Source organism: Odocoileus virginianus, chromosome 12, assembly GCF_023699985.2.
Source record: "Odocoileus virginianus isolate 20LAN1187 ecotype Illinois chromosome 12, Ovbor_1.2, whole genome shotgun sequence".
Classification (NCBI taxonomy): domain Eukaryota; kingdom Metazoa; phylum Chordata; class Mammalia; order Artiodactyla; family Cervidae; genus Odocoileus; species Odocoileus virginianus.
Window position 1 is genome coordinate 55,664,149 of NC_069685.1, and position 144,179 is coordinate 55,808,327.

General features: G+C 44.0%; 1 long non-coding RNA gene across 2 annotated transcripts; it reads left to right on the forward strand.

The window, feature by feature from the left end:
- The first annotated feature begins 34,334 nt into the window (after positions 1-34,334).
- Positions 34,335-94,668, forward strand: LOC110137868 (uncharacterized). 2 transcript variants are annotated; one of them, XR_011490698.1, is made up of 4 exons: positions 34,335-34,460; positions 34,911-35,074; positions 62,168-62,234; positions 84,677-94,668. It is a non-coding gene; the product is annotated as an uncharacterized lncRNA (long non-coding RNA). The 2 variants fall into 2 exon arrangements; XR_011490699.1 differs by lacking the exons at positions 34,335-34,460; positions 34,911-35,074 and adding exons at positions 57,944-58,009; positions 59,427-59,604.
- Positions 94,669-144,179: the final 49,511 nt, after the last annotated feature.

Here is a 144,179-nt window from a genome sequence, read left to right on the forward strand (position 1 = left end):
GGAATTTATTTTCCTTCTCAATGTGCACTGGTCTTCTCTTTTCAGATACTACTCATGTTTATCAATATTATTATTGATAGTAGCAAATATTTATAAAGTGCTTACCACATGCTGGGCACCATGCCAGAAGTCTACATATTTTATCTCATGTAATCCTTTCAGCAAAGTGGCAAAGCAAGTTCTTTTGATCTTCATATTATGCCTGCAGCTCCAAGAGGTCATGTGACTTGATCATGTGACTTGAACAGACAGTAGGAAAGCTGAGGAGCAAACCCACCTCTGACTCTAGAACCCTAGGTTGGCTGTGGAATGGCACTTACGGAATCATGATTGGTGTCTGGAATCAGAAAAGACTGACTTACAGCCATGATTCCACCATTAGCTTGCTGTGTAACCTTGAGCAAATTACTTGAATTCTCTGGGCCTCCGCTTTCTCTATCAAAGGAGGAACTAAGCAAGATAAATCTGATGCTCTTGAATTGCATCATAAGAGGTACAAGGGACTAGAAAAAGGGACATACGTTCATTATTCATCTACTCACGACTTATCTATCCATGAGTAACCACCCCTTGTGTATACATGCATGCGTGCTCAGTCGTGTCCGACTCTTCATGACCCCATGGACTGCAGCCTGCCAGGCTCCTCTGTCCGTGGGATTTCCCAGGTAAGAATACTGGAGTGGGTTAAAAATTCCTTCTCCAGGGGATCTTCCTGACCCTGGGATTGAACCTGTGTCTCTTATGTCTTCTGCACTGGCAGGCGAATTCTTTTTACTATTGTTATTATTTATAGAAATCTTTGATGCATATGAAGCACTGCAAGTCTCATTAGGTGATGGGGATTTTTTTTTTCCTCAGTTGGAAGTTCAGGCCAATCACTGATATGACACCAAAGTCACCATGTGACAAATCTCTTCTCAGAGCTTCAGTTTCCCCATCCATGGCATAAGGGGTTAAACTTACATGCTTTCCAACTCTGACCGTCTCTAAAGCTGTATTTCCCAGAGTGGGTGCCATGGATCATCCACATCAGACTCATCTGAGATATTACATAACTATTTCACCCAAGACATCTGGAGTGGGAATTTGCATTTTTAGCAAGCTCTCTGCTTAATTCCTGCATGCATACTATGACAGAATTGGTCTAAATTGGCAATTCAAGGAAAACCTTACTTCCAAGCCATTTTTCTAAAAACAATTCCTTTGTTTTACCAAAGCGAGTCAGTCCCATGGCCAAAATGAATTGAGGAAGGTCAATAATCAAAATTCTTGTTGGAGATTTGCAGTGTGCGTTGGTATACTAAAGGCCCTAAATGCACTATAGTAGAAGGAAAAAGTAACTGAGTCTTTCCCCAGCATCTCTTGTATCTTGCCAATGGAAAATCTGCAAAGAAATCTCCACCCTCATCTGCCTACGAAGCTTGCTTGAAAATTAGTGTTCTGCAGAGCACTTTTTGAGAAAAATAAATAAATCTAGGTGACTGATATAAAACGCGCCAGAGTCAGAGCTCAGTACACAGTCACTGGTTGGTTGCCCAATAATGGAAATGAAACATAAATGGATTGTAGTTGGAGAGGTGTGTTAGGGAGTTAATGGGAACCCACACACCTCTGCTGGAAGCTCTCCGAGGGAGCACTTAGGAACTCCCCAAAATAGAACACTTAATCCTTTACGCCTGACTCAGGCCGGAGGAAGGCAGTGGTCTGGGTGACTCAGCCCTGTGCTCCCTTTTGCTCCTAATTGAAATTGTTGACTTTGCCATCTAACCTCTTTGATGGTGCTGAAGTCAGGACTTTGCTCATCTCCGAGGTACCCAGGTTGCAGGAGCTCAGATTAGCTCCATGACTCAGGGGTTTACCCGGCCGCTTAGGCGTGCAGAACAGAACCCGGGTTGGCTCTACTACGTGTGAAATTCCTCCGTGCCTACCCAGTCCAAGCCCTCAGGGCCAGTTCTTCTCATACCCCCTCCGGAGCTTGCAGCTCAGTTCCAATGTGGACACTGGCTGATCTGAGTCACCGTGATGCAACCCCAGCTTCCTTGTTCTCCCTGAGGCTCCCCTTCTTTGTCCCACTGATCAAGTTCCTGGACTCAGAGTTGATGAGGGGCCTGAGTCAACCGTGTCAGTGCCAGGCAACATCTAAGTTCTTAAACCCTACAGTGTTCTCAGCATCTCATGGCAAGTCGGAGACACAAAAGCTGCCTCTTGCAATTTCTTTGTTAATTCCTGCAGAATTCATTGAATGTTGCCTTGAGGATGAAAGCAGATGATGAGTGACTTGGGAACTGACTTAGAAAGGATGACTCCAGCCTTTTGTCACAGCGAGATTATTTTAGGAGAGGATGCAGGCATCAGGTTGGAAGTTAGTTAGAAACTTGCCTTTCTCAATTTTCCTTTCCAGATCATCAACCCATATCTTCAAGCTAGAATGCAAAGTCTCACTGGCTTGTGGGTCCCATGGAAGCCGAAAGCTCTTCTGTTTGGTCAAACACTTTATTCTCAGTGCCCAGATTAGAGGCTTAGGTATGAGCCTTACCTTCATGGCATTTCTAACTGGGGAGGGTGGGCAAAGCCACACAGAGAGATGGACAGCATAATGTGGCAAGCAGATCTCATGAGCTGAACCATCATCCCACATATCCTGTGATGACATGTGCCAGTTCAGGGCTGAATGCTTCATCCTCACCACAACACTGCAGGGGGAGATACCATGCTTATCCTCATGGTCCAGATGGGGAAACTGTGGCTTTCAGTAGTGAAGCTGGTATTTTTCCGTCTTGAAGGATATCTTTTAAGAGAGATTTCGGTACGTAAATAATTGTTGTAGACTCGTCTTTTGAGAGGAGAACAGAGTTTTTTGAATGGGAGGCTCTACTCTTGTTGTTAGAACTGTGGGCCGGCTCAAGGGAGAGCCGACACATTTCGTGGGCTAGTAGCCAATTATTACAGCCTCAAGTCAGAGAAAATTCCTGTTGGAAGGTTGGCATTAGGTGATTGGTTAAGATGCTGTAGGGTGAGTAAAAGAGTGGGTATTTTTTACCTAATATGGGGTCAGGGAGCTGGCCGGTTTAAATCCGATGGAAGGTGGCTCATGGCAATGGTTGCTATGGGGATCAGTCAGGTCCAGAGATGACCTTGGTACAGGGCTCCACATCTGTGGCTTCAGTGCAAGGCTTTACACCTGTGAGCTTGGTGTAGGGCTCCACATCCCCTCTCTTTTTATTAATGGGCCAAATCCTTGGCCCCTTAACACCCTGCTCTTGACTAGAGATCCACCTGTGTCTTGGGCCATGAAGACCCAAGCCATTGGGGAAAGGATTGTAGACCATTCTTAGCTTCTTCTTGCTAGACAAAGGCAATTGCAGACTATTTTTGAAAGTATTATTTCCTATTTTAATTTTTTTATTGAATTATAACTGCTTTACAATGTTGTGTTGGCTTCTGCTGTATAGTGAAGGTTCCTTAAGAAAACTAAAAACAGAATTACCATGTGACCCAGAAATCCCACTCCTAGGCATGTACCCTGAGCAAACCATAACTCAAAAGGACACATGTACCTCAGCATTCACTGCCATCCTCTATGCAATAGCCAGAACATGGGAACAACCTAAGTGTCCAAAGACAGAAGAATGGATAAAGAAGACCTGGTACATATATACAGTGGAATAGTATTCAGCCATGAAACAGAATGAAACTGGTTCATTTGTATTGATGTGGAAGGACCTAGAGTCTGTCACATAGAGTAAAGTAAGTGATGTCACTGCTTTTTATTATGCTGTCTAGGTTTGTCTTCCAAGGAGAAAATGTCTTTTAATTTCAAAGGCCTGGAGACTTGAAATATCTAGATCCATCTGCGGGTGTAACAAGAGTTCAATGCGGCTGGAATGGAAGATGTTTGAGGGATGTTTGGGGGGCAGAGGGACAGAGAAGGAAATGAGGCTTGAAATGAAAGTCAGGGTCACCCTGTGGAGATGCTCTGAATCATGTTAAGGAGTTTGGACTTTATCCCGAAAGTGAAGGGAGGTGTGACAGATGCTTGTCACACCCTAGCCCACATCCCAGGAGTCTCACGTCAGCACCCCATGTCTACCATGCATCGCCTCGTCTCTGCCTCGCATTTTCCAAAGCTGTTAAAGGCTTGCCCAGCCATGCATAGGCACAGCCCAGGACAGCAGAGAAGGCGACTTGGAGGCGACTCTAAACAAATAGAGGATGGGATAAATATGTATGTGTGTGAGTCACTCGGTCGTGTCCAACTCTTTTGTAAACCTGTGGACTATATAGCTCACCAGGCTCCTCTATCCATGGGATTCTCCAGGCAGGAAAACTGGAGTGGGTTTTCATGCCCTTCTCCAGAGGATCTTACTGGTAGATAAATGCTCCAGTCTTTGTCTCCTCCAGTGGGAAACTTCTACAGCATGAGGCTTATTCTATGTAAATTTCCTAAGCACCCTAGCAGACTGAGCCCCAGGTACCCTCAGGAGGAACTAGTTTTACAAAAAATTTTGATTGGAGTGTAGTTGCTTTTTTTTTTTTTTTAATGGACTTCCCAGGTGGCCCAGTGGTAAAGAATCCGCCCGCCAGTGCTGGAGATGCAGGTTCGATACCTGGGTCAGGAAGATCCCCTGGAAAAGAAAAATGGCAACCCATGCCAGCATTCTTGCCTGAAATAATATCATGGACAGAGGAGCCTGGTGGGTTGCAGTTCATGGGTCGCAAAGAATCAGATACAATTGAGCGACTAAACAACAGCAGCAATGTCTTTGCTTTACAGTGTTCCGTTATTTCTAGCTTTTAAGCACTCTTTATGACCTCTCCTACCTCCTCCAGCCTGACATGACTGAAGAGACGCATGCACACCCTTCTCTGGCCCACTATTCTAACTCCTTCACTTCATTTCCCTGCTAGCATCTCTCAAATAAACTACCTGTATCTAAATCCCTCTCTCTGGCTTAGAGGGGGAAACCAAAGACAAGATGATGCTGACATGTTCCAAGGCAGGAACCGGAAATAATGATGAGTATTTGATGATGATCAGATCAGAGGCCCAGAAAGCTCATTCCAGGGGTGGCTGGCATGGAAGATGGATTAGAGGGAGGAGGGACGTGAAGCAAGAGGAAGGGAAGCAGCCACGAGGCTAGTAGGAGCATCCTGAGGAAGAATAACCTGGGCCAGACCCAGGGGAGTGGTGATGGGTGGAACAAAGACTATCCAGGGTGTCAAAATTTCTGTCCCCAAAACAAAGCAATGGAAGAATATTCCTTCAGTCCTGAACTGAGATGGGTGTCTCTCAGCACCCTGGAGCCACGGTAAATCTCAGATCTACAGTGAGTGCCTTTCTGAGCCCCTGACTCCAGGGGCAGAGAGCGATAATCCCTTTCAAAAAGTGTTTCGAAGTAGAGGGTGGAGCAAAAGGTGTTTTTACAAGGCTCCAACCAAAATGGAATGAAACACACACATGCACACACATACACCCTCAGCTCTGCCCATGGGGGAGAACAGAGCAATTACTATTTACTCCAAAAATCTGGAGTGATTTGTGGAAGGGGAGGGGGGTGGTTATTTATGATGTGCAGGGGGAGGAACTTTTGGCTTCTGACACTCTCCAGTAAGTGACAACCAGCCTGAGGGGAGTTTTATCTCCTGGTGATGAACTTGTTTTCACCAAACAGGTATTTGAAGAAAGCAAACCTCATGGATGCAAAAGAAAAGGAGATGATAGATAGATGGACAAAAAGAAGGGTGAAGGAAAGCAGTCATTGCTGGTTTTGTGCTGTACTTTGAAGTCTTAGAACTGGAAACAGTCATAAATTTACTGGTGTGAGAGATAGATAATAAATACCTCTCTTAGTGTAGGGTGTTTCAGCTCATGTAGACTCCAGTAGCACCCAGAAAGCTCCCTCCTGCCCCCACCTGTCTTCTCCAGGATGCCCCCTATTTCCAGAGCCACACAGTCATTCCATACTTGACCAGTTGCCCAGAAATATTTTTTTCTCCATCATGTTCTTCTAGCCTCTCTGGCCACACCCACCTGTTGGGTGTGCTGGGCGAGATGAGTCTCTGCTATGTGACTTGAAACTGTAACAACTCAACCTCTGTGAGTCTCAATGGCCTCATTTAGGCAATAAGAATGAATATGGATGCTCAGATGTCAAGATTAAGTGAACTAGCTGGCAGGTTGAAAAGAGGCTGGTATGCACTATGCCTAATATATGCTATTAACCTTCCTATCCGAAGAAAATTCAGGGCAACCTGGCCTTTCCCCTACTTACTTGTCTAAACATTGCACCTGCCTCTTAAAGCAGTGGTTCCAAACCTTCTCCTTGAATTAGAATCAACTAGGGAACCTTTAATAATGCTAGTGCCCAGGCCCCTCCTGCCACTGATTCTGGTTCACTTGATCTGGAGAAGGGCCCAGCCTTTAGAATTTCCTCAAAGCTTTAGTGGTTCTAACATGCAACCATGGTTGAGAAAGACTCTGTTAAGATGTCATCTAGCCTACGGACATTCCTGGTGTTCCAGTGGTTAAGACTTTGCCTGCTGATGCTAGTTCAATCCCTGGTCAGGGAACTAAGATCTCACATGCCTCATGGCCAAAACATAAAACAGAAGCAATACTGTAACAAATGCAATAAAAACTTTAAAACCCGTCCACATCCCCGAAACAATCTAAAAAAAGAAACAAATAAAACACACACAAAAACAAAAACAAAACCTCATCTAGCCTAGAGACTGCCGAACCTGGCTCTCTGTGTCTGGGGACAGAGTAGTCATTCACCCCACACTTATGTACTGAAATAGAATCTTTAGAAGTGCCTGAGAGTCTGCATTTTAAGATATTCTTTGATTCATTCTAGTTCAGAGGAGACATTCTTTGTTCTGGGAAGGCTTCCATGGAACCCCAGGTCCAGGTTGGGAAGCCCTCTCCTATGTGTCCATATTCCTTCCCTCTGCATGGTCATCAGTCAGAGTTTGTTATTGACTCTGGGTCATGACCAAATGCTTGTATCTCTCTTCATATCAGCAATGTTCAATCTGATTTCCTTGGCCCCTAGCCCAGTGGTTGACACATGGTAGGACCCCAGTAAGTACTTCTTTTTTGGCCACGGCTTGCAGGATCTTACAGTTCCCCAACCAAGGGTTAAACTCAGGGCCATGGTAGTGAAAGCACTGAGTCCTAGACACTGAACTGCCGGGAAATTCTCCAATAAGTACTGGGAACAAATCGGTGGACAGGACCCCTTCATCTCTCCACGCCTCCTTTCCACACGGCAGGCTAGCAATGCCCAGTTACTCTGAATCTACTTCCAAGGGTTTGCAAATGCCGCATTCTGTATCTGAGCCCCCATGGAGGAGATGCTCCCAGGGTTATCTAACTACCAGCATCCCAGGGTGACAGAATGCAAGAAGGAGGGTAATGATGGCAGAGGAGACCTCACATCACCCACAGCATGCCAAGAGAGCTACCGTGTGCTTGATGGGCAAGCTGTCTCATTCCCACCCCATCCCCTAGATTAATAATTACACAGTGTACTCTCAGGAAAAGAGCATAGACTTGGGAGTCAGAGAGCCCCAAGTTCAAATCCTGTCAGTTACTAGCTGTGTGACCTTGGGAGAATCACTTAACCTCTCTGAGCTTCAGTGTCTACTTCTTCAACATGGGGTGGTGGAAATGTTAGTTGTGTCCGACTCTTTGCGAACCTATGGATTGCAGCCCTCCAGGCTCCCTGTGTCCATGGGATTCTCTAGGCAAGAATGATGGAGTGGGTTGGCATGCCCTTCTCTGGGGGATCTTCCCAACCCAGGGGTCGAACCTGGGTCTCCCGCTTTGCAGGCAGACTGAGCCACAGGGAAGCCACCAACACAGGGATGATGCTGTTCAAATGGCGGGGTTGCTGTTAGGACTGATGGAGGTGGTAGGGAACATTTCACACCAGGTTCATACTCTGCTTTAGCCACCAGGCTTGAAAGCAGAAGATCGTCTTCTAAGGCAGGTGCTACGATGCCCTTCATTTTATAGGAGGAAATGGAAGTTCAGGAACGTTGAGTCACTTGCCTGTCATCAGCCACTCGGAAGTGGAATCAACCCAACACTGCCTTCCAAGTGTTTGCAAAGGATCCACCAGACTCAGGGCATCATAAATTACTGTTCACCCCGCTCCTTCTACTCCAAGGCTTCTCCACGCATCACTAACATCCCGAGGGAAAAGAGACTTCTAAAGAAAAATCAGATTTCTCAGGTGCTGATAACTAAGTGTGTAGGAATCCCCCATTCCAGGACAAAGAGTTCTCCTCTATCTCAGCACTTATCCCAAATACCAATGCATCTGCCTTTGAGTCCCTAAGCGCAGGCCAAGAATGACCCAGAAGAGTTTTGCTGGTCAAACGGGGACCAGCTAATGGAGAAGGGGCCGTTTCTTCCCCTCGCTCATTGCCCTGGTCGATGGGCATTGATCCCCGTTCAGCTGAGTGAGAGCCGTCTTTCAAAGTTTATTCTGGTGTCAATTTTTATAGTTCCCCCACAGATCAATAGCATGCAAAAACATTAAGGCAAACTTTGTGAAAGCTGATCGTTCAATATGAGTTTTATGAATGGCTCCCGGACCCGGCTCTGAGCGTTTGGAAGTAAGTGGTACCTTTAATCAGATGAGTGATAGGAGCCAGTCAATAAGGGCTGCTTTCTCAGCCCTTGGAGTAAGAAAGGCAATGCCTCTGGCTCCCTTTATCAAGTGCATTTCTTTTTCTCGGTTGGAGAAGCTGCTTGGGTGTCGCAATGAGGAACTCAGACCTAACAATAAATAAACTGATTTTTAAATATGGAACGAGGAGAGGAACAGGCATTTCACAGCAAAAGGAAATCCAGATAGCCAATAAGTAGAAGCAACCATGTCCATCCTAATAATCAAGGTAGTGTCAGTTACAACCAGGAGGAGAGATTTTTTTTCCTATATTCATCTGCTTGGCAGGGGTTGAAAACAAATGTGGTTGTGTAATAGTCTCCGTCTCTGCTACTGGGAGAGTAACCTGGTTTCAACTCAGTTTGGAATTATCACACAAAGCTCAAGTAGAATATTGTACTGAATCGGCCAAGACATTCATCTGGGTTTTTCATGTTACAAAGAAACCTGAATGAATGTTTTGGCCAACCCAATATGACTTACCCCTCATACCCCTAAGTACATACACATAAGACTCCCATGAACTTGCACTGGTAGACACAGACAAAGATGTCCTTTGCAGTGTTGTCTGTATCAGGGAAAATGTATAGATAACTTGGGTATCTGTCATGAAGGGAATGATTAAATTCACTACCATGGCATCGTATGATTGAATATCATGCAACAGTGAAACAAGGGTATGTGCATCAAATGGACAGGTCGAAGATAAAATAGTTTAAACAGCTGTTGTTGAAGGATTCTATCTGCCTCTGTATATATCTACCTTCTGTATTTATCTACCTACCGTCTATATTGTCTATATATATATATAATGACACTGTATGTATTTATGAAAAGTTCCAAAATGTACAAAGCAATGCTGTACAATGTTGATGAATAAAGGAAGAAAAACATGTGAATCAGTTCAGTTCAGTTCAGTTCAGTCACTCAGTTGTGTCCGACTCTCTGCGACCCTGTGAACTGCAGCACTCCAGGCCTCCCTGTCCATCACCAACTCTCGGAATCCACCCAAACCCATGTCCATCGAGTCGGTGATGCCATCCAACCATCTCATCCTCTGTTGTCCCCTTCTCCTCCTGCCCTCAATCTTTCCCAGCATCAGGGTCTTTCCAAATGAGTCAGATCTTTGCATCAGGTGGCCAAAGTATTGGAGTTTCAGCTTCAACATCAGTCCTTCCAATGAACACTCAGGACTGATCTCCTATAGGATGGACTGGTTGGATCTCCTTGCAGTCCAAGGGACTCTCAAGAGTCTTCTCCAACACCACAGTTCAAAAGCATCAATTCTTAGGTGCTCAGCTTTCTTTATAATCCAACTCTCACATCCATACATGACCACTGGAAAAACCATAGCCTTGACCAGGTGGACCTTTGTTGGCAAAGTAATGTCTCTGCTTTTTAATATGCTGTCTAGGTTGGTCATGACTTTCCTTCCAAGGAGTAAGTGTCTTTTAATTTTATGGCTCCAATCACCATCTGCAGTGATTTTGGAGCCCAGAAAAATAAAGTCAGCCACTGTTTCTACTGTTTCCCATCTATTTCCCAAGAAGTGATGGGACCGGATACCATGATCTTAGTTTTCTGAAAGTTGAGCTTTAGGCCAACTTTTTCACTCTCCTCTTTCACTTTCATCAAGAGGCTCTTCATTTCCTCTTAGATTTCTACCATAAGGGTGGTGTGATCGGCATATCTGAGGTTATTGATATTTCTCCCGGCAATCTTGATTCCAGTTTGTGCTTCTTCCAGCCCAGCATTTCTCATGATGTACTCTGCATATAAGCTAAATAAGCAGGGTGACAATATACAGCCTTGACATACACCTTTTCCTATTTGGAACCAGTCTGTTGTTCCATGTCCAGTTCTAACTGTTGCTTCCTGACCTGCATACAGGTTTCTCAAGAGGCAGGTCAGGTGGTCTGGTATGCCCATCTGTCTCAGAATTTTCCACCGTTTATTGTGATCCACACAAAGGCTTTGGCATAGTCAATAAAGCAGAAATATATGTTTTTCTGGAACTCTCTTGCTTTTTGGATGATCCAGTGGATGTTGGCAATTTGATCTCTGGTTCCTCTGCTTTTTGTAAAACCAGCTTGAACATCTGGGAGTTCATGGTTCATGTATTGCTGAAGCCTGGCTTGGAGAATTTTAAGCATTACTTTACTAGCATGTGAGATGAGTGCAATTGTGCGGTAGTTTCAGCATTCTTTAGCATTGCCTTTCTTTGGGATTGAAATGAAAACTGACCTTTTCCAGTCCTATGGCCACTGCTGAGTTTTCCAAATTTGCTGGCAAATTGAATGTAGCACTTTCACAGCATCATCTTTCAGGATTTGAAATAGCTCAACTGGAATTCCTTCACCTCCACTAGCTTTGTTATAGTGATGCTTCCTAAGGCCCACTTGACTTCACATTCCAGGATGTCTGGCTCTAGGTGAGTGATCACACCATCGTGATTATCTGGGTCATGAAGATCCTTTTTGTACAGTTCTTCTGTGTATTCTTGCCACCTCTTCTTAATATCTTCTGCTTCTGTTAGGTCCCTACCACTTCTGTCCTTTATTGAGCCCATCTTTGCATGAAATGTTCCCTTGGAATCTCTAATTTTCTTGAAAAGATCTCAAGTCTTTCCCATTCTATTGTTTTCCTCTATTTCTTTGCATTGATCTCTGAGGAAGGCTTTCTTATCTCTGCTTGCTATTCTTTGCAACTGCATTCAAATGGGCATATCTTTCCAAACATGTGAATACATAATGGCAAAAATCAGGGCAGTGTTCATGTCCTGACTGGGAGGGAGAGACATGAGAAAAGTAAGAGCTACATGGGAAACTGTATATTTTGTGAGTAATGATGTCATTCTTAGGGGGGAAATTGTAAAGCAAATATGGCAAAAATGGAAGTTCCATGAAACCAGCACTATCTGGTCCACTTGTATTCAGTAGCTCAGTTGTATCCGACCCCATGTGCTGCAGCACACCAGGCTTCCCTGTCCTTCACCATCTCCCAGAGCTTGCTCAAACTCATGTCCATTGAATCAATAATGCCCTGCAACCATCTCATCCTCTGTCGTCCCCTTCTCCTCCTGCTCTCAATCTTTCCCAGCATCTGGGTCTTTTCCAATGAGTCAGCTTTTCACATCAGGTGGACAAAGTATTGGAGCTTTGGCTTCAGCATCAGTCCTTCCAGTGAATATTCAAGGTTGATTTCCTTTAGGCTTGACTGGTTTGATCTCCTTGCTGTCCAAGGGACTCTCAAGAGTCTTCTCCAGCACCACAGTTTGAAAGCATCAGTTCTTTGGCACTCAGCCTTCTTTATGGTCCAGCTCTCCGGTCCATGACTCTATTCTCAATGTGTACATAGAAGGTGCCTAATAAATCTTTGTTGACTGAATGAATGGTGAACTTTAAAAGTCTGGGTATTGGATCCATGGTGCTCTTCTGTTTTTCTGCATCATTTCATTTGCTTGCAATATTTCACTGGAGAAGTGGGGAAGGGAAAGCAAAGAGATGAGAGAGCCAGACAGGTCTGCTTTCAAATCTCAGCTCTTCTAATTAACATGATCTTGTGCTAAATCTGTTTTTCACTAACTTATTATGGGTGCAGGAATTTGGTGGGGGTTGGGGGGTGCTGGGGAATATAAGGGGTGGATATTGGTGAAGCAAAAGGTAAGAATGACACTGTTTTTTTTTTAAAGCATTTGTATGCACTAGCTACTCATCATGATCCTAAACCCTGATGCAGTGCAGGATCACCTGAACCTTTAAAAAAAAAGTCCCTGCCAATTACTGAAGGCTGGGGGTCGTCCCAGAACCAGCATTTTGCCTAATCTCCCCAGGAGATTCTGTTACCCACCAAGGTTGGGACCTTGCCCTTGTTGCTATCCTATGTTGGGACACACTCCATCTTTCTGTTCATCCCTGTATCTCTTGTCCCTGGCTTAAAGTAGGTGATAAGGAAATAAAAGCAAAGCTGACCACACTGACCCTCATGGCAAGCCTGTGAAGTGAACATGAGTACATTCCTCCAACAGACAAAGAAACTGAGATGCAGTAACCTGTCCCCAAGCAGACAGGTGTTGGAAAACGAGAGGAGCATTTGAAGCTAAGCAGAATCTGGGTTGTTGTTGGTCAGTTGATAAGTCACATCCTACTTTGTGACTGCATGGACTACAGAACACCAGGTTCCTCTGTCTTCCACTATCTCCCAGAGTTTGCTCAAATTTACATCCATGAGTCAATGATGCTCTCTAACCACCTCATTCTCTGTCACCCACTTCTCCTTTTGTCTTCAATCTCTGACCACTATTCAAGGATACCTTTGTTTTCCTCTCCATCTGCTTTTTTGAGCCAAGCACTGGCCCAGAAGAGTCTGAAATGATGCCAGCTTCATTCTTGTAGCCTTTACAATCTTGTGGGTAAGAGAAAGTGCCCAGCAGTCCAGGGAACCCCTCAGAATATCTGAGAGAGATCAAAAACATTCCACCTCATCCTTTACTTTGTCCTTGGCATGCTTTCTGGTTTGAGTAGCTATGATGTGCCAAAGACAGCAGGTAAGAAAGTCCCCATCCTGTCTATAGAGGTAGATCTGCAGGAAAATAGGCAATTCAAACCCATTGTGTGCCCTGGTTGTGGCCTGAGACTTTTCCTTTGGCTCATTCTGGTAAGATTAAGAAAGTACTAGCATCTAAACTTGCAGAATGGGTGTCAGAATCTTGGAAGAAAATACTAGAAATAATGGACAAGCACATCTTAAGATATGCTGCAACCTCCATGCCCTGAATGTGCCCATCAAGGATAGAATCCTATGAAAAATCAGGACGTCAACAACTCTGCTTTTTAATTATTGAATTGTACACTTAATTTTTTTTTTAATTTTTTGGCCATGCTCTGTGGCATGTGGGCTCTTAGTTCCTCAACCAGGGATCTAATTCTGCTCCCTACGTTGGAAGCATGGAGTCTTAACCTCTGACTGCCATGGAAGTGCCAACAACTCTGTTTTGAAGAGTGATCTGAAAGACTCAGAACTGGAGAAGTTTTAGGAAATCCTTAACCAATTTGTTTTGCTTAGTTTCCCTTTTTTCAGGTTGCACGAGAGTGATATGTGATGAAAATACATGTCAAAGAAAGTGCTAAGGGGCTCTTTCAACGAGTATAAAATAAGGATGCTAAGCAACTATGGATGCATGTGTCAAAGTTGAATGACAGCATTGTTTCTCTTTCCTTAGCGGAAGATGAAACAATGGCACCTCTATGGTCAAGGGTATGTCTTAGAGTCCATGAAATACGTAGCTTGCAGTCTCCTGGAAGATGCTGATCAGCTTGCTTGATTACAGATTGATTGATATGTTGTCACCCACCTGGGCTCATTCGTCGCAGCGTCAAAAGAATGGTTCTGTCCATTTACTTTTATTGAAAACCTACAGGTAACCTAGCCATGGGGAAAACAGAGCAATTTAGACATTTTTTCCTGCTCTCTGGGAGCTTGAAGTCTCCAGAAGACTCTGAAACAGGGCAAAGGAGCTGGGCTTTAAAGTAGTTATGAATAATGTGCAGTGTAAGGGCAGAGAGGGAGAGAGAATTTCCGACTCAGGGACAAATAGTCCTGAAGGGAGGTGTGATTTTGCTTGCAAATAAATTAACATTTATCTCTCTCTTGGAGGCTGCTGAATGAAATCTCCAGATTCCACCTGGTTTGGGCCCCTTAGGATCACTAGCAGATATAACTGGGCCCTCCGTGTGTCTCCAAAGATGAACAAATGTCTTCAAAAAATGAAGTGTCATGAGGGGACATTTTGCTACATTTTCTAAGTAGGAAATAAGTGTTTAACAAGGACAGTGTGTCAGGAGAAAATTAGGTCCAGAAAGATGCTGGGTAGGGCAAACCAAACTGAAGAATTCCAGAATTCAAGGTCATATAGTAGAAAGGGACACACATAACTTCTGTTTGGATGTTTGGATCAAATATGTGCACATTTCATATGAGTATATACATGTAACATGTTTCTCACATGCCTGGATATGCCTGGTGATACACATATGTAAGGCATGTTTAGATATGTAAGTACATATGCCATGGGGTGCATACATGTGTGTGAGTTTCTGTGTATCAGGGTCCAAGTTGGCAGAAACATGTGTTTCCTATACTTGACTCTGTACACAGAGCCTATATCTGCATGTACATTTTCCTGCATATGACATATATGCAGGCCTGCATGGGACCTGCATGCATGTGTGTCTGAGTGTAGTTGCGTGTGAAGTGCATGGTGTGGATACATATGTGTATGTCTGCATGTCTAACTGGGGCATGTGAATGTTTACATATAAATATTGTACAAGAGAGAACATGTAAGAATATTTTATATATGAGGACACATGAACATATATGTATAAATGGAAAATATTGTGTGTATGCGTGCATGTTCAGTTGCTCAGTCTTGTCAGACTCTTTGTGACCCCATGAACTGTCGCCTGCCAGGCTTCTCTGTCCATGAAATTTTCTGTGGACAGGAATACTGGAGTGGGTTGCCATTTCCTCCTCCAGGGGATCTTCCCGATCCAGGGATCAAATCTGCGCATCCTGCAGCTCCTTTGTTGGCTGGCGAATTCTTTACCACTGAGCCACATGGGAAGCCTGGAAAAATATTGTGTTGGCCAAAAACTTTGTTCAGCTTTTTCCATACGATATAATGGAAAAAGCTAACCAAAGTTTTTGGTCAATCCAAAATGTGTATAAATGTATGTCATGAAAATGTGGACGATTGCACAAACATGTGGGAATGTGTGTTTGGATAAATATCCAGGTAGATGAGCTCTGTTTTCCTGCCATGCTCCATGACCTGTGGAGGTGGGTTTCTACATTACTGTGTGCTCAGTAGGTGATGTGTCTGCTATGGAGGTGTGTTTGGGCACCCAAAGCTGAGTTGTGTGGAAATGTGGACTTAAGTGCCAGTGCACATAGAGGTATATCATGTGGGGTGTGTGAGGAGTCAACTCACATCTCAGTGCACTTAAAATTGGATGGTGGATTGTATTGTCTTATCAGTCAAAACTCAATAAACCAAAAGGAGGGAGCCAGTTGTGTGATACGACACAGAGATTGGGGCTGTTTTAGATGGGATGGTCCATGAAAGCATCTCCGAGTAGGTGCCATTTGGTGCCAGCTCCAAGAACTGGGGACTCAGAGCTCAGATTGGCCCCTTCCTCTGGCCTGGGGCGCAGTGTGGCTTCTGGGCTCTAGGAGGTCCCTGTTTGTTGTTGTTTAGCTGCAAAGTTGTGTCTGACTCTTTTGTAACTCCATAGACTATAGCCCACCAGGCTTCTCTGTCCATGGGATTTCCCAGGCAAGAATACTGGAGTGGGTAGCCATTTCCTTCTCCAGGGGATCTTCCCAACTCAGGGATCAAACCTATGTCTCCTGCATCGGCAGGTGGATTCTTTACCCCTGAGCCACCAGGGAAGCATATAGCTAGACGGTCCCTGGGCGCCACCCCCCAACCATCTTCTTCTTGGGATTTTCCCCTGCGCTTCCTGAATCTCTCACCCATGGGTCACTTGTTCTGTTCCTCCAGCCAGGACCCTTCCAGGCTTGCCCTTCCTAATAAATATTCTCTGATAAATATTTTAGTGCCCATGGAGATCAATGGTGCATCAACGATGGGAAGCTGGATGTAAATCATCTCGGCTTTGGCGTCACCCCAGAAATCAATGTTCACACATGAGGGCTATTAGTTCATTAGGAAACCTTTGATGGATAGCAGTAAGGTCCGGGATGTCACACCTGGAGTCCCCCTCCCTCTTCTTCCTGCGCTGATACAGCCACTATGGGGCGGGTGCCTGCGGGGGAACTCACCCTCAGAGACTAACCCTCTCCTCCACATCAGCAGAAAGTGGTCCTCAGTGGGGTATTCCATTCTCTGCCTCCTTGCCTAAGCCTTACAACTACATATGAGATTTAAAAAATTTTTTTATTTGAAGTATAGTTGACTTTCAATATTTTATCTATTTATTTATTTCTTTTGGCCACACCCTGCGGCATGTGGGATCTTAGTTCCCTGACCAGGGATTGAACCCACACCCCCTGCATTGGAAGGTGAAGTCTTAACCACTGGACTGCCAGAAAAATCCCCTCCATTTGAGATTTCAACAGCTAGAAGGAGGTGGTAGATTCTGAGTGTGAGGATGTCCATTGTTTTAGAGCTGGACTGATGCTCAATTACCAGTTCGTTCATTCATCAATCATTTATTGAGCACCTACTGTGTGCAAACAAAAAATGGCAGGTGAAAGTCAACAAAATGTGAATACCTTTTGAGCTCTTTACTCCTTCTCTTCTTTTACACAAAGAAATGTGCATATGACTTTGATGAAAAGAATGCATATTACAGTTTTGTCTGCAATGAACCATAAAGATCTAAACATTTGCCAGCGGGTGATGGGTTAAATGATCCTTGATTTGTCCATACAGTGAAATATTACTCATGCAAACCCAGTGGATTAAATGTTTAAAGATAGTTAATATGGTGAAAACAAATATGTAAATACACAAATCAGTAGATTCACACCCATTTCGGTGAAAACTCAAATCCACACATTTACAGCACACCCCTGTGAACACCCAACCATGCACCACTGCATATACAAATCTTCAAATATTCACGTGGACCCACAGACCCACAAACCCACATGCCCACCTACTTGTGGACAGACAGCCACGCGACCCTAAGGCCGTTGGCCCCCGTGCTCCTCTGAGCGTCTGAGCTGAGCTCCCTTCAGCTGCCACCTGCTAGTTCTCTCCAAGCGCAAAGGGACCAAGGATGCGACGGGAATTTGGTGTCAGTTTTCACAGAAGCCCGGGTCAGTCTCTGCAGGGTTGCGGGGGATGCGGCCCCAGCAGACAAAGGCCTCACCTTGGCCCTCAGGGCAGCCAGCCAGGAAACAAGCTGATTTCAGCGATGATGCGGGTTGCCCCCCGAGTTTGCTGGAAGAGGGCATCCTGTTCTCCTGTCTGCACATGTCTGGGACACTGGAGCCTGAGACAGCTTCTTTGCCTCTCTCTCCTGCCCTCGGAGCAGGCTGGGAGGCCCAAGGGAACGAGCTTGCTGAGATTTCTAAAGCTTCCTATTTGCCGAAACCAGCCTGTTCCCACAAATCCCAAAATAGAGTCCCTGGCAGAGCTGTGAACTCTGAAATGCAGAGACAGCTGCAAAGAAAAATAGTGGAAAGGAACAGGCAGGAGAGCTGTCTGCCTTCGCCTCCAGTCTCAGAAGGATCCTGGAGTGGACAAGGGCATCGGGGGGTCACTGTTCTCTGTACCATCCACCCCCTGGTCTCCAAATAGACTTCAAATCATGCCTATTGAGAATGTATAAAACTGCTCAGAGAGCTCTGGGGAAATGCAAGACATTTCCTTCGGCAAAAAAAAAAAAAAAAAAAAAAAAAAATACTCTTCCTTTGCCTGCTCTGAAAGTTCTTTTCTGAGTCTAACCTAAAGCCTTCAAGCCTTCAAACTACCGATATATCTCATCCCCCTCCTCCATGTCCTCTGGGCCTCCTCTTCTCTGAGAACACCAAGTTCATTTTCCTTCTCCAGTGAAATGAGTGACTCATTTCCCTGGGCACTCATTATGCTGTAAACACATGCCACTGTTCTTCCTAGGGGGGTGGCCATTGCCGTGATTATTACCAATAGGTGTTCAGAAATGCCACAGAACCACAGAGGGGACAGAAACAAAGGAAATTTCTTGAAAGAAAAATCATTTCACCAGGGCCTTGAAGGCCAAAAAAGATTTTGAATTCAGGAGGGCAGCAATTAGAAACGGGCAGCATTTAGGGTGGAAAGAACAACTTTGGCTCAGATAAGAAGATGGGGTGAGGTGGTGGGGTGGGGGGTGGTGCTATATTGATGGCAGTGGGAAGGAGGAAAACACGAAGCAGAGCAGCTCAAAAACCGGAGCACAAGCACCAAAAGATAGCTCACAGGTTGTCATGAGAGAAGGAAATGATTTTTAAAAGGAATGAGAAAGAGATGTATTAAGACCTGAAAAATGTCAGCATATGTGAGGATGAGGTGGTGTGGGGAAACCAGATTCAAGAAAGATAAGGATTGAGAGTAGCCTGGAGAGGCCAAAAAATGGAGCAAAGACACTTAGTAGTGAATGGAAAGCGGTCAGCACACCCATTTTACAGATGCAAAAACTGAGGCTCAGAGGAATGAAACAAGCCCAAAGTCTCCCAACTGAGTTAAGTAGCTGAGCTGCATGCAGTTCAATCAGCACACTGTCCAAATGGCCCTCAAGTTCACTGATTGTTTTTCTCTTTAAAAGAAGGGCCTGGAAGCACAAAGTCATAGTCTCAGATGGGAAAGAGCAGAGCAAGGCTCACGTGGGAGGGGGAGGGGATGGAGGACCGGGAGACGGGGGTGGAGGGGGGGGATGGCAAGGGTGACATCACCACTGTGTCCTGAGGACCCTGATCCGTCTACAGACCATCCTGCGTTTATAGCCACTGCCCTCCGTTGGCAGCCCCAAATGCTCTTCTCCCTCTCAGAGGTTTATTGGCGAAATCTGCCCTGAAAATAGTTCTACCACCCCCAACCCCGCACCCCCTGGCTGGGGCTCAGTCACCCTCCTCCTGCAGCCTCCTCCTTGTCTCCACGTCTATTCGATTTCTTCGAAGACAGCATGTAAGCCCAGGAGCCTTGCCTGGGTGGGGTCGGCCCTTGGAGCCAAGACCCCAGAAGTCTGGCGACGGGCCGGGAAGAGCGTGGCTCTGAGCACAGTCTCTGTTGAGCAGCGGCTTTTTCTGTCCCTAATTAGGCTGAGGACCCTGCTCTCAGCAGGGCCATGGCTTGCTGACAGGGTCACCAATGACGGATGGAACTCTGCCAGCACTTGCTTCAGCTTGGAGTTTTGGTGTAGGAAGCGCTTGGCCTGCTAATCACAGGGGTAGGGGCGAGGGGGTAACTGGCAGCATGTCAATGACCTGCGCGTGGGACAGGGAGAGAAGGAAACAGTAGGAACATAACATTAACGTAGGCACAGTCTCTGGTATGCAGCAGGCAGCAAATAAGTGTGTGCTGCTTGCATGAGCAGAGGAGGAGAGGGGAAAGGGGGAGAAGAAAGGAAGGAAAAAATGAGGGAAGGAGGGAGGGAGATAGAAGAGCCCTCTGTGAAGACAGGACTAGCGAGTCCTGCCCCACAGTAAGCACATCTGTGTGAGCTCAGAGTCCATTGACTGTATTTGGAATCTGAAAATCAGGTTCGGAAAGCACATGTGTCTACTGTGCGCAGTCGTGTCCGACTCTTCTCAACCCCATGGACCGTGGCCCGCCAGGCTCCTCTGTCCATGGGGACTCTCCAGACAAGAATACTGGAGGGGGTTGCCATGCCGTCCTCCAAGGAACCTTCCCAACCCAGGAATCGAACCCAGGTCTCCCGCATTACAGGAGGATTCTTTACCCTCTGAGCCACAAGGGAAGCCTAACCTTTAAATATTTAAGTAGGCTATCAGACACATGAGATTCTTGAAAATAGTAAAATTGCCAAGACTAGCGAAGTATAGACTCTGGATCCAAACTATTTTGGATTGAATCCTGGCTCTGCCATGTGTAAACTGTGTGAGTTTGGTCCGATTACAGAACCTCTCTGTGCCTTTTTATACCTGGAAAATGGAGATAATCATACCTGCCTGGCTTCTTGTGAAGGTTAAATTATTCAACATTTGTGAAGCAGTTAGAATAGAGCCTGCCACAAAGTCAGGGTTTAATCAACATTTGCTGTAGTTGTGAAAGTCACTTATCCAAAGCCACACAGCTAGCAGAAGCAGTATTCCAAACCAAGCTTCTTTGATCCCCAAAGCCACACTTTTTTAGTAGAGTAGAAATGGAAAGAGATCTTTTATTTCTGTTCCCTCTTCTCCCCAACCCCCTGCCCCACCAGTCACTCCCAGGCAAAATTACTCTTCTATGCCATCTCCCTGGTCAGGGCTGAGAAACCTCGCATCGCCCTGTTCCCAGACAGAGCATGTTCTCTCTTCAACTTTTGTCCTTGAAAAGGGCCAGAGCTTCTGTGTGAAGGGGAAAGAGAGTCTGCAGGCAGCCTTGGCCACCCAGCCTCATGGGGCCCGGCAAGATTGCTTCCTTCTGCTTTTCTCTGCATGTCAGGGTGACAGAGACCAGCCCAAGCCTGGCGTGCCTGGAGACTGTCTGCCCAGCCTTGCCCAGAACACCCCTCAGGGAAGCCAGAGGCCGGGATCGCAAGCAATGAGCGAAGGGGCTGGCCACTGGCAGGGCAGCTAAGAATAATAATAACAACGGATGATATTGCTTACTATACATTATGACCTGGGCTCCTTAAAAATAGTACCATCTTAAATCCTTACTTCATCTCTTGAGAGCTTTCTCACTGGTTCTTTCTTATAGATAGGGAGATTAAGCTCAGAGGTCAAGTATTTGGCCCAAGTCATACAATGTTAAGGGGCAGAGCCAAGGTTCAAAGCCAGTGCTGATTGGTCCCAAAGTCAGGTTGTTAACCCATGCTACAAAGCCTTACCTGGTTGGCTGCTCGGGACACTTTATTCCTTCTGGTCCCAGTACCAAGGGCCAGCTGAGAGATAAGTGATCACTGAGCATAGTCTCTGAAAGAACACGGAGGACGTCTTGCCCTGCCTCTCACTGGCCCTTGTGTGGGTCAATATAATGATGCAAATATATGCAAATCACATGCAGAATTACCTGTCAGTTTTCTGAACTCCCAAGGGGTTCTTCAGAAAATTCTGAACTGGTATTTCCCAATTTTCAGATATTTAAATACCACTAGTCAATTCATGGAGACTCATTGGTAAAGAATCTGCCTGTGAGTGCAGGAGACAGAAGAGATATGGGTTCGATCTTTGGATCAGGAAGATCCCCTTGAGAAGGAAATGGGAACCCATTTCAGTACTCTTGCCTGGTAAGTCACATGGACAGAGGAGCCTGGTGGGCTACAATCCATAGGGTCACAAAAGAGTCGGGCATGGCTGAGCGACTAAACAATCAGTTCATAAAATCTGCATTGTTACTTACTAATATTTTTTAAAGGTGATTTATTTTTCTTAACTTAAACAAATTTACCCCAGAACAAGAAAATTGAAATCAGTACCATAAATATAAAACCATTACCACGAACCAAAATGAAGTCTAGGAACAAAAACAATGAACTCCTTACGATGGTACAAAATCCTCGCTGGGGGTACTTCCCTGGCAGTCCAGTGGTTAAGACTCTGGGCTTGCTACAGGAGGTACAGGTTCAGTCTCTGGTTAGGGAACTAAGATCCCGTAAGCCATGCGGCTCTGTTAAAAAAAAATAAAATCCTAGCTGGGAATTACAATTTAAAGGTTCCTGGAGCTTTGAGTGGGAGGAACTTTCTCACTCATACTGGCTCTCACTCTCTCTTTCATTTGGGAAAAATGGGTGCATGTTCATTAAAACAATGTTTATATTACAGATCTGCTGGTCACAAGTCTTGGGTGGGGCCGGACTCTGTTCTTTCCTGGAGTCTCTGGGGAGAATCACTTCCTTGCCCCTTCAGTTCCACCTGGCCATAGGACTGAGATCTACATCTGTTTGCTGGTTGTCAGCTGGGGACCACTGTTACCTGCAGGAAGCCTGTTTGGTTCCCACACATGTCCTCCTAATTTTCATGACCCCTGGATCCTTATCATGCTACCGTCTTTCTGGTTCTCAACAGCCAAGGCAAGTTCTTGGATTGTAACGACTCATGGAATTAGACTGGTCCACCTGGAAAATCTAGAACAATCTCCCCATTGCAAAGGACTTAACCTTTATCATACCTGCAAAGTCCCTTTTACCAGGAAAAGTAACATATTCACAGGCGTGAAATCTTTGTTGTTTGTTCAGTCACTCATTCGTGTCCCACTCTTTGTGACCCCATGGACTGCAGCACTCCAGGCTCCCCTGTCCTCCACTGTCTCCCAGAGTTTACTCAAATTCATGTCCCTTGAGTCAGTGATGCTCCCTAATCATCTCATTCTCTGCCACCATGGATGTCTTTGGGGGGTCATTACTTTGCTTACCCCTGAATACTAGCACCAAACAGAGACTTTCTTCTTGGTAGAATCAGAGAGGGAGGAAGGGAAGGAAGAAGGAGCAGAGGGAGGCAGGGAGGGAGGGAAGGAGGGAGCTGTCTGCTGAGTCTATATAATTTATAATCCTGTCTATGGGCCACTTAAAATAATTCTGTGAATGAAGCCTTGCTCGATAAGTCTTGCCCTGCCATGATCACAGCTGATAAGCTTTGGAAGTGCTCACATAGCCAGTCTCGCCCTGGCCACGTGAGTTTCCATCTGAAACAGGAAAGAAGCAATGGAATGTCTCAGAGAGAATCCTCAAGAACTTTTCACTCAAGGCTCACATCTTCCTTTCAGACTACCTGGAGATATCCACCGACCCCCACAACGTTCTCCTGGCTCAGAGTTGGATCCTTCTGGGTTCAATTTCTATTTGGTTCCAAAGGAGTCCCTTCCAGCACCCAGAGCGTCTGCAATGTGTCATTCCCCTGTGCCACATGGAGGCTTTAACGGCAGCCCTGGGAAAGGCTGAGCCATGCTGCTGGGAGGCGCTGGGTGGCTGGCTTCTTTCTCTAACAGGCCTGGTCTCTCGCCCTTTGCTAATTACTTTGATCCTTTGCACTTTGTAAAAAAAGCCCCACAACACCAATTGGTCCCCTCTGGCTTTAACCTTGCAACCCAGTTGGCCCTTGTAAAAGTGGGGGGTGCCGGCTGGAGGGAGGCCAGGCAGGGGCAGGCACAGGCTCCCCAGATCTACGCAGACTGCCTTGGGTCTGTTCCTTTAATGATCACTTCCCAGGGCTCTCACAAAAAAAAGGACAAATAAAAGGCTTTTTACAAGATGGCAGGGCTGCGTGTGAGATTGACTCCATCAACCACCAGTTCATTCGGGAGTTTCTTTGCCTGTTCACATAACTTTCCTTCCAGATCTCTCAGCAACTGGCTGCCTCTGTCTTATTCACTCCAGCTTCCCACAGCTCTGGACAGCCTCCTTTCCCACCCCTGGCTCCAGCCTCAGGCCCTGCCCTTGGCAAATCCTCAGTTTTATGCTCTTCTGCTCCTTTCCCCATTCTACGAAGCTACCCTGGTGAAGCAGTGTGAATTTGCCATCTGGGAAGACAGGGAATTGACTTGCAGGAACTCATGAAGCTGAATGTAAAAAAGAAGACTATTGATTGAAATGAGGATTAGGAAGGGAGCCCTGTGGGCAGGCATACATAGGAAACAGGGTTTTTTTTTTCTCCTAGAAAAAGCATGAATGTGGCCCACCCCACCTATGTGTCCTTAAGAGTAGACTCTATTACAGACTGGTTGACACACACATGTGTAACAGAATTAGGTTCTGTTATAACAAAGTCCTAAAAGTTGCATATTATTTACTTTCAGAAAAATCTACCTTCCTTAATCCAAGGTGATCCCCATTATAGAATATGTATAGGTCAGCTTTTGCTGCATGACAAACTACTCCCAGGCTCAGTGACCACCGAAACCAGTGTTTACTTAGTCTATGATTCTTCTGGTCAGTTTTTCTTTTTATTAAAAAAAAATTATTTTTAATTGGAGGATAATTGCTTTACAATGTGGTGTTGGTTTCTGCCATACAACAAGGTGAACAGCCATAGGTATACATATATCCCCTGCCTCTTGAACCTCTTTCCCATGCCTCCCCACCCCATCTACCCCTCTAGGTTGTCACAGAGCACCCGGTTGGGTTCGCTGTTTAATACAGCAACTTCCCATTAGCTATCTGTTTTACATATCGTAATGTATATGTTTCAGTGCTGCTCTCAATTCTTCTCACCCTCAACTTTTGAGCTGAGTTCAGCTGGGTAGTTCTTCCAGCCTCTGTCTGTGTGTGTATGTGTGTGTGTGTACATGCACTCAGTCGTGTCTGACTCTGGACTGTAGCCCCCGGCTCCTCTGTCCAGGAAATTTTCCAGGTAATAATATCAGAGTGGGTAGCAACTTCCTTATTTCCGACCCATGGATCGAACCTGCGTCTCTTGTGTCTCCAGCATTGGCAGGCAGATTCTTTACCACTGTGCCACCTCCGTCTGGTCTGTGGGGGACTCACAAATGTGTGAGTCAGCTTCTGGGTTGGTGGGATGGTGGCTGGCCCAGGGGACTTTGCTGGGACTTCCTTGCCAGTCCTGCATGTGGTCCTTTACCCTCCTCAGGCTCACTCTCGTGACGGTGGTGGCTTTCCAAGGGAAATGAAGGCATGCAAGGCCTCCTGAAGCTTTGGTCAAGAATTGCCACCTTGTCAGCTTCTGTTATACTTTACTGTTCAAAGCAAATCACCAGGCCGGCCTAGATTCAAAGATGGGGAAATACTCTCCAGTGCTTGCTGGGAAATGCTACAGTCACACTACAAAGAGCATGGATACTGGGAAAAGAGAAAGACTGTGATCGCTTTTGCAGTCTAACACAGTTTATTTCCCATTGTCATTCACTGGAACTCTAGTCCCAGGAAAGGATCAATAGGGATGATAGGGTATGAAAGAATGTGTGATCAAAGAATTTGTGAAAATTTGGTCTCAGCAAAGTAAATAAGGGACTTCCCTGCTGATCCAGTGGCTAAGACTCCAAGTTCCCAATACAGGGAACCCGAGGTTCCATCCCTGGGTAGGGAACTAGATCCCACATGCCATAACTCAGAGTTTGAATGCTGCAACTAAAGATCCCTCAGTCTGCAGCTAAGATCGAAGATCCAGTGTGCTGCAACTAAGACTGGATGCAGCCACATAAATAAATAAATAAATATTAAAAACAAAACAAAACAACCAAAACCAAAGTAAATAAGCTTTAATGCAGGACTTCTCAGAGCCTTAATCACCACAGTGCCTGATGAGTGAGCCTTCAAGACTGGAAAACAGTAGGCAGTCCAGTGATTGACAGATTCCCAATTGGATTGTTCTTTTGGAGGGAACATCCCCCAGAATTCATAGCTGTAAATTGTACTTTGGGAAATACAATTACGATAACATAACTCACGCGAATTTGCGTCAGATATGTTGTTCCGGGTAAAGATAAAGGGGGAGCATTCACAGGAACTTCTTACCTGGACCACTCCCAGAGGTCAGCTATCATTACTGAGATGCTGTTAAGAATTGGAATGATTCTATGATTGTAAGGATTTACTCCCAGCATATTTTTGCTGGGAGAAGAGCCGGGCAGTGAAGTTCATCAAATTGGTGATAAATAATGCCATCACCAAGACTCATCCCACCCAAAGACAAATGTTCTGGAGGGATGATTCAGAATAATTCCTCTGGTCGCTTTTCCCCATCTGTATTTATTTTCTTTATGTGGTTGACCTCACCCAAGTTTCTGCCAATTTTTTATTTACAACTTCACATTACACCAGAAGCATTTTTTAAAGATCAGTTCAGGAGGAGCTCAATATTCTACCATATGGATGTAATATTTTGCCTAATAACAGCCCCTCTCCTAAGCTGGGTATTTATTCTTGCCCCTTCTATTTCATTATTTGGAATCAGAGCTTCTGTAAGAGAGTTGAGTTTGTTGGGTTTCGTTATTTTGTTCGGTTGGAGAGCTGAAGGGGTCATCGGGGAACTGAAGGCACCGGACTTTTTATTTTCCTGTTTGTTTGCTTTTCGTGGCAAGGTGAGCATGATTGGAAGTGCAGTTAAGATCAGGTCAGTGCTCAACATTTCCATTGCTGGGGTCCCAGTTGGCAGGAGGAAGAGGAGGATTCTTGCTGTGTTTTCAGATAAATTGCACTTGCGGTCTCGCCAAACTGCAAGCAGGATTCAGGTTTGGCTGGAGTCTGCGGTCTCTCTCACAGCTGTTAAATCCTCTGCAGACCACAGGCCAAAAATGACTGTGTTCAGGGACTCTGAATCACTTATTTCTCTCCTATTTCCTACCTACCTTCTATCCAGAAATCATAGAAGCAAATCTATTCTTAGTAAATGGGTTTTCTGGTTTTTCAAAGTTAAGAGAGCTCAGGAGAAGGAGGGGAGAAGAAAAAGAAAACCTAAGTGGTGTTGAAATTAGCTTGTGTTTAGTTACTTTTTCCCCCTTGGACTAGATTTGACTTTTTCCACAGTCCCTGAAGCGTGAGTTCTGTAGTAGTTTTCCACAAGTCTGATCTGAGGAAATTAGATCTTGGGACACAAATTGTGAGCCCAGAGAATCCCCTCAGGCTTATATCATGTAAAGGTGGGTCATGGAAATCTCCCAGATTGCTCCTGTATTCTCAGATGCCCTCGAACTCAAGGCTAGCAGTTTAAGTGCTCTGAGCCTCAGTTTCTGCATCTGTCAAATGGGACTGTGTGTCAATAAATTAGGTGAGCCAGCTGCACTAATGTGCCAGGCTCTATTCTAAGCGCTTTACAGTGAAAACTCTTTCATTTCTGGGAACAACTTTATGACATAAGCCCCATGGGGACCCTCAGTTAACAAATGAGAAAACTTAAGTCAGAGAAACTGTAAAGCATACTGTTCATTATAAATCAACTACATACATACAGACAGACATACACAAAGTACTGAATACAATTCCTGGTGCCCAGTGGGCACTCAGTATATTAGGAGATCTCTAAGATCCTGAGCCAGCCCATTCATCATGATATATTACCATACCTTCTTTCTTTTTTTCCCCAAATTTAGTTATTTGGCTGTGCCAGGTCTTAGCTGCAGCATGTGGAATCTAGTTCCCTGACCAGGGATCGAACCCAGGTCCCCTGCATTGGGAGCACAAAATCTTAGCCACTGGACCACCTGGGAAGCCCGTCTCATTGCTTGTTTAACTCTCTGGCTTCTCCCATAGACAGTAAGCTCTTGGAGGGCAGGGATTGTAACCAGTTCCCTCATACATTGTCCCCAGAATGCAATCCAGGTCCTGGCCGGCAGTGGATGTTCCATAAATGTTCACTGAATAAACAAATTCTAAAGTAGTAGCAGCTTGGTTCCCCACTCACAGCCTGGCCAAAATTCCACCTCATCCTGCCAGATCCTTACCTGGTCAGGTGTTCAGAGCTTTGCTGGAAAAGAACTCAGCCAAAGTACCAAAAAAGGAAAAAAGGTAGTGGGTTGATGAGCGGGAACGTGGATCCTACTGAGATCTGGGCAACAGGAGAAAAAAAAAACTGTTTAAACAGGGCCTTCCATTACTCTCTCTATTCTTGTTCCTGAGAGGAGAAAAATGAGATGTAAAGCCCCCATCAACTATAAACTCATGGAACAAGTCAGATCAAATGTCAAATAATAAAGGAGCCCCGACTTATGAAATTCTTTGTAGAACCAGAAAGATAGTTGTAAGAACAAGCAGAAGTTTTTGAAGACATGGCAGAAAACATATGCTGAGAAGCATCATTCACTTTCAAGCCAGCAGATGCTAGACTTGAGATGCAATAGGTAAGGTGAGCTGATTTGGAAGAGCTGGTACAAAGGTTGCATACAGGAGAAGACCTGAATTTTAAAGTGGAGATCTCCAACATACGTTCGTGGCATAATGAGTTGAATTCAGCAAATATTGAGTTGAATTATATACATGACAGTCACTGTGTGACAGGCTGAGTTCATGACAGTGAACAGGACATACATTCTCCCTTGCTCTCAGGGGCTTATATCAGATGGGGAAATTTAAATGGAATTAAGACAAACTTTACAGTAAACCTAGGAGCACAGGTTGACATAATCACAGGAAAAAAAAAAGTCTAACCACCAGGTTGGAAGCTGATCTGAAAGTACAGACATAAGTTTGAAAGCAATCAGTTATTCATTCAACAAACACATGAGTTAAATTTTCGCCATATTATGAAATGGGAAAATTTGTTCTTAAGACTTTCCTACCTCATGTTTCAGCACATTTTTATAGCCTCCTGATTTCTCTCCCTCTCACCTCACCAACTTCCCAGTTCTCTATTGCCCTACCTCCCCCTTCCCCACATTCCACAGTTTAAAAGTTGAACCTCAGCTCCTTCTAAGGAGAAATGGAGAAACTAACGAGGGTGCAAATGACAAAAGACAGCTTGACATACTTTGCAACTTTAGGAATTGAGCATAAACCAGCATTTGTGTTTAATCCTGTATTTGCTCCTCCCAAAGAAACAAATCTTTAACTGCAGAATTTCCAAAATCGAGGTTTATGCTGTGGGAAGACACAGGAAATACAACCTTTTATAGCTACAGATTTCTCTTAAGGCATTTAATTCAGAGGCAGCAGTTTCAGCAAAACATTTATTAAGCTCCTAATACACGCCAGGTGCTTGAACAAGTGCCATGTTGCTTATTCCTCACTGCAGTCTCAGACCTGGGTTTTGAGACGTCAGGAAGGGTTTACAGAATAAGGAGATGCACTCTGGGGGGAGGTTTCGGCTCTTGGGTAGGAATGGAGTCATCGGGGATATAGGCATATGGGATGGGCGTGGGGGTCTCAGGAAGGAAAGGAAGAAAATAGTAGCAGAGCATGAAAATAAGAAACAGACAGTGGAAAATAGCAATTATAAGGGCTGATGTGTGTTAATCAGGGGCCAGGTCCCAACACCCAGCAACTGCCCTAACTCTCACAGCAGACGTTGGGATGCAGGTGCAGTTGTCATCATCATGCTTGCCAGGTAGCTGAAGAAACAGACTCTGAGACATAAGGAACCAGTTGTGGATCAATAAGCAGCACAACCAGAATTCAACCCAAGGCTGCCTACTTTCACCCACTTGTGAGTCACAGGACCCTAGCATGAAAGCCATGTTGGCCGTCTTCTGTAGAGGAGGCAATGGGGAACTCCCAAGTGGTATTTAAAAGGTATCCTCACTCTGTGATGACCTGGAAGGGTGGGCAGGGAGAGTAGAAGGGAGGTTCAAGAGAAAGAGTATATATGTATACATCCAGCTGATTCACAATCCTGTTCAGCAGAAACTAACACAACATTGTAAAGCAATGATACTCCAATTAAAAAGTAAATTAAAACAAGAGATATCCCCAGGTCTGTATTCTGGCATAAGAACAAGTCTTGGCGTCTGATTAGAATGATACCTCAGCTCTAAAGGTAAAATAAGAATTAGCATCTTGGTTAAGCTTACAGAGAAATACTATAGAATTTCTTCCATAGACCTCCCAAAGTGAAAGTCACTCAGTCGTGTCCAAGTCTTTGCAACCCCATGGACTATATACTCCATGGATTCTCCAGGCCAGAATACTGGAATGGGTAGTCTTTCCCTTCTCCAGGGGATCTTCCCAACCCAGGGATCAAACCCAAGTCTCCCGCATTACAGGTGGATTCTTTACCAGCTGAGCCACAAGGGAAGCCCAAGAATACTGGAGTGGGTAGCCTATGCCTTTTCCAGGGGGATCTTCCTGACCCAGGAATCGAACTGGGGTCTCCTGCACTGCAGGTGGATTCTTTACCAACTGAGCTATCAGGGAAGCCCATAGACCTTCCAAAGCACTTCACAAATGGTGCCAGGTGGGAGGTCAGGAGAAGGTAAAAAAGTCCTAACCAAAGTCTTTAAGAAGGCCTGAGTGAGACTTGGGTCCCCAGTAGCCATTTGCCTCCTTACACACTAAACCAGAGTGTTTGGGGGTGTATGTTTGTTTTTCAATATTTAATTATTTATTTGGTTGCATTGGGCCTTAGTTGCAGCAGGTGAGATCTAGTTCCCTGACCAGGGATTGAACCTGGGCCCCCTGCATCGGGAGCTCAGAGTCTTTAGCCACTGGACCACCACGGAAGTCCCTGTATGTTTGTTCTTTCCCACTGAAATACAGACAGGGCAGGAAGAGAGTCTTGGGGGACCCAGGCCCAACATCAAAGCCTTTCACCCAGTGTTGCCAGAGTCCTGTGTTCTGCCCCTCACAAACTAGCTTTGCTCATAAGTGTTTGTGAGCCTTCAGCCTACCAGTCTAGGTGACTCCATATTGAAATATTGTTAAACATGAACAGAGTTAATTTCCAGCCATTCATGTATGTCAGTGCTTATCATTCGATGCCTTTAATTCCTAGTAATAATATCATCCTCTTTCCCAAAGCAGGATGAAGCTCTGAGTTGGAAAGTGACTCCCAGGGAAGCCTCTATGGATTTGGATAATATTCAAGCTGTTTTCTTGGCCCCCAGGTCTGAGGCAGACTAATCAGGGAGGGTGGATAATCTCTGGTATTGTTGGAGATTCCAATCTCTTAACTGAGATGAAAAGACCAGACCGGTCTCCATTTCCCTGGCTCAGTGGTCAGTAAGAATGCATCTCATCTCACACGAACCATGGGAGCCCCAGGCCTTGGACAGACTCCAGTGTACTGTGTCCTCCCTAACTAGGTCCCTGATGGTATCACAGACTTGCAGTTGAATGTTAGAGACCCTTTGAAATCAAATGACACTCATTCTATATGTGGGATCCTATAGCTCAGGGAGGTTAAGAGCACTATCACAGGCCATAGAGTCACTTGTTCAGTTAACATGTGTTTATTGAGTTCCAGCTGGGCTCCAGGTCGTTGATGGGCAGTGGCGAGGAGGTGATAAACAAATCTGACCCTGGAGCTGCCCCCTTGGAGCTTACTGGCCAGTAGGAAATGCAGAGATTAGATCAACCATAATAAAGAATGAAGTAAATTTGTATCAGGATGCTCAGGGCAGCAAAGAAGAAGTTGAAGGGGCCAGGGGGACTCTGTGTGGGGTACAGTGGGGAGCCTTTCAGAAAGGCCTTTCTGAGGGGGAGATGCATGAACAGAAGTGTGCAAGGGAGGGAGCCAGGTGATGGAGTGGAGGCATTCAAGGTCAAGGGAATGGTCTATGTAAAGATTGAAGGGCAGGAAGGGGCACAATGTATGAGGGCCCAGAACAGGACCAGCATGGGCTGGACAAGGGAAGCTGACAGATGAGGCCAGGAGAAATCAACAGCCACTCTAGAACTGAAATCCAGGGCTCCTGGCTCCTATGTGGAATATAATAAATGACAGAAGGGAAAAATGCAAACATATCTAAAATATGGACCCTGCCAGTATAAGAGATGGGAAAGTTTATTTTGAAGGTCTTTTCACCTCCCCCTTCAGGATTGAAGGTATTGATGAGTACACAGAGTTACAAGGGAAAATTAGGGCAGTTGACATTGAAGGTCTCTGGGTATTCCCGAGGCAGTTTGATTCTGGAGACTGGCCCTCTCTGGCCTGAGCAGGTGAAGTCTACAGGGAACACTTGCTCCAACTTAGTGCCACTGCTCAAAGCAGCCGTGACTACACTAGAGAGAAGCTGTGACATCCTGGCCACAACACCTAATAACCTTGAAAGTTACCTGGATGAACAGACTGCCACGCTGGGATCAGTGCTTCTCACTGTGTAACAGAGCTGGGACTAGAGTAAGGCAAGCAAGGCACTCACCCTGGGTGTGAAATTTAAGGTAATGTCAAAAAAAAAAAAGCCATCATGGAGATAAATAATATTTTAATGCAGTATTTCAAAAATCAAAATGAATACCAAGGACCCACAGTGAAAAAATTTCAAAAGTTTAAGTAAAGACCAGATCCAACCCTACTCATGTACAACTCAGCCTCATTTGACTCACCATAATCCTGGCCCTGGTTCAATAAAACTTTATTTACAAAATCTGGCGGGCAGTCTACAGGACATAGTTTGTCAGTTTCATTTTGTTAAAATATCACATTAAACTATTATTTGCTTATCAGGTTTTTGGTGTCCCTTAAATTTTGTGTTTAAGATCAGTGCCTCCCTCTTCGATGGACGTGAAATTGAGCGAACTCCAGGAGATAGTGGAAGACAGAGGAACCTGGTGTGCTATAGTCCATGGGGACACAAAGAGTCAGACGTGACTTAGAGACTGTACAGGAATGGCAGTTTCTCATTGCCTGTGGTGTGAGCTCAGGCAAATGACTTCCAGCTCTGATCCTAGATGTCTTCTTATGTAACTCATGCAGTAATGCTGGTCCCCACCTCCAGAGCTGTAGTAAGGGTTACCCTCATAAAAGACATTTGCGCACTTACTAGCACTCGATTAATAGTGATTGCTTGTGTGGCTATAGTAAATATTCTGTTTATTGATGTTGCTTTTATAAGAGTTCTCTCCAACGAGAACCAATTCTGGGCCCTCAGGGGACTTCAGAGGACCTGGCATTCTCTATGGAGGGGGCAACTTTCTCACTTAAGAACAAGCCTCCTTTGGGTAACGGGGGCAACTTGGAGCTGCCTGCAAAGAAACTGTTCAGCCAAGACCAGAACCAGGTGCCTCGTGGGCTCCCAGAGTTCAAAACCCCATCATGGGGTGGCCCAGACTCTTGCTATGAATTTGAACTTGCCTTGCAAAACTGAAGTGTTTCAGGACCCAGGCACACAGTGTTGTAAAAAGGGGCAATTAAACCTATAAAACCAAGGTTTACAGGGGAATTTATAGTGTCGGAGGCTTTTTATAGCTTTTTAGATTAGTTTAAATAGAGGAAAAACGAACAGAGGAAAGAAAAAGAGAGGACTTGAAATTTGAGGAGACTTAAAAGTTCAGAAAGAAGCTTTTAGGAAGCACAGAGGGGTCATAATCAGAGGCACATTTTTCCATCTTGCTGTCTCTTGAAAATTGGAGCAAAAAAAAAAAAAATCAAGAATAGCTATCTCCTATCCCTCCTTTTTTGCCTTGCCTTGTCTGTTCGAGAAGACCTGCAGGAGCTGGGGAAAGTCCTGAAGAGGGACTGGGGAATGAATGTAGGATTTTGAGAACATCAGTAGGTCCCATGGTGACTTCTCTAGACCCTGGGAGGAAACTAGCTTCACTCCATCAGGCAGGTCTATGCAGTAAGGAGTCGATGTGCAGCCATGGGAGTTTGTCACAGGAGATGAGAAACATCCTCATGAGCCATAAGGTGACACTGGTCCTCAACCAAGATATTACACAAAATAAGCATGGTGCACAAATATAGATATAGTATGCTGTACAATGGAAAAATACACACACAGGCAAGATTATAATGTTTTCAAATTTATCAAATTTTTAGAAAGGACATGCAAGCTGCTGTAACAATATATGACTCCAGAAAGAAATGTGTGTGTGAAGACACAGAGGAAAGAAGACTCACTTTCCCCCCGTTTTCTAAACTCTAACTTCCATTCTGTGATCATGCGGAACTTACTCAAAACTCGGGTTAATATTTTCAAAAATATTTAAGCTCCCTGGTGGTGATCTGTACTGTAGTTTTGAAAGATGTCACCATTGAGGAAAACCAGGTGACGTGTACACAGGCTTTTTCTGTCTTATTTCTCCCAACCATATGTGACTCCACAATTACATCAAAATAAAAGGCTTCCCTGGTGCCTCAGAGGTAAAGAATCCACCTGCAATGCAGGAATCACCGGCAAGAGACACAGGTTCGATCCCTGGGTTGGGAAGATACCCTGGAGAAGGGAATGGCACCCCACTCCAGTATTCTTGCCTGGCAAATCCCATGGACAGACGAACCTGGTAGGCTGTAGTCTGTGGGGTTACAAAGAGTCAGACACAACTTTGGGACTAAACAAACAAACAAAAATTAAACTCACTTTCTCAAGAGACTTCCCTGCTTCCTCTGCTGCCCAGCTTAGTCCTACCCGAAAGGGACCTCCTCTGACCCGGCATATGAGTTATTTACGCCCTGTACCAGTCATAACCGTTGGTAGGCAATGTTGTTGTTGTTTAGTTGCTAAGTTGTGTGCTAAGTGGTGTCTGACTCCCCGCACACGAACTGTAGCCCTCCAGACTCCTCTGTTAAGTCCATAGGATTTCCCAGGTAAGAACACTGAAATGGGTTATTTCCTTCTCCAGGGGATCGTCCTGACCCAGGGATCTGAAACCACTTCTCCTGCATTAGCAGGCAGATTCTTTACCACTCAGCCACCAGGGAAGCTGTTGGTAGCCTATACTGGTTGTTAAATATTTTGAATATCACATCCAGATATTTACACTCTTATGGTAACCTAGACTTCTCTTTCAAAAGCACTTGTCAAAATTCAATTACATAGTTGAAAAAGTTTTCAAATTACAAACTCCAGGAGCGTTTCCCAGGAAAGAATATTGGAACAGGTTGCCATTTGCTTTCCGAAGAGATCTTCCCCACCCAAGAATTGAAACACCCCCCCAAGCCCCACCCACACTGCAGGCAGATTCTTTACCACTGAGCCAGGGAGGCCATTTTAACAACAGATATTTGAGCTCATTCAATTGGTTTGATTTGACCTAGGTAGTATGCAGCACTCCTATTGGACGTTTTTAGATTACCATTCAGTATGGAGCATTCCTATTGGACCCTTCTGATCACAATTCAGTATGCAGCATTCCTGTTGGCCACTCTGACAGATGCTTACGCCGGTGCTTCCAACCAGCGTTTCCACAATGGCTTCCCAGGTAAGTTCTCATTTCTTTTTCTTTCTTTCCGTTACTTAGAATGCCGATTTACCATATTTGCGTCTTTTATCTTTAGATAGAGGGCTTTCTTTGGCTGGAATCTGTCATAGAGAAGATATGTGAGAGGAAGTAAAGGTCATGTTTAAACTCAGGTTCCTGGGCCCGTTCTAGCACTCTTGCTAAGTGTGGTCTCAGAAAAGTAACTGACCTTTTTTGTGTTTTCTGGCGTTCTCACCAGTAAAATTGGCTAATAACAGTACCTGCGTCATAGGGCTTTTGTGAGCGTTAACCGAGTTAATACACATCAAGAGCTTGGAACCACAGCCAGATATACGTTAAGCATTTAACAAATGTTAGCTAAAAGCGTTTGGAGAGTCTTTATGAGATGGTATCTGGTTGATTTTCTTCCCAAAGCTGATTTAACTCAGTTTGAATTTTTGGTTCTGCCACAAAAGTCAAATTCAGTTCTCTTGGTGAGAAGCTTAAAGACTGCTATTTCCTGTCCTAATTATAGGCTTCTGCTGATGTCACCCTTGTTTTCCATTAAACATACTCAAGAATGTCTGGGTTGATTATTTCTTTGGCCAGGTCCTTAAAAATTATTGAATATTTGTTGAGTTCCAGGAATTCTACTAAATGCTTAAATACGTTATTTTATTTCATAATGTTTAATCATAATTCTGATTCTGAAATAATCATTTTTTAAAATGTATCAAGCAGCAGTTATTGTGGTAAGTATCTTAGCTCATTTCACCCTTGGAAAGGCCCATAAAGTAGATGTTATTATCTGTATGAGATTGATTAACTTTTTCTAGATTATAGAGGTAGTCACTGATACAACAGTGATTTGAACACAGATTTGGCTGAGGCCAGAACTTGTAGTGTATTTCCAGACTTCCCCCCTTTGCTGTGCTTACACAGTCTTAATTTTTAAAAAAGTAAATAATTATCGTGTGCTACAGTAATACATAAATATCATACTTAAAAGTTATCTATGATTTTTTGGGTCGTGGGAAGTTTGACAAGCACAGTTTTGGCAGATTATACCTAGAATGTGTATGTGTGCCTTTGTGTGTGTCTTTGTGTGTCTGTGTGTCTGTCTTTTTCTCACATGTATGATATTTCTGTGTGTGTGTGTTTTTTTTAATTGAAAGTTAGTTGCTGAGAGTTACAGGTACATGTCCACTTTAGGCGAATTTCTTTAAAAACTATCCATATTTTTGGAAAATTAAAATTTTAAGTAAGGGCTTTGTGAAAGTTGCTCAGTCCTGTCTTGACTCTTTGGGACCCTGTGGACTATAGAGTCCATGAAATTCTTCAGGCCAGAATACTGGAGCTGGTAGCTATTCCCTTCTCAAGGAGATCTTCCCATCCCAGAGATTGAACCCAGGTCTCCTGCATTGCAGGCAGATTCTTTACCAGCTGAACCACTACATTAAAAGAACATGTGTCACTCTTTTTTTGGAAAAATTTTTTTTTAATTCCTTTATTTGGGGGCTGTGCTAGGTCTTATTGCAGCTCAGGCTTTTCTCTAGTTGTGGCAAGCAGCAGTTGCTGTCTCGTTGCGATGTGCAGGCCTCTCATTGCTGTGGCTTGCTTTGTTGCACAGCACGGTCTGTCGGGCACAAGCTTAATAGTTGTGGCACACAGGCTTAGTTGCTCCCTGGCATGTGGGATATTCTCAACCCAGGGATAGAACCCATGTTTCCTGCATTGGCAGGCAGGTTCTTTACCACTGAGATACCTGGGAAGCCCCATTTCTTTGGAAATTTAAATGAAAATTTAAGTAGAGGATGTAGACATTAGAAACTATAGTGAAAAAATACATAGCACTCATTCTTTGTAAATTAGATAAAAATTTAAGTAGAGGGTTTAGCTAACTTTTTAAATTACAGTTATTCTCGTGGGGGAAAATGATTTTGTTTTTATGTTAAATCATCATCATGTCATTTCACATCCCCCACATGCGTTTGATTTTCACACTTGGATTCTCTCATATTGGGTGCATCATCTATACATCTTAGTAAAGAGATGCATTAGGGGGTGGGGCTCATTGCATGTTTTTGATATCCAGATATCCTCCAGGGCTCTTCAGTTGCTATGGAATAAAGTTCGGAATATATACCCTGGTAATTCAGGCTAGCCAATACACAAGATGATTTTTCTTCTTTGTGGTTTCTAATAGCCTTCCCTTCATCCTGCACCACTTTTTTCTGGGCAGGAAACCCAAAGGGACAGCAATCAGGAAGAGGATTCCATCCTTGCCTTCTCCCTTTCAATGGAAGTGGATAATTCAATCAGTCCACAGACGTAAGGCCTCAGAGGCCAGCAAGGAAAGGCAGTCCTTAAGCCAAGTCGATTCAGTGTTCATTGCTCTCTCTCTCTCTTCTTCTCTTCTTTCTTTCCTTCTAAGCTAAATCTAAAGGAAGACAAATCAATCCACACTGAAAGGGAAAAAAAAAATCAGGCTTATTTTCACCAAAAGAAAATTTTGTTTTGTTTTTTTGGATCAGAAACACAGGACTTCCCAAATCAAGTTAAGTGAGTCCCAGATGTGGACTCATTTCAAATGAAAAACACACCCCCATCCTCTCAGGCAGAACTCTGCTTGAGGAAACTGGTGATTGCAATGCCTGACACAAGAGAATTTCTCCAGAGAGTTTGTCCCAGCCTGTGGAGAGGAAGAGGAATGGGGAAGATGAAGGGCTGGCGTGCTTCTCCTCCCCTTGGGGAGAAGAGAGACGGGATTCAGGTTAATGAGGTTGGAGGGTCGATGTGAACCAATCAGAGGAGTGGAAAGCATCTTTGAATAGTGCCGAGGATGGCGAGAAAGGAAGCGGCCACATGCTGAAGGCTGGCTTTATTAATGAGAAGGCACTGAATCCATATCACACAGCCTGGACATGTACTGCCCGAAACAAACAAAACCCAATGAGAAATGACAGTGATGCTCACACTTGTGGGCATTCTGGAGAATTCTTTTTCCACGGGAGATGGTAGATGGCAGCTGGAATGCCAGGGAATGACGTGATGTGCAAATTAATATATCTCTTTTAAAGGCCAAGAGGAGAAGAGGGCCTTCTGACAGCCTTTGATTCGACCATTAATTTTCAAAGACTGATCGAGACACTGACATGTCACATGGACCTGCTTCTAGTGTTAGACCAAAAGAAGAATGTTGAACCGTGTAACCGAAGACATCTCTTGGTGAAAGATTCTCCTTTTAACAACTGTAATTCGCATTTTCATCAATGTCATGCTGTGCATAGATGAAAACAGTCATTTAAATGTGTTTCTTCTGTCTTCTCCTAATAAGCTTGATTTTACATTTCTTGCCATCTGGTTTGTTGAACAGAAATATGGAAGTACTTTTACTCTCTATATGCTTCTTACGGGGTTTAATCTAAGATGTGGCCTTTTCCTTTTTACTGAACTGGACTCTAACCCAGATTTTTCCCCCTAGACAGTCTCTTTGGCCATTTTGGCAGGGCTCTTGCCCTTCCTTAAGCCAAACCATTTAACCCAGTGTAATTACTTTATGATGAGCATCTCAGTCATTTCTTCCAGAGCACATGCAGCATCCTACCTCGCCATGCATCCCCACAGCATCTCAGCAGAGTTTATTAAACTCACTTGAGCCGGATGAGTTCACATAGCTCTCCAATAATTATATTTCTCAAATTGGTCCCATAATAGCAATAATTGCAAGCATGCATTGTATGCCAGTACTCTGCTTAGAGCTTTAAATACACTTGCCCACTGAAGCCTAATCGCAACTCCATGAAGTTAAGATTGAGTTCATTTTACAGAAAAGGAAACCAAGACTCCGTGAACAGAAGAGCTGGGATTCAAACTGTGGGTCTAGTGCTAGACTCCAACAGAACACAGATACCTGGGAGGGAGTATGTGTGAACTGCAGGGAAGGTTACAAAGGGCTTTGTCATAGTCAGTACCAGGTCTGTTATGAAGTTGCCTGACCATGGTCTTGGATGGAGGCACAGGACAACAAAACATGAGTGAGCATGGGGCAAGGGGCACCTGAGGACATGGGCAAAGGACTGGAGCTCTGATATTTCTAATGAATACAATCCAGTGTCCAAATTATACAGCTTTATCGTGTCTGAGATATGAACCTGTATTAATTTCCTGTGACTGCTGTAACAAATAACCACAAATTTGGTGGCTTTAATTTAAACTAACAGAAATTTATTCTCTCTTAGTTTGGAGGCCAGAAGTCCAAAATCACGGTGTCAGCAGGGCTGGATTCCCTCCAAAGGCTCTAGAGGAGAAGGCTTGCTGGCCTCCTCCAGCTCCTGGTGGCTGCTGGCTTCCTTGGCTCATGGCTATGTAACCCTAACCTCTGCCTCCATCTTCCTCTGTGTCTGTGTCTTCATCTTCTTCTCATCCTTCTCTTCTAAGGACACTTGTCCTTGAGGTTAGGGTCCACCTGGGTAATCCAGGATGAATCCACCTTGAGATATTTTTTTAAATTTTCTTTTCTTTAAAAACATTTATTATTTTATATTTTATTTTTTGGCCATGCCGCATGGCATGCAGGACCTTAGTTGCCTAACCAGGGACTGAACCCACTCCCTTGCAGTGGAAGTGTAGGATCTTAACCACTGCACCACCAGCAAAGTCCACACCTTAAGATCTTGAACCTACTTACATTGGTGGTGGTGGTGGTTTAGTCGTTAAGTTGTGTCCAACTCTTAACGACCCCATGGACTGTAGCCTGCCAGACTCTTCCATCCATGGGATTCTCCAGACAGGAATATTGGAGTGGGTTGCCTTTTCCTTCTCTGGGGGATCTTCCCGACCCAGGAATTGAACCCTGATTTCCTGCACTGCAGGCAGATTCTTTACCAACTGAGCTACACGGAAGCCCTACTTACATTGGTAAAGACCCTTTCCCCCCTCTACCAACATCCACATCCTATCAGATCTGTCGTCAGTTCTCATTGCCTCATCTTAATCAAACCTCTCAGCATTTGTTCCAGTTGATCACTTTTTCCTTTCTTCATTTAGTTTCTGAATGTTTGCCCTTTCCTAGTTTTCTCTTTCTCTACCAGAAAAAGAGAAAAGACCCTTTTTTCTAAATAAAGCCACACTCACGGGTTGTGAGAGGGTTAGGATGTGGATGTATCTTTCTAGAGGTCCACCTTTCAACCTTCTAGTATCCATATAGCAAATACTAAAAAAATGGAATCGCTGAAACCTTAGGCAAGTAAAGAGGAATTCTGTTGAAAAGAAGGCAAAGACCATGGGTTAGAATTTATCCCCTCACCTTGGCAGTTGACCCCAGGCCTAAAACCCTGGGGGCTTCATAAATAGCTGCCTTTTGAGGGCCAGGGCAGCCCAACAGAAATGGCAGAAGCTTCAGCAAGCCCTGGTTTAAATACAGACTTTGCCATTTTCTAGTTCAGGTTTCATGTAAACCATTTTGCTTCTTTGAGTTTCAGTGCTCTGCAGAATGGGACTGATCCTAATGCTTGCCTGGCGAGGTGAATGAGGGGAGTAGAAAAGTGTGAGTTCTGTTAGTCACAGTCGTTCCTACATTCATTCATGTGTATTTAGGGGGCAGGTATTTTTTTCTAATTTATTCCACAGGGCTTTTTTGAGCACCTGCCATGTTCTAGCCATTACCCAAGATGATGGGAATATAGCCATGAAGACCACCCATTTCTGCCTTGATGGTGTTTGCATTCTCGTGAGATAGAATGAACAAAGACTATATATATATATATATATATATAAAAACACATGAATTTTTTGAAAGATAGACCAGAGAGTGATGAGGATTAGAAAGAAAAATTTTCAAATGTGATGCATGGGATGGGGATGGGGTGGGAGGTGGTTGCAAAGAGAAATCAGTTGAGACAGAGTGATCAGGAAGGCCTTCTACAAGGTGATGGCAGTTAGCCTGCATGATGAGAAGAAGCATATCAAAGAGGAGAGGAAATGGTGTTCTTCACAGTTGGACCCCCCAAGTACAGAGGCCTGGTGGCCTTGATGATGGATGCATTGAATTAAGACCTTGTCTAATACTGTCTTTTTAGTAGTAGTGATTATTAAAGCAATAGCCTCTCCTCCCAATGTGGTGGTCATTCACAAATTTGTTCACCAAATATATCTGAATCTCTGCATTTCCTGGCCCCCCAGTATCTGAGTGGGGCATAAGAAGGGGAGAAGAGATGTGTCACTTCTGGACAGGAGATTTGATTAACTGTTTGGCACCCTCCAGAGCTCTCTGACTTTAGGAGGGAGATTGACAATTTTGAAGATGATGGGTAATTCATTATCCTACCATAAGTGGCTACAATAAGTGGAGCCAAGGTGGCTTGGGTCCTGCTGATCCAAGATCCGTATGTCAAGTGAGTGAAAGTAGTGTGTGAGAATAATCTCTAGTTGTTTTCAGTCACTGAGATTCTGAGGTTGTTTGTTACTGCAACATAATCTAACCTACAAGTCACTGCAGATGGTGACTGCAGCCATGAAATTAAAAGACACTTGCTCCTTGGAAGAAAAGTAGTGACCAACCTAGACATCATATTAAAAAGCAGAGATATTACTTTGCCAACAAAGTTCCGTCTAGTCAAAGCTATGGTTTTTCCAGTAGTCATGTATGGATGTGAGAGTTGGACCATAAAGAAGGCTGAGCGCCAAAGAATTGATGCTTTTGAACTGTAGTGCTGGAGAAGACTCTTGAGAGTCCTTTGCACCGCAGGGAGATCAAACCAGTCAATCCTAAAGGAAATCAATTGTGAATATTCATTGGAAGGACTGATGATGAAGGTGTAGCTCCAATACTTTGGCCACCTCATGTGAAGAGCTGACTCATAGGAAAAGACCCTGATGCTGGGAAAGACTGAAAGCAGGAGGAGAAGGGGATGACAGAGGACAAAATGGTTGGATGGCATCACCAACTTGATGGACATGAGATTTTGCAAGCTCTGGGAGATGGTGAAGGACAGGGAAGCCTGCAGACTGCGGTGCATGGAGTCACAGAGTCAGACACGACTGAGGAGCAGCAACCACAACAACGCTGACTGATGTACTCTCTTGCTGAGTACAACCTTACATCTTCCCACCGTAGTCCCTCTACCCCTACTGGGTGGGAACACAACACTTGGCTCAACCCCAAGCTGCTGACTGCACAGAAAGGTTCTCACACCTCTTTCACATGGGGCTGCGGGGAACCCAGAGGAGTTGTATGGGCAGCAGCAGCTCAAAGGAAACAGGAGGTTCCCAGGAGAAGCAGCTGCCTGCCTTAGCTTCCACTAGCTGGACATCCGCTCACCAGAGGCGTGGGCTCTGCAGTTCCTCCTATAGACTCACACTCCCTCCACCAACTTCATGAATCCCCTGGACACGCCCTTCACAGGCTTAGGCAATCCCACTGTTGCCAACAAGCCTGAGCACTGCAGCCCGCCCGTCTTATCCCTGGACTGTGCAAGGCACCTCCAGGGTATTAGCGTTATTTATCTCTGGGATGGGAGTAGATCATAAGGGCATCTGGTGATGGGAATGAAATGCCAGAGTGAGTTCAGAGCGGCGCTTTTCATCCTTCCAAACCAGACGTCTGCACGCCAAATGCTCCCAGGAGCCAGGCACCTAACCAAAATGAGTGAAGTGGGCCAGGTGGGGCCAGCAGCAACGTGGAGCATGTGTGCCTCTTCTAAGGGCCACCATAGCTTGGGTCAGTGCTGCCAGACTCCCCAGTTCTTAGATCTCTGAACTCATAGAAATAATCTGGTTACAAAGTGTTTGCCCTTCACTACTTCCCTTGTAGCTCCATTGGTAAAGAAACTGCCTGCAGTGCAGGAGACCTGAGTTTGACCCCTGGGCTGGGAAGATCACCCCTAGAGAAGGAAATGAGAACCCACTCCAGTATTCTTGCCTGGAGAATTCACTAACAGAGGAGCCTGGCAGGCTACATACAGTCCAGGGGGTTGCATGAGTTGGACACGGCTTAGCAACTCCACCACCACCACCAAGAACTGCGTCAACTCTGTGGTTCTCACTGGTGCCATTTGCCAAATATTTCTGGAGGTGACCCTGCCCAGGAACAAGATGGATGTGACCTTGAAGTTGGGCACGGTCTTGTGACTCATTGTGGCCAGTGAAATGTCCCATCACTGCCAGGTGGAAACTATAAAAACCAATGCAGCATCCCCTCCAGAATCTTCTCATTGCCTCAGTTACAATGGGAGCACTTGAAGTGATAAGAACTCTGCCTCAATTCTTGAGATACTGTAATAAACCAGCAAAGGAACCACCACTGACCCCACCACCGGCAGAAACACAGTGAACATGTTAGAAGAGCAAAAAGTAAATGTTATTTATGCTCCTAAAATGTGAGGGCTATTTGTTGCTGCAGTAACTTATGTTACTGTAATGATGCACTTAACGTGACTGATGCAAACGGATAACACAAAACAAGTCTGTGGCCGTTTCTCTGATTTGCAATTTTGGATGAATTGCTTTTCTCCTCTTTTTCTCTTTCCTTGCTTCAAATGTTTCCTTCTTTCATAATCTCTCTTCATTTGGCTCATCCAGCAAACATTTATGGAGACTTCTATAAGGGAAAATTGCTCTAACATACCATAGTAACAACAGCAATAAAACCATAATTGTGAGATAGTGGAGGTTGTCCTCAAAGAACTAGCCCAACCAGAGAAGCCCAACCTTTCTGGTCCACCAGGCAGAGGCAACGCAGAGCTCAAAGTAGACAGGCTGCAGAGGGTCTCCCAGCCCCGAACCCACTCTTCTAAACCCTGCCATGATTTCTTAGAGATTTCTTACAGATCAGAAGACTCTGATCTATAAGAAGCATACTAACTCTCAGGCCCCAAAATGACACCTTGTGACGTTTTGCATAACACAGCCTCCAGGCAAACCGGTTTCCTTTGGAATCAGGCTAACTTGATTTTATTCCCTGCTTAGCTGCTTATTCAATGTGGGACTTTACTCCTCAAGTTTCAGTTGAATAGGGTCAAGGGCGCCTCCAGTTTGGCAGAATGGTAATGAAGATCATGCAAAACATAGAGCAAGCCCCCAGGGGAGCAGCCCATAGTTGGTGCTTACTTAATGGCAGCTTTTGGGGAGACAGAGATATGGACAAAGTGAAGCAAAAGGGATATTTGGCGTAGCTTTAAATTAGAAGTTACAACTCTGTGGATAGGAAAAGTTAAGCGTCTGGGTTCTGGAGTGTGGCTGCCTGTGTTAGAATCCTCTATGCAACTGTGAGGGATACTTCACCTCTCTGGGTCTCGGTTTTCTCATCTGTGAAATAGGAATGATAACAATAACGTTTGATTTCCTAGGGTTGCTGTGCCAAGTGCCAGGCACGTAATAAAGATAAACGACACATGAGGCCTTTACGTTCTTATTATGTAAAAAGGTGACAGTAGCATATCAAGTCCAGGTTGAAGAGTGGCCAGTGTGGTCCTGGGTGAAACCTCACTTCCCCAGGCTTCTGCAAAGAAGCCTCCTCCAGGTTGGCCCTCTGGAACTCACCTTTTGAAACAAGCACTTTACAGTGTCCCACAAGGCTTCATTGTTTTCCCCTCAGCAGGGAGCCCGTGTTCCTTCTGCACGCGTGCACTCGACTTTGAAACACTTGGTTGCAGTCCCGCTCGCAGGCTTTTCTTCCCTGGGACAGCATGGCAAGACTGCCTGGGAAACCCGATCTCCCCAACCCTCAGTTCTAATCGTGTTGTTTCTTAGATTCAGGCTCCCCTATAAATCATTTTTAATGACACTTTGAGAAGAAAGACGTCGCAAAGCAAATCTTACACGACGTTCTCATCACCAGCGGCATTTAATATCCTAAATCATATGCTTTATGGCGTTGCATCGCGGGCCTCAGGCAGAATGAAGGCAGTCTATTATTTTTTGCTTCTGGTGCACCTCTTGTGTGCCTGAGGGTCACTCACTTTAGGGAATGCCTGGCGGTTATGCTTGGGGGATTTGTTTTGGGGGAAGTTAGGATGGTCGCACGGTCCAGCAGGAATCTGGGGGGACTTTTTTACACAATGAGGTGGCCTGTGCGGTGGTATCCAGAGCTGGTAATATGAGAAAGTTATGAGAATATAAGCCAGGCCTGATCTGGGGTTCCTCGCCATTCACCTGAGGGGCCCCTTCCCTTCCAGGGAAGTCGATATGGTGAAAATCAAACCAAAGCGACAGCAAATAAAAACAGGCCCTACCCCGCCTCTCCCCAAACCCCAGCCAGACTGGGGAAGAAGTGGGAATGTCTATGCTCCAATTCACTTCCATTTGACAGATATTCATCTGGATGTTTCGATGTGCCTACAGTGTGCCTGGATGAGAACACACAGAGGTCAGTACCGTTCTCCTTAGTGCGCGTGTGAGTCACTCAGTCGTGTCTGACTCTTTGTGACCCCCTGGACCGTAGCCCACCATGGGATTTCCCAGGCAAGAATACTAGAGCGGGTAGTCATTCCTTCCTTTCGTGTGTGCACAGTCGCTCAGTCGTCTCCAACTCTTTGCCACCCCATGTAATGTAACTCAGCAGGCTCCTCTGCCCATGGGATTTTTCAGGCAAGAATACTAGAGTGGGTTGCCATTTCCTTCTCCAGCGATCTTCCTGACCCAGGGATCAAACCCGTGTCTCCTACATTGTTAGGTGTTATTATTCCATTCCTTCCTTAGTGTAACATGGTCTAATTCACCCATCAGCGTCGAAGCACCTACAGCCTACAGGGAGCTAGACCAGCTGCTGGCAGAATGGCTCCCAGGGGACCGTCTCAAGCTACAGCCTTTAGAGAGTCAAACAACACACACAAATCTGCAAGTGGCGAGATCAGAAGCTCCTGAATGCGCCTAGAACAGTGATACACCATTCATTTGTATGGTTAGCAAATGAATGGCTTGACCAAAGAACCAACAATAGAACAAAGTGCTCCGAATAACCCAAAAGTGCAAGACAAGTGTCTGCTTCCTTCCGATCCCTCCTTTCATTCCCAGACAGGTGCTGTAGGAAGGGGATCTGGCATAACATCTCGTCAAACTCATCCACCGTGAGGGGTCATTCACGTCTGCAAGGGAAATGTGTCTGTGTTTCACGATAAGATATGTGGAAGACTTGCCTTCCTCTCCCACCTCTCACTTCCCAGGAGTGAAACCACAGGAGGGACCTCTGTGTGCCTGGCACGTGTTCACTTGACCAAGAGGATGTGGCTTCCAGGAGGAAGGTGGCTTAATTCCTGGTCGCAGGATGTACTCTTCCCTCCTGCTCTGATGCTGTGACTCCTGAAAGAGGGGTCATAAGAATATGGACATTAGCTGGGCTTCTACTATGTGCAGACTCAGAACTCAGGCCTGTGCATGCATCGGCTCTGAGCAGTTCCTGTACCACAGTGGGGCTGGGAGCAGAAAATCAGGTGACAAGGGTAGTGTACTCAGCACAGTGCTGGAACCTACTAAATGCTTAGCAAAGGGCAGTTTCTTTGTCACAGCCTCAGTTACAAGTGAGGAAACACAGACTCGAAGAAGGGGAGAGAGGGAAGCAACAAAGAACGGAGGCTGGGGAGGTAATAGTATCCAGACATGTGAATTTCCTGATCAGGGTAAGGAGCTTAGCCTAACACTGGAGCTGGGTAATGTTGGGTAAGTTATTTCACCCCTCTGAGATTCCAGTAGCAACAATAATAATAGATTGAATCATATGAAATTGCCAGTTTTATACTTAAGCAATGTTTGAATGTCAGCAATTTCATAAGCTTCAATTGAATAAAAAAACATTCTCATAGTTCTCATGTGAAGTTCGAAAGATATGTAAAAGCAGAAGACAGCACCCAGTAAATGATGATCCCTCAATACATGGAAGTTAGTTTAGTTACCGTCTCCATGGCATTCTTGGAGAAAAGAAATGAGATTTATTCATATCAGCATCGGAAGCAAGGCCACTACCCTGTTTTCCACCCCTGGACAAGCCTGTGTTATGGGGGCCCCGTCTCCACCTCCAGGGGTTGGTGATATGGGATCAGCAATTTCCTCTGTCCAGCCACTTGGGTAAATGATTTACCAGCTGCCCTCAAAGCCCCCTTTCCACCACAGGGCAGAGCTCTCTAAGCCCAAGCACCCTCCTTTGAACCAGAACTCTGAAATTGTCGAGGGGAGCCCTCAGGGTTCTTTCTTTTCTTCTTGGGAGAGGGGGACCTGGGGGATGGCTCAGAGGGCAGGTGTGCATTACAGATCCGAGCATAATGAGGGGGAAAGAGGCCGTTTCCAGAAGTCTGTGTTAATTAGAACTTGGCTTCCCCGAGGCTGAGTGTCGCTCAGAAACATCTTATCTTCATGTTCATCATTATCAGTTTCATTGATGTATCAACAGCAGCAGCAGCAGCTTTATAATTTTTTCTCATCAGCTTCGGCTACTGATGCTTTTGTTCACTCCTCTCCTTCGTCCTCTTCCTCTTCTTCTTTTTCCTTCCCTTCCTCTTCCCCCCTTCCCCTCCTCTTCCTTCTTTTCTTCTTCTTTTCTATCAGACAAAGCCACTGTACTCGACTCCCTTCCACATTCTGTTGCCATCTTCCTTTTCTGTGTCCTCATTCTACTTGGAATTTCTCCTCTCCCCCACTTCCATCAAGATTCAGCAATACCCAGAGCTTCAGACCTTCCCTGGTTCTTCTGTCCCTTCACCCCTGCCACCCTTGCATCACAAAATCCTACCTACCCGGGATCCAGTGGACTTAGTGGCATCCCCTAGATTAGAATCAATTATGGACTAATTAGTAGACTTAAACCTCAAAACCTGCAGCTGGGCAAGAATGATTGTAGAGCATATTGAACCGTTGTTGGGCTCTTCAGCAGGTAAGGGGAAGAGTTGAACAACAGATCCAAATGGAACAGCAGGGAACCCCCTACTGTCCTCAGTGCTGTTCTAACAAAACCAAACCAGAGAATACCTCAGAACTTTGAGCATTTGCCTTGTTCATTCCCTTTAACCACCAGCTGCCAACACTCAACAGGGACTGGCTCCAGAAGTTCCATATATAATGTGGCCATAATTAACTGGGTCAGAATTAGCCCAGTGTGGGCAAATCAGAGTGTTTTTCCATGGAGCAGTGATGGTGATGTTGATGATTGTGTTAGTAATGATGATGGTGATGACAATAACAATGACGATGATGGTGATGGTGAGGAGGAAGAGACAAAAGAAGTGGTGATGGTGGTGGTGATGAGGTTGGTGATGATGACTGATACCACTTACTCTGTCAGCCACTTGGATGATTTACCTATATTACACCTTACAATCCTATCAGGTAAGGAGGTAAGGAAGTGATGAATCATAGTCTCATTATATAGATGAAGAAAGCAAGAAAATTTCCCAGATCACAGAATTGATAACTGGTGGAGCAGGGAAAGCCACTCAGCCCAGAAAGAATAATGGAAGCTAGTGTGAGAAACAGATCAAATTCTGTCCAGGGTCCCAGTTCTAGACCTTTCTTCACCCTACTTAAACCTCTGCCCTTGGGTTTTTTGAGACACCCCATTTCCATTTTTCTTAAGCTTCAGTTGAGTTCTGTAACTTTCAGTCAGACAAGTGCTTGTAAATAGAGTCACTGAACTTTGTCTCCAAATAGAGCATGTGGTGATTCTTTTAATGTGACTTTGAGCCAGGGCTGGGATTAAAGTGAAACAAATGAGACATCTAGGGCACACAGTTTACAAAGGCACTCACTCTCAGGGTCAGGCAGGTGAGGGGATCATTTGCACAGAGTGCAAATGAGTGAGTGCTCCTTAAATTCTGCGACCTAGGCTCCTCGCTTCCTTCACTATAAACTCAGTGCTGCTTAAACTCCCTCTCCTTTTCTGCCATGGCTTACCCAGGTATAAAATGAAGACATTAAACCCAGGATTACAAAGAGCCATATTAGGTGTGATATTCTGATTCTCTGGCAAATAAATGACATACTTGCTACAAATCTCACATCCCACATCTGTGGCAGACATCACTAATCAATAATGGCTTCTTGAAGAGCCTGGACATGTCCTCAGAATCCAACTCCACCTAGAGCCTTGAGGATCTACTGGTAAATATTTACAATTGGAAAATAAGAGGAAACTTCTCAAGGACACAAATAGGGTTTTACGTCTCTCTCTCTCTCTCTCTCTCTCTCTCTCTCTCTCCTGCACCTGAAATGGTACCTGATGCAGATGAAACACTGCATATATTTCCAATTCATATGTAAATTCAACTGAAGCTTGAACAAGAACATGCATGGAGAACTACCTACACAGGCAACAGTTACTTCTTATACGAATACTCACACAGATAAGGATTTGCATGCACACACACAGAGACACATATGCACACACTTTAATGTACAATGTTTCACAGCCCATGTGTTCAGTGGGGCCAGATTAGGCTCCAAACAATGTAAGGATCATGTTCTGTCCAGCTCTCATAAACTTCAAAATAATCATTTAAAATCAAAGTGAGTCTGAAAATCTAAGTAGTTCTGGGATTTGTCACCATAATTCCCTTAACTTTTTTCAATATCAAATAGCGTTGTTGAAAAAGGAGAGAGGGATTTGGTGTCTGATTTGCTCATACTCAGACCTGCCTTGGCACTTGTAGGTGATCTTGTAGCACTGAAGACAGTCTCCTGTACACGTGAATGTGGATGTGTCCACACATGTTCACAGTTGCACCCTTAAACTTGCACCCATTCTCTATGCTTTGTTCACATACATATACATGAGCACACAAATTCTGAACATGTTTGCACATGTGTCCCCTTATGCATATGTATGTATGCATTTGGCAAGGCACATGTACTCACAATGCATAGGATGACATTTGTATCCACCTAAATGTACATGCAAGTTTCCCAGGTGGCTCACTGGTAAAGAATCCGCTTGCCACTGCAGGAGATGGAAGAGATGTGGGTTTGATCCCCAGGTCGGGAAGATCCCCAGGAGAAGGTAATGGTAACCCACTCCAGTATTTGTGCCTGAGGAATTCCATGGACAGAGAAGCCTGGCGGGCTACAGTCAGTCTGTGGAATCACAAAAGAGATGGACACGACTTAGCGACTAAACAACAACAAATGTACACACACAGGCACAGATACCCAAGCACGCCCTTTTAAGTCCCCACTTGAGTGTAGTTGTACACATACATACACATGCATGCACATTCACACACACACACACAGATGCCCATATTCTCAAGTGCACACACACATACCCATGTTCATACACACTGACACTGATACATGCAGACACACATTCTCCTACAATCACCCCCCACACACACACACACAATCTGCCTTCCCTCCAACAGAAGGCCCTCAAGGCTGCTGCTCTGTGGGCCTGTGCTGTCAGGGAGCCTGGTAAGAATCACTGGGGCAGCTCGACAGTGATAACAATTTCCAGAGCCAGCAGCAGAGAGCTTAATCCACAGTGAAAAGCTGACAGGGCCGGCGCCTCCGCGTGCCTCCTGCCAGCTCCTACTCACTCAGCCCAGCGTGGGGAGGTGGCAGACTCTCGGTGCCCTCCAGCCATGTCATCTCCTCTCTAATGATGCCAGCGTTTTGACAAAGCTGAGCAGCACAGCCGGTAGGTGTGAAGTTGGAATTAATTTTCTTTCAGAAGGTCAAGTGCATTAATGAGCTTTGGGCTGGCTGATATTGTTCTTTTCTTTTTGCAAGAGGAGAGAGAAGAAAAGGAGAGAGGGACACTTCACTGGAGCTGTTTTCTTCTTTCTCTTCTCCTCCCTTCAGGAGCCTTGGCCCCTTTTCCAAAGCCGGGTAAGGGGAGGCCTGTGGGCAGACGGATGGGCTCAGACTTGGCTCCTCCGGAACAGTAACTCCCCTGCTACACTAGGAAAGTCTCAGCCTCAGACCCGCCTTGAGGGGCAGGGGTAAGTAAGGAAGAATCACATGTACATCTCAGCCGTTAGGACATCTGAGTAGATACAAAGATAGTAAAAATAAATAGGTTTCATTGTATATGCCATTCCTGATTGATCAGTAGTGGCTGCCTGGAGCTGTGTGGGGAAAGCAGTGACCACTGGAGCCTCTTCGGGCTCATTGGGCAGGAGGGTCCTGATTGATTAGTGATGTCTGCCTTGGGCATCATATATGGTGTAGCAGCATAAACAGAGGTATTTAAAGAAAAAAATGCCAGAGCTATGAAAAAAAAAATACCTAGAATTTGGAGGTATTTAAAAAGCAGAGCTATAGATATAGATATATATAAAGAAATACCTAGAATTCAACAGATTAAGAATAAATAGGAAATTCATTAAACAGGTATATTTAAAACCTAAGTGGAATAAAGTCCACAAGAAAACTTAGGGAAGAAGCTACATGTAAATAGAAATTGTAAATTAAAATGCCTTTAGGTACCAGGAAGGTGACATAAAGATTCTTGTGACCCAGATGGGGCTTCTGCTAAGCTCTAGAGTATAATTCTCATTTAAAGGATTGCTACTGCGTTCAACCAGTTCTTGCCATGGAAGAACCTGGGTTGTGTATTAGCACAGCCACCGAAAAAAAATTTTTTGAGAGAAATTTAAAAAGTGAGTGATTTTTTAAGTGTGAAATTTTGTGATGTTTACTGTTTTCAACACTTTTTGTTAAAAAAATACTCTGAAAAAAAAATTATTCTGCAAGCTCCCAAATATTATGGATTTGTCTGGAAAGGGGCCAGTTTAGGCCTTTGGTTTTTTTTGTTGTTTGTTTTTTTAATTTTTTTTTTAAGATTTATTTTTGATGTGGACCATTATTAAAGTCTTTACTGGATTTGTTGTGATATTGTTTATGTTCTGGATTTTTGGACATGAGGCATGTGGGATCTTAGCTCCCAGACCAGGCATTGAACCCACACCATTGGAAGTGAAGTTTTAACCATTAGACCACCAGGGAAGTCCCTCAACCTCTTTTTAAAAGTTAAATGGGAGTATATGAGAAAGCTCTGGTAGGGTAATCAGTGTTGTCACTTACCTAGTTTCCCCTCCAGAATTCACACTTGCTAAGGGCAGAGAGGGTGTGTGTGTGTGTGTGTATGTGTGTGTGTGTGTGTGCAGACTCACTACTCTGCACCTGCGTGCTGACACACACTCATGCCCAATAACCACATATTAAATGAATAGATAAAAGGATCAAATCCAACCCTGACTTCTGTAGAGCCATTCAGGGTGTCCAGATGTTTCCCAGGTTTCTAATGACACTCACCATCTCTTCTTTAATTGTTGGAGATGAAGGGTGTTCTGCCTTCCATGATAGGGATTGATTCTGTCAAGATTCCAGTTTGGGTTCTAGCTCTTCCTAGCCGTGTGACTTTAGGCTAGTCATGTCACTTCTCTGAGCCCTAGTTTCCTCTCTTGTAACCTGGGACTAGTAATAGCATCTGCCTCACAAAGCTATTGTTGAAAAATCAGGGGAACCTGCAGTTTTTCTTGTAAACCGGGAAAATTTTGAGAGGGAAAGGTGGCATGATAAATAACTGCCCTGGGACTTTGAGTACAAGATATCCCAAGTCGCCAGGCTGTCTGGTCACTCCATGCCAACTAACCTCATCCACAGTGCCTGGCACATGGGGTTCCATGCTGTTAGGTGACATCATGAGAAAACCGCCGTCAAATTTCTGCTTTTCTCTCTCTTTCACTCTTCTGCGATGTGGAGTGACAGAAGGAGCTTGGCTTCAAGGTTCTTGATTCTGTCACCTCACCTTTAGTTAAGCACCTGCTCAGAGGAGATGGTAGCTGAGTCACACATGGAAGATTGGTAATGATTTTGCCAGGTGACATATATAAAGATAGAGAGAGGAAGCTTTCGGACATTGAAAAAAAAAAAAAAAGAACAGCTTAAACAAAAGTTTAGTGTCCAGCTCATGGGCTGTTGGGTATGGCCCAGCTGAAAGCAGATCATCAAGGACCACAGGTCCAAAAGGTTTGAGTCTGAGAAATCAGGCTCAGAAGATGGCATGCATGGGCTTTGAACACATTTTTTAATCTGTTACATTACCCATAAGAGACCTGCCAAAAGAGGACTGTGTATCAAGACACCAACATGAGAACAGCTAATTTTCCGGGAAGACTCTCAAAGTCCAGTGACCCAATGACCAGATCATATTTTAAAATGAGTCATAAAAATTCCTTTATTAAAAAAGAGAATAGGAGATAGTCACCACCACTCCCTTTTTTATTACCATTATTATAGAATGTCACCAGCCGAGAAGGCAAACGTTAGCAAAAACAAGCCTCTAAAGAAAAGAAAGCCTCCTTTCTAATCTGGGAAAAACTCAGTGGGATTTTAACTGAGATAAAGTTCCAGTCTCCCATCTCAGTGACCCTCCAGCAGTTGCTTTGCAAGCATGACATTTGCTCACATCCATCCTCCGCATTCCGTTCATCTGTTCTTGTCTCCCAAACAGGAGGACACTGACGGGGCAGATCCCCAGCTCAGTCATGATCAGAAACATCTGGGTGCTTCCCAAACCCTGCGCCTTCAGAGCAGGATGCCCCTGGGACCTATCTGACTTGCTTTCTTCGAGCTCAGAAAGACACCTGCCCAGGAATCTGAGATTGCCATTCTGGTAAATTGCACCTCTTCCAGAGGCTTTTTTAAAATTATGTTTGTTTAGCTGCATCAGACCCCAGTCACAGCATGCGCGATGTTTTTAGTAGTGGCATGTGGGATCTTTAGTTGCAGCATGCAAACTCTCAGTTGAGGCATGTGGGATCTAGTTCCCTGACCAGGGATAGAACCCAGGCCCCCTGCATTGGGAGTGTGGAGTCTTAACCACTGGACCCCCAGGGAAGCCCCCACACCTCTTCTAGAAAGACAGCTTCTTGCACCCTGCTTAGCCATGGCTCAAGCTCCCCCTTCTCTCCCTGAGAGTCGCAACCTGGAGTTCAGAAGAGCTTACGCTCTATTTCATTCCATTCATGGCTCACTGAGAGCAAGTATTTGATGAGCGTGTACTAAGTTCAGATTCTGTATTGCCAGAGTCCTATCTCTGTATTAGCCTGACACTGTCTAGGCACTGGGGATGCAGCAGTGAACATGGCAAATCCTTAACCAGGTGGAGTCGACATTCTCACACTAGGTCTACTTCTCTCATTTATCTGCTTGGTGAGTTCTTCCTGTAAGAACCAAAGATCCAGCTCAAAGACCTTGACTCACCACCCATCCAGTTCATTCCATGACCATTCTCCTTGGGGAAAAGCCAACCCCATTTTTCTTGACCCTTGCTTCCCTGGCCTCTTTCATACTTGCAACATTCTGCCTCCGAGTATTGTGAATAGCCAGTGTGCCTGCCTAGTCATTAAAATGGGTAACTTGCTACTGAGAGCAGGCTCTGGGGTCTGATGGCCTGGGTTTGAAGCCTCTTTCCTCTACTTCTGTCTGTGTAAACTTGGGTAATTGACCTAGTTCTCTATGTCTCCAGTTGTTCATCTGTAAAATAGGAACCATAGCCACACTAACTCCTAGGGTTGGTGTGAGAATTAAAGGAGACAGTTGATAAGTCATGCATTCAGCCCAATTCAGTGTGGGGCATAGTAAAGGCTCAAAAATGCCAGCTATTTTTTGCCTTTTATTGGTGTTGAGAAAATACTAATAGATTACTGTGACAGACACTTCTCTTATCACTGGTGTGCCTGTAGGCGTCTATACTTCCCAGCCTCTTTGCAATTAGGAAGAGTCATGTGATTAGTTGTGACCAAAGAAATATTAACAGAGGTAACATATGTTACTGCAAGGAAACTTCCCTAGATAATACTATATAGTTTATTTTGTCCTGCTGCGGAAACCAAAGAACTCCACATGGTGAACTTCCTTCAACTTGGACCCCTGAGTCACTGCATGGACAGGAAGTATGTGTGAGAAATGAATATTTGTTAATTTAAGACACACAGGTTAGGGACTTCCCTTGTGGTCCAGCGGTTAAGACTCCACGTTCCCAGTCCAGGGGGCACGGGTTTGATCCCTGCTTGGAGAACTAAGATTCCACATGATTCATGGGTAAAAAAGAAAAAGAAAAGATACAGATGTTAAGTGGTATGCTTAAATGGTATAAATTAAGTGGTATAAATCCAGAAGAACCTAGCGTGCTTTAACTAATACAAGTACCAGCTATACTCCAGGCTGTAAGTCAGGCCCAGCAGTCACAGTCTTGAGTCAGAGTCATATTCATGGACTTGAAGGAGCTTGCATTTTGGAGACTGCATATGCTTTTGCTCGAATGAATGAAGAGTGACCACAGATGCTTAAGACCCAACCTTGTGGCTGCCTTTATGCCAGATACTCATGAACCTGAAGGCAGACTTTCACTTCCATCCCAGCAGCCCGGTATATGCCTGTGGGCGCCTTTTGAAGTGAATGCCAGCCTCTTGGTGATTCTCTCCTTGGAGGAAACATCTTGCCTTCCTTCCAGGTGTACCCTAGGTGATGCATCACATGATCTTGCTCATCGGGTCCAGGGACAGTCACCAATAAGAGTCTTTCCTGGAAACTAATAACTAGTGAGAGGCAAGGATTGACAGTGGCAGCATGGTGGGGTAAAGGTCCATGAACCTCCCCCAGTGCAGACCCCAGAGCTGCCTTTTTCCCTTCCTTTCTGCATCTTTATTGTCCAGTATGCTGACATCCTGAGATACCTCCATGTCATCCTAACAAATGTCTTTTATTTTTCCTTAGCTAGCTGAAATTGACTTATGTAGTTTTTGACCAAAGGACCTTGAAAGTAAAAGTCAGTCAGTCGTGTCTGACTCTTTGCGACCTCATGGACTAGAGCCTGCCAGGCTCCTCTGTCCATGGAATTCTCCAGGCCAGGATACTGGAATAGGTAGCCTTTCCCTTCTCCAGGGGATCTTCCCAGCCCAGGGATCGACCCTGCACTGCAGGCGGACATTTTACCACCTGAGCCAGCAGGGAAGCCGAAAGGCCCTTGCCTGTGTGTAGCGTGGGCACATAGCAGGACTTCGATCCATGCAGAGTGACCGGAAGTGACATGGGAGAGGGAGGAGGAGAGGAGAGGGGAACAGGGAGGTGGAGAAGAAGAAAGAGAGGAGAGAGAGAAAAAGCTTGAAAACGCAAATGTCAAAAATGCTCCCCAGAAGATTCTGAAAAGCACCTCTAGTTAATGACCGTCGGAGGCTTCAGGATCTTAAAAACCCAGGTTCCAGTTTTTTTTTTTTTTTTTTAAATTTTTATTAGTTGGAGGCTAATTACTTTACATCATTACAGTAGTTTTTGTTATACATTGATATGAATTAGCCATGGATTTACATGTACTCCCCATCCCAGTCCCCCCTCCCACCTCCCTCTCCACCCGATCCCTCTGGGTCTTCCCAGTGCACCAGGCCCGAGCACTTGTCTCATGTACCCAACCTGAGCTGGTTATCCATTTCACCCTAGATAATATACATGTTTCAATGCTGTTCTCCTGAAACATCCCACCCTCGCCTTCTCCCAGAGTCCACAAGTCTGTTCCATACATCTGAGTCTCTTTTTCTGTTTTGCATATAGGGTTATCGTTACCATCTTTCTAAAGTCCATATATATGTGTTAGTATACTGTAATGGTCACTTCTGGGCATACACACCAGGTTCCAGTTTTGACATTACCCTTGCTTAGCTGTGTGACCTTAGGGTAAGGAGCTTCACTTCTCTGAACCTCTATTTTTCCATTTGGCAAATGAGTCCGTAAAGCCATTCTGTCTTATTCTGAAGATATTATAAGGGATGCCTGTGATGGTACCTACTGTGGGTCCTGGCATGTATTAACCACCAAGGAAAACATGAAATTTCTTCTCTCCTCTCATCAGGGAACAGTACTTTGTTTCCTCCTGTCCTGCCTCTGTCAACCTTAAGAAGTCCAGGAAAGGGACTTTCCTGGTGGTCCAGTGGTTAAGAATCAGCCTTCCAGTGCAAGGGATGCAAGTTCAATCCCTGGTCCAGAGCTAAGATCCCAATGCCATAGGGCAACTAAGCCTACGTGCCGCAACTAAGACTCAACACAGCCATATAAATACATATTTTTTAAAAAAAGCCCAGAAAAGGTAAGAGAGTTCCTTTTGGAAAGGTCTGTTTTTTGGCAGCCAAATTTGAATTTCTCAGCTATTATTTGGAGCTCGAAGTTCACACATCTGTGATGGATGAGCAGGGAACACTAACACCTCGTTAGTGTCTGAAACCACTGGTTGGAATTGGGAGGGAGGACAGCCCAAGGTCCAGCACCTTAACCATGGAAATAATACACGCTTCCCCAAAAATGAAGAAAGGTGGGTGGGGAAGGGAGCCGCACAAATCATTGCAAGGGGTTATTTGACCTGCTTGAAAATTTGAATTGCTTGGTAATGGCCAACCTGTTGGGTGGTATTTTATTAACACGAATAGATTTTTACAGGATATTTCTCACATTGCTTTCCGAGAGTCTCAGGAATTCATTAAATATTAAGAGGTAGCACTCTGGATTGTTCAGTTAAAGATGCCCTCTGATGAGGCTTCCCACAAGTTAGAGACCTGGAGGAAGCAGGCAGGCACAGAATAGATGTTTGCTGTCAGCCTTGGCAGAGGAGATAATAAAATAATAATAGCTGTGAATGTTTACTGGCTGCTTACTATGTGCCAGGCCCTAAGCTAAGCACTTGACATGTTGGGTTTTTTTTAAAACACTTTGTAAAGAAGGTATTATTAGCATCCCTGTTTTACAGATGGGGAAACTTAGGCATAGATTTCAAAGCTAGTGTGAAGGGGGAAGAAATGGAGACATATTAGCCAAGCTTTGAAGTTGGGTACATGAGGACTTTTCCAGATCTTCTTGCTAGCTCTGTGACCTCCAGAAAGTTACTAAGCTTTTCAGAGCCTCAACTGCTTCTTTTACAGACTGGAAAGTAGCCCCATGTTACAGACAAGGAAACAGAGACCAAGGTCACGGAGCTAATAAATGGTATGTCCAGAACTCATTCAGTGGTCTTGAGTTCAGTCCTGTTGTTTATTGGTACATGATGAACAACTCCAGAATTCAGTGGTTTAAAGCAGCCACCTCATTTTGCACACGATATTATAGGCAAGAATTTGGGAAAGTCAGCTGAGTGGTTCACCTATGATCCACGTGGAATTAGCTGGGGATCCACTTTCAAGATGCCTTTTTATACTCCCATGCACTTCACCTTCTCCATATAGCGTCTCATCCTCCAGATCCTCAGCATTTGGCTTGGGCTTCCTCACAACATGGTGGTGTAGAGTCACTGGACTCCTTACCAGGGTAGTTGGTTTGCCCCAAAATGAATGTTCCCAGAGACGAAAAGTGGAAGTGTCCTTTGAACCATAATCTGTTGGTCAAAGCAGTAACATACCACTACTCTCTCTGGATTCAAGGGGAATAGACATAAGCCCCCACCTCTCAATGGAAGGAATGTCAAAGAATTTGTATCCATTTTAATCTGTCTCATTGATATATAAGTGAAAGTGAAAGTCACTCAGTCATGTCCGACTCTTTGTGACCCCATGGACTATATGATCCATGGAATTCTCCAGGCCAGAATACTGGAGTGGGTTGCCTTTCCTTCCTCCAGGGGGTCTTCCCAACCCAAGGATCAAACCTAGGTCTCCCATATTGCAGGCGGATTCTTTACCAGCTGAGCTACAAGGGAAGCCCTATTAATATTATAAGAAGCCAGTAAATGATAACTCTTACTTAGAAAATACGTCTATAAAATAGAGCAACTAATAGCTACCAACCCACCCACCCAAAGTTATTAGGAGGATTAAATTCATGAATGTAGAATTCAGTGCCAGATACTTGGCAAAAAGCAGATACAGAATGAGACTAGGTTCCCTCCCTCTAGTGACTACTGGGACCCCCCAGCCAGGGAGGTAATGTTATCTCAAGTTTAGGGGTACCAGATAAATTATAACACATCCAGTTAAATTTGTGTTTCAGACAAAGGATGAATAATTTTAGTATGTTTCATGCAATATTGGAGACATACCTATACTAAAGGGGATTCCCAGGTAGTGCTAGTGGTAAAGAACCCACTTGCCAATGCAGGAGACATAAGAGACACCAGTTCGATCCCTTTGTCAGGAAGATCCCCTGGAGGAGGGAATGGTAACCCACTTCAGTATTCTTGCTTGAAGAAACACATGGACAGAGGAGCCTGGCGGGTTATAGTCCATAGGGCCGCAAAGAGTTGGACACAACTGAAGCTACTTAGCATGTACACAAGCACTTATACTGAAAAGGTATTTGTTGCTTATCTAAAATTCAAATTTAATTGGGCATCCTATTTTTTTATTTGCTAAATCTAGCAATCCTACTGGCTTATAGCTAGAAAAGCTGAGATCAATAACTCTCATTTTAGCCTCTGACCCCAGGACCCTGGAAGACTGAATGTGAAATTTGAATTAGGATCCATACATGGTCTGTCAAGACATGCAGCTGTCTTTCCTCCAATCATACCAAAAAAGCAGCAAAAGGGAAAGAAAACAGAAGTCGAAAGGCTTCCCAACATTCCAACCACCTTGATTCCATCTGTAAGGGTGGGTGTCCAGTATTTATTATATTTATCCAGTCATGGAGCCCTAGAGAAGTGGCTTCACACAGTTTTCTCATCTGTGAAATGGGGGTGATAGTAATAGCAATTCAATCCAGATCAATATTGTGAGGAATAAATAAGGCAAAATTATAAAGTGGTTAGCACATTCCTAATCCTTGGTAACTGCTCAATGTTAGTTTTTATTAATATCCGTGGAGAGGCAGACACTCCAAATGCTGCAGTAGCTGGACCCATAGAAATATTAACAGAAGCAGTCAGCAATGAAGGAGAGAGTGGGGGGGGGGGGGGGAAGCTTTGCAGAAGTTACAACTGAAAAGAGTTGTGATAGAGGAAGTGGACTTTGCCAAGCAGACAAGGAGGAAAGGCTCCTATGCAGAGGAAGCAGCAAATGTAAGGAGACAAAGCAAAGAAGTAAAATGTAAAAGGAAATCTGCGTAGCTCAATACTGATGAAGAGTGAAATGGAGTTTGAAATTCTAAGGGCAAAGTGATAGGAGATGAGCCCAAAAAGACAGCCCCAGACAGGTTCTGGGTACCACATGAGGGTGTGACTCCTTCTGGGACCCTAAAATGAGGCTCAGTAGAGGAAGGAAGCAATGAGCTTCGCATGCGGACCCAGTCCATACCATCATAGTGGGGGAGATCAGAGGGCAAAAGTAAGATCGAGACGGGCTTCGACATTATTCCAAATGGCAAGACTCGGATTTGAAACAGTAGGGGTGAGCATGTGCACAAGAGAAAGGCTGAGAGAGAATCTTCTGATGTAAAGGAGAATAGAGACTGGATTTCCAGCTTCCAGCCAGAGTGAGAAGTTTGACCTACACAGTAAAACACTAGAAAAGTACATTATGCCCAAATATCTTCTTAATTCACAGCTTGAGTATGAACCTAATGCCTATAATAGAGGAAATGGGAATTTCTATACCCCTGAGAAGTACTGGAGCAACCACTGCTGCTCTAATTTTCCAGTTGAAGGTGCTAGGAGCTCATCCTAAAGGAAAGCAAGAAGAAGTAGCCAAGAAATTTGTCTGTAGTTATTCTATAAATGGTTCTAGCCCTAAGGCCAAAAAGAAAATTTTAATAACCTCTTAACCATCATGAATCTAATAAGATCTGCCACATATCCAGTCACTGGTCTGTGCCAAGCATTGAGTTAAATTTTTAAAATATTGCTTTATTCACACCACAATCCATTGAGGATTAGTAAAATCATATCCATTTTACAAATGAGAAAATTGAGGCTTTATTTTACTACCCATTCATCTAGTGAATGGGCGAGACCAAGGGACCCAGGGAACTGTGACTCTTAACTGCACTCTTAACTACCACACCAGAATTTAACATTTCCCAAACAACAACCCATCATGTGTACACCATCTATCCTATAATTTATTTCATGTTATTTTAAATTAAGTCCATGTTGACTCATATCCCAGAAATTCATAAACGTGAAAACAGTGAGTGTGTGCTGTCACTTCAGTTGTGTCCAACTCTTTATGACCCTATGGACTGTAGCCCACTAGGCTCCTCTGTTTATGGGATTCTCCATGCAAGAGTACTGGAGTGGTTTGCCATTCCCTTCTCCAGGAGATCTTCTCAACCCAAGGACCATTCTAGAACCAGGAATTGAACCTGGGTCTCCTGCATTGCAGGCATATTCTTTACCATTTGACCCACCAGGGAAGACTCAAAAGAGTTGTGCTTAGTAGCTCAGTTCTGTTTGACTCTTTGCGACCCCATAGACTCTAGCCCACTAGGTTCCTCCTGTCCATAAGACTTCCCAGGCAAGAATACTGAAGTGGGTAGCCATTCCCTTCTCCATTCTTCCTGACCCAAGGATGGAAACTGGGTTGCAGGTGGATTCTTCTGAGCCACCAGGGAAGCCCTTCTATATATGCACTATTTATGCTATATTATATGTTGAGCACAGTATATAAGAAATCAGCACAAAAGAGTACTTTTGTACTGAAGTTTTGTATGAAGTTCGAGATCAGGCAAACTGGTCTCTGGGGATAGAAACCAGAATAGTAGTTGCTTTTTGGAAGCAGGGAGTGAGGGGACAGACAGAAAAGAGTTGTGAAGAAACTTTGTAGGGTAACGGTAACGACTACGTTTTGATTGGGATGTTAGTTACACGTGTGTATACATTTGTCAGAACTCATCAAACTACAAACCTAAAATATGTGCATTTTATTGGATGTAATTATACTTCAGTTAGAAAAACAGAGGTCTCAAATTGGGGCTTTTGACATTATCTTCAAATGAGGTTCAACGTAGATGCACATAGATACACCTCATACAATTCCATATAACCTTAAAACAAGGCTGCCTTTTCTAAACATTTGCTGTACATAAGGATTGGTTATTTTGTATATAGCATGATTGTTTTATGTTGCTTATTTGTATAAATATTTTCATGCGTTAGATGTAAATATTTAAAATATGCTGTATTTTATGTTAAAATGAAATGTCTTGCTAGAATAAGTTCCAGAATCTCTCACTTAGATGTTTCAAAATCTTGTCGTTATATGTCTTCTTTTGTTTCAGTTCTTTTATCCAGAAGATGTGTTGATGATGAATACATCCGAAGTTGGCATCATATCCACATAGAAATGTAAGTGATGGTAAAAGCACCTTTTTAGATAGAAGATGTTATAGGAGTGTGGTTAATAATGTAGCATATAAAACACCTTCCTTATTTAAGAGCAAACAATCTCCTGATAAACCAAAACCTGGGATCATTCATTTATTCATTCACTCAAATGATATTCACTGAGTGCTTAGTTTCATCTTTGACTCCTGTGTTTTTCGTTTCTTATCTCCCTGCAAGACTTGAACATGTTTTTGTATTCTACTTTATCTATAGTATTTGTTTGTATCTCTTTGTGTTAATTTTTAGTGTTTGCTCTATGAATTTTTATATATGTAATATTCAATATTCATAGAATATGTTATATATTAATAATATTGATAGTATACTTATGAAATATATTAATGTTATATCATACTCATTTTAAGTGAATATATTATATATTATGTATTCAGCATTTATATAATATATGTGTGTATATATATATATGTATATATATGTCTACTAGTATCAACAGTTTATGACTTCCAGTAAACACAACCTAGAAATCTTACCAGTTATGTCCCTTTACCTTTTTCCCTTTATAATATATTTTTTGTAAATATTACCAATATGTACGTTGAGGACCACAGTAGACCATGTTTCAATCATTGAACACAGTTTTGAAAACCAAGAGGAGAATAATCTATTATATATACCCAGATTTTTACCATTTCTACTGCTATTTCTTTACTGCTGATTCTCCAGGTTTCTTTCTGTTGTCATTTCTTTTGTATGTGAAGAACTTTCTTTGGCAATATTTTTTAAAAGTAAGTGTCCCTGGTGATAGAGTGGAGGATGAGCTTACCCCTTCTTGTCTCACTCACTATATTAATTTCAACAATTCCATGTCTTTGAGAAGCTGGGTTTCTGAGACTGACCATGTTAAAAGACAAAACCAAACAAACAGGTACCTCACAAATAATCAATGTGGAAGATGAAATTGACAGTGATCAATCTGATTCCAAGGTTTGAGAAATCATGTAGGGTGCAACAAGCATACATATCCCATTAGTAAGTAACTGGATTTACTTAAGCATGAAATAATACTTTTTTTCTTCAAATTCATGAGTGTTATTTTTTTCAAATGATACTAACTTGTTAGGGCATAAATACTAACTTTTTTGAAGTGAATGACTTCATAAACACAATTGTGAAGGGCATAATGGAAAATTACCAAGATACTATGAACTGAGAAAGTTTGGGAACATCAAGTCTAGGAAAAAAGACCTATTCAAACCCAGAAGCAAACAGATGAATTAAACTGGAGAGAATTTGGAGGACAAACACGACTTTGCACTTTTGTAGAGTGTAAGAGGGAAAGAAACATAAAAACACAAAACAAAGCCAGTGTGCTGGTCCATTTTAAAAAAAAATCCGATTTGAGCTTTGTTAATGCAAAGCTCTTTATCTGAGGAGCTCAAAGAGCTTTATTACAGGTAAATATCCTTGTCTCCAGCTGCTAATAGGAGAGGCCAGGCCCAGGGAGATTAGGAGAGAATGCCTATTTAAGGTCACATAACAGTCAGTGACAAAGTGGAGACTCGTAGAGTGGTCTGTAATGGGATTTGTCTGCTGTCTATTGTATCAGCTAAGATGCTGGGCGTGAGAGGGCTGGGCTCCAGTGCAGAAGCCTCTGGGAGATTGGGCATCTTAGAATTGCAGCCTGCCACTGCAGAAGGGACTTTGTGGGTCCCTGGGTAGGACTCCCTTTGTTTGCCAGACCCTACACTGAGCCTCTGAGAGAGCAAGCAATTGTCCCAAGTCTGCACAACCTGTTTGTGGCAGAGCCAGAAGTAGAATGGAAGACTCCTAACATCTCCCTGATTCTCTCCGGAGTTTTCCTGGCTCTCAAGCGATTTGTCTAGGAAAACCTATTAAGGAAATTCAATTTCTCTAAAGCTGGCTGAATGGAGCTTGAGTTGGATCAAAGTTGGTATGGATTTGGAAGGAATTAAGAGAGAACTGGTAATGCACACAGACAGGATCAGAACCCTGATTCTGTCGAAGACTACTGCAGGACCAGGGGCAAGTGAACTTCAGTCTCTGTGCCTCTGTGATCTATAAGACATACCAAGGGGTCTGGGCCTCTGGATCCCTAAAGTGCTCTTGCTTTAGTAAAAATCCACTTATTGGTTGTAAGCTATCCAGACCTCGGTCTTCCATTCTGTAAAATGGGGGCACTGTTAGTTCCCATCTCATGGAGTTGTGGTCAGCTGCCAAGTGCCTGCATGTAATGTGCTTATCTTAGAGACTCGTGCCTAGAATTACTCAATCAGTGTTGGTTATTTTCATATTCAAGATAGCCACGGACATTCCAACATGAAATATTTGGGCTGGGCCCACCCATCTTCTATAATTTACCATTCTTTTATAATTTCTTCTAAATTCACACCAACGTTCAAGCTTTGGATCCAACTGGGAATGCCAGAGAAACTACAGAATATCCAGCTAAATTTGAATTCTAAATAAATAAAAAAGTAATTTATTTAATGCAAGTGTATCTGCAATATTACAAGAGATATACTAATATTTGTCCTCATTTCTCTGCATTTAAATTTACCCAGCATCTTGTATTTTTACGTGTTACATCATTCAATCCTAGCACTGTGCCAGATTTGTGTCTCCAGTTTTGGATCTGGATAAATGTTTGGCCCATCTTCCAGGCTTCCTTTGCAGAGCTAAGGCAGTTAGGATTTCATTTGTGGCTCTGAATTTTTTCTTGTCGTGAACACGAAGCCTGCAACATCCTCTCACAGTAGCTCAGCCATGCTGAAGTTCAATTATCCAAAATTTACCAGGACAATAGGTTATAATTAAAGGAGGAAGGATATTTATAACATAAACATTGACTTTGGTTGTTAGGCGTTATGTTGGCGCCTAATTCCAGAAACTCCTGGAAAAAGAACCCAGATACAGAGCATCAAAAATGTGAAACCAGAACCACCCAAAATTATAAGGACATTAAGATTCATGTAGATAAGATAGATGGAAAGAAGATCTGTAAGTGTTTAGATTCCAAGGGATGCAGCTAAGTAGCCAGGTCTGGAGGGCGTGCCAGCTTGCAAATTCAAAATGCTGAAACTTTTCTACATCAATATATTGTCCTGTCAAGTGGGTTAATAATACCTGCACACTTCTTCCTTATCTCCCCAACCTCTCCACTTAACCTTTGAAAAATAGGTCTCCAGGCTAGGAGTTAAAAGGACTGCTTTCTGGTTCTGAATAGCAGTAGACACATGATAACTTTTTGCCCCCGTCATACCAGGTTAACCCCCCCCCCCCCCCCCCCGCAATAGATAACTACCTGGCAGTGCCCCAGAGTCAAATGCTTTGTTGCATTGTATAGCTCCTTGCAAAAATCACTTACCTCTCAACCAAGTCTAGAGGCTGGTTGTACTTTCTCACCTCTTAGCACCATTCAAACTCTCATTTTAGAGAAGATGAGGCTATGAATCTGAAAGGAGCTGCAATATACATGAGGACATACAGGGTTAAACCCATATTTCATGTGGAAAAATGAAGAGGCAAGGGATGTAAGTGGAAAAATCCCCTCTCTGAGCCTCAGTTTCCACATCTATCAATTCAGTTCAGTTGTTCAGTCGTGTCCGATTCTTTGCAACCCCACGGACTATGGCACGCCAGGCTTCTCTGAACATCACCAGCTCCCAGAGCTTACTCAAACTGATGTCCATCAAGTCAGTGATACCATCCAACCATCTCGTCCTCTGTCATCCCCTTCTCCTCCTTCAATCTTTCCCAGCGTCAGGGTCTTTTCCTGATGAGTGAGTTCTTCGCATCAGGTGGCCAAAGTACTCGAGTTTCAGTTTCAGCATCAGTCCTTCCAGTGAATATTCAGGACTGATTTCCTATAGGATTGACTGGTTTGATTTCCTTGCAGTCCAGGGGACTCTCCAAGAGCCTTCTGCAACAACACAGTTCAAAAGCATCAATTCTTCAGCGCTCAGCTTTCTATCACATCCATACATGACTACTGGAAAAACCATAGCTTTGACTAGATGGACCTTTGTTGGTAAAGTAATGTCTCTGCTTTTTAATATGCTGTCAAGGTTGGTCGTAGCTTTTCTTCCAAGGAGCAGGCATCTTTTAATTTCATGGCTGCAGTCACCATCTGCAGTGATTTTGGAGCCCAGAGAAAAAAAGTCTCTCGCTATTTCCATTGTTTCCCCATTTATTTGCCATGAAGTGATGGGGCCAGTTGCCATGATCTTAGTTTTTTGAATGTTGAGTTTTAAGCCAACTTTTTCACTCTTCTCTTTCACTTGCATCCTTTAGTTCTTCTTTGCTTTCTGCCATAAGGGTGGTGTCATATGCAAATCTGAGGTTATTGATATTTCTCCCAGCAATCTTGATTCCAGCTTGTGCTTCATCCAGCCTGGCATTTCTCATGATGTACTCTGCTAATAAGTTAAATAAGCAGGGTGACAATATGCAGCCTTGACATACTCCTTTGGAACCAGTCTGTTGTTCCATGTCTAGTTCTAACTGTTGCTTCTTGACCTGCATACAGATTTCTGAGGAGGCAGGTCAGATGGTCTGGTATCCCCATCTCTTTCAGAATTTTCCAGTTTGTTGTGATCCACACAGTTTAAGGCTTTGGCGTAGTCATTAAAGCAGAAGTAGATGTTTTTCTGGAACTCTCTTGCTTTTTCTATGATCCAGTGGATGTTGGCAATTTGATCTCTGGTTCCTCTGTCTTTTCTAAATCCAGCTTGAACATCTGGAAGTTCTTGGTTCACATACTGTTGAAGCCTGACTTGGAGAATTTTGAGCATTACTTTGCTAGCGTGTGAGATGAGTACAGTTGTATGGTAGTTTGAACATTCCTTAGCATAGCCTTTCTTTGGATTGGAATGAAAACTGACCTTTTCCAGTCCTGTGGACACTGCTGAGTTTTCCAAATTTGCTGGCATATTGAGTACAGCACTTTCACAGCATCATCTTTTATGATTTGAAATAGCTCAACTGGAATTCCATCACCTCCACTAACTTTGTTTGTAATGATGCTTCCTAAGGACTTCACACTCCAGGATGTCTGGCTCTAGGTGAGTGATCACCTACAGCGGAGACGTGGGTCAGCAGTGGCCTGCTGCAGGATCGGGGGCACTGAGTCCAGCAGTGTGTGCATGGGACCTTTTGAAGGAGGTCGCCATTATCTTCATTCCTCATCTGTAGAATGGGGCTAACTCTACATCTTTTGCAGGGTTATTCTCAGCACTTGGATGAGATGTTGTAATACAGATATAGCTCTTAATGCAATGCACAACTGTTTTAATTGCCATAAGGAGTGAAAAGTGGAAATGTTAGTTGCTCAGTTGTGTCCGACTTTTTGCAACCCCCTGGACTATAGCCCGCCAGACTCCTCTGTCCATGAAATTCTCCAGGTAAGAATACTGGAGTGGGTTGCTGTTTCCTATTCCAGGGGATCTTACTGACCCAGGGATCGAACCTGGGTCTCCTGCATTGCAGTCAGATTCTTTACCATCTGAGCCACCACCATGCAATGCATTACTGCTTTAATTGCCATAAGTAGTGTATACATGTAAATAAATACTGTAACTTTTTCAGATCCCTTTGAAAACTAGCCATTAAAGAATCTGTCAAGAGTGAGGTAAGTCAGAAAGATAAAAACAAATATCGTATATTAATGCATATATATGGAATCTAAAAAAATGGTACTTATGAATCTATTTGCATGGCAGGAATAGAGACACAGATTAGAGAATGGACTTGTGGACACAGTGTGGGAAGGAGAGGGGGAGACGACTTGAGAGACATACATACACTACCATGTGTAAGATAAATGGCCAGTGGGAAGCTGCCGTGTTACACAGGGAGCCCGACCTGGCACTGTGTGATGTCTTAGAGGGGTGGCATGGCAGAGAGATAGGTTGGAGGGAGGCTGGAGAGGAGGGGATCTGTGTGTACATACGGCTGATCCACACTGTTGTACAACAGAGACTAATACAACATTGTCACGCAGTTACACTACAAGTAAAAATGAATTTAAAACAAAAAGAAGGTCAAACAAATAGTAAATACAGAATCTCTGTCCTACTGTTTATCCTGTCAATGTACTGTGTATCTATTTGTAGATAGATAAGGATGTATATACATATATTTGCATATATCTATATATATGACATTTTTGAGGTGTCCCAGGTGGCGCTAGTGGTAAAGAAGCTGCCTGCCAATGCAGAAAACATGAGACACGAGTTCAGTCCCTGAGTCGAAAAGATCCCTTGGAGGAGGGCATGGCAGTGCACTCCAGTATTCTTGCCTGGAGAATCCCATGGACAAGAGGAGCCTGGAGGGCTACAGTCCATGGGGTCACGGAGTCGGACACGACTGAAGCGACTTGGCACGCAGCATGCACGCGTGACATTGTCTCTTCTCTTAGAGACACAATCAATTTCGTAAGTATATTAAATCTATTATGTTGAAACATGTTGAATAGATTAGTGCATTAAATAGATTAAACAAAAGGAAGGAGGCAGATGAAGTCTAAGTTCATTTCCTCAGCTTCTCTAGTTTTTGACATGGCTACAGAACTAGCAGTTGGGCATAAAATAGTTGTATTTACTGAGCCTCGGTGCTTCTCACCTCCCTCCCTGCCTGCCTGCCTGCTGTCCTTTCCACCTATGCTTCTTTCTTGGCAATCGGAGGCTTCTTTCCCAGCTTGAACCCTGGGAGATTTCCAGAACCTTTTTACTTAAACATATATTGACCTAGGCCTTACTTCCCTGAGTAAATTATGCCATAGGCAGCAATCTCCAGGTCATAAATTAGCCCACAACCCCATGCAATTGTCTGCTAATGATGCAGACGGTGAAACTGCATCTTCATGGAACTGGCCGGACAAGAGTCCTCTAAATTTTGTTGGCTGACAGCTCCCTCTCTCCCCCTCACCTGGCTGGCTTTTCTATGCCTCTCTGTCTGGTTTCATCTTTATCGTCCCTCATGTGTTCATGCCAAAGATAAAAGGACTCCATCAAGGAAGCCAGGGAAAGAGAAGGGTTGACATCAGCACCCAACCCCTAAGAAGTGTTCGGTACGTATTTGTTGAGTGAACAGATGCACATAAAGAGCGGGGCACGATGTTGACTTTGATGGTTGTTGGTATTCTCCTTATCCTGGCAGTTCCTTAAGGCCAAGACAGAGTCTGGCCTGGCCTTAAAGAAACCATCCTGGTTTCTCCAGGGTCTGCAATAGGGCTTGCCATTCAAAACACCGTCAATCCACTGGGGAATGGATGGATGCTAGGGGCATTCTGGGAATCAAAGTGTCTCCCTTCTATGGACCACTTGTAACCTTCTCTTGAGCTGTTTAGGTGTGCTGAGTTGAGGTCAGGTACATGTATTGGCTCAGTGAATATTCAAGTCCTTGTCTCTCTCTCTCCTTTGAAATTTAAAGGAATTCCTTTATATCTGTGTTATCATCTCATTTCAAGAAATCAAGGGAAAGAATCCTCGAATATGGGTTTCATTTGATGAATTTTGTGAGTGTTAATTATTGTTGTTCAGTTGCTAAGTCACGTCTGATTCTCTGTGACCCCATGGACTGCAGCATGCCCGGCTCCCTTGTCCTTCACTATCTCCTGGAGTTTGCTCAGATTCATGTCCATTGAGTTGGTGATGCCATCTAACCATCTCATTCTCTGCTGTCCGCTTCTCCACCATACTCCTGTAATCCTCACAACTATACAAGATGCGGGCCAGAAGTTACCGACAGAGAAACCGAGGGTCAAAGTGATTAGATAATTTGACTGAGGTTGGCAGAACTGGTCAGGGTGTGAATTTCTACTCAGATATGCCTAACTCCAGGATAGACCACTCAGCCACTGCCCTGTTCACAGAGGCAGTGGCGTTTGGTTTTGTTTCTTTAAGCTCTTAACTAGGGATTTCCCTGGCGATCCAGCATGGGACTTCAGCCTTCCAATGCAGTGGGTACAGGTTCAATCCCTGGTCTGGGAGCTAACACCCCATGTGCCTCAGGGCCAAAAAACCAAAACATGAAAAAAAAAAAAAAGAAGAAGCAATATTGTAACAAGTTGAGTAAAGACTTCGAAAATTGTCCAGGTCAAAAAAAAAATCTTAAAAAATAAATAAATGAATAATAAAAGTTGTTAACTTGAATCCATAGACCTGCCCCGCCCCCACCCCACCAAGGCAGCCAGTGATGGAGTGTGTCAGGGAGCTTGGGAGCCCTTTGAAATCACATTCACACACGTCTCTGTTTGCATGCAAGTTTTTCTGAAAGAGACTTCATAGCTGTCAATAGATTATCACGGGGGTCCATGATGCCCACATTACAAACCGTTGGCTAGAGCAGAAGCAGAATGGAAATGTAGGTATTAAGAAGCATTGAGCAACATGCGAACTATCCCACGGGTGAAACTAGTCCATACTCTACCACTGGATACACACTTCTCTTCGTTTTTGAAATCTGGTCCTTAAGTCCTGGCTGTTTTCTTTAGCCAAAACTGAATAAGCAAAGGAGCCACTGGAAGCTGTAAATATTAGAGGAAACAAAAAGCAAAGTCAGTGGGGCCCAGCATTCCTCAGGCCTGGAAGAACAGGAGTCACCCAGCTTGCCCTAGGATCAAAGGAACGAGGCAAACCCTTCATCACCCGGCTTCCACATCAGCACTGTTTAGGGCAGGAAGATGTCAAGGGGGAAGGTTTTCTTTGAAGTGTCAAGATAAGAACCATCTCCACCTCCCTGAGTGTGAAAGTGATTCCTCCAGGAGCCAGGGGAGGGTGTGAGGCATTTGGCTGTCTGTACAAGAGCTGGGAGGAACTTATCGGCGGAGGCAGACACCTTGGTGGCTCCAGGCTGTGTCTGGACCCAGCTGAAGATCTCCTGTGGGCATCAGTCCTTAAAAATATATGAAACGCTGAGCCACACTGCCGTGTTTCCAATGGTGTCCCATTTAGAGTTGTGTCTACGGTGGCTTTAGCATTAACAATGGTTGAGTGACTAGAATCTTACACTCACATGGACTAGTTAGACCTTGCCCCTTCTGCTGGGCGGACATGGACAAGTTACTCACCCTCTCTGAACCTCAATTTCAGTGAAATTTATAATAATAACCCCTATATCTAGGGTTAATTTGGGAATGAAGTGAGATTATGCAAACTAACCGTTTCCTTTCCTTAATATCCGGTACATAAGCACATTTTTTAAATGTTAGCTGATATTTTTCTTTACCGTCTGGCTCAATGCATCTGGTCCAGGTGGTCTTTAGAGTCAAAATATCTGAGGATGTGGTATTCTTCTGAGCTGAAGAATGAGATCTCACTTGTCTTCTTTTCCAACATGATCAGCATGATGTCATAGCCAAGAGCATACTGCCAGCATTTAAATCCTAGATTTAGCATTTCATAACTTTGTGAACATTGAGAAGTTACTGAGCTTCCCCGTGCCTGGGCATTTTATAGATGTTGATTATCAGAACTTAATGAGTTATCATATTAAAAAGTAGAACAATGTTAGGAACATAGGAAGTGTTCAGTGAGTATCAGTTTCAAGCTGTGCCTCCTTCCTCCACTAGCTTTTATAGATACCCATATCTATTTGTTAAGTGAAATTTATTGAAAAACTGAAGTGTTCCCAGTATTGGGTTGTAAGATTTTAAAAGCATTCATTGGCCTGGCACTGTAATTAAGGTTACATTTTAATTAAGGAATTAATATATATTCATGTAGTCATTCATTCAATCAGAAAATCCGAGGGCCAACTATAGGCTGGGCACTTATTCCGTCTATTATAGCAAAAACTTTGATATGCCAACCTTTGGCCTTCATGGAGATTCCTTTCTATGCCTGGAATATCCTGGAACACAAGTGACTGACTTTCTTTTTAAAAGAAACCTGCTAAGGTTTTCAAATCCTTTAGGTCTCAGTTTAAACACCACTTCTTGAAAGCCATCCCCAAATCTGGATGAAGTTAGGTCTCCTATTGTGTGCCCCAAACACCACACTTTGTCTATCACATTTTGAATGGTTGGTTGAATGTTTGGCTCCAGCACTCTTTAATTCCTTGAGAGTAAGCTCCATACCCGCCTTTCTTTTGCTATCTCCCCAACATCTAATGGACTCCTTGGCACATATAAGTACTCAAAAATGTTTGTGCAAAGATGAAGAAAAGAGGGAATGTCTAGATGTGTACTTCCCCTGTTGGAAGGTATTATTATCTTAGGTCATCCCAACTGTAAATGATACCTCCACTTTGGAGAGTCTTGTAACAGTGAGTTCTGAAACTTTTAGAGCTTGTAAGATTCTCTGAGACAGCTAGTCCAGTCTCTGTTTTTCTGGGGAAACTGAGCCTGGAGAGATAAAGCCATTCATCAAACTGTACTTAATGGGCAGAATCGGGACAAGAACTCAGGTCTGTTAATGCCCAGAATCCTTTGCAAAAAAAAAAAAGAGAGAGAAAGACTAAATCAAATTCTCTCATTAAACTTTACTATTCACCTAACATGGAACAATTAAGACTGTCCTTTGGAGATGGGGAATGTTGAGGCATTTAATTGGGCAAAGTAGCTTTCTCATTAAAGTCAGGCATTGGGGGATAGTAAGAAAAAAATTAAAACATGGGCTCAAGAAAGCTCAGGCTCACACCCTGTATATTTTAATATATTCATAATGCCTTCATTTTTAAGTACACAAAGTGATATTTCTTACAGAAATTTGTACATTATATGAAATAATGTGTGTGTTGTATAATAATTTGATTGACCTTTGTCCCTGGTTTGGAGACTCTAAATCTTCGAAATCTTTATAGGGGTGTCTTTGTTATACATTGGGCACCTGAATCACACCTGAGTTTATGCTAAGCATTGACTCAGAATAGGGACGGGTTGACCAGAAAGACAATTAGAAGGATAAAACTTTGAAACAATCTGACTTACTTTTAATATTTATTTATTTATTTGATGGTGCTGGGTCTTAGTTGTGACGTGGGATCTAGTTCCCTGACCATGGATCAAACCCTGGCCCCCTGCATTGAAAGCACAGAGTCTTAACCACCTTGGACCACCAGGGAAGTGGTTGGTTATGTAGTAATAGATCAATGGAACAAGTAGCAGCAGCAGTAAAATGCCAGGTACTTAAGAGGCACCATCTCATTGGTTCATGAAAGCAACCCAAGGAGGTATGTATTATTATTGTGCCTATTTTAGCGATGAGGAAACTGAGGATCAGCGAGATGAAGATACATGTACAAGGCCACACAACTGGAATGTAATAGAAGCAGGACTTTAACCTCTTGGATTCCAGAGCCCAGTCTCTTAACCATTAAATTCTCTTGTCCCTTGACTGTGCTGCAAAAAGCATCAGGTTGGTCCCTTCCTGCAATCCACAGAGTTTCTGCTTCAAAAAGAGCCTTGGCAGGACTTACCATACCCTGAAGGGGAGTGTTTCTCATAACCCTGTGGACAATGTTAAGAAAAATGAACTGGCAATGATGCAGAACCCTCTGGAAAATCAGGAAGATGCTATCTACTCAACTTGCGCATGCAAGGTTATCAAAACTCGGTGAGAGCTAAGGCTGCAGGAGAGCTATGAGAAGAAAAGCAACGACTGCAAACCTGCCTCTGGAAAGGAGGAGGGAGTCATAGGATTAAACACATCAACCTCTTTCCCCCACTCCCTCCACCTCTCCAACTGGAGCCTCCCACTGGCTAAACCCAAATGGAAGCCAGAGGGCAAGGGGCCCATTGAGGCAGCTCATGCAGATTAGTTTCTTGGAGAAGGAACAGATCAGACCTGGGCAAACAGCATAGCTCTATTCACGTGTTCCCTATTTCCCACACTTGGTACAGGTGGAAATGAGCCATTCCAAAAGTCAGATGAAAATGCATGAGATATATTGTCCTCCTGGGGTTTCTGGAGTAAAACTAAACCCCAAACGCCACTCCACGGGCTTCTGTCACCTTCCCAGAGCTCATTTCCAAAAGGAAATAACACCTGCCCCAAAGCTCCACCTGCCAAGGCCACCTCTCTGAACCTCCAGCTGCCGGGGGCTGACGGTAAGTCACAGAAGCGTAGTGATTTCTCAAGGGAAAGATGAGCAAAGTGAATGCAGAATTCCTCTACACACAGGATGAAAACCCCTGTGTGGGAAGGCAGATGAGGAAAGCTGGGAAGGGGGTAGGGGAGAGTAGAATAAAACCTTGCAGCCACAGCCTTTTCCAAGAACAGGAAGCGATCTAAAGAATGTTCTCTTTACTGAACACAGTCCACAGTCAACTAAAGAACTTCTGGGCTTTCCCTTTGCCTTCATTATATGCTTTTTGATTTCCTGGGCCAGCAGACTGCTATTAATTAGTTGTTGTGTAGGTTAATCCAGCTTTTCATTCATGGACTTATTTTCTCCCGCTAAGAGTTTTAAGTTCGAAATGTCACTAACAACCTAGGTAATTTAGTGTCCAAACCCTCAATGGTCAGGGAATTATAACTAATGAATAATACGTTCAACCAATTTAATTCTAGAAGCAGCTCATTAACATATCAAAAGACTTTCAAATGTGCACCCTCTTTGACCCTAAAATTTCCTGCCTAGCAAATGTGGGGTTTTTTTTGTTGTTTTGGCCCTAAAGAAATAATTATGGATTTGAACAGATATTCAGTTAAAAAGCTGCTCACTGAATTATTGTTTAGTCGTTAGCTCAGATGGTAAAGAGTCTGCTTGCAATTCAGGAGACCGACTTCAATACCTGGGTTGAGAAGATTCCCTGGAAAAGGGAAAGGCTACCACTCCAGTATTCTTGCCTGGAGAATTCCATGGACAGAGGAGCCTGGTGGGCTACAGTCCATGGGCTCGCAAAAAGTCAGGCTTGACTGAGTGACTAATACACTTATAAATTATTGTTTTACATATATATATGTATATATATATATATATTTCAGATTATTTTCCATTATAGGTTATTACAAGATGTTGAGTTTAATTCCCTGTGCTGTACAGTAAATCTTTGTTGCTTGTCTATTTTTGTGTAGTAGTTTGCACCTGTTAATCCCATACTCCTAGGAGTGTCCCTCCCTCCCGCTCCCCTTTGGTAATCACAAATTTGCTTTCTATGTCTACAAGTCTGCTTTTGTTTTGTATATAGATTCATTTGTATTATTTTTTAGATTTCACATGTAAGTCATATAGTATTTGTCAGAGTATGGGTTTCTTTTACTCAAGTGTAACAATGGTATTAGAGCCAGCATTTGGATCCAGAGATCCTGGCTCCAGAGCTTTTCCACTTAATTAAAGTGTCCCTAAAAATGAGATTCTCTTGATAAATTATGGTCCATCTATAAAATAAAATACTGTTCTGCCATTAAAAAGTATGTATATAGCTATGAAAAGATAATCCAGAAAATCTTATAGATGGTGAAGAAACAATATAAAATGTAAACATGTTATGATACTTTTGTGGGGAAAAAGTATGGTCACATACAGAGAAAAAAGTATAAAAATGATATTCAAAAAGGTTAATATTATACTATGGCAATGATGACATTTGGGGTGATTTTGTTTTCATTCTCTTTCTTTAGCTGTATTTTCTGTGTTTCACATAATAACATGAGTTAATTATTAGAGAGCACAAAATACAATAAAAAATTATATTTTAAAACATACAGTTTGCACTTCCCCAGACTGCATGCATGCACGCTAAGTCGCTTCAGTCGTGTCTGACTCTGTGCGACCCCATGGACAGCAGCCCACCAGGCTCTTCTGTCCACTGGATTCTCTAGGCAAGAATACTGGAGTGGGTTGCCATTTCCTTCTCCACCTTCCCCAGATTGCTAGAGACCATATGAACCTTCTAGAAAATGCCAAATGAGACACATAACAGCGTGTGGTAAAGTGGAAACACTTCCTATACACACAGGAAAACTACATGTCCCAGATTCCCTTGCAGCTAGACTGCAGTCACATGACTGAGTTTTAGCCAATGGAAAATGAGTAGAAATCATATAAACTATTTGCACACCTAGCCCATAAAAATATTCCATGTGGTTCCATAGTCCTTTCTTCTGTTAGGATCTCAGAAGCCATATGTTCCAGAAAGCATACCTAAAAATGGTGGGAAACTGTCCCAATTTGCATTATTATTGAGTGAACAGGGTGGCCAACATCCTGGTTTGCCTGAACTTCAAGGAGTTATGAGTGCTAAGATTTTTAGTTCTGAAAACTGATAGCTTTTGGGAAACCTGGGAGAAGTTGGTCACTTAAATGGGCAAGAAATAAGCTTGTATTCTGATAAGCCTCAGAGATCTTTTGGCTAACCTGGTATAGCAGCAGGTTAACCAAACTACTATAAATGAAGAATTCCATACTTAGAAGGTCAAACATCCAGCCTAATGCTTAGCACTCTGTGTGCCCTTTCGATTTTTTGATAGTTCCCTTTAACTTTCAGAACAGTTGTTTTCTGACCCATAAAAATGAGATGATAACAAAACCTACTCTATGGTGTCACTGTGGGAATTAAATAAAATACAATTCTTAAATTGTGAAAATTCTTTGTAGTTATCAACCACTGTGCAAATGTGAGCTTTATAAATAATAGGATAGTTCAATGGATAATAACAGAGTTCAGAAATTCCATAATGTGGCAATCACAATGCTCAGGACACAGTACAGAATCCTTCAAAAGACAAAACAGCTTGACCTGAAAAAAAGCCTTCAGTCACTCATTTATTTCACAAATATCTATTGGCTTCTCCTATATGCCAAGCATGCTGGATCCCAGGAATGTAATTATGGACTCAAATGTGTTCACTCATCAAACAGATATTTTGGGGGACTCCTACTGCATGTCAGATACTCTACTGGACTGCTACATAGGCACACCTTGATTTACAGTGATTTGAAGAAAGTGCGTTTTTTTAGTAAATGAAAGGTTTGTAGCAAACCTGTGTTGAGCAAGTCTGTCGGCACCGTTTTTCCAACTGCCTTTGTTCACTTCCTGTCTTCATGTCACATTTTGGTAATTCTCACAATATTCAAGCTTTTTCATTCATATTATATTTGTCACGGTGATCTGCCATCAGCGACTTTTGGTGTCACTGTTGTAAAATGATTATGACTTGGTAAAGGCTCAAGTGATGATTAGCATTTTTTAGCCATAAAGGGTTTTTAATTAAGGTATGGAAACGTTTTCTTCAGACATAATTCTATTGCACACTTAATAGGCTACAGTGCAGTGTAAACATGATTTTTATGTGCACTAGGAAACCAAAAACTTTGTGGGACTCACTTTATTGTGATGATCTGGAACCAAACCCATAGTATCTCTGAGGTCTGCCTGTATCGTGATTAAACATGAGATCAAGTTTCCCAGGTGACTCAGCGGTAAAGAATCTGCCTGCCAATGCAGGAGTCTAGGGTTTGATCCCTGGGTCGGGAAGAGCCTCTGGAGAAGGAAATGACAACCCACTCCAGTTTTCTTGCCTGCAAAATCCCATGGACAGTTACCTGGCAGGCTGTAGTCCATGGGGTCTCAAAAGAGTCGGACATGACTTAGCGACTAAACAGCAACAGAGAACAACAGCAAGCATCTTAGCCTCATGAAGCTTTTGTTTTTCCAGGAAAGGCAGCTCTTGAAAAAGTCATTACAGAATTAATTCATACACATGGGGATGCATGTTCTAAAACAGTCGAGGAGAGAGAATGATCTAGCAGGCTGTTCTGCCAGAATCCCCGGGGAGCCTTACGACTTGTTCCGTCTTGTCAGCGCTTGAACGTAGACAATTGCGCTGAACACATCCTGGCCTTTCACTCCTCAGTGATCATCCAAAGGCCCTGAAGCTTTTACATTTGGGCCTTTCACACATTCTTTTGTATTAAGATTTTTTTTTTTTTCTTAAAGAGGAGAAGCAAGGAGGCAGGAAACACACACACACCCCACACCGTTCTTTTTTCTTCCAGTGATTACATAACTGCAAGAAAGCCTTCCAAGACTGGCCGCGTAACTCTACCAAACCTATAAACGTCTTGAAGTTTAGTTGGCAAAGAGGTCTATGCCAACAGTACATAAAACCCTTCGTGGCTGGGTGTTCCAGCCATCTAAATTCGTATAAAAATGTCTGGGCCCTTAAAACCTACTTAACAGAAGCTGCTAGCTTAGACATCAGCTCTCCCAAACACTTACAGATTGCAAATCTTCATTGGAAAAGTAGGGTCATCATGGGGAGGGGAAATGGGGAATTATGTGGAGAGGGATCCAGGGGCAGGGGTGGGAAAAGAAGAGGTGTAAACTCCAGTCGTGAGGATTGCATGGGGGAGAGAGGGATTATTTCAAGGAAATTGCACTGGAAAATGTAACCTCGAGTAGACGGCTGATGGTAAAATCAGTTTTTAGTGTGGGCTATAGGCTAGACTCGGGAGGTAGAAAGAGTGTAAAAAATGAACTCTGAGTCAGAGACTGCCAGTCCCATGCCAGGCATCTTGGGTGGTAGAAGAGGGGCATAAGGAACGAAAATTGGAGGAGACTCGGAGAAGAGGTGTGGTGAAAGGAGAGAAGCCTAAGGAAACTATTCTCTGGTTGCTGGAAACCTGTGTACTTCAGCTGCCCCCTGCCCCTCCCTTGCTGTCAACCTCATTACATCCTAAGGATTTGGAAAAGCCACCATGGGAACAGGACGGAGGTGTGTTCTACCAGAAGCAAAAAATGATGCCACATCATTTGCCTCTTTCCTCAACTTAAGTGGTGTTGATGGGACCATCTGATGGAAGGGGGAGAAAGCTACCAATTTGCTCAGAGATGATCTCACAACAGGAACAGAAAGTAGAAGTGAGACTGCCAATCAAAGATAAAACCAGAGAGAACTTACAAGATTAAAGAAAGAGTACATTAGAGTTCCATATGGAAGCTGGGTAGCCACTGTGTATTGACCAAGAGCCTCTGTGTAGTTTCAGATTTCCAAATCCACTGCACACTACCCGGACCTACCTGCTGAAATGTATAAACATCATGAGTTAGTGCTTCTGGCCACATTCAGAATGTTGGAGCCTGGACCGTCAGTCCCTCCCTCTGGGGTTTAGGCCAGACTAACAAACATGAGGCTTTCCAAATTGGGTAGAGGGTAGAAAGGACTGTGAACTAGATCCCAGGGCTGCCCAGAGGGGCTCCTGTCTAACTGGGAGGACAGTAATGAACACACCAAAATACTAGAAGAAAGGGTTCTTCTTTTCCTTCCAGACTGAATCAGACCTCAGTAAATATTTATGCTCAGTATAGAAGGAAAGGTTAACAAGTTTTTTTTTTCTTTTTAGATAGCCTTGTCAGTAAGATGAAAAATAACTAATAATAACAACAAGAATAAGTAGTTAACAAGAAAGCACAGGATGATATTTACACTGTTGTTGTTCAGTCGTTAGGTCGTGTCCAGCTCTTTTACAACCTCATGGACTGTAGCCCACCAAGTTCCTCTGTCCATGGGATTTCCCAAGCAAGAATCCTAGAGTGGGTTGCCATTTCCTTCTCCAGGGGATCTTCCCAACCCAGGGATTGAACCTGCATCTCCTGCATTGGCAGGCAAATTCTTTACCACTGAGCCACCTGGGAAGCCCTATTTACAGCATACTGCAATTTATATTTTAAAAAAGAAGAAAGAAGGAATTCCATGGTGGTCCAGTGGTTATGACTCTACACTCCCACTGCCAAGGGCTTGGGTTCTATCCGGGAATTAAAATCCCACAAGCCTTGTGGTGTGGCATAATAATAATAAAATTTGAAAAATAAAAAGGAGGGGAAAGTATTTACATACTTTCTTGTATGTGCATGAACTATTTCTAGAAGGATGAATAAGAAATCAATATAACTAATTGGGTCAGAGCAGAAGGGAACCAGGTGCATGGGGGAGGGGGTGGTCAGGGATGAAAGACTTTTCACTTTATTTCCCTTTTTACCCTGCGTGTGTGTGTGTGTTTAGCCACAGGAATGAGTTTCCCCTTTAAAACTAGTTTTTAAAATAAGTGTTAATATTAATGAGACTTAGAGATGAAGAGTACAAAGATCACTGCCCATAAATATCTGGTAGGCCAGCAGGGAGGTGGCAGGTGTGTGGTTAGCTGTGAAGCCTGGCTAAAGCATGAAGTGTGGAGATGCTATGGAGTAGAATGGTCAGCAGTAGTTGACAGAGGCAGTTCAAGTCCGACTAGGATTCAAAGCCTGGTTCATTCACTTAGCTTGATGTGCGAGCTTAAATTAGTTGCTAAGCCTCTCTGAACCTCTGTTTTCTTGCTTACAAAATGAGAATAATAATGATAAACAAGAATGGGAAGGAGAAGGAGAAGAAAGAGGAGATGGGAGAGAAAATGATGCTGATGATGTTGGAGAAAAGGAAGAGAAAGGGGAGGGGGAAGGAGAGGAAGAGAAAGAGGAGAAGAGGAAAAAGAAGAGAAAGAAGAAGGGAAAGGGGAGTGAGAGGAGGAGAAAGAAGGAGAAGAACAGGGAGGAGGAAGAAGAAATGATTTCAGTGGGTTGTTGTGGGTATTAAATGACATAATGTTTGTGAAGTTCCCCGCACAGGTTTTGGCACAAGTCATCAAATCACCGAAGGCAACGATTAATAAGAGTAATAGTAATTATGGTAGAGTTACAAAGGGAGACTCAAAGAGTGATTAATTCTAGTATGGAGGATTGGGGAAAGCTTCATGAGAATTAGGCCTTTGAGCCAGTTCTTAGTAAACAGAAAGATGGACTGGATTTCAGGATCTGCAGGAAGAGAGTCAACACACAGAACAGCCCAGGCAAAGACCTGGAGCCTAGTTGGTGCAGTTGAATCCTCTCTGTTGGTGGTGGTCCAGAGAGTGAAGCCTCTGATTCAGGTGAGTGGAGTGGCATGGGAAGTGAGATTTAAATTGCAAATGCAAGATCATAGGGCATGTTGGCAGTTAGGATAATGTTTTCTTGCCTTTCAGTCTCTCTGTCATAATACCTGGTCATCTTCTTGTCAGATCAAATCCATCCACACTTTGGAGGAAGGTTTCATGTGAGCAAGACAAACGTAAACTCATACACAATGTAGAAAGCATATATGGTGCTTCTTTTAAAGACAACAATCATGTGATCTTTCTTGTGTTTGCCTTTATTAATAACACATGAGATAATCAAATATCTTAATTGCTTATGCTGCCATTGATCCACTTTTCTGCTACTTCTATGAAACACGTCCTTATGAATTAGTGGTAATAATTCATTTGAGTTTTGTTTGGTTTGGTTTGGTTTTTGTCATGAGGGTAGAGATATCTTTGTGGCTAGGATTTGCCTTAAGACATTGGGTTGCAATAAAAATTGGATGTGGACCACATTACATTGGGACAGCAATTTATTATGGGTGCTCACTGCTCTAGAAGTAAATTAAGTTACTTCTTAACTAACTTGTATGTATTATACAAGAAATACTTATTAAGCATTTTAGGGATGCAATCCTAAAGCATGAATTTCTTGCTATCCTTTCACTCTTCTAGATTAGGTTGACCAAAGGACATCCTGAGATTCTATTCTTTTTTTTTTTTTTTTAATGTTACCATTTGCAGTTACTGTGTACACACACAGTGTTAAATTGCTTTAGTCATGTCCTTTCTGCAACCCTATGGACCATAGCCCAGCAGGTTCTTCTGTCCATGGGATTCGCCAGGCAAGAACACTGAAATGGGTGTCAAACCTGCATCTCTTAAGTTGCCTGCATTGGCACTTTACCACTAACACCACCTGGGAAGCCCAGTATCTCTTAATCCATAATGTGTTGATAACTTTGTGATAACTAAGAACTATACAGTAAGAAGTTGAATGAATTTGTACAGGACTCCAAATGTCAGAGCTAATAACTGATTTCACTGTATAGGCTCATCACAACAGTCTCATTTTCCCAGTGTCTGATTTTATGTTTGATGTATAGTAACCTTTGAATGCTATAAATTTAATCTGTGAAAAATACTGGTTTATCTACTTTCTATATTGATGTAACTTGTAAGATTTGTTTGTTTATAGTTGGATGGATTTTTTTTCCTCCTAGATAAAGACAATAATGATGATGGTGAATATATATAAATATATATATCACACATAAATATATATGCATATGCATTCCCAGATAGCTCAAATGGTAAAGATTCCATCTGCAATGCCAGAAACCTGAGTTCAGTCCCTAGGTTGGGAAGATCCCCTGGAGAAGGGCATGGCAACCCACTCCAGTATTCTTGTTTGGAGAATCCCATAGACAGAGGAGCCTGGTGGGCTACGGTCCATGGGGTCGCAAAGAGTCAGACACGACTGAGTGACTTTCACTTTCCTATGTGTATTTCTCTCTCTGACTATTTTCTCTACCTATTCTTTCTTTCTTCCTGTCTGTCTATCCATCCATCCATCTATCTCAAAGCAACCCACCAGCATGGACAGGATAGATTTCCATAAAGGCACAGATCTAAATCCTTCATTAACATTTCTTTGCAAAGCTGAGACCATCCACATTCTGCTGGCTTCTGGCTTCCCATGCTCAAGGAGTCTCCCTACATCTGTTTGTCCTGGTCCTATAGTTATGGACTTCCTGATGGCTCAGAAGGTAAAGAATCCACCTGCAATGCAGGAGACGCAGGTTCCATCCCTGGGTTGGGAAGATCCCCTGGAGGAAGGAATGGCAAACCCTCCAGTATTCTTGCCTGGAGAATCCCATGGACAGAGGAGCCTGGTGGGCTTCAGTCCATGGGGTCGCAAAGAGTCAGAGCATGCATGCACCCTACAGTCATGGGACTCTCCCCGGCTTCTGAGGACTTGGCTGTTCTGCCACACAAACATTTGGTGTTCACCTTTAGCTGGAAGGGGGAGCTTCCTCTTGCCAGGTTGAGAACTTGAAGGGATTCATCTGACTTTGTTTCTTTGGTGTTTAGAGACAGTTAATTCTTGTCAAAATGTAGTTCCTTATTCCTCGGGAGAGTATTGTTAAGTGTATGTGTGTACACATACATTTAGCATATATTTTACAAAGTCCTTTTGGACATCAAATGACTTCTGCAAAACAATATGTTGATGAGTTAAGTGTAAATGAAACAAAACCATGTGGCTTGAATTTTCTTCAAAATACTCTAGGGTTTAAAATGAGGGGGAAAGGTACTTGAAGGAAAAAAAAATACATTTTGGGTCTTGCTGAACCTAAATCATTTGAAAAATAGTTTAAGATGTTTGCTAAATCCAAAACGCAGCTCTGCTCCCACCATATGGCAATGTCAAAGTGGCTCTTCAGATGAGCTTAAGCCTAATTTTAATTTCTTGCACATGTGGTAAAAACATCTTTGAGGGCTCTCTTAAGCCACTGTTCAAGGGAATACTTGGAGCTTGGGGTTTTTCTGTGCATTCATTTGCATAACAATAGCCTCTGCCCAGCTTCCTGGCTATCTTCTGGTTGCACAGGACTTCTGCTCTATTTTACCTGCTCTATTTTACCTCTGTTTTACCTGCTCTATGTTACCTGTTTCTTGGGACCTGGCATTCCTCTGGAATCATCTTTTCTCACCATGCTAAAGGTTTTGAGGGCTGGCCCCCAATTCCCACTCATTCTTAACTGGTTTCCATTGGGAGGTTTCCTTTTGCTTGAGAGTACATATGTGGGCATTTGGAATATTATTCTCAGGTCGTCCCAGAATTTCCTCTGAATCCATTCCCAAGTAATCTCTGAAGGGTGCTCCTTATTTGAACAGATTGGGCAAATCCCCCGGAACTGGGGTCATTAGGTGTAGCTTCCAGTGATTCAAAATATCCCATGATCCTTTGGGGCATCTCTCCAGCTGCATGGTGGTGGTGGTTTAGTCGCCAAGTCGTGTCTGACTCTTTTGCGACCCCGTGGGCTGTAGCCCGCCAGGCTCCTCTGTCTATGGGATTTCCCAGGCAAAAATACTGGAGGGGGTTGCCATTTCCTTCTCCAGGGGATCTTCCTGACCAGGGATTGAACCTGAGTCTGCTGCATTGGCAGGTAGGCTCTTTACTGCTGTGCCACCTGGGAAGGCCCTCCAGCTGTATAGATCCAACCAAGTGGTCCAGAATGAAGCTGAGAAAGGCCTGCAACAGTGGTTTCCAATGATAGTAATGTTAGCAATTAAGGAGTGTGTCAGAAATTTGTGGGGGCATTCTTTAACTGTCTCAGTGATTGTGGGGTACACTACTGGCATTTAATGGGCAAGGGTCAGGGATTTGAGATGTTCTGCAATAAACAGAACCCTATGAAAGATTGCCCTGTATCTCACAGGACTTTCAAATCCACCACTATACATTGTCATAGGTGAAAACACGTCCATAATTATCTGAGCCCAGAACCTAACTCTGTTTTATAAATATAATTGCCTATCTTTTTTTTCCCTCCATTTCAATGTATCCTGCATTTTCCACACTTGCCACTACCGTGTAATCCAAGGAAAAACTGAACTTGGCTGCGTTCAGGACAAGATGGAAATGCCATTAATAGGATTTGAGTTGCCTGCACCACACACTCAGCAATCAGCAACAGTAGCTGCTGCATTCACAGCAGTTCTACATACGGGATTATTTGTCATCCATCCTCGGTGTCCTATTTCTCATTTATACTGCAGTTATGTATGTGCGTGTATGAATTATGTGTGTAGGTAGGTTATGTTATCTCTAAATTATATGCGTAGTTTTTATAATCTATCATTTTCATCCCAGCCTAGTAAAGGGAGGTTACAGAATGTTCATTACAAAGGGTGCCATTAATATTGATCTGATAGGAAATCTCCCGGATGAGGGCCCATACTGCCAGATAATGAAGCTCGTGGAACCCAGGGTTAATAACCCCAGGTTCTCATGCGTGGCCAACAGTAGCTTACTGTACAATCTTGATCAAGCCTCACTAACTCCTTGAGCCTCAGTTTTCTCACCTCAACCTTGAGAACGTCATCACTGGGTCATGAACTTACCTTCCTCAAATACAGTGAGTGATAAAAGACTATAGGTCTGCCTATTCAACTTAGAAAAAACATTCTTCACTGTATTTCATAGTGAAATTATGCACTGTATCATTTTTTCATAAAACATGCAACAATTTGAGACAATGTTTAATTTTTTTATATGACCTTTGTACTTTTATTTTTTAAAAAAACTTTTTATTTCAAATTGAAGTATAGTCAGTTAACCATGTTGTGGTAGTTTCAGATGGACAGCAAAGGGGCTCAGCCAGACATATACAATGTTTTATTTTACCTCTTTGTACAGGGATACCACCATGATGAATGTCTCTGGATTTTGAGAGTACATGTGTAATGATTCATGACTACTAAGACTCAGCTGAGTAATGATGAAGAAGGGAGAGGTAGAAACTGAAAAAATACACCAACTATTTCATGTCAGAAAAGGTGGACCCACTGCCCAGTTCCTGCCAATGTTACTAAATGTACGTGGTTTTCTGTCCCTAGATCTTTGTCTCATCTAAGATTCAACCGTCAAAAGCAAATAATAGTTGATTTTTCCCAAAGGTCTTTAGAAAAAATTTCAAGATTTCATTTGATGACATGTCCAGGTGATTTCTCTTCCTCTAACATCCAAAAGAACAGTTTCATCGATACTACATCTGTCCCTTCCCTTCTTCGCTCGTTTTTTTAAAAAAGAGAACTAGTTGGTAACAGTGAAATGTGAAAACAGTGATTTGTAACATGCAGTCACGTTGACTAATGGGAACATGGGAATGCCTGTTTTGCATTTAGATTTCTGATATCATCTCGTTATAGTGTCTGGAATATCCTTTTTGGTCAAGGCACTGCCAGAAGTCTTGCTGGGAAATGGTGAGAAATCTTGAAACTGCCAGATGCTTCACTGCTGGGTGAGCCAAAGCAGCCCTGGGAAGGAAGACGCCAGGGTGTGAGACCAAGTTGGTGTCCCAGACTGGGTATCAGGGACAAGCCTGCCTCTTTCCCAACAGATGTGTGCCTGGGGTAGGTCTCTTCACTTCTTAGCTGTAAAATCGCAACTATGAGCTAACCTATTTCAAAACATCAAAACATCTACCATTGCCTAATTCCTAAAATCCCCCTCCAAACCCACTGACCCAAAGGAGGATTTCAGATAATGTTGTATAATGATAGGTCCACCACAGGACTAATTGAACATGTAGGTATTAGATGTCTGTCATTTTGATCCACTCACTATCCATTCTCCTTTCTTTGCATAACAAGACCCAGCATTTTTTCTCTTATCATCTCTCTCTCTTTTTAAATATCTATTTATTTGTCTGCTCCCGGCCTTCCTTGTGGCATGCAGAATCTTTAGTTGAAGCATGTGGGATCTAATTCCCTGATTAGGGATTGAACCTGGGTCCCCTGCACTGGGAGTGCAGAGTCTTAGCCACTGGACAACCAGGGTAGTCCCTATCACCCCTCTCCTGTTGTGTGGTAAATGTGGGCTGACTACCACCACTGTATTCTCGAGTAGGGGCATGACCTAGTCCCAGCCAATCAAAGCATGCCCACCTCTTGGTTAGTGATTGGCTCAGGAATGGCCATGTGACTCAAATTAGACCAGTGAGAGTCATTCCTGGGACTAGTGCTGGAAGAATGAGCAAAGCCTCTTTCTTGGTCCAGCCTGAATTGTTAAACTGGGAAGATAGAAACCTGGAGCTTATATGCAGCCATCTGTCTCACAGTGAAGACAGTCTGTTTCAGAATGAAGCCAGCTAGCAGGAAGTAGAGCTGAGAAGGAGACAAATAGATTCAGCCAACATGGCTTATTCCTATGGATGCAATCATGGCTGGAACTAATAGGTTTCTTAGTTTATATGAGAAAATGTTCCTTAAAAAATTTGCACATGACCCTGAATAGGATTTTTTTTTTTTTTTTTTTTTGGCAACCAAAGGAGTCCTGAATAGAGTGGCCAAATAATAAGGATATGAGCACAAATGCCTGTGGATTTCCTCAGCTACTCCTTTAGTAAGGAAAAAATTTCAGGCTGTATGGGACCTTGATTCTTGCCTCAGTTTTGCAGTACTGATGATGTGGCTAAGCAAATAGTTTGCCCGGTCTGTGCTTCAGGTACTTTTTCTATCAACTAGTAAAACTTGGATAAGGTGGTGAAAGGCTCAGGGGTGATACCATGATCATTTGGTTACAAGAAGTAGAAACCATTGAAATTAACTGAAGAGAAAGGAGAAGGATCTAGGAAGCCCTCAAATTGCACATAGTAATATAATTGGGACTCACAAAGGCCTGATTTCCATTATCCTTTCCTCTGGGTACTCAGGACATCTCCAATCACAACTCTTACTTTCTTTTCTCTCTTTGTAGAAGGCTATTCTTTGCTGTTAACAGTCTCCCGCAATGTGGCAGTCCTAGTCTTAGCTTTCAAGTTTTAGCAGAGCCAAGTCAGTTATCTCAGAGTCCCCAATTCCAAATTCCTAGGACAGAGAAGTTGGACTGACTCAGCCTGGGCTGGGTGTCCAATATATGATCACCTTGCCAACATATGCCAATATATGATATGGCATTCCCTTCTGGAACTGTGGAGGGCAACTCCTCCAAGGGAAGAGTAGGTAAGAAAGAGCCTTGAATGATAAATCATGCATGTTGGTGGTGGTGATGGTTTAGTTGATAAGTCATGTCGAACTCTTGCGACCCCATGGACTGTAGGCTGCCAGGCTCCTCTGTCCATGGGATAGTTGATGCTTAAGACACACAGTTATTTATCCTCACTCTCCCCCCAACCTCCTCCTCCTTCTTCTCCTCTTTCACTCTCTCTCTCCCTGTCCCTTTCCCGTTCTATGTCTTCATCATCTTAATGTTAGTATCAGTGGTATACAAGTTAGTTTTACCATAATCATGATTCCCTAAAAAGTTCTTCCTCAATTTTGAATGTGAAGCAAAGAGAAAATAACTTACTCTCTAAACATGAATTCTAGAAAAGATCCCCTTTAATGCCTAGTTTCATCTTTTAATTTAATCTAATGATATTTGACCCACTTCCCTTGCAGAGCAGTTGGAAGACAGTAATGGATTTGAAAGAGTTTTGACAATGTAAGCCTTGTCATTACTGAGAACATCCCCCTTTGTTCCCCACCCCCCAAAGTTACTAATGACAACATAGTATTCTGTTTTCCTAGTACCCAGAAAAAATAAGTACCATCATAAGGCTAAATAATTTCTCAAAAGAAACATTGCAGAACTGCCTCCCCTTTCTTTTTCAGCAAGAGGTTTTTCTCCAGTACATTTTAGTAGGTCCTGGTATAATAGACCCCAATAAGGGTCCTAAAACTTCCCTCTTGTCCCTTTGAAATGGCCTAATCTGCAAAACTCCAAACAGAGACCTGCTCCTCATTACACTATTATTTAATCGGAATTCTGCCCAGATTAAGGGCCAGACTCGGCCCTTCCAGACAGCAGCAGCGTCCAGTGCAGTGGGCGATGGGAGGCTGGCCTCAGAATAAACACCCTGTGATTCCTGGAATTCGGAGGCAGTCTCCACTGCCCTTGCACTCCCTTGGTCGGCAGATCTTGGGTGCCGGGCAGCTTTATTACAACCTGGCACAGCCAAGGCAGCCACTCAGCCTGTCAACAGCCAGCAGCCAAGCAGAGAGCCTTCCATCAGGGCCTGACACCTATCCAAATCCCCCAGTGGTTGCGATGGGCACTTCCCCGGTGAGAACAAGGCCTGGACAATGATGCTTTTGTGCTGGTGGTGGCCTGGGTGCTGCCCATTCTGGATCTGAGCAGCCAGAGTACAGGAGATGGGTAAACCTGTTGATGTTCAGGATCCCCGTGCCAAGGGCTTTTCTGTGGAGGAAGTTCAAAGTCAAACAGACTGGGCTCAAATGTTGTGTGACCTTGGAGCTGCACTTAACCAGCCATTGTATTTCTCTAGAAAATGGACATCATACTCACTTGGTGTTTTCTCTGGCTTATGTACAATAGTGTATTAAAGCACCTTGTCCAAGGGGAAGGGACAGTTAGGGAGTTTGGGATGGACATGTACACACTGCTATATTTAAAGTGGATAACCAACAAGGACCTACTGTATAGCACAGGGAACTCTACTCAATGTTATGAGGCAGCCTGGATGGGAGAGGGGATTGAAGGAGAATGGATAGTTGCATAGGAATGGCTGAGTCCCTTCACTGTTCTCCTGAAACTATCACAACATTTTTTATCATCTATACCCTAATACAAAATAAAAAGTTTTAAAAATAAAGAACAGATGAATGAATGAACACAACAGCAACAAAAAGCACCTAATGATAACCTGGGACATATCAGCACTTCCAAAATCATCAGCTGTCATTCTCATGAGTGAACCTGAGGTTTTAGGCAGAGAAGCAGGTCCGCACTGATTTCTCTGTTTTATCACACTCTATGCTAGTCAGAATTTTGAGCTGCATACAGCAAATGTACATCTGACAAATTTATGTTTTAGCCAAAATTTGACTTTTTGCTTTTTAAAAAAATTTAGAAGTATAACATACACACAGAAAATATGCATACATGATCAATTTAACAATGAAATCAAATATGCATATGACCATCACCCAGGGCAAGGAAAAAAACTATTGCTAGTACCCAGAAGCCTCCAATGTCACCTCCTGATTATAACTACCTACAGCCTATCTAGACTTGACCATGAATCTATCTTTTATGATATTTTCCTCTTGCTTTTCTTCATAGTTTTGCCACCTATATATGCATTATTGAACAATGCAGTTTACTATGCTTGCTTTTAAATTTCATAAAATGAATCATAGGTTATGCATTATTTTGTTTTTGTTTTTGTTTTGTAGGGTGGTGAGGTTTGGAAGATTTGCCGGTGCATTTGCATGTAGCTACAATTTGTTCATTTTCATTGCTGTAGCATATTCCACTAATCTTAACTTGTATTCGACAGAGTTGTTATCAAGCAGCCTGCTAGCTCCTAAGTGGTAGAATGCCTCCAACAATGATCACTATTGAATGAATCCTCCCTGTCTCTATGGGTTGGTCATCTCCTCCAAAGGTGGGGTGTTTTTTTCCTCCCCTTAAACCACTGTTGGACTTTTTGACTTAGCTTGATGGATAGAACAGAAAAAATGGAGTCCTGGGGCTTCTGAGTCCAGGCAGCTTCTACCTTTCTGAAGTCCAGTGATCTCAAGCTCACCATGCTGTGAGAAAGCCTGGGGAACCTCAAGAGAAAGCCCATGTGGGGAGAGAGCATGATGGCTACATAGACCCCAGCTATTTGACCCATTCCTGCCAGAGCCCCAGTTGTTCAAGTTTTCACATCTATCTCAGACATTCCAGTCGCAGCAGACTGGAGCAGACATGGAGCAGAAGAACTGCACAGCTGAGCCCAGCCCAGATGGCAGAGCTGTCAGCAAAAATAAACTGTCCTTTTAAAGCTCCTCCATTTTGGAGTGGTTTGTAACACAACAATAGGTAACTAAGAGCAACTGTTCCTTTTCTGAACTCAACTGGGCAGAATTTTTTTCCTCTCTCCCTCAGACTTAACAGTCCATGTCTTTGCAAGTCTTACATCTTTGCATGTTTCAAGTGACATTATTTACATCTTCATACATTTTTAAATACATTTGGCTTTGCCTCATTTTTCATCATCCTCTTAGATTCTCCTTTTAGATGTACACTTGTGTTTGGAAAAACAATACTGGATTTAGGTCTATAGATGACATTATGAAAGAAAAATAAAGGAAAAGGTATAAAAACTATCGCTAAATGCAAAGATTTAAGGTTATGTTTTATGAGTGTGTCTTGTTTCCAACAGATGAGTCATATAGATGTGCACCAGAATTGCCATGTAGAACTATTCTCAGGAAAAATAAAAACATTAATTTATTTGAGTAAGCAAATACTGGTTTCACTTTAAAAAAAAAAAAAGGAGGTACCATCCTATTATACTGACAGTAGAAGGTAGAAAAATAAAGCACTGGGTCTTTGCTGCTAGAACTCTGTGATCTGAAATGGTTAACAGCTTTCCTCCTAGTTTACTGCCTTGGGGTGTGGGGTGATCAGAAATAGCAACAAGCTTTTCTACATTTGCACAAATGTAATTGCTTCTAATGCTACTTAAGTTTGAAGAAGCCTTAGCATTTTCATTCCACTGGAGCTTTCAGGTTCTTTTCTCCTTTCAAAGGCTGCAGGTATTGAATGTTTTATAATAGAATGAATGTAGTGGGTAGGATGGGGGAAGATGCTAGGAAAACTAACACTTAAAACATAAAAATATTACAACATGATAGATTTGTTCCTGATGCAACAAGGATTTGGAAGTTGAAGGTTTCTGCAAGGAGACAGCAGAGTTGGATTGAAACAAACAGAACTGTGTTTGAATCTGGTCTGACCCACCTACTTACTAACAGTTGACCTTGGGCAAATAATCTACATTTTCTGAATTTCAGTTTTCTCATCTGTAAAATGAAGCTAAGGACAAACCTTACAGGACTGAAGAGTCAAAGAGAGATAATCTACCTGAGGGACTTTGTCCAATGTCTGGCATGAATCTTACCCCTGATGAATGCTAACTCTCTACCGTATAGATAATTTATGGGAGGTGGTTTTGGAAATGTTGGCAATTCATCTAGAGGATAGTGGATTAAGGGAGCCATTTCATGAAAGCAACCAGAAAGATCCAGAGAATTCCTGTAAATCATCCTCCCCTCGAAGAAGATAAGTTTCATGTCTGCTGCATCAGTGACACTGCCCGGGGCCTTGGGTATAACAGGATTTTATTGCACAATCCTGGAAAAGGATTCTGTTGTTTTTGTGGTTCATTTTGACTTCTACCAACTGGAATTAGAGACCTAAGGGGAGGGAGTGAGGTCTTAAGAAACTTAAATGAGAGAAGTTCAGTAATAAGCCATTTGTTTGGACAGTGGATGAACTAACAGATACCATGTCTAGATTTTCTCAATAGTGATGAAAAATCCCCAAAATCTAACTAAGCAAAAGGTGCAGCTAACATTGCTTTATTTTAAGACTTTGGATTTTATTTTCTTTCAAACTTTAAACTTTTTTTTTTTTCCAATATTGCAGTATAGCCAGTTAACAATGCTGTGGTAGTTTCAGGTGGACAGCAAAGGGATTCAGCCATACATATACACGTATCCATTCTCCCCCAAACCCCACTCCCATCCAGGCTGGTACATAACACTGAGTAGAGTTCTATGTGTTATACAACAGGTCCTTCTTGGTTATCCATTTTGAATATGGCAGTGTGTACTTGACCTTCCCAACATTGTTATTCTCATACTGAAGATGCAAAAGGAAGGAGAAGAGTTGTTTTTTAGTTACTTTATTACTATTATCATCATTAGGCCACACAGTGCAGCATGTGGGATCTTACTTCCCTGACCAGGGATCAGACCTATGCCCCCTGCATTGTCAACGCAGAGTCTGAGCCACTGGATCACCAGGGAAGTCCCAGGAAGAGTTTTTAAAGATTGACAACATTGACTTTGTCCTGACTAAGATGTTTTATATTTCATATCTCATTTAATCCTCATAAGAGTTTATTTCCCCACCTTTCAGATTCAGAGCTGAGGCTGAGAGAAGTGAGGTTTATTAGACAAGATCACTCATCTACAAAAATTTCAGAGCCAAGATTTAAATCCAGGTCTAACTCTGAAACCCATGGTTTTAACCAGAGTATTCTCTTGCCTCACTGAAGGAAATGAGCTGTATCTTACTTATAGATCGGAGACAAAGTGGAAAGAGGGTAGACAGAAATGGAAACCTACTGTCTGAGGGTTTATGCTGTGATTAGAATGTGTTGGTTAACGCTATACCAAAAGGCAGCATTCCACTGGGAGATTAATAGAGTTTCTTGACAGGACACTGACAGAGGAAGACTGACTTGGTATAAGGAAGGGAACCTAAGAAAAAGGTCAAGGAGGATCAAGACAAGAAAACAAGTAACAGGTTAGGAGGCTTAGAGCTTAACAGCAAACCCTGGCTTGTTACTCAAGGAAAATTGTTCAGGATTAAGACTGTGGGGACTTCACCCTGATTTTGTACATTGTGAGGAAAAATATGACCATAAAAAGGGCTTATGCAAGACCAATGAGAAAGCAGGTGGTGGCTTCTGATGACTCTAAACATCAAATTTGCCCTATTGAATTTTATAACCCTGTTTTGAGATAGGAACCCAGGAAAGAGGTAAATGTAAGCTAGGATTACCCCAATAGGGAATCAGAGATTTGATTGTATATGTCAGATACAAATGGATTCATTAGTAGACATTTATGCCACCTGAATTCTTCTCTCCTTGATTTTGCCAGCTTTCTCATTCTCCCTTTTATATTTTTGGGGCAGTACCTTCAGGTAAAAGTAAGTAAATACATATGAGATCAAAGTCAATCACTTTGCTGCACAGAATTTTTCAAAGACAAAGATAAACAAATTGAAAGAATTCATCACCAGCAACCCTGTCTGCAAGAAATGTTAAAGGAAGTTCTTTAGACAGAAAATTAGATCAACACAAAAGAATTAAGCATGCCAGACATGGTAAATATATGGGTAAATACAAACAACTTAAAAAATATATATTTCTTAATTTCTTTAGGAGGCAATTGATTACAGCAAAACATACTAATAAGTTGTAAAGTAATATGTTGTGGGGCTTATAAAATTTATATAAGTAAATAATACCAATAGTGTAAAGGACAGCAGAGATAAATTCAAGTGTATTGTATCAAATGAGTGGTATAGAATTAATTCAGGTTATATGGTGATAAGTAAAACATTAATTCAGATTACACTGTGTTAGGGCAGCATATTATAATCTTCAATGCATGTGCTAAAAATACAATAGAAGAAATTAAAATGCTGTGCTAAAAATATTCAGTTAGTACAAAATAATATAGGAAAAGGGGGGATAAAGAGCTAGGATAAATAGAAAAAAAAAAAAAAGAACCAAGATGGTAGACAAATCCAGCTATGAATATTTGTATTGAAGATAAATGAATTAAATACTCTGATTATAAGACAGAGAACATTTGATTGGCTGAAAAATCAAGAACCAACTATATTGTGTTATAAGGGATATACCATAAATGTAGTCACAGATAGATTAGAAAAGTGGAAAAGATATACCATGCATGTACCATAAAAAAGCTAGGGTGGCTATATTAATATCAAGTGAGGTCGAATTCAAGACATGGGGAGTACCTAGTAAAGTAAAGTGTTAGTCACTCAGTCATGTCCTACTCTTTGTGATCCCATACCTATAGCCCACCAGGCTTCTCTGTCCATGAAATTCTCCAGGCAAGAATACTGGAGTGGGTTGCCATGCCATTCTCCAGGGGATCTTCCTAACCCCGGGAGCGAACCCAGGTCTCCTGCATTGCAAGCAGATACTTTACCATCTGAGCCACCTGGAGCTGATGATAAAAGGATCAAAAATGTCAGTTCATCCAGACAGCATAAAAATCCAAACAGTCCCTAAAGATGGACACCATCAGTTCCTTCTTTCCTTATATGTGAATACCACTCCACAAGTCAAGAGGTGGCGTCTGGGTCTCTTTCCCTTGCATTTGAGCCCTGTGACATGCTTTGACCAAGTGTCTCTTCTTGGTTCCAGTTCTCGCAGAGCAGCCCTTGCCATGTACTGAGTTCCTGCCGGCCAGCCCTGGCTCTTCCGGTTGTGCCTCCAGCCTCAGGATGCTAGCATCTCATTCTGTTGCTGGTCTGTTGCTTTGCCATTGACAGTTTGGCTTCTGCACTCTTCTGTTACCTCGGTAATTCATTCTCTATATTAAATTCTCTCCATGCTAAAGATCTAGAATGGTTTTTATTTTCCTGGCAGGACACTTTACTGAAACAAGGAGCTGATGAAGCTTGTTATATCTACTGGCCAGATGGGTAAGTGGGGTTCAGCACTGTCCTTAGCAATCCTACTCTGGCAGGCTGGACACACACCTCTTTGGCATCCTTAAGCACTCATGGTCCAGCAAAATGTCGGCCAACTTTGATCTGCCATTAAAAAACGACTTTTACAAATGGAAAGCCTTTTCCATCTCTGCGACTTAAACAGAACAATCAATGTTTAAATAATAAATGTCCTCATTTTGGGAAGTCTGCCCTCCTCTGGCACTCTCCTGGGCTTGTCTGGATCAAAGTCAGCTGCTGTGGGTCCCTACCTTTTCACTTCTCCAAGCTTTAGGGTTAATGTAGGAGCTACAGCATTATTTACAGTGGCTATGATGTTGAAAACAATCTATGTCTGCCAGCAGATAAATGGATAAAGAAAAGAAAATAAAAAATACTTTATATAGTATCTATGTTACATTACAGAGTATATATACACATGTATACTGTTTATATACATGTGTATATAAATGTGCTGGAATGTGACATGTTGCTAATTATATATAACATATTATATATAATTAATATAATTATGTGTAATGAAATATTCAGCCATAAAAAGAAGGACATTTGGTACAACATGGATGAAACTTAAGGGTATTATGCTAAGTGAAATAAATCAGACAGAGAAAGACAGATACTGATGATGGCATTTATACCTGGAATTTAAAAAATCCTGACTCTTAGAAAAAGGGAATAGATTGGTGGTTGCCAGGGACAGGGGAATAAGGCAGGGAATGGGTAAAGGTTGTCAAAAGATACAAAATTACAGTTACTAAATGAATAAGTTCTGAGGAATCTAACATACAACCTGGTAAACTTGAAAGTTGCCAAGAGAGTAGCGAGAGTCCTTCTTCCCAGGAATGACTCTCATTGGTCTAATTAGAGTCACATGCTCATTCCTGAGCCAATCACTAACCAGGAGAAGGGACTACTTTGATTGGCTGGGACCAGGCCTTGCGCCTACTCTGGAATACACTGGTGGTATCAGCCCACGTTTACCCCATGACAGGAGAGGAGTCGTAGGGACTACCCTGGTTGTCCAGTGGCTAAGACTCTGTGCTCCCAGTGCAGAGTGGAAGGGCTTCCCTGGTGGCTCAGTAGTAAAGAATCTGCCTGCTACTTTAGGAGATTCGGGTTTGATCCCCGAGTCACGAAGATCCCCTGGAGAAGGAAATGACAACCCACTCTGGTATTCTTGCCTGGGAAATCCCATGGACAGAGAAGCCTGCAGGCTACAGTCCATGAGGTCGCAAAAATGTTGGACACAACTGAGCGACTAAATAAGAGAGTAGATCTTAAAAGGTCTCATTTTTTTAAAAAAACAGACTCACAGACTTAGAGAATGAACTTATGGTTTCTGGGAGAAGGATGGTAGGAAGGGATAGTTAGGGAGTTTGGGGTCGACTTACACACTGCTATGTTAAAAAAATAAAACGGCTAACCAGCAAGGTCCTACTGTATAGCACAGGGAACTTGGCTCAGTGTTATGTGGCAGCCTGGGTGCGAGGGGAGTTTGGGGAAGAATGGACACATGTATATGCATAGCTGAGTCCCTTTGCTGTCCACCTGAAACTATCACAACACTGTTAATCAGCTATACTCTACAAAATAAAAAGTTTAAAAAAGATTTTAAAAAAGCGTTTTAACTATTTAAGATAATGGATGTGTTAACTAATCTTATTGTGGTAATCACTTTACAATATATATGTTTATGAAATCGTCACATTGTATACTTTAAACTTACACAATGTTATATGCCAATTATATCCCTATAAAGCTGAAAGATAAAGAAACCAATTAAGTAGGGGAAAAAGGAATGATGATAGTTTGGAGGTACACGTGTATGTGTACACATAATATATGATGCCCATCTTAACAATATATCTTTGTGCATTTTGCTTGCAAATCACTTCTTTACAAGTCAAATGAAGGTAGCTTGCTAATTGAGCTGACCTTGTTTTGGAGCTCACGGGGAATTTGTGCAATATCAAAAGCAGATGATTCTAGTAAACTTGGTGACACTCGTGTGTCCAACACCTTTCCTATCTACCTTAAAGGAAGCCTTGTGGGGTTGGGGGGGGGGGGGGGAAGGGGAAGCTTCGAGCTAGATTCCTTTCAGGTCACAAGAGCTTCTTCCCTTCTTTCTCTCTCCCGAAATCACCTCTTGGCTCTCGTAAGCTCTTTCAACACTCTTTTCCTTTCCTGAAACTGGTGATGTCCTAGCTCTTTGCCAAATGCATTTTCACTGTACTGAAAAGCAACAAGATGTAGGCAAAAGGTTTAGTGCTTCAAGATCTATGTATTTCTTATGTTTAAAATTGCACTTTTTGGTTTGACAGATCAAATGCTTATTATTTCACACAATATGGTAGAAGTCAGAGACTAAACTGCCTGTGGGCTATATGATGTTTGTCCATAATCTTTTAGGCTCACAATAATCTTAGTCTATAGCAGTGGTCTCCAGGGCCAGGGGCTGGTTTTGGGCACCAGGGACCAGTCTCATGGAAGACAGTTTTTCCATAGATGTGGGGGTGGAGGAATGGTTTCAGGATGATTCAAGCACATTACATCTATTGTACACTTGATTGCTAGTATTATTACATGAGCTCCACCTCAGATCATCAGGCATTAGATCGTGGAGGTTGGGGGACCCCTGGGCTATAGATGTTGTCTCTGTCTTCAAATGGAGAAACTGAGGCTCAGAAGACATAATTAATTCGCCTACATTCTTGATCAGCTTTAAAAAGGGCCAAAGAGGGGGATTTGAATCTAAGTCCACCTGCCTAAAGAATCCTTATTCTCAACCCCTGTGGTACAAACTGGGGTCTCCTGCATTACAGGAAGATTCTTTACCAACTGAGCTATTAGGGAAACAAGGTCCGTCTAGTTAAGGCTATGGTTTTTCCAGTGGTCATGTATGGATGGGAGAGTTGGACTATAAAGAAAGCTGAGCATCGAAGAATTGACACTTTTGAACTGTGGTGTTGGAGAAGACTCTTGAGAGTCCTTTGGACTGCAAGGAGATCCAACCAGTCCATCCTAAAGGAGATCAATCCTGGGTGTTCATTGGAAGGACTGATGTTGAAGCTGAAACTCCAATATTTGGCCACCTGATGTGAAGAGCTGACTCATTTGAAAAGACCCTGATGCTGGGAAAGATTGAGGGCAGGAGGAGAAGGGGATAACAGAAGCTGAGATGGTTGGCATCACTGACTCAATGGACATGAGTTTGAGTAAACTCTGGGAGTTGGTGATGGACAGGGAGGCCTGGTGTGCTGCGATTCATGGGGTCGCAAAGAGTCAGACACGACTGCGTGACTGAACTGAACTGAACTGTGGTACAAAACCCTCTCTCCCAGAAAAAAAAAAAATTTATCTATTGAAGGCCAACTGTGTACCAGGTGCTTTCCAATCTTGCTCACATCTAACAGCAAACCTGAGAAGTTGATATTTACTCAAGTCATCGTATGAATAATAATATGAAAAGTAATCATCTATTTAGTGATTTTTTTCCATGTCAGACAGTGCTAAGTGTGATACATTATCTCACTGAAGTACAAAAGAATAAAACAAAAACCAATTATATGCCTGCCACGTGACGATAATCACTGTTTCTATTTTAGTGTCCATTCTTTGCGTGTTTTTTCTATGCGTTCATTTTTTTCCCCCAGAATGGGATCATACTCTCTATCATGCAGTATGATCTCATTTCCTCACTCAAATATGCATCTGAACATATTCCATGTCATTAAAGAGCCCTTTACAGCATCAGTCAGTGATGGTTGAACATTCCACTTTCTGGAGATACCAAAAGTGTACTCAGTAGTTAGGATTGAATTAGACATTTGGATTTTCCCACTTTTACAAACACAAATGTTATGGCAATAGACATCTTCATAGTTGAACTTTTGTGTTCTATCCTTAAGAAAATTCCTTGCAGTAAATTTGCCGCTTTGAAGCTCTTGCAAAGCTGGATTCGTTGGGTAATTAAAGGTTGAGCAATATTCTCCTTCCATCACAGCTTATCATGTGGTCTGTTTTCCCAAACTCTGGCCCCCAAACTGGATATTTTAATTCGTTAAAAACAAAGAAACAAAAATTGCTACTTTGCTAGGTGAAACATGATAAGTCATTGCATTGTTTTCATTTTGTTGCCAGGGAAGTTGAATATTTCATCATGCCTCTGATTTGTCTGTTTGAGATCTGTGATTTTATAGTTAGATTGGCTTCCTAATATAGAAGTAATAATGCATGTTAGGGTAAAGGTTAGGCAGCACAAGGCTTATCAATTTAATATGAGCAGTGTGTGCATGCTTAGTCATTCAGTAGTGTCTGTCTCTTTGCAACCCCACAGACTGTACATAGCAAACTGAAATCTCTCTTTGTTAAATTGTACCTTTCCAAACTCCATGTGTATGTGATTCTTACTCAGTGAACAAATCATAGACTTGCCCAATGCCATGGTATCTGTTCCTAAGTCAAGAGAAACACTTTCTGGGGAGACCAAGTTAGCAGATGATATGGTCTAAGACCATATATGCCTAAGCCATAAAAATTAATTCTTACTGGAAATTCTGAGATTGCAGTTGACAGAAGCTTGCAGCACCAACTCTTTGAGGACATCAACCAAGTTCTGTTCATCGTTGTGTCCCTGGGTGTGTCCCAAAGTATATGACCAGCCATGTTTGTGGCAGAATAAATGAGTGATGAGTACAAGACAGGTGGAGGTAGAAACAGGAAGGGACTTTGCAACTGAAAGGAGCAGAGAGGAACCAGATACGAAGACCTGGGACTTCCCTGGTGGTCCAGTGGTTACGACTTCATCTTCCAAAGTGAGGGTGCAAGTTCGATCCTTGGTTGGAGAGCTAAGGTCCCACATGCCTCAGGGCCAAAAAAAAAAAAAAAACAACATAAAATAGAAGCAATATTGTAACAAATTCAATAAAGACTTTAAAAATGGTACCCATAAAAAAAAATCTAAAAAAAAGCAAAAACTTGGTATAATGAAAAAAGTGTTCTTACAGAACAGGAGGACAAAAAATCTGGCCCTGACCAGATGTCATGGACTGAAATGTGTCCCCTCTCCTCAAAATCAGATATCGTTGTCCCAGCCCCCAGTACCTCAGAATGTCACAATATTTAGCAATAAGACCTTGAAAGAGGTAATTAAGACTGTTAAGATAGGGCCCTAGTCCAGTTTGACTGGTGTCCTTCCAAGAAGAGAAAAGGACCCCAGAGATACATGTGTGTGAGGAGATGACCATTTGAAGACACAACAGGAGAATGGTCTGGGCATGCCAATGGAGAGTCCTCAGAGGAAACCGAACCCGTTGACACCTTGACATTGGATTTCTGGCCTCCAGAACTGTCAACTTTTTAGCATTTCTTAATTCCCATTTCAAATTCCCAAGAGAAAAATCCGACTGGCCCTGCTCAGTTGGTTTAGGCAAAGATACTTGGTCCAAACCCTCTTAAAGCAAAGGCAGGCTGATATCTGCTGAATGCATTTAAGAGCAGTCCACTGATTGGTCTGTTTATAATGTGCTTGTTCACTGTCCCCCTCAGTTAGAATGCAGGTGCCATGCCATGCGTGCCTGAGTGCTCAGTCACTCAGTCATGCCCAGCTCTTTGCAACCCCACGGACTGTGGCCCACAAGACTCCTCTGTCGATGGGATTTTCCAGACAAGAATACTGGAGTGGGTTGCCATTCCCTTCTCCAGGAGATCTTCCCCACCCAGGGACTGAACCTGCATTTCCTGCATTGGCATATAGATTCTTTACCACTGCATCACCTGGGAACTGCAAGTGCCATAAAGACAGGATTTTTTTTTTTTTTAATGGCAAGTGCCATAAAGACAGGATTGTTTTCCCTTTGCCTGTTCACCGTTGTATTCACAGCATCTAGCTTTGGTTCTGGCACACAGCATGGACTACATACCCTTGCTGCATGAAAGAAGAGAATTGCACTCAGGCAAAGCAATCCAGGGTTGATGCTCTTTATACTCAGACTTGGGGGAGGTGTAACATCCTCAAAAGGAGTATATGTTGCTTATGGAAGATAAACTCCCATATCTCCATGATTCAGAACCCTATCCAGACTGAATTTGCATATGTTTGTTGGGCTTCCCTGGTGGCTCAGAGGTTAAAGCGTGTGCCTGCAATGCAGGAGACCTGGGTTCGATCCCTAGGTGGGGAAGATCCCCTGGAGAAGGAAATGGCAACCCACTGCAGTATTCTTGCCTGGAGAATCCCATGGATGGAGGAGCCTGGTGGGCTACAGTTCATGGGGGTTGCAAAGAGTCAGACACAACTAAGCGACTTCACTTTCACTTTCACTTTCAATATATTGCGTTGGTGGGGAGGTAAAAAGGAAGATGCTGAGGCAGAAGGTACTCTGTGCTCACCAAATCCATTGTCCTTTTGTCCTCAGCAGAAATGTAGTTTGTTTACATTTCCCAGCCTCCTCTTTGGTCAATTGGGTTCATGTGACTTCAGGTCTGGCCAGTGGAAAACAGGAAGAAGTGATGCCTGCTACCTCTAGGTCTGCCCCCCCAAGAAAATTTCCCTGATGAACCTCCATACTCTCTCTCACCATCTGTGAAAGTAGAAGCAAGGTACTTCACGAATCTTGAGATGGAAAATGTAAAGAAAGAATGGAAAAAAGGAAGGCAAATGGGCTCTTGAGGCTCCGAGTTCTTACTCATGAAAAGTCATCTAGGAGAGCTACCCAATCAAGTTGGATTATTGCATCAACAAGATATAAACTGCTATGGTGTTGAGTCACTAACATTTGGTGCTATTTGTTATAGCAGCTGGTGTTACACTTCCTGAAGTACATAAACATCTGGAAGAAAGTCAGTCTGGGCTGGGATTTAGACTCCTGCTGGAGTGTTTGGAAGAATTTGGAGAATTTTCCAGTTTTTTTCAACAGCTAGCTCATTCTCACCATTGCTATCTATTATAAAGATGCTTTTTGGAATTTTGCAGTTTACAGTTTTCATTTACACCTCTGAGAGGAAGGCAGGGCAGGACTCACAATGCACATTTTACAATGTGGAAATGAATCTCTTGGTGTTGGAGGGGTCTACCCAAGGCTTCTAGCTAGTCAGAGACATCTGAGCCTAACATCTCACAACCTGGTCCTCTTTCTGCAACCTGATGATGTGCTGCAGGAAAAGTGTGATGATGTGTTACATTCTGTCTGCATAGACAGCATGACATACATCACAGTACACCAGGGCTCCTCCACCTCTCCACTATTGACATTTGGGAATGGATTTCATCACAGAGGGCTGCCCTGTATCTTACAGATGCTTTGCAGCTTCCCTGGTCCCTACCCCTAGATGCCAGAAGTGCCCCATCCCCGGTTCTGACAACCAAAAGCCATCTTCAAACATTGTCAAATGTCCCCCCAATCTGATAAAAATCATCCCTAGGGAGAAACCACCACTGTAGAGACTTCTGCCTCTTCATCACTGTTTTGCTTGCCTATGGTTGCCCTGAAATGGAAACATAGGCTTGAAAACAGTTCTCTCTTCCTGGGGAGATGAGTGACATGGAATATGAGATGAAATTGAGGTAAAACATATCACCTTCCTGTGTTCTGTTCACATATGGAGATCGTCCCTGGAAATGGTGTGAATCTCACAGCACAGTGTTTCTTTCTTTGTCTACAGTGGAACTTAATGTAGATCCCACTGGATCACAAGAGCTTTGTCAGTTCGCTGAGGCCAGTTATAGTCAATTCAGGGTTTTCTTAGGCTACATGGATCCACTGCACCCCTATGCTTCTCTGGGATGATGGCTAGGATCTGCAGGTTCTTTGGGCCAAGATCTGGTTGTGGGGCCACGCTGGCTCCTCAGCCCCTATTGCCATTCTCCACCCTAGCCCATGTTCTCGGTGCTTGTCTTCTGGACCAGCCCCTAAAAATCCCTTCTGCATGGTCCCATTGTCGGGGCTTCCCTGAGCCCTGCCACCTTCCTTTGTTACTTCCATGCCACTCCTGAGACTATGAGAGGGCGTTGGCACTCCCCAGGCTCAGCGTCACCAGACTCTTATCTTGGGCCCATTAGACAAGGCAGCCCAGTTAGATGTCTCCCCTTCGGGTCCCTGCAGGGGACTTGCCACCCACCTGGGCTCCACTGAGGAAGGGACAAGAGGCGCCTAGGGTGAAAAATTAAAGGAGAAACTCACTCTCAGATACTAATTCTTCTTGTCTGCACAACCCCAAGATTGAGAGGATTCTTATTTAGCTTTCATGCATTTCTGTTATTTGCTGGTTTTTGGCTGTGCTGGGTTTTGTTCCTATGCAGGCTTTCTCTAGCTGTGGTGAGCAGGGGCTATTCTGTAGTTACAGTGCCTGAGCTGCTCTTGTTGCAGGCTACGGGCTGTAGAGTGTGCGGGTTCAGTAGCTGTGGCCCAAGGGGAAAGCAAATCAAAACCACAATGAGACACCACTTCGCACCTACCAGAATGGTTATAATGTTGCCGAAAAAACAAATACCAGGAGAATAACAAGTGTTAGAGAGGATGTGGAGAAATTGGAACCCTTGCACTTTGCTGGTAGCAATACAAACTAGTGCAGGTGCTATGGAAAACAGCTTGCCAGTTCCTCAAAAAGCTAAATATAGAATTAGCACATGACTGGGTACTTCCACATCATTCCACAGCCAGAAGAACTGAAAATAGAGACTCCAACAGATGCTTATGAACCAATGTCCACTGAAGCATTATTTGAAGTAGTCAAAAGGTGGTGACCACCTAAGTGTCCATCAAAAGATGATTGGATAAAGAAAATGTGGTATATACACATAATGGAATATTATTCAGTCATAAAAATAAATTCTGATACATGCCTCAACATTTAACCATTTTAACCATTTTCTAAGAGTGCCATTCAGAGGGATTCGATTTTTGAAAGCCAGAAACCCTACAAAGCAAAAGTTCTGGGTTCAAAAACTATTTTATAACAGCTGTAAAATGCCCCACAAATGCTGCCATTGGATGAGAGATGGTGGGCAAAGAGGTCTAGGATGCAGAAGAATGTATCAACCTATCACTTCATCCTGTGGAACACAAGGACTGACATCCCAAAATCAACAAATTTGAGTAAACTTTGTTAAATTTATTCCACCAACATGTATCAGCTGTGAGAGGGAAGGGCATGATAATGATCAATGAGAATAAGATGCTGTTAACATTTGTACATTTCATGATTACTCATACTCTCTTCTACTAAGCTTCTTGAAAGCAAGAACAATTTGTGTCTTGTTCACCATCATATCGCCCATGCCTTTCCATAGCCTGAAACATCGTCAAGACTCAATAAATAATTTCTGACTCAACAAATAAGCACCTAGGCTTTTGTTTGCACCTCCAGAGTAACCCTGTTTCATAACAAGAACATTGCCTTTCTGTAAAAGCAGTAACCAAGACTCCAAAGACAGGAAGTCACTTAAGTGGAAAGAGAACGGATGAGGATCTGAGCCTGTATTTTCCAAGAATGAGTGATCTGGAATCATTGAATTCACTTGCCAAGCAAAACACTGTCGGGGTGATACTGAATCAATGATCCTTTCATGTGAGTCATCTGAACTAATACACTTTATGATTTGTTATGAATAATTGTAACAATAAAAAATGGCAAGCTTTAATGGGCTCTTGCAGTGTATAGAAATTATGCATGTGATTTTAGTTAATCATCAGAATCACTTTGGGACTGGTTCCAGTTGAAGGGTGAGGAAGGTGAGGCTCAAAGGCAGAAAATAATTTGTTCAATGTCACTCATCTCCCAGGTAGCTCTGCTGAGACTCGAACCCGCAGTACTGTGTGACCTCTGAAGTTCGTGACACTTCTCACTCATTCCATCTGAGTAATAGACCTTGATGGACCTCTAGGCTGTGTATGATCCGACACCATTCTGGGACAGCCACTGAATCCCACGGCCCATGGGAACCACTGGCATCTGACCGGGAAAACAAGCGTGTGTGTCTTCAGTGGAAAACATCCATGACGTTTAGGCTTAGTGAACCCGCCCGTGTCTGGGGGAAAGGGAAGAGGGTAGTCAATCATCTTGACATTCTGTCATCTGCTTCTGGGGTCTACAGGATGCCAAACAGCCCAAGCTGGAAAGCACCATGGTCTTGTTGTCCAGATGTTTGAGGTTGCACTGCCCCACCCTCCGTATGTCAGAGCTCCTGGCTGAGAGACAGCGACACTGATATCATTCCTGCTACTGCGGATAGCAGCCCCGCCCTTTCATGTGTGTGCCCTGAGCGTGCTAGGCTTGATGCAGACAGTGCTATGTGCATTATCTTATTTTCTGAATCGAGCTTCTATGAGTGACCACGAGCTCCAGATGAGGTCACTGCTAAGGCTCAGCATTGGGTAGGGAACATACCCAAGGATGCAGAGGATGTGGTTGTAGTGGGGGGTGAATATTATTGTTTAGTCACTAAGTCATGACTACTCTTTGCAACATCATGGAGTGTAGCTGGCCAGGCTTTCCTGTTCTTTACTATGTCCCAGAGTTTGCTCAGACTCATGTTCACTGAGTCAGTGATGCTATCTAACCATCTTATCTTTTGCCAACCCCTTCTCCTTTTGCCTTCAATCTTTCCCAGCATCAGGGTCTTTTCCAATGAGTCAGCTCTTTGCATCAGGTGGCCAAAGTATTGGAGCTTCAGCTTTAGCATCAGGCCTTCCAGTGAATATTCAGGGTTGATTCCCTTTACGATTGACAGGTTTGATCTCCTTGCTGTCCAGGGGACTTTCAAGAATCTTCTCTAGCACCACAATTTGAAAGCATCAATTCTTTGGTGCTCAGCCTTCTTTATGGTCCAACTCTCACATCCATACAGAACTAATGGAAAAACCATAGCCTTAACTAGACAGATCTTTGTTGGCAAAGTGATGTCTCTGCTGAGGTGAATAGTGCCTCCCAAAAGTCATGTGCATTAAGAACCTGTGAATAAGATTTTATGTAGAAATAAGATTTTTTCGAATGTAAGTAAGAATCCCAGAATGGAATTCCTCTGGATTTACGGGAGCCCTAAATGCAATGAGTAGTGTCATTTCAAAGAGATAAGCAGAGGGGAACACAGATGGAAGCAGAAAATGGAGGGATGTGTCTGTAGGCCGAGGAACACCTAGGATTGTTGGCACCACCAGAAGATAGGAAAGAGGCATGAAAGAGATCTGCCCCAGAGCCTTCAAAAGTAACCAACACGCACCAACACCTGGTTTCATCCTCCTGCACTTCAGAGCTTCAGAGAGACTTTTTGTTGTATGAAGCAACCCGGCCTGTGGTCTTTTGTTCCAGGAGTCCCAGGAAACCACTGGGAGATAGGTTGAGATAGGATAGGATTTGAACCAGAACATCAGCCCAAACTCTCTACCAGTGACCTACAAGTCAAGCCTTTGGAATCAGCTCTCAACGTCTTTGGGCTTCCCTGGGGCTCAGTGGTAGAGAACTCACCTGCCAATGCGGGAGATGTGGATTTGATCCCTGGGCGGAGACGATCCCCTGGAGAAAGAAATGACAGCCCATTCCAGTATTCTTGACTGGGAAATCCCATGAACAAAGGAGCCTGGAGGGCTACAGTCCGTGGGGTCGCAAAGAGTCAGTTACAACTGAGCGACTACCCAGCAACACCTCAGTGTCTTCATGTTCCCAAATTCCATAATCCAGAGCACTTGAGTTTTCAGAAAAAGTGTGCACACACACACATACATACAAGCAGACACACACACACTTCAAAGAGATGGTATGACCAAGAAGCCTTCTTACCATTTTCCTAACTCAAATACTAACTGTCAAGGACAGAACAAAAAGAAGGACATCCAAATGGCTCTTGCAGCTCTGATCAAGCAGACTATGGAGGGGAAAAAAAATAGAATAACTTTAGCTATGAAATGTGAAACCAAGGAACTGGCCCTTTTGGGCATTCATGATGATGTTTTATTAACATGGAACATTTACTCTGTGGATTTCAGACAACTTTAAAAAGTCAGGGAGTGCTGTGCTGGCCCTCATCTGATGCAGCCGTGTGGGTACTAGGGAGATGAGAGGGAACACTGAGGTTAAGATATTTGCTCTTGTTTTCCGGAGTCAGTTGACAAACTAGAAATAGTCCAGACTTCTCAGCATCAACATTAGGATCTTCTCAGAGTTGCTCTCACCCTAATTGATTTTTCCACAGTGAAACTGCCTCTCCTCTTTCTAGACAATTTGGAGAACTCCTACACACCCTTCGAGCCCCATTTCCTATGGGAGTCCTTCCCTGATATTCCCTACTCCATGCTCTATCACAAAGCAGTGCTGAGTATCTCACTCTGTGGACATGCATTCTAGTTTGTACATGCTCCAGAGACACCATTTAAGATCCTTTATAAGATTGATCCTTTATCAGATAAGATCCCTTATAAGATCCAAAGACTGATCCTTTATGGGTCAGTCTGTCCTTGTAGATGAGGGACTCAACCCCAGAGCTGAAGAAAGTCAATGAAAGTGCTTCAGGGGAAGTTATCAATCCCTGGAAACCTTTTGCAAAATTTTATGTGAATGGGCAACTTAAGGGATAGGGACGCCACAGCTTTTGTGAGTTTTCAAATGACTTCTAGATTTAAACAGCTTTAAAACTCACTGCACTAGAAAGATGGTACACTTGAATCTATTTGCAGAGCAGACATACAGATACAGACACAGAGAACAGACATGTGGACACAGGGTAAGGGGTGAGGAAGAGGGGAATCGGATGAATGGAGAGGTTGGCTGACATACATACCCTACTGTGTGTAAAATGGATAGCGAGTGGGCAGCTTCTGCCTAGCACCAGGAGCTCAACTCAGTGTTCTGTGATGCCCTAGAGGGTTGGCATGGGGGGAGGTCCAAGAGAGAGGGGTTATATGTGTTCGTATGGCTGATTCACTTCATTGTACAGCAGAAACTAGCACAATATTGTAAATACCCCAATTAAAAAAAACAAAATTTGAATTCTCTGAATTTCTTATCCCTGTTGCCTGGTACAGCACCTGACCCAACACAGTCCCATGAAAAATACCTGTTACCAGATCAACTGCATACAACTTTGATGGAATTATAGTCAGGTGGATCCTGAGTTGCTCTGATTTTGTGCTGGAATCACTGCAGCTCTGAGTGAAGGACTTAGAAAGCTCTGAATGTGACTCACAGCTAACTCTCCTCTCTAAATAATGGGGGTCAGAACCTCTTTAACAAGTGGTGCTGGGAAAACTGGTCAACCACCTGTAAAAGAATGAAACTAGAACACTTTCTAACACCATACACAAAAATAAACTCAAAATGGATTAAAGATCTAAATGTAAGACCAGAAACTATAAAACTCCTAGAGGAGAACATAGGCAAAACACTCTCTGACATAAATCACAGCAGGATCCTCTATGACCCACACCCCAGAATTTTAGAAACAAAAGCAAAAATAAACAAATGGGACCTAATGAAACTTAAAAGCTTTTGCACAACAAAGGATACTATAAGTAAGGTGAAAAGACAGCCCTCAGATTGGGAGAAAATAATAGCAAATGAAGCAACAGACAAAGGATTAATCTCAAATATATACAAGCAACTCCTCCAGCTCAACTCCAGAAAAATAAATGACCCAATCAAAAAATGGGCCAAAGAACTAAACAGACATTTCTCCAAGGAAGACATACGGATGGCAAAAAAAACACATGAAAAGATGCTCAACATCACTCATTATCAGAGAAATGCAAATCAAAACCACAATGAGGTACCATTATACACCAGTCAGGATGGCTGCTATCCAAAAGTCTACAAGCAATAAATGCTGGAGAGGGTGTGGAGAAAAGGGAACCCTCTTACACTGTTGGTGGGAATGCAAATTAGTACAGCCACTATGGAAAACAGTGTGGAGATTCCTTAAAAAGCTGGAAATAGATCTGCCATATGACCCAGCAATACCACTTCTAGGCATACACACTGAGGAAACCAGATCCGAAAGAGACACGTGCACCCCAATGTTCATCGCAGCACTGTTTATAATAGCCAGGTCATGGAAGCAACCTAGATGCCCATCAGCAGACGAATGGATGAGGAAGCTGTGGTACATATACACCATGGAATATTACTCAGCCATCAAAAAGAATTCATTTGAATCAGTTCTAATGAGATGGGTGAAACTGGAACCCATTATACAGAGCGAAGTAAGCCAGAAAGATAAAGACCATTACAGTATACTAACACATATATATGGAATCTAGAAAGATGGTAACGATAACCTTATATGCAAAAAAAGAAAAAAGAGACTCAGATGTATAGAACAGACTTGTGGACTCTGTGGGAGAAGGCGAGGGTGGGATGTTTCAAGAGAACAGCATCGAAACATGTATACCTAGGGTGAAACAGATCACCAGCCCAGGTTGGATGCATGAGACAAGTGCTCAGGCCTGGTGCACTGGGAAGACCCAGAGGGATGGGGTGGAAAGGGAGGTGGGAGGGGGGACCGGGATGGGGAATACATGTAAATCCATGGCTAATTCATTTCAATGTATGACAAAAACCACTGCAATGTTGTAAAGTAATTAGCCTCCAACAAATAAAAATAAATTGGAAAAATAAATAAATAAATAAATAATGGGGGTCAGGGCCTACTCTATGGAAGTCACTGTTCTTAGCCCTTGCTCTCAGAAGCTCCCTACATTTTAGTTGCCTCAGCAATCCAGCACCTAACAATGTATCCTACAGACAAATCAGCATCAATGTACAAAAATACATGGATACAGAGGCAATAGCAAGGTGAATAAAGCTATAGGGATATATTGTATAGCACAGAAAATATAGCCAATATTTTATAATAACTATAAGCTATCACCTTTAAAAACTGTGAATCAGTTTTGTACACCCAAAGCTTAAATAGTAATGTAAATCAAGTATACTTCAATTTAAAAAATAGAACAAATTGACTCAATCTGATGTATAACAATAGGTGCTGTTATCCTTTATAAGACAGGCCAGCAAATAGTTGTGAAAAGCTAGTTAGTAAGTATTTTAGGCTTTGTGGGTCTTAAAGCTTGTCTGGTGTGACTGACTGTAACTCCTCACCTCTACCATGGTTTTCTCAAAACAGTCAGAGGCAATATGTAGATGAATGGGCAGGACTGTGTGCCAATAAAGTTTTATTTACAAAAACAGGCAGGGGACTGGATCTAGCCAGCAAATCATAATTTGCTCACCCCTGCCTTGAAAAGTGAAAAGTGTTAGTTGCTCAGTCCTGTCCGACTCTTTGCAACCCCATGGACCGTAGCCTGCCAGGCTCCACTGTCCATGAGATTTCCCAGGCAAGAATACTGGAGTGGGTAGCCATTCCCTTCTACACGGGCTCTTCCTGACCCAGGGATGGAACCAGGGTCTCCGGCATTGCAGGTGGATTCTTTATCTTCTGAGCCACCAGGTAAGCCCAACCCCTGCCTTAGAGTAACTATTAATATATGACTGTTAAAATATATACATATATCTTGTGAAAATGTCGAAAATTGTTAACATTTGCTGAGCAATATCACTCACCAGCACATACACAGCATGTCCTATGTGATCGGTTCTTTTTTAAGCACCCTACCTGGGTTATTTTTTTCAAATCTCCATGCACCGCCACTTAACCACTGCATCTATTGCTTTGTACTGGGAGTGACCAGCTCTGTGAACTTGAGCAGGTGCATTGGTCTCTCTGAGCCTCAATTTCCCAACTGGTAAACTGACTCAAAAATGGACTGTTGGTATTTCCCTGGTGGTCCAGTGGTTAAGACTCCATGCTTCCAATGCAGGTGACACATGGTCGGTCCCTGGTCAGGGGACTATTAATAAGACCCCACAGGATGCATGGCAGGGCAAAGATAAATAAATGAAGGACTGTTGCTGTTTGTATAAAGCATGTTAGTAATGTTAGTTAAGTCATTGTCATGTGATGGGAACACAAATCAGTCCCCAACTCTTAAAACTTTTTTCAAGGAGGAGTTCTTCAACTAAAGGAGAATCTAAAGAAAAGAATGCTCATATGTTTTCAGTTCTGAACATTTTCTCCGAGGGTACAGACATCTATTCCGACACAATTAACTTGAGTATTTTTTTTAACACATGGTGTGGTGGATGGCGATGTCTATTATCTTATGTGTGATTAATGAAAGCTGTTAATATAAACAGCGAGAGGACAGACACTCTGATGTTCCCAGTGGCTGCTAATTAAGGCAGTGCTGCTCATTCTCAGGCTGAGAAGGGAACTGCCCTGTCTTAGCTGTCTGTAATAATTTATCAAGAAGTGAAATTTTCAGGACATGACCCAGAAAGAACATGATAATAATTTTTAAAAAAAAACCTTTTTCCTTATAATAATAGTAATAATGATAACAATAATACTGGAATATACTAGATGCTCCTAAGGGCCAGGTAAAGGTTAAGTGCTTTGCAGACATATCTTCATTTAATCCTCCCAGTGGTCCTCTACTGTTAATAGCTGTGTTTGTTCAACTTTCAGATGAAGTAACTAGTCTTCCAGCAAACGAGTGATGGGGTGTGGAAATAACACTAAGCCTGACCTAGTTAAGGAAGCAAGTTAGGGGTTTGGGAGAAAGAAATATCTTGTGGAATTCGCCACATCTTTTAGATTCTGTATACGGTGGGGTTATATGAATAAAGATGAAAGGGAAACTTACAAATGTGCACACACACACAAGTGTATAATGGTATGGTCAAGAAAGAGTGTGTTTCAGGGTGGTCTGCAGGTTTGCGTTTTCTTGTATAATATTTTTTTAATGTTATTAAAAAAAAAACAAAAACTCTAGAAGCATGCACCAAAAAAGTACCTCACCTCATCACCCCTAGAAGGAATGGAACTGGGAAAATAAGCAAGGGGGGGATAATTTCCACTCTATGCCTTTCTCTATATTTATTAAACCATATGGAGACAGTATTCACTCAGCATTGTTAACTAAATAAATAGTAGACTCAATCTATTCCAACTGTGTAGATGAGAAAACAAAGAAAGGGAGTATTATCAACTAAACAATAAATTCAAGAACCTAAGTAAGACAGAGAAGGAAATGGCAACCCACTCCAGTGTTCTTGCCTGGATAATCCCAGGGACGGGGGAGCCTGGTGGGCTGACGTCTGTGGGGTTGCACAGAGTCGGACACGACTGAAGTGATTTAGCAGCAGCAGCAGCAAGTAAGACAGAAACATTTCTTGAAAAATAAAGAATGCCAAAATTACTGCAAGAAGAAACAAACAATGTGATAGTCCGATACCCTCTGGAGAATCAGAGCTGGAAAAAAAAAATATGAATTTAAGAAAGGCTCAGTGCTGAAGGATTGATGTTTTCGAATTGCGTTCCTGGAGAAGACTCTTGAAACCCCCTTGGACTGCAAGGAGATCAAACCAGTCCATCCTAAAGGAAAACAACCTTGAATATTCATTGGAAGGATATTGCTGAAGCTGAAGCTCCAATACTCTGGCCACCTGATGGAAAGAGCCGACTCATTGGAAAAAGCCCTGATGCTGAGAAAGACTGAAGGCAAAAGGAGAAGTGGCTGGCAGAGAATGAGATGATTAGATAGAATGGATATGAAATCTGAGCAAACTCCGGGAGATAGTGAAGGACAGGGAAGCCTGCTATGGTGCAGTCCATGGGGTTGCAAAGAGTTGGACACGACTTAGCGACGGAACGACGACAAGAAAAAATCCATGAGCTTGTCACAATTTTGATTCTAAGATATCCCTAGCACCAGAAGACAGCTATATAAACTAGAATACATGGCTTTGTGGATTGTGTCTCCACATGCACAGAGACCAAAGACAGACACTGAAGGTACAGCCCGGGCTGCTTTCCAAAAGCCCTGTGTGCACAGTCATTTTCCTGCTCATTCACTTGCATGTGCTGTGTTCGCGGGGATGCAGGGCAACAATGGGCTTGGGGATTCCATGGGAAGTAGAAGTCACCAGATGAATGACTGGTTAGGTGGGGCGGGTGTGGAAGGAGATGAAGTTGAGCAGGACCCCAAGACTTTTCTACTTTGATTGAGTGCATGGCTGATCACACCATGGATGAGCTAGAGAACTGAGAGGTAAGAGCAGGTTTGGGGCAAGGTGATAAGCTCCCTTTTGGACATCCCCACCTTGAGGTGCTGGGGTGAAGGGACACATAGGGGTGTTGATGGCTTTGAGACCTAGGGAGGAGGCACATTCAAAGTTGATGGATGAACTGAGGCCAATCCTGGGACATCCTCAAGCTGAGGAGGAGAGCTGAGGAAGGGGAGTGAAAAGTCAGACAAGGCAGGAAAAAGGGGGGATGACAGTTTCACAGAAGGATGGCATGATTAAGAAGAGGAAGAAGGGGACGTCTAGAATGGTGTGTCTATTAATATAATGAATGTCTATAATGGCATGGTACATAGAAGACTTCAGGAGCCTTGTAGTTAATTATAGTGGCCAAGGTCGCTTCCGTAATCTAGGCTAGATGACTTCTTTGATCTTTTTCCAAAGATAGCTCAATGTTTTGCAAAAAGTCAGGATTTGGACTTAGGCAGACCTAAGGATTGAAATCTAGGCATCTACTTCCCGGGTGGCTCAGTGGTCAAGAACCCGCCTGCCAAGGCAGGAGATGCAAGAGATGCGGGTCACATCCCTGCGTTGAGAAGGTCCTCTGGAGGAGGAAATGGCAGCCCTCTCCAGTATTCTTGCCTGGAGAACCCCGTAGACAGAGGAGCCTGGCGGGCTACATGCCACGGGGTCCCCAAGAGTCAGACAGGACTGAGCACAGCACACACACATCTACTCCACACAGAACTCAGTTCTCGTGGGAGCAGGCGCTGCAAAATGGCCTCACCCAGGCTCCCCAGCTCCAGACTCCGTCCCTGGGGACTTCAGAAGGATGCCTTCAGCCTCTGCTGACTCAGCGGGTCAGCAGGGACCTCTGACGCCCCCTGGCCTTTCCCGGAACCTTAAGGAGGAAGGGGAGAGCGCCTCGGAGGGCAGGTTTAAAATTAGAAGGGAGCGCAAGGCTGCCTGTGGTTCTTGAACCTCAGCCATTGGGGAGGAACGGAGATAAGGTGGACGAGAGACAGGAAGCATTTATTTAAGATTCTTATCACACTGGGAAGCTGGAGGGGGAGTTCAGTTCAGGGGAAGAACAGGATGTTGCCAGGATCCGGGGCAGGGCTGAGGGCAGCGGGGCAAGGAGGGAACGGATATTGGAAAGGGGGAGCCGGGCAGCCAGGGTCGTAGGCGACGAGGTTTGGAAGGGTCCCAGGCAGGAAGTCAGCCCAGCAAGAGGCCCCTGAGGACTTCAGGTCTCTTCAGTGGCGGGAGGAAGATAGATCTTCTCTTCCAAGGCCCTGCATCTTTGCGATGAGGCTGGTGTGCTTCTGGGTGGTCCCAAAGAGGACCTCATTTAACTTCCTTATGGGAACTCTCGGTTCTCTGACCCCCACCTCACCCTGCTGCAGGGTCTTTCTGCTGGTCTCCCAGCTTGAAGGCCACCATGCTGACCTTCTCTGAAGGGCCACCCTGCAGTTCCATCTCGCTCTTGAAGGTTTGTTGTTGTTTGGTCGCTAAGTCATGTCTGACTCGTGACTCCCAAAGACTTCAGCCCGCCAGGGTCCTCTGTCTGTGGAATTCTCCAGGCAAGAATACCGGAGTGGGTTGTCATTTCTTTCTCCAGGGGATCTTCCTGACCCGAGGATTGAACCTGTATCTCCTACATTGGCAGACGGATTCTTAACTTCTGAGCCACCAGGGAAACCCTCTTGAAGGCTGCAGGGAGTTAAAAGTCCAGACTGACTGAGCCCCGTGATCAATTCCCATCCCATACTCCTGAGTACCAGAATGCCCCTTGTCCCTCTAGAGAAGCACACAGTTTCTTCCATTTCCAAAAGACTCTTTATCAAAATGAAAATCAAGGGAAGGAAGTCCCTTCCATTGGCAAAATGAAGAAATACAAATGAGCAATAAACACCAAGGGAAAAAAATTATCATCATCATTCAAATAACCTGCAACTGTGCTGTGGTGGCAAACCAGCTCCTGCCACAAGCCTTGGGCATCCACCAATTTGTTTCAGTCCGTCTGACAACTCTCAGAGGCAATTTCCCCACATCACAGCACAGTCCAGAAAACCAAGGCCCACAGGGGTTAAGTTCCTGGTCCAAGATCCTTGCTGCTAAGTGGCAGACAGAGGAAGAAAGAGGATGGTGCCGGCTGACGAATGGATAACAGGCCGAGTTTGCAGCTGACAAAACTGGCCTTGCAGGAGTGATTTCACCTCTCTGAGCCTGTTTCCCTACTCTAGAAAATGAAGACTGGGACTTCCCTGGTGGTCTAGTGGGTAAGACTCCATGCTCCTATCACAGGGGCACAGATTCAATCGCCGCTGGAGGAACTAAGATCCCTTGCCAAAAAAAAAAAAAAAAAAAATCCATGGGGGTGGGGGGAAGTGAATGCACTCAAAGAGTTGAGCTAATAATCATTAAAAAAGAAAATGGGAATAGAATAGGACTCGTGTCACAGAGTCGAAGGAAGTTTTTAGCAAGAAAATACACGATTAGGATGGTGCATTAGTGTTTATTTAAAGTGCAATAAGAGGTAAACTTTTTACGATTGATTTCGAGGTCTCAAGGACCCACCATACTGACTCTCCCTGCCTGCACCCCTCAGGAGTTAGGAAGGGTCCGCTCCTGACAACGGAGGTCAGAGGCCCCACAGAACCGGGCTGAGAGGCATCCCCTCCCCCAACCCCGTCCTCCTTTGCTGGCCTCTTGTGCAGGCACAGCTGACCAGACCCCGAGGGGACCTCCCACTCACTCACATCCCGGCCTCTGGGGAAGCTTCTGGACCACAGGGGCTGATCAATGATGGTGTATTTGCTCAGCTCCACGCCCACGGTCCAGCTGGAGAGACACCCTAGGGTTCAAGGCTAAAGGCTTCCAGGAAACGCGGCTGGGGCTCGAAGCCATCAGTCATTCAGTAACTGCCCGCCTTTGTCTCTGGGGGCGGTCTGGAGCTCCAGCTTGGGACATTCTCCCTTCTCGTTCCGGGGAGCCTCCACTTCCGCCCGCCCTCCTCTCAAGCAGCGCTGCGCCTTGTTACTATTACCGTTATTGTCTTTGTTACTATTGACGGAGTGTCCAGGGCTCCATGCCTAGTGCTTTACATGCATTTTCTCATTTAATTCTCACTAGAACTCTGAGTGGTGGAGAGTATTTTTATCCTTTTGGTTTGTTTGTTTGTTTTTAACCGCAGCCACGTAGCTTGCAGGATTGTAGGTCTCCAACTAGGAATTGAACCCAAGCCCACTGCATTGGAAGCGCAGAGTCCCAACCACTGAACTACCAGGGAAGTCCCTTCATCCCTATTGTTTTTAATTTATTTTTTATTGAAGTATAGTTGAATTACAATGCTGTGTTAATTACTGCTATATAGCAAAGTGACTCGGTCATACATACATATTCTTTTTCATATTCTTTCCCATTGTGGTTTATCACACGATGCCGAATATAGTTCCCTGTGCTATACAGTAGGACCTTGCTGTTTATCCCATTCTGTAGATAACGGTTTGCATCTGCTAACCCCAAACTCCGACTCCGACCCTCTCCCACCCCTTCCTCCTTGACAACCACCAGTTTCTTCTCTATGTCCCCGGTGTTGTTTCTGTTTCATAGATAGGTTCATTTTAAAATCCCTATTTTTACAGCCTGCTCGAAATGGAAGTTTGCTTGCCAGAGGTCACACAGCTGGAAAGTGAAAAAAACCTGGGCTTTGCATCCAAGTAGTCTGGCTCCAGAGTCCATGCTTGAAGCTGTGAGCCTCATGTGCTTTAATAAGGATTCTCTTGACCAGGCCTACCAACAAAGACAGAGCAGTTCCTCACCTTTCTCTTCCTCAAAGGAACCAAGAAGGGGAAATTGGGTGGTCGGCTTACAGAAAGAATCAGTGCAAGGAGACAGCCAGGGTCACACAAACCACAAATGTGGGGAAGTCACAAAGCTTCCAGGATCTCATAAAGGAACTGGCTGAAAAGTATGTCAGCCAGAGAACACACAGTGCAAAGGGCCTGAGGTAGGAACAGACTCATCTTGTTCACATTTACTCCTAGTTCTCCTCTGCTAAAGCTTCCCAGGTGGCACTAGTAGTAAAGAATCTGCCTGTCAATGCAGGATGCATAGGAGACACAAGTTCAATTCCTAGGTCGGGAAGATCCCCTGGAAAAGGGCATGTCAACCCACTCCAGTATTCTTGCCTGGGAAATCTCATGGACAGAGGAGCCTGGTGGGCTCCAGTCCATGGGACTGAAAAGAGTTAGACATGACTGAAGCAAATTAGCACACATACAAGCTCCTTTGCTGAAATGTTTGTCTACCGTCCTGTTCTCCACTCATCCACCCTTTGGAACACAGTTAAGTGTCACCTCCTCCAGGAAACCTTCCCTGATCCCAGTCTAGGGCTGGGCCCCCTGTCATTGCTCCTGTTGCCTCATTCTTCTTCACAGAATGTTGCACATTTATGTTTACTTAACAGCCTGGAATATTTGCTCACTGTTGGTCTCTGAGGTGAGATGGTAAACTCTAAGTAGGTAGGGGGTAATGTTTGTTTTGTGTTCTCTCTCTATGCCTAGAACTGTGGCACCTAATAAGCTCTCCAATAAATCTTCATTGACTGGCTGCTCTGATGGGACCACAGTTAGCAGACTGGATTCAGTGCTGAACACCCTTGTTTATTAGGGGAAAGAGCACATGTCACTTCTCAAGGAAGGGGTGGTATCACCCTCAGAGAAACTCTTACACTTGTGCACGAGGAGACATATACAGGCATGGCCATTATGGAATTGTTTGTGGTAGAAGACACTGGAGTCAATTTAGATGCCCACCGACTAGGGACTGGATACAGATAACACACTTGCACGTGTTTTAAGACTGAAATCAAAGCAGATGAACCTGAGCTATAAGTATCTACAGAGAGCTTTCTCAAAGTCAAGTGATTTGGAGAAAGAATTCTGGCCATGAAGTGATTCATATCCCATTTAAGAAATTACATGCCCAAGAAGCCCTCAAGCCCTCTATATTTTCAAGCATTCATATATAAGTATGTAAAAATTTAATTTAGATGGGAGTATATATTCTAAGTTCATGATAGTATTGTATGTAGGTAGGGCTGGGAGCATAAGGGGGACTTAGCTGTACTGAGATGCTCCAATTGTATTTAAGAACTAGCAATTCATGTATTATCAAGTAATTTTACAGTCCTCAGCTCTACCAGCTGAGCTATTGAAGGGTGCGCTATCGAGTAATTTTAAACTGTAAATATTTAAAAAAAGAATATTTAGAAAAGATACTGACAGATTCATAACAGTTCATTGTGGATGGTAGGAATATGGCTGGATCCTATTTCCTTCTTTCTGTTTTAAATTATTTAATTTCAGAGACCATAGGAGGGGGACTTCCCTGGAGGTCCAGTGGTTAAGACTTCACCTTCCAGTTCAGGGAGTGCAAGTTCGATCTCTGGTCAGGGATCTAAGATCCCGCGTGGCTCAGGGCCAAAAATCCAAAAACATAAAACAGAAGCAATAGTGTAACAAATTCAGTAAAGACTATAAAAATGGTCCACATAAAAAAATCTTTTAAAAAACTAGCAGAGGAAGGAGGGAGAGGAGTAAGGAAGGATGGAAGGAGGAGAGAAAGAGAAATAGAAACATGTGCAGGGGAAAGAAAACATGGTGAAATAAGGAGCTTGGAAACAGGCAACGAGTCAAGGGTTGTAGGAATGGTAGTTTTTGATCAAGGAAAAATGCAAACCCTACCGTCACATATGTTTGGGGTTGTGTGCGGGGAGATAGGTCAAACTGAAGAGGCTTGAGATAGGGCAGTATAATGTAATAATGAGAAGAACTTCTCATTAAAGACTTTCAAGTAAATGTTAATTACCTAAACTCTACAGTAATATACTGTCCTTAAGAACATCATTTAACTCTGCAAATTAATTTAGAGCCTTTTTCTCTCCCCTCCCAACCAGGGAGAACCACTCTCGTCAGTTTGTTAATTACTTCCAGAGCCCTTGCAAATGCCTTTGCTTGCATATATTCACGTAGAAAATGTATACCTTATTTGTGTTTGCTTTTTTTAAACATCCATAGTACTCTGCAAACTGTATGAAACACTCAGCAGCCAGTCTGTTCATTCACAGTTGTGTTTCTGAGATTTATCCATAGAGATTTGTTTAGACTGAGTGTACTCTTTTTCATGATTCTATAATGTTCCATCAAAGGACTATATGTGTGTGAAGTCGCTCAGTCGTGTCCAACTCTTTGCGACCCCATGGACTGTAGCCCACCAGGCTCCTCTGTCCATGGGATTCTCCAGGCAAGAATACTGGAGTGGGTTGCCATTTCCTTCTCCAGGGGATCTTCCCAACCCAGGGATCGAACCCAGATCTCCCGCATTGCAGGCAGACGCTTTATCCTCTGAGCCACCAGGGAAGCCCATTTTATGCATTCACTCGCCTACTGGGGGCCTTATAGGTTGTTTCAAATATTTTGCTATCACAATGTAACTGTGGATACATGTGTACCTACTTCCTCGTTCATCTCTGGGTAATAGAAAGAACACATTGTCTATTTCAACAGAGTCTGTTAATTTGCCTAGGTGACTGTGAGCTGCGTGAGAACAGAAATAGGCCACTTTTCAGGAAGAAGTTCCCTATCTCTGCAAGTCTCTGCATATTGGCTGGATAGACTCTTGGCACTGCTATCGTGGAGGGGATGCTGTCCCTAAATGGCCATCAAGTTCCCTTCCAACCGCACGATCCTATAATCTCTCATCTCTCTACAGAGGGACCACCGCCCAATACATCTGATGCCAAGAGCCCCAGCTGCAGTGAGGGGAAAAATTCATCTTTTCTGAAGATTTGGAGAAGCTGGGAGGGACATCCTTTTGCAAAACCCCATATTTCTTGCTCCTATTGATGCGTTATATTTCATTCTAACTGAAGACTTTGCACATAAACCCCTTACCATTTAGAAGTCTTCATTGGAATGAATAGGTCTAGGTTGAAATCCTGGGTCAGTCCCAAGTAGCCATATGATCTTGGGCATGTTTGAATTCTCTATGCCTCAGTCTCCTCGTCTGTAAAGTGGGTAAATTCATACCCCTTGCTCACGACTGTGGTGATGATTCTCCCATTTGGTGGATGTAATGTGCTCTAAAGGCTATTGAGTTTCATCTCTCTCTAAGGGTGGGGGGTGAGGGTGGGGGGAGGAGGGCTCACTGTGCAAGCCGGCTGTCCTAGAGATGCAGAAATTGGGAGCAGTCTTTGCCTCAGACAGGAAGGAAGTCCAAGGTTTAACCAGTCCGTTGCACTCACTGCCGGGGCCAGCGCACCCTTTCATTTGGTGTTTCATCTTTTTCAAAGCATGTCCATTATCTCATCTGTTCATCAAAGGCCCCTGCAAGGAAGTCAGGCAGAGGATGGGCCCAAGGAGAGATGACTCAGGAGTCTGAAAGTCGAGGCCAGCAGCCTCCCTGACAAGCAGCCCACTGGGCTGAATTTCTCCCCTGATCTTGGCCGAGGAGGAGGGGGTGAGGCTGTCCAGGTCAGGACTGAAATACCCACAGAGAGACTTCCTTTCCCCTGACGGTGGACTGGGCTTCTCAACCCAGCCAGATGGGCTGCAGATGTGAGCTCTGGGTTGCAAGGGAGGCCAGGGAAATAGACAGGACTCGGCCCCTTGCCTGGAATGTCAGCCCCTACGCCTGGGTCCCGTGATGCCCCTGGAGCATGACACTGGAGTCATCCTGAGCTCAAGGTTGTGGTATTTTGGATATAGGAAGGGGGTGGTGAAGATGCTGCCATGCTTCTGCGATGCTCATGGTTCTCAATTGGAGAATATTTCAGGCAGCAGCCATCCCATCTTGCAGCCTTTAAGTCAGATTGGATACAAGTCACAGTCTCATGTCATTCCTACAGCCCCAGCCAGCCCTGGAAAGCCTGCTAGGTTGCTGAACGAACGGCTTCCTCTTCCAAAAGAACTGCTGGCCCTTCGTGGCTTCCTCTTCCTTCAGCCTGTTCCAAAATTCAGACTCCCTTCCCTCATGCCATACCCTCCGGATGGCCAGTGTTGACTTTGATCCCAGGGGACCAGTTGCCACTCTCAGTCCATTCAGAGTGGAACAGTTTATAGAGTTCTGTCATGGAAATAATAATTTCCTGACTCCAAGAGGGACCCTGGGGACCTGGCCTCTGGAGACTGGTTGAAGAAAGGGCTCTGATTCAGCCACACCTGAGTTCTGCCATCTGCAGCTGTGTGACTTTGGAAAAGTCACATCACCTCTCTGATCTAGGCTTCTCATTTGTAGAAAGTGAGGGATCATCCCTACCTTTCAGTGTCCTTAGGAAGATTCAAGAAAACAAGTCCAAATCCCCAGTGTTGTACCCAGCATGGAGTCCATGCTTCCTAATAACTCTTGCTTTTGTTCTGGTTATTGTTATGATTCTTGTTGTTGCTGGGGCTAAGGGGCTGCCTCCCTCCTTTCCTAAGTCACTCGTTGTCTCTATAGTCAGATAAACCTGTATTCTAGTCCCAGCATCGTCTTATGGCTGTGTGGCCTTGATCAAGTTACTTAGCTTCTGTTTCCCCATCAATAAAAGAGAGGTTTGGAAAGCTTAAGTGACTTCACCAAAGTTATAGCTACCCAGTAAGGAATTTCAGCTCAACCCTGCGTAAGTCCAACAGCCCTGATGGCTTAACCAGTAGGCAGCTACATTTTCATCATATTTCAATTTTCCTTGAACAAGGCCCTTTAGTTTCTTCAACCTGGCCTGCAATAAGAACTACCTGACAACGATACCTTCTTCAAACTCTAAAGTTCTCTCCAGAAGTCTGTGTCCATGTCCGGGGCTTCCCTGGAGGTCCAGTGGTTAAGAATCCATCTTCCAATGCAGGGTACACATGAATTCAATCCCTGGTTGGGGAACTAAGATCCTACCTCTCAAGGGGCAACTAAACCTGCCCGCCACAATTAGAGAAGCCCGCTCACTGCAATGAGGAGCCTCCTTGCGACAACACTCAGTGCAGCCAAAAAACAAAAAAGAGAGAAAGTCTATGTCCAGCCCACTGGACCACCACTTTAGCCAGCCCAAGAAGCCAAAACAAGAAAACCTACAGAAACAGTTCGAGAGAGGTCTTTGAACTGTTCCGGGGAATGTTCACAAAGGGAGGGATAAGAGTAGGCAGCTGAGATTTGCCCAACTCCAGGAAGGACCTTGGTGGAATCTGCACATCAAAGGGAGCCCAGCGCTTCAAAGGCAGGCGCTCTTTCTGCCCTCTCAGCCACCGGTCATGGCTAACTGGCTCACATGGGGACAAAGCTAGAGGATGCAATATGGAGAGACGGGGGTTTCGGGACAAGAACCTTGCCATGGTTGAGTGTGTCTCTGGAGCCTGGCACAACCAGCTGCCCTTTCCCCAAACCTCCCCTCACCAGCTCGGGGGTCCTCACTCTGGGGCCTCAGATCCGCAAGGGCCCCATGCTGGAATTCAGAGCTTCTCTCAACTGGGTCAGCAGGAAAGTATATCACGTCTTTGTTGTTGTCACTGACCTTGAACTGCAGTTGAGCATCCCTTTCCATTCTGATTGCAGGTAACAGACACGTGGCAGGATCAGCAGCCCCTGCCACGTGGTCCCCAGTAGCAATCACCCATATTGGCTTGTCACCTTACAGGAGTCACAGTGAATTTAGCATTCCTTAGTGTCATGACACTTCTGCCACCGGGGTTGTTATTAGAACTGCTGCTATGATTTATTTCAAGAATTGATAAAGAAATACAAGTATGACTGTATGCCTTTTTCTGTTTGCAGTGGGTTTCCTTTGTAATCTTGTTTTTCTTTTTTAATTTCTTTTATTTTTAGATTTTTATTTTTTGGCCAAGCTATGACATGAGAGATCTTAGTTCCTCAACCAGGGATCAAGCCCATGCCCCCTACAGTAGAAGCACAACGTCCTAACCACTGGACCACCGGGGAAGACCCCTATGTATTTTATTTCAGGGATTTTAAAGCACGGTTCTGAGAAGGCGTTCCTAGATTTCACCATACCGCTGAAGAGTCACGTACACAAGTCATTTTAAGAACCTTTGTCATAGCCGTTCAACTCTCTCAGGCTCAGTTTTCCAGTCAGTGAAACGGTCATTAAAATCTCTTTGTTTTAGTGCCTTTGCGAAGATCACATTTTGCAATGTGTGTGAAAGAAGTGAGCACGAAGGCGTCACTAGCATCCCTCTTTCTTCTTGACAGCCAGATCCTTTCAACCTGGAGCCAAGAACTGGTCTATTTATCACATGCCTTCCACAGTCTCCCAGGAAGGGCCTCTTGCCCACCAGGTACTGGCTCACGCTGGTCTCCAGGAGTAAAATGCCCCTCCCGCTCCACCACGACACACGTCCAGTGAGATGGAGGTTGACAAGGCCACAAATATTTGAACTATCCCTGGGATAACACAGGGCATTGACCCCAGAGTATGTGCTACATCGGCCAAAAGTTTATCCTAGCATAACAAACGTGACAGCTAGCAAAGTGAGGGGAAAGGGCTCGATAAGATAAAAGGCACCCACGGAATCCAAAGGTACAGCCTGTCCAGGGAGGAAGAAATTCGGGACCAAGAGGGGCCTCAGGGAAGTAAGGCCATTGAGTCAAACGGTCCATTTTCTAGAAAGTTCTGAGCATCTGCATGGGACATGATGCAGAGAGTATGTAGAAATCCAGCCTTATTGTTGGGTGGCCCTGAGTAGCTATGACAGCAAGATGTTAACGTTATCATGTGGCTAAGAAAGTTCAGAGAAATTAGCACTTAACAGATACTTGGAACAGAGTAGGCCTTCTGCAAATGTGTCTATCACTACTCTTCCTACAAACATCATTATATGGATACAGGGAGCCTAGTGGGGCTTCCCAGGAGGCTCCATGGTAAAGAATACGCCTGCCAATGCAGGAGATCCAGGTTAGATCCCTGGATTGGGAAGATGCCCTGCAGAAAGAAATGGCAACCCACACCAGTATTCTTGCCTGGAGAATCCCATGGACAGAGAAGCCTGGCGGGCTACAGTCCACGGGGTCACAAGAGTCAGGCACAAATTAGCAACTGAGCATGAGCACCAGCACAAGTCTGTCAATCTATTGAACTACTGATCTATCAATCCATCCATCTGTCAATATATTGGCCTAACAATAGATTGACAGATGAATCTCCAAGTAAATACTATCTAAATACTTCTCTATATTTGTGAAGTCTATCCATCTATCTCATCTATCCACTGCATTTTCATATACAATTATACATAGAGCATATAAAGAGAAACATAGATGAGGTACAGATATAGATACAGATATCCTTGTGGCTCAGATGGTAAAGAATCGTCCTGCAATGTGAGAGACCCAGGTTCAATCCCTGGGTTGGGAAGATCCCCTGGAGAAGAGCATAGCAACCCATTCCAGTATTCTCACCTGGAGAATCCCATAGACAGAGGAGCCTGGCAGGTTACAGTCTGACACTACTACTATCCTTCAAGCCATCTCACTTTAGGGAAGTCCCTCTAGAAATCTCCTAACTGGTCTCCCAACTTCTGCCTCTGCCTCCTACATTCTATTCTCCAAGAAGCGGCCAGAGGGATTCTGTTGAAACCTACATCAGATCATGTCACTCCTCTGGCCAGAACCCTCCCATAACTCTCTGCATCCCTCAGAATGGAAGGTAAAGTCAGCTCCCTGGTCCACAAGGCCCTGCAGACCCTGGCCTGCATTATTTCTCCAACTTCTTCTCCCACTGGCCCCTCCCTCATTTCACTCAACTCTTTCAATAGCCTCTTTGCAATTCATCAAATAGTCCACATGCACTCCCACCTCAGGCCCTTTGCACTGGCTGTTCCCTCTGCCTGGAAGGCTCTTCCCACTGATACCTGTGTATTCTCTCTCTTGCTCTTTCAACTCTTTCAGGACTTTTACTCAAATATCACCTTCTCATAGACGTCTTTTCTTATAACCCCATTTAAAACCACATACCACTTCCCAACTCCATAATACCTTCCTTTCGTTTGTATTTCTTTATTGCACATTCTAAAATACAATACAGTTTAGTCATTATTCTTTTAATATCTGTTTCCCGTGCTTTGAAAACTCCACAAGAGCAAGGATTTGTGGGAGGGATTTTTTGTTTGTTTGCTTCCTATACTATCTCCAGCAACTTGAATAACCCATGGTACATAATAGATGCTCAATTAATACTTGGGAAATGAACGAATCACCTCCTTTACTGCCATCAGTATACCTTTATTAATGCATCCACCAGATCATTTTGATGCCTTTTTAGCCATGTCACCTCTTTAGACTACAGTGATTTTTCAGTTGTCTCAAACCTTATGGTAGTTGTTTCTCTGGGTGTATTGCACACCCTAATAATTCGGTAAACAGGAAATTTCTGTGCTCCCACAGGTCAGCTGTGCAGAAAGGGTTAAGCCCAGGTCCTGTCACCCACTGAGCGTCCCAGAGATCCTCCTCCTGTCCTGCTTGTTGACTTTTAGCCTTCCTCTGGCTTTGCTGCAGTTTGACTTGGACGAGGCCTTCTCTGTTTTCTGTCTGTTGTTTGCTGCGCTGGGCCTCTGGTTTGAAGTCAGCCGCCCAATGGCCTCGACACCGTCACCTCAGCTGTGTTCCACACGCCACCAACACTTTGGCCGGGGGAAGAGGACAGATGAGTCAATGATCTCACTGCAGGTCAGCACGCAGCCTGGATCAGCCTGCTGGACAGCGGTAGTGACAGTCTGACTGACTCTTGTTCAACAGACATCCCCCATGTTTCAGGACCAATGCTGGATGCGTATCAAAGAGACCGTCAGGTCACCAAATGGCTAATTAAGGCAGTAAAGAGACAGGAAAATGAAGTGGCCTCTTTCCCCGTCAGGAGCCTGAGACTCCTTACGGGAACCTGCATGCTTCCTCTTTCGTAAAATCTATTAATTCACAAAAAAAAAAGAAAAGAAGTAAGTTAAAGAAGCCTTCCCTGGTGGCTCAGTGGTAAAGAGTGGTGGCTCAGTGCAGGAGACACAGCTTCTGCCCCTGGGTCGGGAAGATCCTCTGGAGGAGGAAATGACAAGTCACTCCGGCATTCTTGCCTGGGAAATCCCACGGACAGAGGAGCCTGGTGGCAGTCCATGGGGGTTGCAAAATAGTCGGACACAACTTTGTGACTAAACCACAACAACAACAGTTGAAGATCTTAGAAAAGAGTATTATTGGGATCAGAAAAGAGACAAGGATAAACTGCAGACCCTGAGTTCATCTTCTGCTCTTGATCTAGCCCACCTCCATCATTACTTCAGGGTTTAGGAGTCCAGCCTGAGTTGTGCAACGTAGAGGCCCTGAAGCTCATTCCTCTGGGAAGGAGTGTTTGGATAGAGGCCAGCTGGACCCTAATGGCATTGATCCTTCCAGGTCTACGTGACTGATGGCCACTGGGGGTGAAACAGAAGGTGTCTAGAGGGCCAGCTCGCCCTGCTACCTTGGCAGTAGAAGGAGCACCGGATTTGGAGTCGGACACCCCCAGGCAGGCACAGATCCCAGCTCTGTCACGTGCTAGCTCTGCGGCCTTGGCTTTGATTCTTAGCCATTCAGAACCTTGGTTCATCATCTCTAAAATGCAGGTACAAGTAGTGTCATCCTTGGAGGGTTGTTTAGAAGAATCAATCAGTTGATTCTTAACTCCAGTCTCATATTAATCATTTGAGGTGCTTCTGAAATAGACCTTTGTCAAGACATGGTCAAGGCCAGAGGATCCAGCATCTCTGCCGTTGGGTCTTGGGCATCCTGAATCTTTTTTTTTTCCCCTTGGAATATAGTTGCTTTACAGCACTGTGTTAGTTTCTACTGGACAACATTGTGAGTCAGCTATAAGTTTACATATACCCCCTTCCTCATGAGCCTCCCTCATACCCCACCCCCATCCCATCCATCTAGGTCATCACAGGACTCAACTCAGTGCTCTGTGATGTCCTGTGTCTTTTTAAAACTTCCTTGGATGGTTCTTATGTGTGCGCATGAGCTCCCAGTCGTGTCCAACTCTTTGCAGCCCCATGGATCATAGCCCGCCAGGCTCCTCTGTCCATGGGACTCTCCAGGCAAGAATACTGGAGTGAGTTGCCATTTCCTTCTCCAGGGGATCTTCCTGACCCAGGGCTCAAACCCATGTCTCTTGTGTCTCCTGCATTGGTAGACGGATTCTTTATCACTGAGGCACCTGGGAAGGTCGTTCTCATGTGCAGGCAGAGCTACTAAAAAAAATTCACCAGAGTGAATGATGTTAAATGGCTGCTAAGCTCTCCACAGGACTGGCACACAGTAGGGGCTTCATGAAGATTGATCATCTTCCCTTCATCTCCCTGGCATCTGTTATTTCTAAACCTCTCTTGTACATGCCTTAAGGGAAGTCCCTGAGATGTGACATTGAGCAGCTGTCTCCAAACCATCCAATAAAGAGAGTTCCCAATAGTCTTCATCTTGAGGACCGCTATTGGTGAATTTTGCATGGGATCCAGTTTCTCTTTCCTCCACAAAGACCCTTCCTCCCTAGTCCTTTCCATAGTTCTTTGGGGTCCCTTTTCAGCATCATTTTTTGACATAGTCCAAAGAAGTGGCTGACTTCAAACGTCACTTGTGACATTAGGGGTCTCCAATTTCTACTTACTCTGGATGCCACATGCCACTGCAGCCCTGCCATAGAAAAGTACATTCTACCCACTAGGTGGGCACCTGGAAAAATGTCCTTAGTGGACCAGACTGGGAAAAACAGTAGTGGCATATAGCAAATAAGTGTACATTTGCTCCAGACAGCCCAGTAAAGTGAGAGTTTGGCTTCCTAGTTTATTTATCTCATCTTGGAGATTCCCATCAGCTGGTCCAGCCTGGGTATCAACCTGCCATGAAATGACTGAGCCATCTGTCCCACCCACTGGCCAAATATTGGGTACATATTTTTATGTCCACATACATTGTGTATGTATATGTGTGTTTGTATCTGTGTATAATCTCCTCCAAAGGTGACTGCATGGGTATATATTTACATCGTATGCACATATGTAGGTGCATGCATGTTGTTTTTTAAAGAATGGATATTAGAACTTATGGAAGTGCTGAAACAGTGGTATTATAGTGATTCACCCAAGATGTACATTTATGGCCTTGTCTGTGGACTTGGGCGGGCTTCCCTGGTGGTTCAGTGGTAAAGAATCTGCCTGCCAATGCAGGAGATGCGGGTTTGATCCCTGGGTTGGGAAGACTCCCCTGGAGAAGGAAATAGCAACCCACTCTAGTATTCTTGCCTGGGAAATCCCATGGACAGAGGAGCCTGGTGGGCTACAGTCCAAGGGATCACAAAAGAGTCAGACGTGACTTAGTGACTAAATAACAGTAATAGACTTAGGCAGGTGACTTTACCTCTCTGGACCTTAGTTTGTTCTTCTGTAAAATGGACACACTGATGATGCGCTTCACAAAGAATTGTTGTGGAGATTAAATTATGCACCACACATAAAGTCCTTACAATAAGGTCTGATACTTAGAATTCCACAAAGATAGCAACTATTTCACATGGTTTAACTGGATGCCTCCTGCATGTCAAACAGCAGGTACAGTGAGAAAGAAGATGGAGGCCCTGGCTTTGTTTTCCTTGTGTTAGAGTCAAGGAGACAGACGCATAAAGAGCTAATAATAATAAAAGGCAGCTGATACATTTTAAGAGTCTTCTGAGTGCCAGCACCATTATAAGCTCTTGAGATGCACCAGTGAGCACAACAGATCCCCTTCTTTGTCTTCCAGGAGCTTATATTTTAGTAGGGAGTGATAGACATTCAATAAGAAAAATAAAGAGATAAAATATATACGGTATGTTGAAAGGTAATATGGGCAATGGGGAAAGGAAGATTCAAAAAGGAAAGAGAATTCTCTGAGAGTCCAGTGGGTTGGATGGCAGGCTCTCCAACGACGTGTCTACCCACCTGTGAATGTGACCCTATTTAGAAACAGAGGTCTCTGCAGATGGAATTAAGTAAATGGTCTTGAGATGAGATCATCATGGGTCAGTCAGGTGGACCCTAAATCCAATAGCAAGTATCCCAGGAAGGGGAGGGGGGAGGATGCAGAGGGAAGATGCTCATGTGAAGACGGGAGCACAGGGTGGAATGATGCAACCACAAGTCAAGAGTCACCTGGGGCCGCCAGAGACTGGAAGAGATGAGGAAGAATTCTCTCCCGGAGTCTTTGGAGGGAGTGCGACCCTGCCGATGCCTTAATTTCAGACTTCTGCCCTGCACAAATGTGGAAGAATAAATTTTCGGTTCTTTTAACTATATATTTTAAAAATTTTGTCTATTTCCTTCTTTAGTTTTGGCCGTTGCTGTGTGCGGGCCTTCTCTAGTTGTGGCAAGCAGGGGCTGCGCTCCAGTCGAGGTGCACAGGCTTTTCGTTGTGACGGCTGCTCTTGCTGCAGGCACGGGCCCTAGGGCCCAGGCTTCGGTAGTTGTGGCTCCTGGGGTCCACAGCAAGGGCTCAGCATTTGTAGCGCACGGGCTTAGTTGCCCTGACACATGTGAAGTCATCCCAGACCAGAGGTCAAACTCATGTCCAGTGCATTGTCAGGAAGATTCTTAATCACTGGACCACCAGGGAAGTCCAGTTTTTTGTTGTTGTTTTTTGGTTTTTTTTTTTTAAGCCATGTAGTTGGTGGCCATTTGTCATAGGAACCCTAGGAAATTAATATTTAGCGAAGTAAAAGGGCACAGCTCTTCACTGGGGAAGAAGTCAGGAGATCGTTCCTGAGTCCCACCTGCTTCCCCCGCAGCTTCCTGATTTAAAGACAATCAGGAATCCTTCCTCCCAGTGAACCGATGGGAAAGCTGAGAAGAGGGGCACTACATGATTTCCTTGAAGACCTCCTGGGAACTTGTAAACTGATTCAGAAATATAAGCTAGATTAAGAACCAGAGTTAGGTCACTCAGTTGTAGCTTTGGGAAAAATCAGTTCCCTGTGTGAATCTCAGTTGGCTCATCTGTAAAATGGAGCTCGTAATGCCTTATGTATAGCATTCCTGACAAGTTAGTATGAGGATCTACTGAGCTAAGGTTTGTGTAGCACCTGACGCAGTATCCAGTATGTGACAAACACTCTGCACATGACACTTGAATTTATTTTTCAGACTCTTTGCCTTTTCAGACTCTGACAATGTATACATGAAGATGTGTGTGTATGTATAGTCTTACCTAATGTTGCTTATGTTATATATACACGTATAGATGTGTATACATATTGCATATATGTGTAGGCATGTACATAGTCTCCTTCAAAGATGATTGTATACATGTGTACAGAAGCATGTACATACATATGTGTATATTCATGTGCGTATATCTATGTCTGTGTGTATGTTTTATAAATAATGGCAACCCACTCCAGTGTTTTTGCCTGGGAAATCCCATGGACAGAGGAGCCTAGCAGGACAGAGGACCCTGTCCCATGGACAGAGGAGCCTAGCATGGACAGAGGAGCCTAGCATGGACAGAGGAGCCTAGCATGGACAGAGGAGCCTAGCATGGACAGAGGAGCCTAGCATGGACAGAGGAGCCTAGCAGGACAGAGGACCCTGTCCCATGGACAGAGGAGCCTGTCCCATGGACAGAGGAGCCTAGCATGGACAGAGGAGCCTGTCCCATGGACAGAGGAGCCTAGCAGGACAGAGGAGCCTAGCAGGACAGAGGAGCCTAGCAGGACAGAGGACCCTGTCCCATGGACAGAGGAGCCTAGCATGGACAGAGGAGCCTAGCATGGACAGAGGAGCCTGTCCCATGGACAGAGGAGCCTAGCAGGACAGAGGAGCCTAGCAGGACAGAGGAGCCTAGCAGGACAGAGGAGCCTGTCCCATGGACAGAGGAGCCTAGCAGGACAGAGGAGCCTGTCCCATGGACAGAGGAGCCTAGCAGGACAGAGGAGCCTAGCAGGACAGAGGAGCCTAGCATGGACAGAGGAGCCTAGCAGCCTCTGTCCATGGGACAGAGGACTGCAGAGGACAGCCTCTGCAGCCCATGGGGTCGCAGAGTCAGACACGACTGAGCACAAATTACATGCATATGTAAATGTGCATACATGTTGTAAATGTATATGTATGTTTATATACACAGTCTCACCCAAAGTGATATATATATATATATATATATATATATATATGTATATAGGTATGTTCATCTGTGTGTATCCGTGTATTTATGTGCCTGTATACTGTATACATGCCAAGTATGTATGTACATATACATGTACGCATACTGACCATGTGCATGTGGGTATGTGCGTGTATGTATGTGTACCCATATATGTGTGCATACACACACACACACACACACACACACAAGTGTTTCTCAAGCTGCCTTTCTGTCCAGGAGCAATGAAGAGAAGAATTCCCAGGGCCACTCTGATTTCCAACTTACCTGGCACAGCAGACGGTCCTTGGCATGTCGGCCCAGCTGTGGCTTCCCACCCAGCTGAACCCCAGAGCCCAGTCTCACCAAAGGGAAGGCTGACTTAGGCATGTCTGACTCCCACATGAGGCAACAGAACAGTGAACAACTTTCATGGAGAAGCCTGAGATAAAAACGGGTTAAAATATTTGATTTTTGCAATTCCATAAGGTTACACTCAGCTTTCGGTCCTTTTCCTCCCTCACCCTCTCACCCTCTTTTCCTGCCTCTCGATGAAAAATCTGCTCAGACTTAATAGAATTACTCCCAGAGCCATCAATGCAAACGCTGTTTCGGGGCAATCTCATTCGAACAAATGTATTTTTATTTGAACAGTGTTACTTGAAAAATTAAATCGCGGTGTCTGTTCCCTCTCCCCTCCCCCCGAACATCCACACAGCCCTCATGATGGGAAGGCGAGGAGAGCAGAGCTGAAGCTTTTTAAAATGAATTTGATCTGATTTAATGATTCCTCTGTGCATTAATTAACAGTGAAACCAGCCAATATGTTGTGTCAGTCACAGATGTATCCACGGGCATCCTTTGTCATATTGGGAACTGACTGAATGTATTGTTGTTCGAGCTTATTGTCTTTGAAACGTTCAGAGTGGGGTTAGGGGGCTGTGGGGACATGGGGTCTGGACGTGTTACACGCGTATGCAGGCCTGTGCTCAAGTGAACAAGGGAGCTGCCCAGAGGTCAGAGCTGAAGAGACAAGGGTGCGAGTTCTAGTTTGAACCCTCAGTAACGGCTTGTTTGGGGCCAAGTCCTGTCACCTCTTTCTGCCTCACTGTCCCCGCTCTGTAAATTGGAGATAGTAATTGTAACTCACGAGGAGCTTGTGAGAGTTAAAATGACTAGGTGCTAGGTGCAAAGTTTTGCCAGGGACTAGGAATAAAGATGGTGTCAGCTCCTGCATCTCAGAAGTCAGAGGTTGGTTTCCAGGGAAGGAATAGACTAGGAAAAAGCTTCCCCTGCCAGTCTGTTCCGGAGGTTTGTAGCTCAGTTGTGTTACAGAGTCAGGGCTGGCTTCACATGCTACTGTCACTTTAAAATTTGAATAACTTGGTGTGTTTCATTAAGCAAAGCCTTATGTGACAATGAGCAGAAGAAGCAGGGCTGATATTCCCATCATTTCTCGTTCTACATTTGTAGCATTTGCAATACCTGGGCCGGGTTTTTTACTGGAGTATATTTGATACATAATATTGTGGGTTACAAACATACAATATGGTAATTCATAATCTTTAAAGGTTATACTCCATTTATAGTTATTATAAAATATTTGCTACATTTCTTATGTTGTTCAATATGTCCTTGTAGTTCATTTTATGCCTAATAGCTCAGTTCAGTTCACGCTCAGTCATGTCCGACTCTTTGCGACCCCATGAATCACAGCACGCCAGGCCTCCCTGTCCATCACCAACTCCCGGAGTTTACTCAGACTCATGCCCATCGAGTCAGTGATGCCATTCAGCCATCTCATCCTCTGTGGTCCCCTTCTCCTCCTGCCCCCAAACCCTCCCAGCGTCAGGGTCTTTTCCAATGAGTCAACTCTTCACATGAGGTGGCCAAAGTATTGGAGTTTCAGCTTCAGCATCAGTCCTTCCAGTGAACACCCAGGACTGATTTCCTTTAGGATGGACTGGTTGGATCTCCTTGCAGTCCAAGGAACTCTCAAGAGTCTTCTCCAACACCACAGTTCAAGAGCATCAATTCTTCGGCACTCAGCTTTCTTCACAGTCCAACTCTCACATCCATACATGACCACTGGAAAAACCATAGCCTTGACTAGACGGACCTTTGTTGGCAAAGTAATGTCTCTGCTTTTTAATATGCTGTCTAGGCCTAATAGTTAGTACCTCTTAATCTCTTATGCCTATCTTGCCCCTCCCCTTTCCCTCTCCCACCTGGTAACCACTAGTTTTCTATGTTTGTGAGTCTGCTTCCTTTTTTTCTTTATATTCACTGGTTTACTATATTTTTTTAGATTCCACATATGAGTGATGTCATACAGTATTTGTCTTTCTCTGACTTATTTCACTTAGCATAATTGGGCTGGCTTATTTTTTGAATAAAGGACCCCCCCTCCCATTTTCATTTTGCACTAGGCACTGAAAATTCTGCAGCCACTGCCTTACCGAGAAACCGCTCTTGGGTGCTATTCTATTTAAAGGAGCTGTGCTAATATTTAAAACTTTATTATAAAGAAGATGGGATCACTGCTGAGTGCCTGGTATGTGTTGACCCTCATACTTCGTAGGACACGTAGCATCTCAGTCAACCTCTGTTGGAAGTTTTCTATAGTAGATGTTTTCTTCTCATTTTATACATAAGGAAATGGAGGTTTGGAAGAATTCAGTCATTTGCTTAGGGTCACATAGCCAGGAAACGATGACTCCAGATGAAGCCCCTTGTCCATGCAGAAAACATGTGCCCATTCTTCTCTGGTCCTATCTCTTCTCCTTTCTTCCTTCATCCCTACTCCCTACTTCCCTCCTTCTCTTTCTCTCTCTTCCTTCCTCACACAGGAAGTCTTCGAAGATTTCCCTTGGTAGATCTCAAGAGAAGTATAATGAAGCGACCATAGGTATAACGATGAGTCAGTTAACACTTGAAACTCCTTTTCGGCAGACATCTCCACGTGGGGGCATTGAGATATGAGCTAAGTGTCGGGTACCATGCACCAACCAAGAATTATGAAAGAATCAGGTTGGTGGATGAACAGGAAACTGATGGGGTTAATGCCAAGAGATTCCCTAACTCTTCAAGCCATAAACAAGGATAGATGATTGCATTAAACAAAATTTTTTATCCTCATGATTTCAAGTTGAGGCATTGCTTTCACTGAGTACCTTTTAAATACAGAAACTGAAACAATTTCCTTGAAAATGTACATGGAATTTAAACAGGTCTGTTGTTCAATCTTTTTGATCACTACAACAATGCCACCTCTCTCTGTAGATATTGTGGAAAGCTCAGAGAGGATAGTTATCTGTCTGTTGTCACACAGCGAGAAAGGGGAGACATGGAACTTCCTAGCCAGGTCTCTGATAGTCCGGAGTCAGTGTTCTTAACCGCAACTCACTCTGAATTTCCTCTCTGAAGGAAACAAAGAATAGCTGTTCTCGAGGAAGAAGTAGGTGATGGCATTACCACTCCTCTGGGGAATAACCCTTCCTAACCAGCTAATTATTTTAATGGCAGAAACAACCACTCTTCAACAGAATGTCTCCTCTGGTTGATGTGTTCTTTATCTGTTTCCTCTCCCTTCCATGACTCTCTGGGCAACCTCGCCTTCTGCCTCATTTACTCAATAAAGTGGGCAAGTATGCCTACCCGAAGTTTGTCTTCTAGTGACTTCTGAGCTTAACAAGAACAAAACTGATTGGATGTCCAACAGGTTTAGAGTTGAATCCTAGTGCTTCCCCTTACAAATTATGAGATCTTGAACAGTTTCTGATGCCGCTGAGCGTTGGTTTCCTCACTTTTAGTAGCAATAGTGATATCTGTGCTGGATGCCGATATGTGCTGTCCCAGGTCTCACTTCGGGACCTGCTCCCTCTCTGTTAGAAGCGCTGTCATCGGCTAAACCTCAGCTGTCAATCTGGCAGCTGCCTCAGCTCAGAGAAGAGCTACCTCACCCAAGGATGTCCCATCTTCCCAGGGCAGGTGTGTCCTTCTCCCCAATGGGAGAAGCTCTGGAGGGTTATCCTGGCTTTAGGCTCCCTGTGAGGCTGACTGAGAACTTCGTTCAGACTGTCAGCCCAACTTCTCCCTCTGCCGACTCCTGCATCCTTCCTGTCACCTCCCCGGGTGTTGATTCTGAGTCTGTGCGCTCAGTCGCTCAGTCGTGTCCTACTCTTTGCAACCTCATGGACTATAGCCCACCAGGATCCTCTGTCCATGGAATTTTCCAGGCAAGAACAGTGGAGTAGGTTGCCTTTTCCTACTCCAGGGGATCTTTCTGACCCAAGCTTTGAACCCACGTCTTCTGCATCTCCTGCATAGGCAGGTGGATTCTTTACCACTGTGCCACCTCAAAAGCCTCTTCTTAAGTTTCTTGTTTGCTGATCTGCATCTCAGAGTCTGTTTCCTGGGGAATCTGAGCTGTGATGGAAGCCCCTTTAGAGTAAGTCCTAATGCCTTGTTAGCGCCTATTATTAGTTATTTTGGAAAATACAGTCATTAGCATCCTTCCATGTACTGGGTACCACACTATGCACAAATGTTTAAAAGGCAAATGTGTGGAAGTCCTTGAACAGGTATCTTGATGAAGCAAGAATGTAGTCATGGTCTCTTCAGGGAAACCTGTGCTCACAGACATTATACACAAGTTCACTGAATCCGAGTTCCCTTCCACCTTGTCTACACTGTTCAGCTTAGGAAGAACACAGTCCAGAGCCAGACGAGGGGGCAGAGGTTGATTTGTCCAGGGACCCACAAGAATAGGTGCTGGTTGTGCAAAAAGGAGAACCAGGTCCTCTCATTTCCAGGCCTGTTCTAGTATGTGGTCCCCAAGCCCTTTCTAGGCTGAGACAACCAATCAGGTTCTTTTCATGTCCTACCAGGGGTGGCTGTGATGAAAATGATGTTTCAACATAGGTCTTGGTATTCTGGCAGTCAGTGACAGTGACTGAGGATGAATTTTGCCAAGATATCACCATCATCATCATCAACATCACCACCACCATCACCACCACCATCATCACCATCATCACCACCACCATCACCACCACCATCATCACCACCACCATTGCCACCACCATCACCACCACCACCATCACTACCATCATCACCACCACCACCACCATCACCACCACCACCACCACCATCATTGCCACCATCACCACCACCACCACCACCATCATCACCACCACCATCACCACCACCACCACCATCATCACCACCACCATCACCATCACCATCACCACCACCATCACCACCACCATCATCACTATCACCACCACCATCATTGCCACCATCATCACCACCATCATCACCATCACTACCATCATCATCACCATCACCATCACTATCATCATCATCAACATCACCATCCCTACCACCATCTTCACCACCACCATCACTCTCACCATCATCATCATCACCAGGATACATTATTAGCATCATCATCATCACCATCAACATAATTATCACTAAGGTCACCGTTATCATCTCTACCATTTAAAGACTTTAAGACATTATCTGATATAATCCTCCCAGCAATCTGTGGCACCGTTAATACTATGGCCTACTGGCCAACCCCCACTAATGCTTTTGTGAGTAATTTTATTGGCGCTCTATTGGAGCACACCCATTCTTTTACTTATGGTCTGCGGCTGCTTTCTGGTTCAGTGGGTCCAAGTTTAGTGATCAATACAGTGGCAAAGCATAGACTCATTCTTAAAGCAATTGACCCCAGAACACATGCTTGTAAGCCCTGGGGTTCATCGGTGTGCAAAGAAATCCTTGCACAACTGCGCAATTACCTCTACAACGAGAGAGGGCCTGTCAGTCTGCAAGACTGGGTGTTATTAATACAAAATGAACCAAGCCTCTATGCCCTCCTCGTCCCCCCACACTGGGTCCAGTGACCACTTAATACATAACCCCCCTCCCCTCCCACAGCAGGGTCCGTGATCTCTCTCAGTTGGAGTGCTGTCAAGGAGTGGAAGACCATCCATCTTTATGGGAAGTTATCTCTCCCAGCAGGACACTGCCTCCCCAGCCGCTGAGGCAATAGGACCCTGACAGGCATGATGCATTGTCCACGGGTCACCGTCATGCTCCAGGGCCAGGCTCCTGTGTAGGGAGTTCTGAAATCCAGAGGAACCGGGATGAGGGAACACCAGGACGGGGCCAGTGATGGCTTGTGGACAGGGCAGGAAGATGGAGGTAGCACAGGCTAGCAAAGGGCAGTCTTTCCTAATAATAAATAGTAATAATATAATATCAAGCTCAGGGTCCTTACTCTGGGCTCAACTTAGTTCTCAGTGTTGTGCATCTATTAACACTTACGTTGGACTTTGCTGGTGGTCCAGTGGTTAAGACTCCACCTGCCAATGCAGGCAATGTGGGTTTCCTGGTCCGGGAAGATTCTGCATGCCACAGAGCAACTAAGCCCATGTGCCACAGCTAGACAGTGGCCCCCGCTCACTGCAACTAGAGAAAGCCTGTGTGCAGCAACAAAGACCCAGTGCAGCCAAAGATAAACAAATATTTTTTAAAATTAAAAAAAAAGAAACATGACCATGTTATCAGTTCATTTTATAGATGAGAAATAAGAGGTAAGTACTTTGTCCAAGATCACACAGATAATAAGGAGAAAAGTCAAAACGCAAGCCCGGGACGTGTTGCCCTGAACTTCTCCTGAGGGCTGCAGGTTCCTATTGGGATGAAAGTGAGCAAAGGACAGCAGGTAAAAAGCCACATGCCTACTTTACAACTGCGTTTTGTTCTGTCTTTTCTGGAAGGGTTTTTATGCCAACAAAAATCTGAAAGGAAGATCACGCACCAGAAAGGGTTATGCCTGCTTGTGCATTCATTTATCCACAGATACGGAGTGAGTACTTCTGACTGACCCAGCACTCTGCTGTATTTACTGGGGAGATGAGGGGAAGCCTGAGTAAGTGTCCTGCTCCCAAAGGGCTGAAAACCTAACGGTGCAAACAGACATCAGTGCAACGCTCAGTGTGACTGTGGACTTGACAAGATGGGAGGGCTGCAGCGCTCTGAGCACGTGCAAAGACAGAGTTGGGGGTGGGGGGTGGCTGGGGCCTTCCCAACAGGAATGATACTTGCACTGAGATCCCAAAGAGGTAGAAGAGTGAACTCAGGAAGGGAAAAGCAACCAAAGAAGAAAGAAGGGTATGAGCAAAGTGCTGGGGTCTGGGGTCACATGGTATTCAAGGACCTGCAAGGCTGTCAGGATGCCTGGAATCCTGATAGCATGGAGGCTTAAGGCACAAGCTGAGGGCAGAGGGGTTGGCCAGACCACCAAGACCTTGTAGGCTCTGAGAGGGGTCCTGAGAGGAACAAGGAGCCCTTGGAGGGTTTTAAGCTGGCTGGTCCCAGGGTCAGAGCAGCAGAGTCCATTGGCTCGAAAGTGAAGCATTTGGTTTGGGTTTCATAGTCCTGCACTGAGCAGCCACCATCCGCAGTCACTTCCACCAAGGAAATTCTGGACCGGAATCTGATCAGAGTCAGAGACAGGCAGGGAGAAGTGGGCAGGCTGGCTGGGCATATGGCAGCAGATGACAGGGAAGAGAGCCCGGCATGGCAGAGAGAGGGCACCAGGGATGCTGGGCTCGTCACTCCAGGCAGAGGGAAACCTCAAGACCCCCAGGCAGAGGCATGCAGACTCTTCTTGCCCACCTGCCCCGGTCCTCTGCCCCCTGTCCCTGGGAGCTGAACCGAAGCCGGGGGAGCCTTAAGGGCAAAAGCGAGACTGGCCACATTCCCTTAGGTGCGAGTTCAAGCCTGGAGGACAGAGGTTCCGTAAAGGAGGCAGCGAGAGTTCAGACAAGCCCAAAGAGAAGGAACAGATGAACTCTCATTCCCCAAAACAAGCAGGCTGGTGGGGAAGAAGGGAGGAGGGCGAGGTTAGCAGCTGCATCCCCACCCTGACCCGATCATAGAGTGTTCCCGTGTAAGCTGGGACAGCTGTTGAGTTTCTGCACAGGACCTAACTGTAGCCTCTTACTGCAACCTTGATTTGGGAGGACCATGGAAGGGGGGGGCTGAGGCTTCTCATTCATGAGCTGTCAGTACCAAAGGTCAAGAGAGCAAGTTTCACCCAGAGCGTCCTCCTGCCTCTCATCTCTGTGGTCCTTTCTTTCCTATGATGGAGTTTTGTTCTCCATTCACATATTAGGATCCGGGGCACAGAGAGGTTGCATGACTTACCTAAAGTAACACAATGAACAAAATAAAATGGGAAGAGGGGGGAAAGATCTTTTAAAGCAAAAATCAACAACAACCCTTTCTGCTTTCTTGGGGAGTGGTATTGTTTGGCAATTTGTCTCTTGGGATATGTAATACGTCACAGCAATTAATAATTGTTCTGCTTGCTACCAAGGTGTCACGAACCACACCAAGGCTTAATGACATAAAATGCCATTTTATTTATGTTCACTCATTCTTTGGGTCAGGAATTTGCATATGGCAACCCTGAGTTGGGAGGATCCCCTGGAGAAGGAGACGGCAACCCACTCCAGCATTCTTGCTTGAAGAATCCCACAGACAGAGGAGCCTGGAGGGCCACAGTCCATGGGGCTGCAAAGAGACACAACTGAGCGACTAAACAACAACAACATAGCGGGAATGGCTTGTCTCTGCCTGTGACATCTGGGGCCTCAGCTGGAAGGTTTGGCAACTGAGCGGGGGGATCCAGTGGCTCGGGGCTGGAATCAGGGGTGCTTTTATTCACATGTCTGACAATTGATACTGGCTGTTGGCTGGGACCACAACTGGGCTATAGGCCAGAACATCAACACGAGGCATCTCCTTGTGGGCTTTTGAGCTTCCTCACAATATGGCAGCTCATTCCAAGAATTAGTCATTCAAGAGAATAAGGAGAAATTGCATGATACTCTTATGAGCTAGCCTCAGAGGTCCCCAGGCATCACTTCTTCTACACTATTGGTCAAAGAAGTCACAAAGGTTCACCAGCTTCAAAGAGATATAGTCCCCACACTCAGTGGGAGGAGTATCAAGGTCACATTATGAGACAAACATAGGAGATTGGAGGTATTGTTGTGGCTATCTTTGAGAAATACAAAATGCCAAAGCAATCACCGCTAACATCTAAGTAACATCAGTCATGGTTCTAACCATTTAAATACATAAAATAAGCCCACCAGTTAGGTGCCATTATTTATCTGCATTTTATAGATCAATAAACTGAGGATATGCCATGTATCTGTGATGGAGTGGATGATCCTTTGAAGAAGAGGAGGCCATACTATAAGAGATGAAGGGCAGTAGAGAGACAAATTGCTCTGCATCAGTGGTACCCAAATTTGGTCCTGAGACCCACAGCATCAGCATCCCCTGGGATCTTGTTGGAAATACAAATCCTCAGGCCCAACCCAAGACCTGCTGATCAAGAATCCTGGGGAGGATTCCCAGGGATCTGTGTCTTTGCAAGCCCTCCAGGTGATTCTGATTCTAATTCATGTTCAAGTTTAAAAGCCCCCTGCCCCGCATAATAAAAGAAGGGCTTTTGGTTCCTGCAGGTGGACCAGAGATAGGAGGTGAGGTATCAAGATTGAAAAGATGAGAAGAGAGAAGAGGTTGCAAAGAAGAGACCCTGAGGACATGGCTGGATGTAAGAGATAATGGAGAGAGAGTTAGAAAGAAGTTTCCTGGGGCAGGCATGTTGGTTACTGAGCTTCAGGTGTTGCCTGTTTCAGGCTCTTAGGACTCTCAGTAAAGCTCTCCTACACTGAAAGCCAGCCGTGTTTCCATCCTCTCCCTTCCAGGCATACTCACCTTCTTTGTTTCTTTGGCCGACTGCTCTTCCTCCTAACTCCAGCCACTAGCATTTGTCACATCCGCTACCTGGAAAACACTCTTCTCAACCCATGACCCTACTCTTGATCTAATTGAAGTCTATTCATCTTGCTCATTTCAGCCAAGATTCACTTTCTCAGGGGAGCCTTCTTGATCCTTGTGGACATTATCAGTTTTCCCTCTTATGCCCTCTCATAACTCTCTCTCTATATATATATATATTTCCTGCTTGAGTTAGTATATATATATTTCCTGCTTGAGTTAGTTCTTACTTTGTGAGTAACAGAGACCCAAGTTAAGCCAGCTTAATCTAAAAAGATGCTATATTAGCTCATGTGACAGCTGAGTCCTAGAGATGAGGCTACCCACAGATCTTTGGAACTTGAAATCGCTCTCATTCTTTCTCTGTGCCCAAATCTTGCTTTGGCTGATTTCTTATATGTTGACCTATATTTTTTTTCTCCTGAAAAAAATGTGGCATATAAACTGGAAAGAGTATGTGTGCAGACAGACAGCTCCATCCATATTTACATCCTTCCCATTTCCTTTTGGCCACAGCGTTTCCAAGAAGGAACTCCAGAAATTGGCTCTGTTTGGGTCATGTGCCCATCCCTTAGCCAATCAGTGCATCCAGAGGGGTAAACAACTATGATTGGCCAGAATGGATCACATGTCCACCCTTGGACCAAGGATGTAAGTATGCCAGATATTACCATCAGGCCTAGCAGAAACCACATGGTATGGAGAAGGAGCAGCTCCCCAAAGAAAGTAGGGAGTTTTGGGTGGAAGGGGGAATAAGATAGTGAACAACAAAAAAAGAGCAGATATCCATGTCAGCAGCTATCGTATCTGTAATTATCTGCTTGAGTGATTATTTATTTGACCATTTTCTTCCCTACCTATAATCCCACACAGAAGATCCATTTTCAGGAGGAGAAAATGAGGTCATTATACAAGAGAACAGGAGAACCAAGGTGTGATGGATCAGGGAGAGGGAGAGATGTGTCAAGTCTCAGAAGTCCAAAGGCAAGTGCCCCACGCGGGAGAATGAGGAGGAAGCTGCAGGGACTGCCCAGCTTACCTCAAAAGTCAAAGGGCATCACTTTGCCATATTTTGTTCATTAGGAGCAAGTCACCAAGCCTGGCTCATATTCAAGTGAAAGGGAATTAGGCTCCATCCTTTGATGAGAAGTGTGCCAAGGAATTTTCAAACATGTTGTCCTTTCCTCTGCCTGAGGTCGTGTTCTTATAGTCTTTCCAAGGCTGATGGACTTTTAGAACCAGCCAACAGCATAGAATCCAAAGCAGCTGCAAGTCATTCTTGAGAATCTTGAGAAACTTATGTATAGAAATACTAGGCTTCCCTGGTGACTGCCTGCAATGCAGGAGAATCGGGTTTGATCCCTGGGTCAGGAAGTTCCCCTGGAGAAGGGAATGGCCACCCACTCCAGTATTCTTGCCTGGAGTATCCCATGGACAGAGGAGCCTGGTAGGCTACAGTCCATGGGATCTCAAAGAGTCAGGCACAACTGAGCAACGAACACTAACTACAGAAATACTGTTTCATTCTGACCAGGAGGGAGGGTGAACAGAAACAAAAGAGGTCCCTGTAATTCTATCTGATTCTTTCTGAGAGAGGAAACAAAAGCAAGTGAGTGGCTACTTCTCCCATTTGTAGACACCATGACAACTGTCATTATCTGTCACTTCCAAACAGTTCTGGAAGTTGGGCAAGGTAACTGTCCCTACCACTCAGAGGAAGGAGGTACTGAGGTGTAGAGGGAGAGAATAAATTTCTGTGATGGTGCATAATCAATGAATTCCAAATCCACAGCATTTTAATTTGGGGGGTGAGGGCTCCATCCTCTTATTTCAAACCTTGTACTTCTCCATCCTCTGAACCGTTCATGTCTCTTAGTTCATAGGGAAGAAGTGGGTCCGACCAGTGAGGTTTACACCCATCTTAACTGCTCAATAAAACCTCATGAGACTTCCTCGAATCCAGAGAAGTTAAGTCCTGACACTTTAACAGCTCGTTGACGATACACAAACCAGATGGACCTGGGCCTTGAATCCATTTCGCACCATCAGGCAGCAATCATGCTATATAGGCTCTGCATGCTGGCCGGGCACAAAACCCTGCTCTTTGTTCTGTCTGCAGACACCCCAGGACAGGGGTGGAGGGTACCTATTTCCTGTCTCGCATCTGTTCTTAAATGTGCCACCAAAGAAGAGGGCCGTTGAGCTCACTCTCTGGACTTAAAGCACACTTCCAGCTCTTCATCAACTAAGACAGGTAAGATTTTAGGTAACTGACACTGTCTGAAGAAACTGATTAGGATGTGAGGTCTCTTCAGGGGAAAAGTGTAGCCTTTGGGTTTTTGTTCTTTTTGGAGAAAAATGGTGTGGTTTAGATCATGGACTCCAGATTCATGAAGACCTTGGTTTGAACCCCAACTCTGCCACTCACTGTCAATTTAACCAGGGACAGATGAATTAGTCTCCAAGCCTCCCTTCTTTCATTGGTAAGATAGGGAGTGCACAAAGTTGTTACATCTAGGGTAATCATGAGCATAATGTGGCTGGCACATAATATGTGCACTGTGGTTGTATTTGAAGCTCCAAAGGCTCAGGAATATGGTGGAGGAAACAGCCAGTGCCTTCTTTGGAATTCCATTCAGGAAGTATGCAGCTCAGCACTTCCCTAAATTTTATGCATGGCACCCTGGTTTCAAGAGCTATTCTGTGAAGGAAAAATACATGGGAAAGGGTCTGTCTTCAGTTCAGTTGGGGAAATATTTGGTTAATATAAAAGTAAACAGGCTTTGGTTAGTTATATTTTCACTGCACAGCCTGTAATATGCTACTGCATTCTGTGGCCAGGGTGAGGGATATGTGATGGTGTGTGTAGACTGGGGAAGCAGGAAGGCTCCCAACATATTTGATCACAGCAGATTATAGAACGATACATG